Here is a 144,179-nt window from a genome sequence, read left to right as displayed (position 1 = left end):
AGGTGTATAACAGGGATTTCGCTGCAAGGTTGATGGGTAAACTATGTATTTTACCTTTATGTAACGATCTAAATGACACCTAACCCAACTAACTAGGGCCAGCGAACCAACATAAAACCATAACCAAATCTACATAAATAATAGTCTAACAATCATATCATATATAAGAGAGGGATAATAAGTCTATTCCAATGAAGAAATACCAATATAATTCCCCCCGACCTGATAAAACATGTCATTAGCTTTTAAGATAAGACGTACAATTATATCAATACAAAACAAAGTCCGAGAGAAAGAACAAGAACATAAAGTAAGGTGACTCTAATGCGCAGCGAACAAGTCAAGCAGCTCACCACTAGAGTATCCAAGTAGTTCATATGCTCCCTCTTGGACTCCACTAGTACTAGGATCAGATCTGCACAAAAAGTGCAGAAGTATCATCAACTGCCTCCTAAAGTAGTGGCAAGGATTTTATTGAATTAAATACTCACTTTATAAACTCGTGTAATTTATATATAAAAATAATAGAGACAAAATACAAAAACTACATAAATAAATATGCACAATTACAACATATATATCAGTGTACCAAATATACTGTAACATCACTAATGCATGATAAAGACTCTACCTTTACCCTCAACCAACACTATTTGCATCGAACAAACCTGCGCGCATACTGCACGTGGTAATCGGTATACAGTGGCTCATGAGGGGCGAATTCATATTCACATGTAATATCAAACAGCATGGACAATTCACGTGTATGTCATAATGCACGAATAACTCACGTGCCAAAAACACAAATAAGTATGAAATCTTTTATGCAACTTATAACATGTGATCCATAATGTTAAACTAGCATTTTATGTATATGCATATAATATTATACTAGCATGAGAATGCATACATAATCATGGCATAGAGGATAACATGTTAAGCATGTGGATAATATCAATATATACTTATTATATACATATATAACCCTGTCATCCGTATATATATGAGTTGATCATATATATGGTTACCCTAGTATACTTGGCATATCACTAGGGTCTAGTAGTCCAATTTATAATTTGAGAACTTGAGTAGCTTCGTATAATGTATTATGACTTGCAAGTATGGTTAGTTTTGATATCCGAGAGGTTTGGGGGTAGTTTGAAAGAGTAATTCTTATTTTGGAAGCTTTAAGTTCGATGAGTTTACTAAGGTTTGATTTTTGAGTAAACAACCTAGAAATAATTATTTTATAGTTTTAATAGGTTCATATAGGGATTTTGGATTTGAGCATATGTTTGAATTTGAATTTGGAAGTTCCTAGAAGGTTTTGGCTTTATTTGCCGAAAGTTGGTAATTTGAAGAATTGAAGAGTTTGTAGGTTTGATCAATAGTTGAATTTGATGTTATCAGGGATCAAATAATGTTCCGGGACTTAGGATAATTTTGTTTGGTTGAATGGAACTTGTGTGTGAAGTTTGATTGTAATCCGAAATGTCTAAGTGTGATTCTGATGTGTTTGGCGAAGTTGGAGAGCTTGGAAGTTAATAGATAGATTTTGATCTTCGATTCTTGGGTTTGATATTATTTGTGGCGTTTAGGGTCTTTGAATAAGTTTAAATAATGTATTCGAACTAGTTGGTATGATTGGACAGGAGCCCGAGGGGCTCAGGTGTGTGTTGGGCTGGTTTTAGATTACTTTTATTGAATTTGGAACAACTAGTTTGTTGGTGTGCTGCAGTGGTTCGCGATCGCGGAGCATGTCTCTTAATCACGGAGAAGGATTTTGGTTGCTAGAGTTTTGTTCTTCGCATTTACGGACTATGTGTCGCTTCACATAGGGTTGTGGGCCGATACATCATTATTTCTTTTGGTTTGTCATGTTCGTGAAGGTGAGAAGTCAGGCAGAGGTGTGGTCTTCGTGTTCTCATAGGGAAAACCGTGTTCGCGTAGACTTGACATACGCGTGGAAAGCTTCGCGTTCGCAAAGAGGAGCTGGAGCTGGAGGTTGGTTTGGCCTTCACGATCATGAATGGACTATCGTGATCACGAAGAGTAGTGTTGGGCAGACTATTTTAAGTTGGAATATAAGGATTTTAACCCATCTCTTATATTTTAAACCCTAAACTTGGAGCGGGGCAATTTTTCAAGGAGAAATTATACAAGACTATAGGATAAATGATTTCTACTCGTTTTTGATTATATTTCAAGAATCTAAATGAATTTTAAATCCTAAAAGATAGAATTTTGAAGTGAAATTTGAGATTTTGCCTACAACTTAAGAGAGTATATTTTGGAGATTTGAGTATCGATTTAAACTCGAATTTGAAATCTAATCACATATTTAACTCGGTAGGTATTAGACATTAGGATTTGATATTGGTTTTAGATTTCGGACACATGAGTCATAGTTGACTTTTGTTAACCTTTTGGAAACTCTTCAAATATCGAAGCTTTATTGATTGTGATTTCTTGCTATAGTATTGTTTGACTTCCTTGATTGATGTTTGGCTTGATTTGATCCAGTTAGAGGTATTTTAAAAGGAAGAGTGGATTTGGAGCTTTAGACTAGCCGGAATGACGTAAATGTCTTGCCTAGCTTTGGTTGAGGGATTGTTTTAACAAATAATGTTATTTGCTACTTGCGGTGATGATGTATATGCGAGGTGACAAGTGTATAGCCTGTGCCATGGTTATTCATGTTCGGGATAGATTCTAGACTAGTTCGTGCCTTGTTTGATTGTGCGTTCTGCTTGTTTAAGTATTTTACTCAATGGAATAACTACGCGAGTATAATAAAATATTCTAGAAATATAATAATTGTTGTATGAATATTTGAGTTTCCTTATTCATGTTAGAAGTCATTTTTAGCCTTGATGCTTAATTGGATATAATAATTATTTGGTGGATGAATTGCTTGTTAAAGTTGTAGTCATATATTATACACATGCATATATCATGCATAGAGGTCATCCCTTATTTATATGCATATACTTTGGCATATGGTTCTCCGATATAGTATGGGATTATGGCACGATCGATTTCTATCATGCGGATATTGTGATATTGTTAGTGTTATGGCACGAAGGCTTTGTCGTGTAGATATTGCGATATTGTTAGTGTTATGGAATGAGGTTTTTTCCGCGCTGTGCACGAGGCTTCGATCGTACAATGTGTGGACGTGAATTCAACATCCTAGGTTGTCCTCTTTGTCACGACCCAAAATCCACTAGTCGTGATGGCACTTAACCCAACCGGCTAGGTAAGCCAACTAATATTTATTCAGTTTCAATGATATTTAATAGGGCAATTAATCAAAAAAATTATCTAAATCTTATACATTCCCAAGGACTGGTAGTACAAATCATGAGCTTCTAAGAATAGAGTTTACAAAGTTTATATGAAGTAAATACATCATATGTTTGAAAAATACTTAAATAGAGTCTTATAATTTTAAGGCTACCATGAACAAGAGACAACTACAACATGTACGCAAGTACATCTTCTAATTCAGCTCCCCTCGAACACAGCAACATCAACATCTGAAATCTGCACACAATGTGCAGAGAGTATATTATGAGTACAACCGACCCCATGTACTCAATAAGTAACAAACCTAAACTTAGGTTGAAAGCAGTGACGAGCTGAAACATAGGTCGGGTCCAACACCAATATCTAATAGCAGTTCATAACAATGTACAACATATAAATAATGAAGTAATTCAGAGATAAAATACTTGGCTTTTTCATAGTTTTTCCGAAAAATAGTTTCACCTTTCAAGTATATCAGTAAAAACTCAACTCTTTTACCGAAATCGTTGAAAATACGAGTAAGTTTGAAAACTGTGAGTTTTTCCAAAAATCCTTTCAACAGTAAATATGTTGTTTCATTTATTCCAGATAGCATGTGTGAAATACCTCTCTATTCCCACATATCAATGTGTGTAAAAAAGTCATGTATGACATGATATCTTACAACATGAGGAAAAATGCATCTTTATGCCTGTATGTCATGTGCATGTCAAATGCGATGCGACTCAGTACCAACACCATATGCGTACTCCCAGAGTATCAATTCACTCAGTCCTCCCAGTTACTCAGACCTCACAGCCACTCAGTCCTCCCAGTCACTCAGTCCTCACAGCCACTCAATCCTCCCAATTACTCGGCACTCGTACTCAGTAGGTACCTATGCTCACTGGGGGTGTGCGGACTCCGGAGGGGCTCCTTCAGCCCAAGTGCAATAACAAGCCAATCATGGCATAACAATCAGGCCTTCGGTCTCACTCAGACATAAATTAATAAAATATGATGCGGTGTAGATCTCGATCCCATAAATATCCTCACAATCAGGCCCTCAGCCTCACTCTGTCATAAATCAATAAAACATGCTGCAACATGCAGCCCGATCCCATAAATATCCTCACAATCAGGCCCTCGGCCTCACTCAGTCATCAATCTCTCCACTATCTTGGGCCCTCAATGTCATGAAACTAGCCCGACAATAATAATATAATGTATCAATAAATAACAACTGAGACTGAGATATGATATGAATGCATGAATATGACCGAGTACGAAATATCAATGAAATTAGTGAGGTAACAGCAAGAAACAACCACTATGGGTCCTAACAATATCAGCATTATTCCTAAATATGATATCTAGCATGATTGACAACTCAATTAATTAATCACATGATGAAAACATAGATATCAACAAACTAGGGCCACTAAACAGTGTCAGGTAAACAACGGAGTCACAATTCACAGGGTGCACTCCCACACGCCCGTCACCTAGTATGTGCATCACCTCAACACCAATCACATAGCACATAATTTGGGGTTTTATACCCTCAACACTAAGTTTAAAAGAGTTACTTATCTTAAACAAGCTGATTCCATTACCGAGCAAGCCAAGTGATGCTCCAAAAATGCCATCACGCACGTTCCGACCTTCGAACGACTCAAAAATAACCAAAAGACAAATCAAATACATCAAACAATGCTAAAGGAACCAATCTCAATGGTAAAGGTCGAATTATTAATTAGAAGCCCAAATCGACCAAAAGGCCCAACCCGGGCCTGTACCTCGGAACCCAACAAAATTTACAAAATTTGATAACCCATTCAATTACGAGTCCAACCATACTAGTTTCACTCAAATTCGACTCCAAATCGGTGTTCAAAACTCCAAAATTTACTTTATGAAATTTTAGACAAAACCCCCAAATTTCACTTTGAAATCATCAATCAAATGCCAAAAACGAAGATGGATTCATGAAATATAACCAAAATCGAGTATAGAACACTTACCGCAATCCATATGGTAAAAATCAACTCCAAAAAATTGTCCAAATCCGAGCTCCCCAACTCAAAATGACCAAATGAACAAACCTTCCATATTAAGTAATTTTGCCCAGCTATTCTACCTATTTTTGTATGCTAAACGATCCTAAAACTTACTTTTGATACCTCCGATGAATTATTTGTGAAATTTTAGTCAAGATAAGCTTTTGAATCACTCCATTTGACCTTATAATGAAGGAGATATATTGGTTTCAATATCTGAAAATAGTGCATATTTTAAATACGAAGCAGTGACAATTTCGTAATTAATATGAAAAAAAATCTGGCAACCCAATTCTTAGTAAAATAGCCATAAAATCCTCATACGATGTCCAAATTCTATGATTCTTTTTTCTATGCCTCCAAAATTACGATACGAATCTAATGCTTTAATCAAAACAGAAATTGGAGCTCATTTGCTTAATTTGGTACCATTTATGCTTGAAGAAACGAAGTCGAAACATAAGAAAAACGAGCGCAACACAACCCAAACCTATCCGAAACTCACCCAAGCCCTCCAGAACCCCGTACGAACATACCGACAAGTCCCATAATATAATATGGACCTACTCCATGCCTCAAATCATGTATAAAAACATCGAAACGATGAAACACACCTTAAATCAAACTTAATGAACTATCAAACTTTTGACTTCCAAAACTTTGCGCCGAAACATATCAAATCAACTCGGAATGAACTCAAATTTTGCACACAAGTCCTAATACATCATACAAAGCTACTCGTGACCCCAAACTACTGAGCGAAGTGCAAATGTTCAAAATGACGGGTCGGGTCGTTACATTCTCCCCTACTTAAACATACGTTTGTCCTCGAACGTGGCAAGACTTATTCCTAAGCCATCAAACTACCGTGTAACCTTACCATGCACATACCAGGGGTTGATCCCACGTCACCCTATTACATATAAGCCCGACAACACCACATAACTGAAGATCATTAATTCAACCTTAGCCCATAAACCTTGGAATCCAATTTCTTTTCCAACATTCAGAATTTCCTACAAGATCTGAACTTCGTATCTACATATTGTATAAGTCTGAACAAGTTGTATCAAGCCATAACCATAACCCATGATGTAATCACCCGACATACCACACGACTTGCATACTCGTAGCAAAATTTCTGATCACAGTAGCTGCTCAAAATAACCCAATACCGGTAATAAACCTCATTTCAAACAAAACCTCATTCTAAAGCCTTTGTGTACTGCAGATGATGAAAGAAACACGTAGAAACTCATAACCATTCATCAGATCAACATGTATTTCATGGAGATCTCTCTCCCTTGACAAGAACTATCTCCAATCTCTAAGCTAAATTTCGATATTATCCTTCCAAATATACCCCAATAAAATCCGATAGCACCCGCTCTAGGTCCGACGACCTCATCTCATCTAACATAATCCCTCTAGTGACATGCCACATCAACACAATCTAATGCTACAACGCATGCAATCCGTGCACCAGTAAGCAACAATCCAAATGTACTCAAATCGTAGAAAATGACTTAAATGAGAGAACTGTCCCACAAGCTTAACAAGTACTGCCATAATGAAATGCCGAAAATCCATCACACATCGTAGGACAATTATACAAATCTAACACATAGGTTTATATTTCAACATAACTCCGCTACAATGCGTGACCCCATCCAAACACTGGTCCATGGCATACACCTCAAGACAGCTTGCTCAAAATCAATAACCACGCGCGATTCAACGTCAAGTTTCTAAAGTGCATTACCATAACCACGGAGAAGCAAATGACGTAATGCCACACAAGCCCGAAATAACATAACCAATGTGCAATCAATCATGGAACAACCAAATACCCATCTCGCTCAAATTCCGCTGTAAAGCCCACATAGAACCGCACGGTACATGCATATCACCAACGAATCACAACCCCTAGTAGCATAGAAGAGTAACTCACAGATCATTGCAGAACTTGAATAAGCTCAACCACAATCGAATGGCACATCCCTCAACAACAGCAGTACAGAGTCAACCAATCCAACCCGGTGTAGAACACACATACTCATTGGGCCTACCAATGGACCCTAAATCAACTCTGGTCTCCTAAAAATAGATTACACAACACTCCGAAAGTCCATAGTGACTGAACCACAAAGCATACTATCATCTGTCTAGCTCTGGACACATCTTCACAGTCCAAAACCACGAATAATCTGTTTTTGAGAACTCCCAGTTTCCAAATTCATAGAACACACGAATCACCTTATTTGATCCCAATTATACCGCTCAAATGTCTAACACATATCTCATACATGATCATCCCACGAGGAATACTTATATAATTTTTCCATGCCACATAGAAAAATCTGAATATCAGCAATCGATCAACCAAACGAGTACCACAATACTAATGAAGCATCCATAAATCAACACACAGTGCCCCTTCTGAAACTTACACTCTCATCAAGCCATATCTAATAGTAATATCATTTACCTACACATCTGATACCGTCCATGCTTCCTAAGAATTTATGTCCTTCCCTTCAAAACTGAATCGTGACCTTGCACATGGCAATCTCGATCCCACCCAACTGGCATAAACTATGCCATCATATAAAAATATGAGAACTTCATAATCCACTCCGATTCACAAGCAACTACATACTCAATTAGCCAAGAACTTTCTATTTGATTTTATCCAGAGAAAATCACTATACATCACATGCTCCTTACGCCAGTAGGAAATATGCTCCTCGAACTGTAGTAGAAAAAATTAAGAACTCTTCGAAGCCCATTTTCACATAACCAAGCCGACAGAACTGAATCTCTCTAACTCAACCAAGGCACACACGTCGTCAAAACCCAAGAGTATCGCCACAAAACACCTGCAGGAACTCACTACCTCATAAGAATTGAAAGAGCCAATCACATCCGTTACCATACTGATCCAACCCGTTACCACACTTTCTAATTCTCCGAGTTCCTTCTGGATTTCCTTCAAATTGATACTTCTCCTTGCCATAATACCACAATCCGCAATCAAATCTCACAACACGAGACCCTAGCATAAAATTACACCGCCCTAAGGCCCATAAGCCACTGAATACCCTCTTAAGTACTTAAAGCACCACAATCAAGACACCCACTCTGAAGAGACCTTATGTGAACCTAAAACTTTCCCCTTCACCTTCTTGTTACTAAAATATAGAATCCATAACGGTATAGAAATGCCACAATACTCAACACCATCCAACTTAAATCTCATATTCTAGCCATATATAAATCTGCAAAATTCTCAATTTCAACGTTTAAATTTTGAATCCATTGGAACCATTATCGAGTGCCTTCCACTCTGCTCAAATCTCAATCAAAACGACTAAATGAACCGAGCGGGTCATGCCCTATATGCACCCTAACACCCTAAGAACTAATTCACACCTCTAAGCAACCAAGCAAAATTCTACTCCATGAACACTACATCCTTCACCAATAACCACTCAATTATTCCATGATTTCCATATACCCATAGAGTGTAATATAACCCGTATCTTGAAATTCCCTTACCCGAGTCATCCTCGACCTCAACCTCTATAAGCCATAACTGATTCACCAGTGTACCTCAAAATGAACCCAATATAACACATAACTGTGCAATCAACCTGTCGATAATAGACTCCCCCACTTGGCGCAAAGCCAAGGAATAAAGAATCTAATAACTTACAGTACCCTTACTCTGTTGCTGCCAAAATCCCACACTGAAATTCAACTAAATCCTTCATAAGCTTGTGTAACACAAACCATCTAATATCTCAGTTCATCTACAAATTCTCGCATTCACACTTGTAACAGTCAAGCCAATTCTCATAATGATCCAATTTCAAATTGCAACACGTATAATTCACTGGTAAAAGAGAACTTGCTACAAAACAACATAGGGATCGCAGAAACTTAGGACACCCCATAGGAGATAACCCACCTGCTTAGCCTCAAACCGACATCTTTCCATACCCTTCCACAATCACAAATACTATGCAATTACTTAATCTTTTTGATTCTGAACTCATCAATAAGACATGAGAATCTAATTCATTCCACAATTAAACAACATAAAAGATCCTCCAATATGCTCATAACTCGATACTATACATCATCAAGGCAGAAATCAAGCACCCAATTTACACCTCAATCAAACTCTTTTCGTTAAATTCAACCCATATGAACATATCCCGCAGCCACATCATACCCATCACGTAGCCATCCAGCCACAAATCCCACTAATAGGGACATAACCGGACATATAAATGTAACGCACGTGCTCACATAATCAACATCTTTGAGCTCAAGCTATAGTCAAAACCCGACCTCAAGTCCTCCAAACTAGACCATCATCAACACGCAGAAATCACATCTCACACCTCATCCAGGAAATCACAAGCTGTCGATGCGCAACTGATACTGAGCGCTCAAGTGTGCATACAAATGCATGGAAGGAATTCAAAGGATTACACTTCAAGCTGAATCAATGTCGCGTAATAAGGAAAGAAAGATGGGAAGTATATCCTAAATGCCCTGTAGCCTCTCGAAGATATGTATGGACGTCATCATACCGATCCGCAAGACTCTACTAGACACTTGCTCATGACTTGTAGAACCTATGAACCTACAGCTCTGATACCAGTCTGTCACGACCCAAAATATCACTAGTCGTGATGACACCTAACCAAACCTGCTAGGTAAGCCAACTAATATCTATCCAGTTTCAATGACATTTAATAGAACAATTAATCAAAGAAATTATCTAAATCTTATACATTCCCAAGGACTGGTAGTACAAATCACGAGCTTCTAAGAATAGAGTTTACAAAGCTGATATGAAGTAAATACATCATCTGTTTGAAAAATACTTAAATAGAGTTTTATAATTCTAAGGCTACCATGAACAAGAGGCACCTACAACAGGGACGCAAGTACATAATCTAATTCATCTCCCCTCGAACACAGCAACATCAATATCTAGAATCTACACGCAATGTGCAGGAAGTATAGTATGAGTATGACCGACCCCATGTACTCAATAAGTAATAAACCTAAACTTAGGTTGAAAGCAGTGACGAGCTGGAACATAGGTCGGGTCCTACACCAATATTTAATAGTAGTTCATAACAATGTACAACATATAAATAAGGAAGTAATTTAGAGATAAAATGCTTGGCTTTTTCATAGTCTTTATGAAAAATAGTTTCGCCTTTCAAGTATATCCGTGAAAACTCAACTCTTTTACCGAATCATCAATAATACGAGTAAGTTTGAAAACTGTGAGTTTTTCCAAAAATCCTTTCAATAGTAAATATGATGTTTCATTTCTTCCAAATAGCACGTGTGAAATACCTCTCTATGCCCACATATCAATGTGTCTAAAAAAGTCATGAATGTGATACCGTACAACATGAGGAAAAATGCATCTTTATGCTTGTATGTCATGTGCATGTCAAATGCGATGCGACTCAGTAGCAAAACCATATGTGTACTCTCAGAGTATCAATTCATCCAGTCCTTCCAGTCACTTAGACCTCACAACCACTCAGTCCTCCCAGTCCTCCCAGCCACTCAGTCCTCACAATCACTCTGCACTCGACACTCGCACTTAATAGGTACCTGCGCTCACTGGGGGTGTGCGGACTCCGGAGGGGCTCCTTCAGCCTAAATGCTATAACAAACCAATCATGACATAATAATCAGGCCTTCGGCCTCACTCAGGCATAAACCAATAAAACATGTTGCGTCGTACAACCCGATTCCATAAATATCCTTTCAATCAGGCCCTCGGTCTCACTCAGGCATAAATCAATAAAACATGCTGCAGCATGCAACCCGATCCCATAAATATCCTCACAATCAGACCCTCAGCCTCACTCAGTCATCAATCTCTCCACTCTCTCGGGCCCTCAATGTCATGAAACTTGCCCGACAATAGTAATATGGTGTATCAATAAATAACAACTGAGATCGAGATATGATATGAATGCATGAATATGACTGAGTATGAAATATCAATAAAATTAGTGAGGTAACAGCAAGAAACGACCACTATGGGTCCTAACAATATCAGCATAAAGCCTAAATATGATATCTAGCATGATTGATAGCTCAATTAATTAATCACATGGTGAAAACACAGATATCAACAAACTAGGGACACTAAACAGTGCCAGGGAAACAACGGTGTCACAATTCACAGGGTGCACGCCCACACGCACGTCACCTAGCATGTGTATCACCTCAACACCAATCACATAGCACATAATTTAGGGTTTTATACCCTCACCACTAAGTTTTAAAGAGTTACTTATCTTAAACAAGCCGATTCCACTACCGAGCAAGCCAAGCGATGCTCCAAAAATGCCATCACATGCGTTCCGACCTTCGAATGACTCAAAACTAACCAAAATACAAATCAAATACATCAAACAATGCTAAAGAAACCAACCTCAATGGATAAAGGTCGAATTATTAATCAAAAGCCCAAAATCGGCCAAAAAGCCCAAACCGGGCCCGCACATCGGAACCCAATAAAATTTACAAAATTTGACAACTCATTCAATTACGAGTCCAACCATACTAGTTTCACTCAAATTCGACTCTAAATCGAGTATAGAACACTTCGAAATTTTAGACAAACCCCCAAATTTCACTTTGAAATCATCAATCAAATGCCAAAAACGAAAATGGATTCATGAAATAGAACCAAAATTGAGTATAGAACACTTACCCCAATCCATATGGTGAAAATCACCTCAAAAATATTGTCTAAATCTGAGCTCCCCAACTTAAAATGACCAAATGAACAAACCTTCCATATTAAGTAATTTTGCCCAGCTATTCTACCTCTTTTTGCATGCTAAACGATCCTAAAACTTACTTTTGATGCCTCCAATGAATTACTTGTGAAATTTTAGTCAATATAGGCTTTTGAATCACTCCGTTTGACCTTATAATGAAGGAGATATGTTGGTTTCAATATTTGAAAATAGTGCAGATTTTTAAATACGAAGCAGTGGTAATTTTGTAATTAATCTGGAAAAAATCTGACAACCCAATTCTTAGTAAAATGACCATAAAATCCTCATACAATGTCCAAATTCGACGATTCTTTTTGCTATGCCTCCGAAATTACGATACAGATCTAATGCTTCAATCAACACATAAATAAGAGCTCATTTACTTAATTTGGAACCATTTGTGATTGAAGAAACAACGTCGAAACATAAGAAAAATGAGTGCAACACAACCCAAACTTATCCAAAACTCACCCAAGCCCCTCGGAACCCTGTACGAACATACCAACAAGTCCCATAATATAATATGGACCTACTCCAGGCCTCAAATCACGTATAAAACATCGAAACGATGAAACACACCTCAAATCAAACTTAATGAACTTTGAAACTTTCGACTTCCAAAAACTCACGTTGAGATATATCAAATCAACTCGGAATGAACTCGAATTTTGCACACAAGTCCTAATATATCATACAGAGCTACTTGTGCCCCCAAACTACTGAGCGAAGTGCAAATGCTCAAAATAACCGATCGAATCATTACAGTCTCATATTTCTCTCTTCATGGCGTACACACAAATTGTGAAAAACTAACGGATTTCAGCTTGATTGTGATGTGAGATCCAAGAATGTGATGAGTTATTGAGAATAAAGGTGAAATATTTGACCATTCAGGTGAATCCTTTGTACATATTCATACATTTATATGTTTTATTCATGCATATCTTCTATATATGCTAGTAGATACATGTTACATATGCATGAAATTTGTTAGTGAGTTGTTGGACACTTGAAAAGTGTCAGATTTATGTAAAGGGAGATTTATCATCATACATTGACATGTTAGACTCACGTAAAGGTTTGCATAAACATGTCATTTGAAAATTAATATGAAATTGGATCTTTGACTTGTATAGACACTTTACCTTCATATAGAAGTATTTGCGTAAATACTATTGGTGTATGTCTCTTTCGTAAGCGGAGTTGGTGCAAGTTGTATTTGCTTTGACCTATTTAATTGGAAAAACTTGCATTTTACCTCTTCTTTAATTGTGCACCTTTATTTTGATATCCGTTGTTCTATGGCCATTTTCTTGGGTACTTCTCTGTATCATACATGTTATTGAGTTGTACAAGTTATATAAAGTGACAATCTTTTGATTGAAAATATTATCACTACTCCATTGAGGTTGATTCAGATACTTACTGAGTACATGAGGTCGGTTATACTCCTAACTTCTACACCTTGCGTGCAGATTCTGGAGTTGAGCTGCTGTGGAGAAAAAGGCTAGGATTGAAGAGGTATCCGCATTCCAAATGCAAGCTACCTCTTTGTTCATGTTAGTTTAGGATTTATACTTTTGTTTATGTATATTCAAATAGATATTATATTTTCTTCGCACCAGTGTTATAAAATCCAAATCTTAGTGGCTCATGACTTGTACCACCAATCTTTGGAATAGTTATATTGATTTTCGCATTCTTATTTATTATTTAATGATATTTTTTTTCGTTAGAGTTGTATCATATGTTGTTTGACTTATCTAGCAGGTTGGGCTGGATGCCATCACAACATGATGCGATTTTGGGTCGTGACAGCTGGCCCATCGTGCCTTCTGCATCATAGAAGGGGCCGTACCGATCGAAAATCTACTGTTGCGTTGTACCACATTGGTGAGATTTGAGGTCCTTGATATCCTTATATGGTCTTGGGCAATCTTCTCCTCATGATCTAACTTTTACGGTTGAGTTAGGCCCAAGACCCATTTCTTTAATATGGTATCAGAACGGAACCCCATACCCATTCTTGTTTTCCGATGTTGGCCCACCATATTAAATTGTCCACACTCCATATATCCATCACCAAACATAAAGGGAGGTGTGGGGTGGGGGGGGGAGGGGTGTTGGAGAGCCCCATATTGGCTCTATAAAGAATGAGTTGTCTTTTTTATGTCTTGGGCAATTCTCTCTTCTTGAGCTATCTTTTGGGGTTGAGTTAGGCCTAAAGTTATTTAACATGCTATCAAAGCCAGACTTATCTCAATTATTGTTATCAATATTGGTCCCTATTTCTGTTGTTCAAACTCCGGTTTGTAGGCTTAGGCATGAGGAGGGGGTGCTGAGTTGTCCACATCGGTGGGAATATAAGCCTTTGATCTCTTTATATGATTTTGGACAATCCTCACCTCATGAGCTAATTTTTAGGGTTGAGTTAGACCCAAGGTTAATTTCTTTAACATCTACCGACCGACACCCTAGAGTGAGGTCCCCAGTGCTACTTTCAATCTCTGAGTGATGGCCGCATTTGTGGCCGCACTTCTACCTATTTCAGCTGTCAAAATTTCAGCTTTTACCCCATGATGCCGAAACCAACCCGAGCTTCTCCAGGCCCAAACCAAAATCAAACATCCCAACAAGTTCTGAAACATCATATGAATGTATTGAAAGCCTCTAACACATGAAATAAGAGCTACAATTCAAAACAAGAGTTGAATTGTCACATTTGTTGAGTAAGAGAAATCTATGTGCAAATGTATATCATACATCTATTGATATGACATAACAACATGTCCTATAAGTTTTTATTGTTGTGAGCACGTGATTTTTGTTTTACGCGACAATCGCTCCAAAAGAATTAAAAATGTATGTGTCATGCGTAATTTAAACCATGACCCGTTTGTTAGATGGAAAATTACAAAAATACGCATTTTTTCTTTTGTCCTGATTTGTTGCCTTGTTTAATTTTACCTACTTTTAACATTTTTATACGCGTGAAATAAATATGTTAAGTGTTAATTAGTGGTGCTTAGTTTTATTTAATTAGGTTGTGTATTTAGGAAATTAGAAATAAAGAAAAAGAAGACAAAAATTTGTTGTAAAATGAATTTGGGCCGTGCCCATTTCAAAATCTGGAACCCAAGCAAATAGCCCAGTCCACCGGTCCACACAGCCCACTCCCCAGGCATCAAAACGACGTAGTTTAACACCAAAACTACGTCGTTTCAATGCCAATCCATCCCAACCATTCAAACCAAGCTGATCCAACGGTCCAGATATCTCACCCATAACCCCATTTGCCCGACCCGTTACCCGAACCAACTCTGCCCCTAACACTTGAAACGACACCGTTTCCCTCAAGTGGAAGGATCTTGGCCCTTCGTCATGCCTCATCCAACGGCTGAGGTCCATCCACTCACTCCATATATAAGCTGCCCCTCATACCCCACCCCCTGTCCAAATACCCCTGCCCTTCATCATCCTCACAAAGAACCCCGGAACCCTAGAGCCGCCCCCATCTCCCTTCACCAGGAACCCGGCGGCATGAACGCCGGTGACCCTACCCTTAACACCATAGAACCCCCATGCCATCCTGAACCCAAATCTACCAACCACACGCTTCGAATCTTATCCCACCTTCTCGAATCTTCATTTGAAGATTCGAGTCGGAACCTAATCTACACCGATCTGCTTCAAATTCATACCAGACACTCCCCAGACCCCCCTCGTGACCAAACCATACTTGGGTTGGTCCGAATCTGATCAGGGAAGCCTGAATCCCAGATCTAAGTTTTGAAAGTTTTGTGTTCCTCCATCACTGGTTCAACCAAAGAGATTAAGGTCTAATGGACTTTAATCAAAGTGTTTCTCATCTGAGAAACACTTCGTTTAAAGTCCGTTCAGCCTTAAGAAAGGCTTGACCAAGTCCGAGTTAAGGTTTTGATTTTTGCGGTTTAAGGTGAGTTTCTTTCTTTTCTTAGTTGTTTTGATTCGTTTGATTGTTGTAAGGGTCTGTTCGTTTTCTATCCTTGAACTTCTATCAACTGTGCTTCAACCGCTTTGCCTGAACCTCTGTTTGTTTGTATAAAATCCCCCCCTCCTATTCTGATAAGACATATGTATTTGTTGAACAATAATTGAGCTTCAAATGTTGACTGAGCAATTGGTTCCTCGAGTACCACTTTGCTCAGTCAGTATAATTCGAATTATGGGTCGATACTGTTAAATGTCTGATTTTTGGTTACGATTGTGTATGTTAATGCTAATATAGTCGAATCGACATGTGTCGTCAATTAGTTTCAACTGTCCGAACAATAACAAATCGACTTACTTCTGCTAAGCATGTGTTGAGTCAATTAAGAACCAGTTTTTGTTTACTTATAGCCGTTGAATTGATCAGTAATGTAAAAAGGGATGTTTGGTTTAAATTCTGAATTGGAAGGCATGTGCACTCGTGCACAGCATGTGCATTGGTGCACCTCATGTGCTTTGTGCACAGCCTGTGGCCTGCATAAAGGTTTTTGTTAAGTTTTAAACAATTTGACAGCATATGCTGTCAGATACATCCCACTGCCCATACTTTGCTTTAGTTTAAAGAAGTATTAAACCTTTTAAAAGTTAAATCTACCAGGGAATGTTGATGGGGTTATATACTTAAATAACTAATTGGAATCTAAAAATGAAAAAAGGGCACATGGGAGGGGTACTGTGAGATTCTATCAGGCTGTTAAAAGGGGTAATATGAAGGCTTATAAAAGGGAGAATCAGAGGGAAAAGGGAGAGACAGGACTGAGAGAGCTGTAAAAGAAAATACACAGAAGGTGAGGAGTTTTGAAAGAGAGAGTTTGAAATACATACAAGGGAGATATACAGAATTAGGGGGAGAGGAAAAAGATTGGAAAAAAAGGAGGAAAAGATTGGAAAAAAAAAGAGGAGAAAAAAAATATTGGAAAAAGGAGGGAAAGAAAATACAGACACTGTGAGGAATTTTTGAAAGAGAGAGTGGAAATACATACAGATATATACACACAGACAGGAATAGATAGAAGGGGGATAACACAGGAAAAAGGAACTGCATCTTTTCCTCTTTGTCTTGATTCTCATCTGGCCGGATTTCCCTGTTCCATATCATTTCTCCTAAGTTATGTTTGAGGTTTTTAGTTGTGTGTAGCATCAGTGCATCCCCAGATCTGTTTTGCCTAAATTTTGATTCACGTTACTGGGAACTTGCCACACTCTGTCATCTTTCATTGATTCCAACTGCATCTTGCACTGGGATTCTGCTTTCTATCTGGTTACTTGCTGTTGCTGCTGCTATTTGGTTTCCTGCTGGCCGCTGACTTTTCTGCTTCACTTCTTCTTTGCATTTCAGTATTCAGTGTTTTTCCAGGTACACATTTCAAATCCCACTTTGGTGTTAACTGTAACAGTCCAAAAGCATGAAATGAAAGGAGTTCTTGAAGAAGATTCAGATGTCTGTTTTGTACTGCTTGTGATACACTGATCTCTGTTGTATAAATCGATTAGTGTAATTCAGTAGTGAAAGATTAGTTAGACAATACTTAATCAAGTTTAGTTTTTGCATCTTAGTTTCTAGTTGTTTGCTAAGTATAAGATGTAATAGTATAATATTTAGAAGGTGTGGATAATTGGCATAGAACTTTCGACTGGTTTCCCATCAAATAATGACATGTATAAGATAGAATATTTCCACCTACACAATAATGTTCTGTGTTATTTATCCTTTCCTTTTATCAAGACCGTTAAGCAACATATAGGTACATGTTCAAATCCCCATTAGTAACAATGCCTAGCATTCAATTTCCTTAACCTAGCTTAAATAAATCTAGTAAAGCTCGATTCGAGGAAATGTTCGAATTAAGTATTGCATTCCATCCACCTCCATATAGCTTCTTTGTTCAACCAAAATATTTCGTAAGGTATGGCGTCTTTTCATTTTTATAAGTGATTAGAAATTGATAGTAATCCGGTTTTTATATTTCAATTAGCATACATCTTTCCTTCTTCTATTTCTGGAAAACGAAAACAATAAGAAATGTAGTCAGTGTAGGTTTTATTTTTTTTAATGAGACGAGCCTCGCCAAAATAAAAAGAAATGCAAATTGCGGGGCCCTCAATAATTGATCATGATAAATACTTAGAATTTGGGACGGACTGTTTAGTGAATTCCACTGCCCTCCCTAAAGAGAATAACGCGTTAGATTCTTTAGGCGCGACTGTAAGTAAATTATGTTCTTAAAATCGGGTGCACATTGATGTGACCCAAATCCAAGTCTCAACGGAGTCAAAATGTATCAACAACTACGGGTGCATTGATTGTGACGTGGTTCGAGATGCATTTTCACGACGTTGCAATTCTACAAAAATAAATGATAATAATAAAAGCGGTTTAGACTTAATAAAAGCACATAAGTCACAACATGTATTTAAATCAGATATTTAGTCATTATAACAATTTAAGCGACCGTGCTAGAACCACGGGATTCGAGGGTGCCTAACACCTTCCCTCGGGTCAACAGAGTTCCTTACTTAGAATTTCTGGTTCGCAGACTTCATTTGGAAAAGTCTAAAATTTCCTCGATTTGGGATTCAAGATAAACCGGTGACTTGGGACACCAAAAGCCAAACCTTTCCCAAGTGGCGACTCTGAATTAAATAAATAATCCCATTTCGAATATTGTCACTTAAATTGGAAAAACTCCACCCGCGCATTTAACCCTTCGGGGCTGGGCGCGCAAAAAGGAGGTGTGACAGCTCTGGCGACTCTGCTGGGGAATGTATGACCCAGAACCACTGGTTCAGGGTCCAAGAATTCGAGCTTAGAATAATTGTTATATTTGGCTTTATTATCTGATCTTTATTACATGTTTTTGCATAACTTGCTAAATGTTGTCTTTTACTGCTTTGATATTATCTGAACTGTATATAAACTGTGCCGAAACCCTTCTCTTCTTACCTCCGGGGAGAAGCTCGCTGGTCGAGACTCCCTATTCTGTTAGTGTCAATACCTGAGATAAGAAAGAGGTCGGACAAGTTACAAAGCCGGACGATCTCGCGGGTCCCCGGTACATAGCCCCCTCCTCGACTCGAGTTGTCCGCTCGGGTACACAGTCTAGAACAAATACCAAGGTTTAAACCTAGTATAACGAAACTTCATGCCGGATCCCTAGTAGGAACGCTTATTTGCATCATATTGCATTTGACTTAGGGGACTCAACACAGGGGTTGGGTCCGTCTAGGACAGGCAACCTGAAATGGAAAAGACCATCATGCTGCATTCCTATCTGTGTTGCGCATTTATTTGCTTCGGTTCCGCATGTCGACCGGTTCCTAAAAAAAAAGGGGAAAATAGCAGCGTAGGAGAGATAATTACTTATTTTTGGAAAATAAAACCAATGTCCAAGTAGTGTCAAAACCTCGCCGGAATTTTTCTAAAAAAAAAAAATCTGTCTTGTTTATTGAGAGTTATTAAAAAAAAAATATAAAAATTTTCTTTTATCACTTTCAAAATAAAAAAAAAAGAGAAAAGGTATTTATTTTAAAAGTAAAAATAAAATCGAAAATTCATAAAAAAATGTATTGTTTCTTTCGTAGTACCCCTTTTATGAATTCAGACTAATAGTCCAAATTTTTTCTTAAAAAAAATAATATAAAAAATAAATAGTTTCTTTAATCTTTATCTTTTTTCAAAAAAAAAATGTAAAAAATAAAAATGTAAAAAATACGCATTCCTGATTTCTAGGTTTATTCGATTTTTTCCTATTTTACGATAACCCGAACTACGCCGGTTTGATTCTCACCGGATGTGAGATACGTAGGCAACCCTCGTCGGGTTCAACCCCATTTTTCTAAATAGCCAAAAATCAGTCAATAAATAAATAAAAGATGTGTCAAATTTTTAAAAGAGTCGTAAATAAGTCAGGTGACGTTGTTTTATCATAAATAGCCGAATGTTCCCGAAAGGGACGCCGGAAGGCTGACTTTGCATAAACAGCCACCTTTGGGTCTTGTTTAGCGTTTTTATCCAATAGACCCGCACAGCCTTAAAATCTTCGTCTCCGAAGTGTTTAAAGGCCGTGTTCAAAACTTGATCCTCTCTGTAAAAGTATTTTTTGAGTCAGTCAATTTTGTTAAAATCACCTTAATAAATGTGCAGGATGAGCACGATGCAAAATGAACATTTTTCAATAATGACCAAAATCCCTGTCAAGTTACGGCTATGGTGGAATGATCTAGGTGTTGAAGGACAAAATGAGGTTAAGAAATATCTGAAAGGTCTTGTGGGTCTGTTGGAAATCCAGCCTCGGGGAGATATCATAAGAGCTTTGGTTACCTATTGGGACCCGGCGCACAATGTTTTTCATTTCTCTGATTTTGAACTCACCCCGACTTTGGAAGAAGTGGCCGGATACATCGGGAATACTGAGTTTCCCTTGAGGGAAAAATACTTGGTCGCCCCAAGAGTCGTCACGGTACATCGATTCCTAGATTCATTGAAGATACCTAGAACGGTCCACAACCCGGATCTGGCAGCTGGATTTTGTACTCCATGCTTCATATATGATAGATACGGTCACGAGGGGGATTCAATAATCCAATCAACAAACTGTGCAGCAAAGGAGTTCGTCAGAAGTGGGACGAGCACAGACGGGTAGCGTTCATGATAATGTTCCTAGGTCTTCTGGTATTTCCGAGGAAAGATGGAAACATTGATTTGAAGATATCTGGGGTCGTCAGCACTTTACTCACGCAAAGTGACAGTACTCTCGCGCCTATGGTGGTATCCGACATCTTTCGAGCTCTCACAGCTTGTAAAGCTGGGGGAAGTTTCTTCGAAGGTTGTAGTTTGCTCTTACAGATATGGATGACCGAGCACCTCTGCCATCATTCCGAGATTTTGAGCCATGGTTCCCCGGAAAAGACCCGCATAGAAGAATCTTACACGAGAACCAAAGAGATCATTTGGCCCAAAGGAGTTCTGGCATGGACCTCGTTCTTGCAAGCTCTTACTGCCAGCCAAATACAATGAACGTTGGGATGGTTGCCTGTTGATGAGATCTTATATATGTCTGCAGCTAAAACTCATTTCTTACTGATGGGGCTTAAGAGCATTCAACCTTACGCACCCTGTCGAGTTTTAAGACAGTTCGGAAGATGCCAGACAGTACCTCATGAGGAAGATCTAAGCACTCAAGCAGTTGAGATAAGTCCTAACGGACAGTTCCCAGAAGCAAAGATTCGCCAAATCTGGAATGAGGGTCAATATTTGAAATCAGATACTTGCGTGCGGGATCAAGCCAAAGGAGAAACGGCGCCAGGTTACCTTGCATGGTACAGAAGGGAACTCGAGCATGAAAGGCCAGCTAAGAGACCCCACATCCGGGATTTCACCGAGTCATCGCAAAGGCATCGGGATTGGTTAGCAAAGGAAAGAGGCTATTGTGCCGAAATCAGCAGATTAAAGCAACAAGTAGAAGGCATGAAATACGAGCACAACGTGCAAATTGCCACCGATCTGGGAGAGCGGAACAGGTTAATTCAAGAAAATGAAATGCTCAGAGCCCAGATCAAACAAATAAGATTGGATGCAAATAAACAACCAAGGCGTCAATCAGACGAGCGCCTGATAAAAAGGTTAAAAAGCGAGATCAGAGAATGGCAAAATGGTTTGGAGAAGTCTGAAAACGTCATAGCAGAGCTCAAAGCGCAGTGGGATACGAGAGCAGATAAGCATCATCGATATCTGAACCAATTGGAAGGCGACCACGAGAAAACCATTGCTAAGATAAAGAGAGAGATGGCTGCACTTGAGATCAAAGCAGCTAGTCAGGCCAAGGATTTCCAAATTGAGAGCAGATACTGGTATGACTCAATAGCCCAGATGAAGTTGGAAGTACGGCGATTGGAGCATCAGCATATACAGGATATTCAAGTATTCGAGATATGCAGCGATCAGATAAAACGCCTACTCATAAAAAAGAAGCAAACCAGAGATAGGATCAAAGCCATTGCCCATGCCATCACCAGACGATGTCTGCGATGTGAGAACATGTCCAGTGTTACCTTCCCCTCGGCAGTAATGGTTTATGTCAAGCAGACTATGCACGAGCTGGAGCAACTTGAGAGGGATCTCACGCCTAGGACCGCGGCGAGGCCGAACGATGCCCCGCGGAAACCAATTTTTAAAACCATAATGCATTCATAGGTCAAATCTGTATTTTAGCATCTTCTGCCTGTTTTTTCATCAAGGTGATTTTCAGTCTATTTTGAGTCTAGGTTTATTTTCAAAGTTTGCTCTTTCTTTTGCAAAATGTAGCTTGTAATAGAACGTTTCAACAATAAAGAGGTTGTTTCTTTTACGCTCATTTATGTTTTTCGAACTACGTAATGATCTGATTCACGTAGGCATCGTGATACGTAGGCAATCCTCATTGGATCCAGTCGCATTTCTTTTACTACGAAAATAAAAAAAATAAAAAAATAAAAGGAAAACAAAAGAGAAAAAGAAAAGAAAAGAAAAAAAGGGGAAAAACTAATAAGAGGAAAAAATGCCGGAATGACGCATGCTCTCGTAGCAAACATATAGTAATCCACTTAACTGTATAGGTGCATCATGCCCAACGTGAGATTAACTATCTGTTATTTGCTGCAAATTAACCGTGCGTTTGTCATTGAGCATTTTTCCAGGGTTTTTGAAAAGACGGTTGGTTTGGTGAAAGTCTGGCCTCGCACTCATATTTCACGAGGTCAAGGAAAAGTGTTCAACCACCTGTTGTTAGGGCCAGAAGCAGTACTCACACTTACTTCACCAGGTCGAAAGGAAGTGTGGAAATGTCTTCAGAAATTCCATTGCAAACGATCCCTATTTCCGAGGAGAGCTCAATCTCAGCCGCCCTCACACCTGAATCCGCAACTGTGGAGGAAAATAGAATCCTACGGCTCCGCATGTTGGAAATGCTGGATGACTGGAACAATGGGAAAGAGCCACCAAGTGTCGTCCCCGGATTCCCTGAATTATTCTCCAGGTCAAGTGGGACTTCTAATGTCCCCATAAATTACCCTGCTACCCCATTTGGGTACCCAGCCACCTCCGCCTTCTCTGCAGGATCACCTTCTGAGCCTCATCCCCGAATGTCGGCCACTGATGCAAGCATGAACATCTTTACTGCATCGCCTTGCCCAGCTACGGCACAGCCTGCCACATACAAGCCAAGATTTGACTCATCCTCTTTTACATTCCAAGCACCATCGTTCTCAATGGAACCAACTAGGTTCGCTACCAGTACTAATCCTCTACCGCCTCAGTGCGAGCTCGCACCAGGACAGGATCAGGACCCCAGAGTTGTAGAACAAAATGAGATTGCCAAGAGATGAGAAGCCTTGAACAAAGTCTGAAGAATATGCAAGGATTGAGCGGACAAAAGAGCGTCTCTTACGCCGACCTGTGCATGTTCCCTTACGTGCACTTGCCAACGGGTTTCAAGACCCCCAAATTTGAGAAATACGATGGGCACGGTGACCCCATTGCACATCTTAAGAAATACTGCAACCAATTGCGGGGAGCCGGCGGAAAAGAAGAACTGCTAATGGCATATTTTGGGGAAAGCCTAGTAGGGATAGCTTCAGAATGGTATATAGATCAGGAAATGTCCCGATGGCATATATGGGATGATCTCGCCAGAGATTTTGTAAAACAATTCCAGTATAACATCGACATTGCGCCAGACCGAAACTCTCTGTCGAATTTAAAGAAGAAACCTTCGGAAAGCTTCAGAGAATATGCTATCAAGTGGCGTGAACAGGCGTCGAGAGTGAAGCCTCCCATGGATGAAGTGGAAATGGTCACTACTTTTCTCTAGGCTCAAGAGTCTGACTATTTCCAAAATATGATGTCGGCCATGGGTAAGCCATTCGCGGAAGCGATCAAGATTGGAGAGATGGTGGAAAATGGTTTGAAAACGGGTAGGATTCTGAGTCAAGCAGCCATAAGGGCAACCTCTCAGGCCGTCCAAAGCGGGTCTGGAGGAACGACAAGGGGGAAGAAGAAGGAAGAAACGGCTATGGCAGCCTCTGAAGCAAGGGAGTATCGTCATCCCAGGCCCCATTTTCCGGAAAGGGCCCCACAACGCTACTACCCCCACTCAAATGTGGCATATGCTCATCAACCTTATATGGTCATGAATGCCCAACCTTATAACCATCCACCACAACAAGCCAACCGAGGCCCAGCTCCACCTCCCAGAAATCAGCCTCCTTACCGCAACCACTATAACCCACAACCCCCGCAGAATAACTACCGCCCCCAGGAGCCACCTCGACGGCGGACTTTCACGCCCATCGGTGAACAATACTCTACTTTGTTCCCTAAGCTAGTCCAGTTGGGTTTCTTGCAACCAATTCCCCAAACGAGGCAAAACCCAACATCACCTTCTTACAAAGCCGGAGTCGGATGCGCCTATCATTCAGGAGCCGAGGGACATGATACAAACGACTGCTGGTCATTGAAAAGAGTGGTCGAAAATTTGATAGAGCAAGGGAAGATAGTGCTAAGGGACGAGGAGATCCCGAATGCAACTAACAATCCATTGCCTGCTCACAATAATGGGCCGCTGATCGGAATGATTTGCGAAGACAAAGAATTCGACCCTGCTCTGAAAGCCATAATTGCCATTGTCGACACGGGGAAGAGGCCCGAAATGGACCAGAAACCAGAAAAGGGGGAGGAGTCCAAGGTTGCAGAGAGCAAGCCTGAAAAGAAGGTGGAGAAGAAAGTGGTACCAGCAAAGGGTGGAGTTCTTTACATACCGCGAGGTCAAGCCAAGAAGACGCAGAACTTCAGGATCAAAAAGACAAAACCTATGTACGTGCCAAAAGGGGCCTATGTGGTCCGGGGGACGATTCAACCACCTCGGCTGAATGAGCCAGTGGTTATCGGACGCGTGCCACAAAAGCCAATGACCAACCCGTCCACAGTGCCGTGGAATTATCAAAAGACTTTGGTAATGTACAAAGGTAAAAAGGTCATGGGAGAACTTCCAGAAAATACTTTCATTGGAGGATACTCAAATACCCAAGAACTGAACAACGCCACACAAAGGCGCTTCCCTCCAAAGAAGCCCGTGAGTGTTGAAGAAGCGGAAGTGTTCTTCCAACAAATGAAGATGCCGGATTACGAAGTGATAGATCAGCTGCGCAAGAACCCTGAGCAAGTATCCATGCTGTCATTATTAATGAGGTCAACCGAGCATCAAAAGATCCTGCTGAAAACCCTGAATGAAGCATATGTACCGGTAGAAACCTCGGCGGAGCAACTAGAGAGGATGACAGAAAGATTCTTCGCCGTCAACCAAATCTCTTTCAGCAAGAATGATTTACCCCCGGAAGGAGCAGCACACAACAAGGCCTTGCACTTAACAGTTAAATGCGAGGACTACTACGTCAAGCGGGTAATGCTGGATGGGGGATCAGGTGTTGACATTTGCCCACTCTCCACGCTGCAAAGAATGGAAATTGAGACCGAAAGAATCCGACCCAACAACGTCTGCGTAAGAGCTTTCGACGGCATCAAGAGAGATACCATGGGAGAAATAGACCTGCTGCTGGTCATAGGACCAGTCGAATTTCGAGTAACCTTCCAAGTGATCGACATGGACACATCCTACAATTTCCTCCTTGGCAGACCTTGGATCCATGCGGCAGGAGCCGTGCCTTCCACTCTTCACCAGATGGTGAAGTTCGAGTACGAAGACCAAGAGATCGTGGTCCATGGGGAAGACGAACATGCCATTTATCAGGACCCATCCATCCCGTATCTTGAACCAAGAGAAGGGAGCGAACATACGGTCTATCAAGCTTTCGAGGTGGTACTGGCAGAGCAGCACGAAGAGGGAGTACCTTGCCCCCAGCCTTTCTTGTCTAACGCTTCGGTCATGGTGGCCAAAGAGATGATCCGACACAGATTTAGGCCAGGGAAGGGACTTGGACGAACCCTTCAGGGAATAACAGAACCCATTACTTTACCAGTCATCAAGAAACCTTTTGGACTAGGTTTCAAACCTACTCCAGCAGACGAAAAATGGGCAAAGAAAAGGAGAAATGAGGGCTGGAAGTTGCCTCAACCACTGCCAGATTTATATGCGACTTTCGTCAGGCCAAGGTACGCTGAAGAAAAAGATGATGAGGTCTTCACAGCTGAGGAAATCGAGGAAATATGTGGGGCGATGAGAGAAATGCTCTACGAGGTCCACATGGTTCAACTAGGTGAAGGCACAAGCACTGCTGAGATGCTGTACATGGGACCAAACGGCCAACTTCAAAACTAGGAGGCCACGCCATTCCCGACTAGACGGAAGTCCGGGTAGACCTGTCCTGCCACTTTTCCTGTATCACAAGTTATCTCCAGGACATAACTTGAACGTTTTCTTCTTTTCAATTGTTGTTTTGAATTCCTAGTTGTAAACATTGTTGTCTTCCAAATTTCCGAAAAAAATATACAAAAAAAAATCATCATCATTGCTTTCCTATTCTTTCATTTGTTCTGATTTTTATTACTTTTCCTTTTATCTTCCTTTTCAGTCCTAATAATGCGGCTTTAAATATGACATGCTTGCGGACTTCACGCCCAGATCACAATGAGCTATTTAACTGCGAATTAATGAACCCAGAACCAGAATATGATGCGGAAGAGGCTTTTAGGGAGATAAACCGAGAGCTGGAATATTTCGAGAATAAACCTAAGCCAAATCTGAATGACACTGAACCGGTAAACTTAGGAACCCCGGAAGAAGTCCGGGAGACCAAGATAAGCATTCACACGGACGAGAAAACGCGAGAGGCGATAATTCAACTTCTTCTTGAATTCAAAGATGTGTTTGCTTGGTCATATGATGACATGCCGGGACTGGGTGTTGATCTAGTGGTGCACAAATTGCCGATTCATCCTGATTGTTCTCCAGTTCAACAGAATCAACGAAAGTTCAAAACTGAGGTCAGTGACAAGATTAAAGAGGAGATCATCAAACAATTGAAAACGGGAGTGATTCGGGTAGTCCAATATACAACATGGCTGGCGAATGTGGTTCCAGTACCAAAAAAGGACGGGAAAACTTGGGTATGTGTAGATTACCGAGATCTTAACAGAGCAAGTCCTAAAGATAATTTCCCGCTGCCCAACATCCACATCCTCGTTGATAATTGCGCCAAGCACGAGATACAGTCTTTTGTAGATTGCTACGCTGGGTATCATCAGGTACTGATGGATGAAGAGGACGCCGAGAAAACTGCCTTCACCACGCCTTGGGGCACCTACTGTTACCGGGTCATGCCATTTGGTCTGAAGAATGCGGGGGCTACTTACATGAGGGCCATGACTGCCATTTTCCATGACATGATGCATCAGGAAATAGAGGTGTACGTGGACGATGTGATAGTCAAGTCCAAGACGCAGGATAATCACATCCAAGACTTGAGGAAGTTCTTCGAGAGGCTAAGGAAGTATGAATTGAAGCTGAACCCAGCCAAATGTGCTTTCGGAGTTCCGTCGGGCAAACTTTTGGGTTTCATCGTAAGCAGGAGAGGAATCGAGCTAGATCCAACTAAGATAAAATCCATCAGAGATCTGCCTCCCCCAAGAACAAAGAAGGACGTGATGAGTCTTTTGGGCAGGTTGAACTACATCAGTCGGTTTATTGCCTAGCTGACAAGCACGTGTGAGCCCATATTCAAGCTATTAAGGAAAGATGCGGCGATCAAATGGACACCTGAGTGTCAAGAAGCCTTTGATAAAGTCAAAGAGTACCTTTCGAATCCCCCGGTCTTGGTCCCTCCAGAACCGGGAAGGCCACTTTTCTTGTATCTGACAGTCTTAGAGAACTCTTTCGGCTGCGTCCTCGGGCAACATGACGTAACCGGAAAGAAGGAACAAGCAATCTACTACTTGAGCAAGAAATTCACCGGCTACGAGGCCAAATACACTCTGCTGGAAAGGACATGCTGCGCTCTCACATGGGTCGCTCAAAAGCTGAGACATTATCTCCAAGCCCACACTACGTTCCTCATAAGCAGGTTGGATCCTTTGAAGTATATATTTCAGAAAACAATGCCTACTAGTAGACTGGCTAAATGGCAAATCTTGCTTACGGAATTCGACATAGTTTATGTCACTCGCACGGCAATGAAAGCCCAGGCGTTAGCAGATCATTTGGCCGAAAACCCGGTCGATGAGGAATACCAGCCATTGGATACCTACTTTCCAGACGAAGAGGTAAACACCGTAGAAGTGATCTTGGAGGAAGCACATGTTTGGAAGATGTTCTTTGACGGAGCCGTGAATGCCAAGGGCGTAGGGATTGGGGCAATTTTGATCTCGCCTTCCGGTCAGCATTATCCCGCCACAGCTAGACTGCGTTTCTTTTGCACAAAAAATACAGCTGAGTATGAGGCCTGCATTATGGGCATGCATATGGCAATCGATCAGGATGTCGAAGACTTACTTATTATGGGAGACTCTGACCTGATCATCCGGCAGGCTCAAGGCGAGTGGGAAACTCGAGATGTCAAACTTATCCCATACCGACAACATGTGGAGGACCTCAGCAAGCGCTTTACCTCAATAGAGTTCAGGTATATCCCGAGGTGTCACAATGAACTGGCAGATGCACTTGCTACTCTGGCTTCTATGCTACCCTACCCGGGTAACGCCCACATCGATCCTTTGGAAATCCAAATCAAGGAAAGACACGGTTACTGCAGTGTAATCGAGGTGGGATCAAATACGCAGCCTTGGTACCATGACATCAAGAGGTTCCTGAAGATGCAAGAATACCCCGAGCACGCTACTGGAGATCAAAAGAGGACCATTAGGCGACATGCAAATGGTTTCTTTTTGAGCGGTGAATTGTTATATAAGAGGACTCCGGACCTCAATCTCCTAAGATGTGTCGATATCGAGGAATCGAGAAAGATCATGCACGAAGTACACGCAGGTGTGTGCGGACCTCACATGAACGGGTATGTCTTAGCGAAGAAAATCCTCCGAGCAGGTTATTATTGGATGACCATGGAAAAGGATTGCTTTAGCTTTGTCCGGAAGTGTCATCAGTGTCAGGTGCACGGTGATTTGATTCATGCACCTCCCACGGAACTGCATCCCATGTCCGCTCCTTGGCCATTTGTCGCTTGGGGCATGGACGTCATTGGACCGATTGAACCAAAGGCTTCGAATGGACACAGGTTTATATTGGTAGCCATCGATTACTTCACAAAATGAGTAGAAGCTGTCACTCTCAAGTCGGTCACCAAGAAAGCTGTGGTGGATTTTGTACACTCAAATCTTATCTGTCGCTTCGGTATTCCTGCGACTATCATTACAGATAACGCGGCAAACTTGAACAGTCACTTGATGGGAGATGTATGCGAGCAGTTCAAAATAACGCATAGGAATTCTACTCCTTATCGGCCGAAAGCCAATGGTGCTGTGGAAGCTGCAAATAAAAACATCAAGAAGATTTTGAGGAAAACAATACAAAGTTCCCGACAATGGCATGAGCAGTTACCTTTAGCATTGTTGGGGTACCGCACTACAGTACGCACATCGGTGGGAACGACTCCTTATCTTTTGGTTTATGGGACCGAGGCTGTAATACCGGCAGAGGTAGAGATTCCTTCGCTTCGAATCATTGTCAAAGCAGAAATCGAGGACAGCAAGTGGGTTAAGGCTCGACTGGAACAATTGACGTTGATTGATGAAAAGCGAATAGCCGCGGTTTGTCACGGACAGTTATACCAACGAAGAATGGCCCGTGCTTACAACAAGAAAGTCCGACCCCGGAATTTCGAAGTAGGTCAGCTGGTACTGAGGCGTATTCTGCCGCATCATGAAGAAGCGAAAGGAAAGTTTGCCCCAAATTGGAAAGGCCCATACATCGTAAGGAAAATATTGCCAAGAGGAGCGTTGTATTTAGGTGATATCGAAGGAAATGACCCCGACACAGCAGTAAATGCAGATGCAGTCAAGAGGTATTACGTCTAAATCATACTCCAGTGGTCCTGACACGTTGAAAATGGCGAAGGTGTTTATTCCCCACTACTCCCCAAATGGCGAAGGTGTTTAAACCCTAAACTGAGCTTTTCACGCAATCAGCGTTAGAGTTTTAAACCCTAAATTGAATTCTTCCTTTGTTCGGCGTTAAGGTTTTAAACCCTGAACTGAACCTTTCCCGGCTAGTCAGTATTAGGGCTCCAAATGTCTGATTTTTGGTTACGATTGTGTATGTTAATGCTAATACAGTCGAATCGACATGTGTCGTCAATTAGTTTCAACTGTCCGAATAATAACAAATCGACTTACTTCTGCTAAGCATGTGTTGAGTCAATTAAGAACCAGTTTTTGTTTACTTATAGCCGTTGAATTGATCAGTAATGTAAAAAGGGATGTTTGGTTTAAATTCTGAATTGGAAGGCATGTGCACTCGTGCACAGCATGTGCATTGGTGCACCTCATGTGCTTTGTGCACAGCCTGTGGCCTGCATAAAGGTTTTTGTTAAGTTTTAAACAATTTGACAGCATATGCTGTCAGATACATCCCACTGCCCATACTTTGCTTTAGTTTAAAGAAGTATTAAACCTTTTAAAAGTTAAATCTGCCAGGGAATGTTGATGGGGTTATATACTTAAATAACTAATTGGAATCTAAAAATGAAAAAAGGGCACATGGGAGGGGTACTGTGAGATTCTATCTGGCTGTTAAAAGGGGTAATATGAAGGCTTATAAAAGGGAGAATCAGAGGGAAAAGGGAGGGACGGGACTGAGAGAGCTGTAAAAGAAAATACACAGAAGGTGAGGAGTTTTGAAAGAGAGAGTTTGAAATACATACAAGGGAGATATACAGAATTAGGGGGAGAGGAAAAAGATTGGAAAAAAAGGAGGAAAAGATTGGAAAAAAAAGGAAGAGAAAAAAAATATTGGAAAAAGGAGGGAAAGAAAATACAGACACTGTGAGGAATTTTTGAAAGAGAGAGTGGAAATACATACAGATATATACACACAGACAGGAATAGATAGAAGGGGGATAACATAGGAAAAAGGAACTGCATCTTTTCCCTCTTTGTCTTGATTCTCATCTGGCCGGATTTCCCTGTTCCATATCATTTCTCCTAAGTTATGTTTGAGGTTTTTAGTTGTGTGTAGCATCAGTGCATCCCCAGATCTGTTTTGCCTAAATTTTGATTCACGTTACTGGGAACTTGCCACACTCTGTCATCTTTCATTGATTCCAACTGCATCTTGCACTGGGATTCTGCTTTCTATCTGGTTACTTGCTGTTGCTGCTGCTATTTGGTTTCCTGCTGGCCGCTGACTTTTCTGCTTCACTTCTTCTTTGCATTTCAGTATTCAGTGTTTTTCCAGGTACACATTTCAAATCCCACTTTGGTGTTAACTGTAACAGTCCAAAAGCATGAAATGAAAGGAGTTCTTGAAGAAGATTCAGATGTCTGTTTTGTACTGCTTGTGATACACTGATCTCTGTTGTATAAATCGATTAGTGTAATTCAGTAGTGAAAGATTAGTTAGACAATACTTAATCAAGTTTAGTTTTTGCATCTTAGTTTCTAGTTGTTTGCTAAGTATAAGATGTAATAGTATAATATTTAGAAGGTGTGGATAATTGGCATAGAACTTTCGACTGGTTTCCCATTAAATAATGACATGTATAAGATAGAATATTTCCACCTACACAATAATGTTCTGTGTTATTTTTCCTTTCCTTTTATCAAGACCGTTAGGCAACATATAGGTACATGTTGAAATCCCCATTAGTAACAATGCCTAGCATTCAATTTCCTTAACCTAGCTTAAATAAATCTAGTAAAGCTCGATTCGAGGAAATGTTCGAATTAAGTATTGCATTCCATCCACCTCCATATAGCTTCTTTGTTCAACCAAAATATTTCGTAAGGTATGGCGTCTTTTCATTTTTATAAGTGATTAGAAATTGATAGTAATCCGGTTTTTATATTTCAATTAGCATACATCTTTCCTTCTTCTATTTCTGGAAAACGAAAACAATAAGAAATGTAGTCAGTGTAGGTTTTATTTTTTTTAATGAGACGAGCCTCGCCAAAATAAAAAGAAATGCAAATTGCGGGGCCCTCAATAATTGATCATGATAAATACTTAGAATTTGGGACGGACTGTTTAGTGAATTCCACTACCCTCCCTAAAGAGAATAACGTGTTAGATTCTTTAGGCGCGACTGTAAGTAAATTATGTTCTTAAAATCGGGTGCACATTGATGTGACCCAAATCCAAGTCTCAACGGAGTCAAAATGTATCAACAACTACGGGTGCATTGATTGTGACGTGGTTCGAGATGCATTTTCACGACGTTGCAATTCTACAAAAATAAATGATAATAATAAAAGCGGTTTAGACTTAATAAAAGCACATAAGTCACAACATGTATTTAAATCAGATATTTAGTCATTATAACAATTTAAGCGACCGTGCTAGAACCACGGGATTCGAGGGTGCCTAACACCTTCCCTCGGGTCAACAGAGTTCCTTACTTAGAATTTCTGGTTCGCAGACTTCATTTGGAAAAGTCTAAAATTTCCTCGATTTGGGATTCAAGATAAACCGGTGACTTGGGACACTAAAAGCCAAACCTTTCCCAAGTGGCGACTCTGAATTAAATAAATAATCCCATTTCGAATATTGTCACTTAAATTGGAAAAACTCCACCCGCGCATTTAACCCTTCGGGGCTGGGCGCGCAAAAAGGAGGTGTGACAGCTCTGGCGACTCTGCTGGGGAATGTATGACCCAGAACCACTGGTTCAGGGTCCAAGAATTCGAGCTTAGAATAATTGTTATATTTGGCTTTATTATCTGATCTTTATTACATGTTTTTGCATAACGTGCTAAATGTTGTCTTTTACCGCTTTGATATTATCTGAACTGTATATAAACTGTGCCGAAACCCTTCTCTTCTTACCTCCGGGGAGAAGCTCGCTGGTCGAGACTCCCTATTCTGTTAGTGTCAATACCTGAGATAAGAAAGAGGTCGGACAAGTTACAAAGCCGGACGATCTCGCGGGTCCCCGGTACGTAGCCCCCTCCTCGACTCGAGTTGTCCGCTCGGGTACACAGTCTAGAACAAATACCAAGGTTTAAACCTAGTATAACGAAACTTCATGCCGGATCCCTAGTAGGAACGCTTATTTGCATCATATTGCATTTGACTTAGGGGACTCAACACAGGGGTTGGGTCCGTCTAGGACAGGCAACCTGAAATGGAAAAGACCATCATGCTGCATTCCTATCTGTGTTGCGCATTTATTTGCTTCGGTTCCGCATGTCGACCGGTTCCTAAAAAAAAGGGGAAAATAGCAGCGTAGGAGAGATAATTACTTATTTTTGGAAAATAAAACCAATGTCCAAGTAGTGTCAAAACCTCGCCGGAATTTTTCTAAAAAAAAAAAATCTGTCTTGTTTATTGAGAGTTATTAAAAAAAAATATAAAAATTTTCTTTTATCACTTTCAAAATCAAAAAAAAAAAGAGAAAAGGTATTTATTTTAAAAGTAAAAAAAAAAAATCGAAAATTCATAAAAAAATGTGTTGTTTCTTTCGTAGTACCCCTTTTATGAATTCAGACTAATAGTCCAAATTTTTCCTAAAAAAAAAATAATATAAAAAATAAATAGTTTCTTTAATCTTTATCTTTTTTCAAAAAAAAAATGTAAAAAAAAAATGTAAAAAATACGCATTCCTGATTTCTAGGTTTATTTGATTTTTTCCTATTTTACGATAACCCGAACTACGCCGGTTTGATTCTCACCGGATGTGAGATACGTAGGCAACCCTCGTCGGGTTCAACCCCATTTTTCTAAATAGCCAAAAATCAGTCAATAAATAAATAAAAGATGTGTCAAATTTTTAAAAGAGTCGTAAATAAGTCAGGTGACGTTGTTTTATCATAAATAGCCGAATATTCCCGAAAGGGACGCCGGAAGGCTGACTTTGCATAAACAGCCACCTTTGGGTCTTGTTTAGCGTTTTTATCCAATAGACCCGCACAGCCTTAAAATCTTCGTCTCCGAAGTGTTTAAAGGCCGTGTTCAAAACTTGATCCTCTCTGTAAAAATATTTTTTGAGTCAGTCAATTTTGTTAAAATCACCTTAATAAATGTGCAGGATGAGCACGATGCAAAATGAACATTTTTCAATAATGACCAAAATCCCTGTCAAGTTACGGCTATGGTGGAATGATCTAGGTGTTGAAGGACAAAATGAGGTTAAGAAATATCTGAAAGGTCTTGTGGGTCTGTTGGAAATCCAGCCTCGGGGAGATATCATAAGAGCTTTGGTTACCTATTGGGACCCGGCGCACAATGTTTTTCATTTCTCTGATTTTGAACTCACCCCGACTTTGGAAGAAGTGGCCGGATACATCGGGAATACTGAGTTTCCCTTGAGGGAAAAATACTTGGTCGCCCCAAGAGTCGTCACGGTACATCGATTCCTAGATTCATTGAAGATACCTAGAACGGTCCACAACCCGGATCTGGCAGCTGGATTTTGTACTCCATGCTTCATATATGATAGATACGGTCACGAGGGGGATTCAATAATCCAATCAACAAACTGTGCAGCAAAGGAGTTCGTCAGAAGTGGGACGAGCACAGACGGGTAGCGTTCATGATAATGTTCCTGGGTCTTCTGGTATTTCCGAGGAAAGATGGAAACATTGATTTGAAGATATCTGGGGTCGTCAGCACTTTACTCACGCAAAGTGACAGTACTCTCGCGCCTATGGTGGTATCCGACATCTTTCGAGCTCTCACAGCTTGTAAAGCTGGGGGAAGTTTCTTCGAAGGTTGTAGTTTGCTCTTACAGATATGGATGACCGAGCACCTCTGCCATCATTCCGAGATTTTGAGCCATGGTTCCCCGGAAAAGACCCGCATAGAAGAATCTTACACGAGAACCAAAGAGATCATTTGGCCCAAAGGAGTTCTGGCATGGACCTCGTTCTTGCAAGCTCTTACTGCCAGCCAAATACAATGAACGTTGGGATGGTTGCCTGTTGATGAGATCTTATATATGTCTGCAGCTAAAACTCATTTCTTACTGATGGGGCTTAAGAGCATTCAACCTTACGCACCCTGTCGAGTTTTAAGACAGTTCGGAAGATGCCAGACAGTACCTCATGAGGAAGATCTAAGCACTCAAGCAGTTGAGATAAGTCCTAACGGACAGTTCCCAGAAGCAAAGATTCGCCAAATCTGGAATGAGGGTCAATATTTGAAATCAGATACTTGCGTGCGGGATCAAGCCAAAGGAGAAACGGCGCCAGGTTACCTTGCATGGTACAGAAGGGAACTCGAGCATGAAAGGCCAGCTAAGAGACCCCACATCCGGGATTTCACCGAGTCATCGCAAAGGCATCGGGATTGGTTAGCAAAGGAAAGAGGCTATTGTGCCGAAATCAGCAGATTAAAGCAACAAGTAGAAGGCATGAAATACGAGCACAACGTGCAAATTGCCACCGATCTGGGAGAGCGGAACAGGTTAATTCAAGAAAATGAAATGCTCAGAGCCCAGATCAAACAAATAAGATTGGATGCAGATAAACAACCAAGGCGTCAATCAGACGAGCGCCTGATAAAAAGGTTAAAAAGCGAGATCAGAGAATGGCAAAATGGTTTGGAGAAGTCTGAAAACGTCATAGCAGAGCTCAAAGCGCAGTGGGATACGAGAGCAGATAAGCATCGTCGATATCTGAACCAATTGGAAGGCGACCACGAGAAAACCATTGCTAAGATAAAGAGAGAGATGGCTGCACTTGAGATCAAAGCAGCTAGTCAGGCCAAGGATTTCCAAATTGAGAGCAGATACTGGTATGACTCAATAGCCCAGATGAAGTTGGAAGTACGGCGATTGGAGCATCAGCATATACAGGATATTCAAGTATTCGAGATATGCAGCGATCAGATAAAACGCCTACTCATAAAAAGAAGCAAACCAGAGATAGGATCAAAGCCATTGCCCATGCCATCACCAGACGATGTCTGCGATGTGAGAACATGTCCAGTGTTACCTTCCCCTCGGCAGTAATGGTTTATGTCAAGCAGACTATGCACGAGCTGGAGCAACTTGAGAGGGATCTCACGCCTAGGACCGCGGCGAGGCCGAACGATGCCCCGCGGAAACCAATTTTTAAAACCATAATGCATTCATAGGTCAAATCTGTATTTTAGCATCTTCTGCCTGTTTTTTCATCAAGGTGATTTTCAGTCTATTTTGAGTCTAGGTTTATTTTCAAAGTTTGCTCTTTCTTTTGCAAAATGTAGCTTGTAATAGAACGTTTCAACAATAAAGAGGTTGTTTCTTTTACGCTCATTTGTGTTTTTCGAACTACGTAATGATCTGATTCACGTAGGCATCGTGATACGTAGGCAATCCTCATCGGATCCGGTCGCATTTCTTTTACTACGAAAATAAAAAAAATAAAAATAAAAGGAAAACAAAAGAGAAAAAGAAAAGAAAAGAAAAAAGGGGAAAAACTAATAAGAGGAAAAAATGCCGGAATGACGCATGCTCTCGTAGCAAACATATAGTAATCCACTTAACTGTATAGGTGCATCATGCCCAACATGAGATTAACTATCTGTTATTTGCTGCAAATTAACCGTGCGTTTGTCATTGAGCATTTTTCCAGGGTTTTTGAAAAGACGGTTGGTTTGGTGAAAGTCTGGCCTCGCACTCATATTTCACGAGGTCAAGGAAAAGTGTTCAACCACCTGTTGTTAGGGCCAGAAGCAGTACTCACACTTACTTCACCAGGTCGAAAGGAAGTGTGGAAATGTCTTCAGAAATTCCATTGCAAACGATCCCTATTTCCGAGGAGAGCTCAATCTCAGCCGCCCTCACACCTGAATCCGCAACTGTGGAGGAAAATAGAATCCTACGGCTCCGCATGTTGGAAATGCTGGATGACTGGAACAATGGGAAAGAGCCACCAAGTGTCGTCCCCGGATTCCCTGAATTATTCTCCAGGTCAAGTGGGACTTCTAATGTCCCCATAAATTACCCTGCTACCCCATTTGGGTACCCAGCCACCTCCGCCTTCTCTGCAGGATCACCTTCTGAGCCTCATCCCCGAATGTCGGCCACTGATGCAAGCATGAACATCTTTACTGCATCGCCTTGCCCAGCTACGGCACAGCCTGCCACATACAAGCCAAGCTTTGACTCATCCTCTTTTACATTCCAAGCACCATCGTTCTCAATGGAACCAACTAGGTTCGCTACCAGTACTAATCCTCTACCGCCTCAGTGCGAGCTCGCACCAGGACAGGATCAGGACCCCAGAGTTGTAGAACAAAATGAGATTGCCAAGAGAATGAGAAGCCTTGAACAAAGTCTGAAGAATATGCAAGGATTGAGCGGACAAAAGAGCGTCTCTTACGCCGACCTGTGCATGTTCCCTTACGTGCACCTGCCAACGGGTTTCAAGACCCCCAAATTTGAGAAATACGATGGGCACGGTGACCCCATTGCACATCTTAAGAAATACTGCAACCAATTGCGGGGAGCCGTCGGAAAAGAAGAACTGCTAATGGCATATTTTGGGGAAAGCCTAGTAGGGATAGCTTCAGAATGGTATATAGATCAGGAAATGTCCCGATGGCATATATGGGATGATCTCGCCAGAGATTTTGTAAAACAATTCCAGTATAACATCGACATTGCGCCAGACCGAAACTCTCTGTCGAATTTAAAGAAGAAACCTTCGGAAAGCTTCAGAGAATATGCTATCAAGTGGCGTGAACAGGCGTCGAGAGTGAAGCCTCCCATGGATGAAGTGGAAATGGTCACTACTTTTCTCTAGGCTCAAGAGTCTGACTATTTCCAAAATATGATGTCGGCCATGGGTAAGCCATTCGCGGAAGCGATCAAGATTGGAGAGATGGTGGAAAATGGTTTGAAAACGGGTAGGATTCTGAGTCAAGCAGCCATAAGGGCAACCTCTCAGGCCGTCCAAAGCGGGTCTGGAGGAACGACAAGGGGGAAGAAGAAGGAAGAAACGGCTATGGCAGCCTCTGAAGCAAGGGAGTATCGTCATCCCAGGCCCCATTTTCCGGAAAGGGCCCCACAACACTACTACCCCCACTCAAATGTGGCATATGCTCATCAACCTTATATGGTCATGAATGCCCAACCTTATAAACATCCACCACAACAAGCCAACCGAGGCCCAGCTCCACCTCCCAGAAATCAGCCTCCTTACCGCAACCACTATAACCCACAACCCCCGCAGAATAACTACCGCCCCCAGGAGCCACCTCGACGGCGGACTTTCACGCCCATCGGTGAACAATACTCTACTTTGTTCCCTAAGCTAGTCCAGTTGGGTTTCTTGCAACCAATTCCCCAAACGAGGCAAAACCCAACATCACCTTCTTACAAAGCTGGAGTCAGATGCGCCTATCATTCAGGAGCCGAGGGACATGATACAAATGACTGCTGGTCATTGAAAAGAGTGGTCGAGAATTTGATAGAGCAAGGGAAAATAGTGCTAAGGGACGAGGAGATCCCGAATGTAACTAACAATCCATTGCCTGCTCACAATAATGGGCCGCTGATCGGAATGATTTGCGAAGACAAAGAATTCGACCCTGCTCTGAAAGCCATAATTGCCATTGTCGACACGGGGAAGAGGCCCGAAATGGACCAGAAACCAGAAAAGGGGGAGGAGTCCAAGGTTGCAGAGAGCAAGCCTGAAAAGAAGGTGGAGAAGAAAGTGGTACCAGCAAAGGGTGGAGTTCTTTACATACCGCGAGGTCAAGCCAAGAAGACGCAGAACTTCAGGATCAAAAAGACAAAACCTATGTACGTGCCAAAAGGGGCCTATGTGGTCCGGGGGACGATTCAACCACCTCGGCTGAATGAGCCAGTGGTTATCGGACGCGTGCCACAAAAGCCAATGACCAACCCGTCCACAGTGCCGTGGAATTATCAAAAGACTTTGGTAATGTACAAAGGTAAAAAGGTCATGGGAGAACTTCCAGAAAATACTTTCATTGGAGGATACTCAAATACCCAAGAACTGAACAACGCCACACAAAGGCGCTTCCCTCCAAAGAAGCCCGTGAGTGTTGAAGAAGCGGAAGTGTTCTTCCAACAAATGAAGATGCCGGATTACGAAGTGATAGATCAGCTGCGCAAGAACCCTGAGCAAGTATCCATGCTGTCATTATTAATGAGGTCAACCGAGCATCAAAAGATCCTGCTGAAAACCCTGAATGAAGCATATGTACCGGTAGAAACCTCGGCGGAGCAACTAGAGAGGATGACAGAAAGATTCTTCGCCGTCAACCAAATCTCTTTCAGCAAGAATGATTTACCCCCGGAAGGAGCAGCACACAACAAGGCCTTGCACTTAACAGTTAAATGCGAGGACTACTACGTCAAGCGGGTAATGCTGGATGGGGGATCAGGTGTTGACATTTGCCCACTCTCCACGCTGCAAAGAATGGAAATTGAGACCGAAAGAATCCGACCCAACAACGTCTGCGTAAGAGCTTTCGACGGCATCAAGAGAGATACCATGGGAGAAATAGACCTGCTGCTGGTCATAGGACCAGTCGAATTTCGAGTAACCTTCCAAGTGATCGACATGGACACATCCTACAATTTCCTCCTTGGCAGACCTTGGATCCATGCGGCAGGAGCCGTGCCTTCCACTCTTCACCAGATGGTGAAGTTCGAGTACGAAGACCAAGAGATCGTGGTCCATGGGGAAGACGAACATGCCATTTATCAGGACCCATCCATCCCGTATCTTGAACCAAGAGAAGGGAGCGAACATACGGTCTATCAAGCTTTCGAGGTGGTACTGGCAGAGCAGCACGAAGAGGGAGTACCTTGCCCCCAGCCTTTCTTGTCTAACGCTTCGGTCATGGTGGCCAAAGAGATGATCCGGCACGGATTTAGGCCAGGGAAGGGACTTGGACGAGCCCTTTAGGGAATAACAGAACCCATTACTTTACCAGTCATCAAGAAACCTTTTGGACTAGGTTTCAAACCTACTCCAGCAGACGAAAAATGGGCAAAGAAAAGGAGAAATGAGGGCTGGAAGTTGCCTCAACCACTGCCAGATTTATATGCGACTTTCGTCAGGCCAAGGTACGCTGAAGAAAAAGATGATGAGGTCTTCACAGCTGAGGAAATCGAGGAAATATGTGGGGCGATGAGAGAAATGCTCTACGAGGTCCACATGGTTCAACTAGGTGAAGGCACAAGCACTGCTGAGATGCTGTACATGGGACCAAACGGCCAACTTCAAAACTGGGAGGCCACGCCATTCCCGACTAGACGGAAGTCCGGGTAGACCTGTCCTGCCACTTTTCCTGTATCACAAGTTATCTCCGGGACATAACTTGAACGTTTTCTTCTTTTCAATTGTTGTTTTGAATTCCTAGTTGTAAACATTGTTGTCTTCTAACTTTCCGAAAAAAATATACAAAAAAAAAATCATCATCATTGCTTTCCTATTCTTTCTTTTGTTATGATTTTTATTACTTTTCCTTTTATCTTCCTTTTCAGTCCTAATAATGCGGCTTTAAATATGACATGCTTGCGGACTTCACGCCCAGATCACAATGAGCTATTTAACTGCGAATTAATGAACCCAGAACCAGAATATGATGCGGAAGAGGCTTTTAGGGAGATAAACCGAGAGCTGGAATATTTCGAGAATAAACCTAAGCCAAATCTGAATGACACTGAACCGGTAAACTTAGGAACCCTGGAAGAAGTCCGGGAGACCAAGATAAGCATTCACACGGACGAGAAAACGCGAGAGGCGATAATTCAACTTCTTCTTGAATTCAAAGATGTGTTTGCTTGGTCATATGATGACATGCCGGGACTGGGTGTTGATCTAGTGGTGCACAAATTGCCGATTCATCCTGATTGTCCTCCAGTTCAACAGAAGCAACGAAAGTTCAAAACTGAGGTCAGTGACAAGATTAAAGAGGAGATCACTAAACAATTGAAAACGGGAGTGATTCGGGTAGTCCAATATACAACATGTCTGGCGAATGTGGTTCCAGTACCAAAAAAGGACGGGAAAACTCGGGTATGTGTAGATTACCGAGATCTTAACAGAGCAAGTCCTAAAGATAATTTCCCGCTGCCCAACATCCACATCCTCGTTGATAATTGCGCCAAGCACGAGATACAGTCTTTTGTAGATTGCTACGCTGGGTATCATCAGGTACTGATGGATGAAGAGGACGCCGAGAAAACTGCCTTCACCACGCCTTGGGGCACCTACTGTTACCGGGTCATGCCATTTGGTCTGAAGAATGCGGGGGCTACTTACATGAGGGCCATGACTGCCATTTTCCATGACATGATGCATCAGGAAATAGAGGTGTACGTGGACGATGTGATAGTCAAGTCCAAGACGCAGGATAATCACATCCAAGACTTGAGGAAGTTCTTCGAGAGGCTAAGGAAGTATGACTTGAAGCTGAACCCAGCCAAATGTGCTTTCGGAGTTCCGTCGGGCAAACTTTTGGGTTTCATCGTAAGCAGGAGAGGAATCGAGCTAGATCCAACTAAGATAAAATCCATCAGAGATCTGCCTCCCCCAAGAACAAAGAAGGACGTGATGAGTCTTTTGGGCAGGTTGAACTACATCAATCGGTTTATTGCCTAGCTGACAAGCACGTGTGAGCCCATATTCAAGCTATTAAGGAAAGATGCGGCGATCAAATGGACACCTGAGTGTCAAGAAGCCTTTGATAAAGTCAAAGAGTACCTTTCGAATCCCCCGGTCTTGGTCCCTCCAGAACCGGGAAGGCCACTTTTCTTGTATCTGACAGTCTTAGAGAACTCTTTCGGCTGCGTCCTCGGGCAACATGACGTAACCAGAAAGAAGGAACAAGCAATCTACTACTTGAGCAAGAAATTCACCGGCTACGAGGCCAAATACACTCTGCTGGAAAGGACATGCTGCGCTCTCACATGGGTCGCTCAAAAGCTGAGACATTATCTCCAAGCCCACACTACGTTCCTCATAAGCAGGTTGGATCCTTTGAAGTATATATTTCAGAAAACAATGCCTACTAGTAGACTGGCTAAATGGCAAATCTTGCTTACGGAATTCGACATAGTTTATGTCACTCGCACGGCAATGAAAGCCCAGGCGTTAGCAGATCATTTAGCCGAAAACCCGGTCGATGAGGAATACCAGCCATTGGATACCTACTTTCCAGATGAAGAGGTAAACACCGTAGAAGTGATCTCGGAGGAAGCTCATGTTTGGAAGATGTTCTTTGACGGAGCCGTGAACGCCAAGGGTATAGGGATTGGGGCAATTTTGATCTCGCCTTCCGGTCAGCATTATCCCGCCACAGCTAGACTGCATTTCTTTTGCACAAAAAATACAGCTGAGTATGAGGCCTGCATTATGGGCATGCATATGGCAATCGATCAGGATGTCGAAGACTTACTTATTATGGGAGACTCTGACCTGATCATCCGGCAGGCTCAAGGCGAGTGGGAAACTCGAGATGTCAAACTTATCCCATACCGACAACATGTGGAGGACCTCAGCAAGCGCTTTACCTTAATAGAGTTCAGGTATATCCCGAGGTGTCACAATGAACTGGCAGATGCACTTGCTACTCTGGCTTCTATGCTACCCTACCCGGGCAACGCCCACGTCGATCCTTTGGAAATCCAAATCAAGGAAAGACACGGTTACTGCAGTGTAATCGAGGTGGGATCAAATACGCAGCCTTGGTACCATGACATCAAGAGGTTCCTGAAGACGCAAGAATACCCCGAGCATGCTACTGGAGATCAAAAGAGGACCATTAGGCGACATGCAAATGGTTTCTTTTTGAGCGGTGAATTGTTATATAAGAGGACTCCGGACCTCAATCTCCTAAGATGTGTCGATATCGAGGAATCGAGAAAGATCATGCACGAAGTACACGCAGGTGTGTGCGGACCTCACATGAACGGGTATGTCTTAGCGAAGAAAATCCTCCGAGCAGGTTATTATTGGATGACCATGGAAAAGGATTGCTTTAGCTTTGTCCGGAAGTGTCATCAGTGTCAGGTGCACGGTGATTTGATTCATGCACCTCCCACGGAACTGCATCCCATGTCCGCTCCTTGGCCATTCGTCGCTTGGGGTATGGACGTCATTGGACCGATTGAACCAAAGGTTTCGAATGGACACAGGTTTATATTGGTAGCCATCGATTACTTCACAAAATGAGTAGAAGCTGTCACTCTCAAGTCGGTCACCAAGAAAGCTGTGGTGGATTTTGTACACTCAAATCTTATCTGTCGCTTCGGTATTCCTGCGACTATCATTACAGATAACGCGGCAAACTTGAACAGTCACTTGATGGGAGATGTATGCGAGCAGTTCAAGATAACGCATAAGAATTCTACTCCTTATCGGCCGAAAGCCAATGGTGCTGTGGAAGCTGCAAATAAAAACATCAAGAAGATTTTGAGGAAAACAATACAAAGTTCCCGACAGTGGCATGAGCAGTTACCTTTTGCATTGTTGGGGTACCGCACTACAGTACGCACATCGGTGGGAGCGACTCCTTATCTTTTGGTTTATGGGACCGAGGCTGTAATACCGGCAGAGGTAGAGATTCCTTCGCTTCGAATCATTGTCAAAGCAGAAATCGAGGACAGCAAGTGGGTTAAGGCTCGACTGGAACAATTGACGTTGATTGATGAAAAGCGAATAGCCGCGGTTTGTCACGGACAGTTATACCAACGAAGAATGGCCCGTGCTTACAACAAGAAAGTCCGACCCCGGAATTTCGAAGTAGGTCAGCTGGTACTGAGGCGTATTCTGCCGCATCATGAAGAAGCGAAAGGAAAGTTTGCCCCAAATTGGAAAGGCCCATACATCGTAAGGAAAATATTGCCAAGAGGAGCGTTGTATTTAGGTGATATCGAAGGAAATGACCCCGACACAGCAGTAAATGCTGATGCAGTCAAGAGGTATTACGTCTAAATCATACTCCAGTGGTCCTGACACGTTGAAAATGGCGAAGGTGTTTATTCCTCACTACTCCCCAAACATTACCCAATCCTCTCTACAAAAAAAAAAGAAGAAAACAAAACAAAACAAAATTTGATTAAGGCCTGAACTACATTTGACTTGATTCCGAAAGGATACGTAGGCAGCCTCTCCCTGAGGTTCAGTCACACCAACAATAAAATCCCATTCACCCTGAAATTGAAACCGGGGCACGTCGAGCAGTTTAGAAGTTAGTATCATCTACCTCTCTTTACCAAGCACGAGCCTTCAAATCAATTACTGAATATGGTGGGAAACCAATAAGCATCACAAAGGGAGACCAGCAACACTCTAAATTGAGAGAGATAAAATGAGAGAGTCTCGGCGGTGAAAACCTTCGGGCACCACGAGGCGACGGGAGTAGAGAAACCAAAATGAGAGAGCTTGTTTAGTAAAAACTCGCAAAGAGTGCTATCAAGCGATGACAGGAAGAGAAATGAGAGAGGTCAACCAGCGAAAACCCGCAAAAGGGCACTGTTGACCGAAAAGAATGAACCACCCCAAGAAAGTTTCGGCAGAATGCCACCAGTTTGGAATCACAGATCCGTTCTGTTTCAGGAAAACACAAGCTTTAGAAGGTCAGACGTCCAGTCCAAAGAGCATGTCATATCATTTAAAGCCAGCGTTATCTTCCTCAGATAAGTCTTTCTCGTCCCGAAAAGGGTATTCCTTTTCTGATTTGTTTTCCCCTTTCTTTGTTTCTTTTCGAATCCCTTTTGCATTTTAACCCCGAGTTCAGGACACACCGGAAAGGATAGGTGGCATGGTTTGTTTGCACGGAATCCCGTCTCATGAAGGAAAGCGCCTCATCTCGTTGATATGATTGCCCAAGCATGATTGAATCATGACGTTTGATGGTGTTTCAGAGTAAAGAGGAAAGAGAGAAATCTTGAAATCTTCCCCAGCAAGTCCGCCCTCGGACAAATCCCCACAGAGTCTCCCCCTGTACAAATCCCCACAGAGTTTCTCCTTTTGTACAATCTCCCACAAAGTCTCCCCAGTATATATAAAAAAAAAAAATCCCCGTTGGAATTTCATCAGCACATCCCCAGCGAGTCCTTTTGTAAATATTCCCCAACAAGCTTACTCCAACGAACCCTAGAAAGCCCGCTTTGGAACAAATCCCCAACACGTCCCCAGCAAGTCCCTTTAATCTGGAAATACAAGCCTGAACAGCCTAGAAGGGTTTCGCCATTCGAATCAAATCAATGGCGGAACTTCACAACAGAAATGAAGACGCAAGAAAGCAACTGGGAACGATCAAGGTCACCAAACCGACCGTCATTTCCGAACTAACAAGTGATTCTTTGTTTGAAAAGTTGAAACAGGTCTAATCCAAGACAACCGTGCAAGAAGCAGGTGTCGCCCAAAGAAGAAGGTACACGGGTACAAGAAACATTTTGGCAATAAGGAATTCACTCAAAAGGTAAGTTCCCGCAAAACTCCCTTTTATCTTCTATTAAAACAAGAAAACTCAAAAATAGATCGTGTAGTATTCTCGAGCTTTATCCCCAGCCAATCAGCATTAGGGTTTTAAAATCCTAAACTGAATTTTCCTTTCAATCAGCATTAGGGTTTTAAAACCCTAAACTGAATTTTCCTTTTAGTTAGCATTAGGGTTTTAAAACCCTAAACTGAATTTTCCTTTTAGTTAGCATTAGGGTTTTAAACCCTAAACTGAATTTTCCTTTTAGTCAGCATTAGGGTTTTAAACCCTAAATTGAACTTTTCCCTTTCAGCCAGCATTAGAGTTTTAAAACTCTAAACTGAGCTTTTTCCATGCAATCAACATTAGGGTTTTAAACCCTAAACTGAATTTTCCTTTTAGTCAGCATTAGAGTTTTAAACCCTAAACTGAACTTTTCCCTTTCAGCCAGCATTAGAGTTTTAAACTCTAAACTGAGTTTTTTTCATGCAATCAGCATTAGGGTTTTAAACCCTAAACTGAATTTTCCTTTTAGTCAGCATTAGGGTTTTAAACCCTAAACTGAACTTTTCCCTTTCAGCCAGCATTAGAGTTTTAAACTCTAAACTGAGCTTTTTCCATGCAATCAGCATTAGGGTTTTAAACCCTAAACTGAATTTTCCTTTTAGTCAGCATTAGGGTTTTAAACCCTAAACTGAACTTTTCCCTTTCAGCCAGCATTAGAGTTTTAAACTCTAAACTGAGTTTTTTTCATGCAATCAGCATTAGGGTTTTAAACCCTAAACTGAATTTTCCTTTTAGTCAGCATTAGGGTTTTAAACCCTAAACTGAATTTTCCTTCCAGCCAGCATTAGAGTTTTAAACTCTAAACTGAGCTTTTCCATGCAATCAGCATTAGGGTTTTAAACCCTAAACTGAATTTTCCTTCCAGCTAGCATTAGAGTTTTAAACTCTAAACTGAGCTTTTCCATGCAATCAGCATTAGGGTTTAAACTGAATTTTCCTTGCAATCAGCATTAGGGTTTTAAACCCTAAACTGAATTTTCCTTTTTAGTCAGCATTAGGGTTTTAAACCCTAAACTGAATTTCCCTTTCAGCCAGCATTAGAGTTTTAAACTCTAAACTGAGCTTTTTCATGCAATCAGCATTAGGGTTTTAAACCCTAAACTGAATTTTCCTTTTTAGTCAGCATTAGGGTTTTAAACCCTAAACTGAATTTTCCTTTCAGCCAGCATTAGAGTTTTAAACTCTAAACTGAGCTTTTTCATGCAATCAGCATTAGGGTTTTAAACCCTAAACTGAATTTTCCTTTTTAGTCAGCATTAGGGTTTTAAACCCTAAACTGAATTTTACTTTTAGTCAGCATTAGGGTTTTAAACCCTAAATTGAACTTTTCCCTTTCAGCCAACATTAGAGTTTTAAACTCTAAACTGAGCTCTTCCATGCCTTCAGCATTAGGGTTTTAAACCCTAAACTGAATTTTCCTTTCAGCCAGCATTAGAGTTTTAAACTCTAAACTGAGCTTTTCCATGCAATCAGCATTAGGGTTTTAAACCCTAAACTGAATTTTCCTTCCAGCCAGCATTAGAGTTTTAAACTCTAAACTGAGCTTTTCCATGCAATCAGCATTAGGGTTTTAAACCCTAAACTGAATTTTCCTTCCAGCCAGCATTAGAGTTTTAAACTCTAAACTGAGCTTTTCCATGCAATCAGCATTAGGGTTTTAAACCCTAAACTGAATTTTCCTTCCAGCCAGCATTAGAGTTTTAAACTCTAAACTGAGCTTTTCCATGCAATCAGCATTAGGGTTTTAAACCCTAAACTGAATTTTCCTTCCAGCCAGCATTAGAGTTTTAAACTCTAAACTGAGCTTTTCCATGCAATCAGTATTAGGGTTTTAAACCCTAAACTGAATTTTCCTTTTAGTCAGCATTAGGTTTTTAAACCCTAAACTGAACTTTTCCCTTTCAGCCAGCATTAGAGTTTTAAACTCTAAACTGAGCTTTTTCATGCAATCAGCATTAGGGTTTTAAACCCTAAACTGAATTTTCCTTTTAGTCAGCATTAGGGTTTTAAACCCTAAACTGAACTTTTTCCTTTTAGCCAGTATTAGGGTTTTAAACCCTAAACTGAGCTTTTCACGCAATCAGCGTTAGAGTTTTAAACCCTAAACTGAATTCTTCCTTTGTTCGGCGTTAAGGTTTTAAACCCTGAACTGAACCTTTCCCAGCTAGTCGGTATTAGGGCTCCAAATGTCTGATTTTTGGTTACGATTGTGTATGTTAATGCTAATACAGTCGAATCGACATGTGTCGTCAATTAGTTTCAACTGTCCGAATAATAACAAATCGACTTACTTCTGCTAAGCATGTGTTGAGTCAATTAAGAACCAGTTTTTGTTTACTTATAGCCGTTGAATTGATCAGTAATGTAAAAAGGGATGTTTGGTTTAAATTCTGAATTGGAAGGCATGTGCACTCGTGCACAGCATGTGCATTGGTGCACCTCATGTGCTTTGTGCACAGCCTGTGGCCTGCATAAAGGTTTTTGTTAAGTTTTAAACAATTTGACAGCATATGCTGTCAGATACATCCCACTGCCCATACTTTGCTTTAGTTTAAAGAAGTATTAAACCTTTTAAAAGTTAAATCTGCCAGGGAATGTTGATGGGGTTATATACTTAAATAACTAATTGGAATCTAAAAATGAAAAAAGGGCACATGGGAGGGGTACTGTGAGATTCTATCTGGCTGTTAAAAGGGGTAATATGAAGGCTTATAAAAGGGAGAATCAGAGGGAAAAGGGAGGGACGGGACTGAGAGAGCTGTAAAAGAAAATACACAGAAGGTGAGGAGTTTTGAAAGAGAGAGTTTGAAATACATACAAGGGAGATATACAGAATTAGGGGGAGAGGAAAAAGATTGGAAAAAAAGGAGGAAAAGATTGGAAAAAAAAGGAGGAGAAAAAAAATATTGGAAAAGGGAGGGAAAGAAAATACAGACACTGTGAGGAATTTTTGAAAGAGAGAGTGGAAATACATACAGATATATACACACAGACAGGAATAGATAGAAGGGGGATAACACAGGAAAAAGGAACTGCATCTTTTCCTCTTTGTCTTGATTCTCATCTGGCCGGATTTCCCTGTTCCATATCATTTCTCCTAAGTTATGTTTGAGGTTTTTAGTTGTGTGTAGCATCAGTGCATCCCCAGATCTGTTTTGCCTAAATTTTGATTCACGTTACTGGGAACTTGCCACACTCTGTCATCTTTCATTGATTCCAACTGCATCTTGCACTGGGATTCTGCTTTCTATCTGGTTACTTGCTGTTGCTGCTGCTATTTGGTTTCCTGCTGGCCGCTGACTTTTCTGCTTCACTTCTTCTTTGCATTTCAGTATTCAGTGTTTTTCCAGGTACACATTTCAAATCCCACTTTGGTGTTAACTGTAACAGTCCAAAAGCATGAAATGAAAGGAGTTCTTGAAGAAGATTCAGATGTCTGTTTTGTACTGCTTGTGATACACTGATCTCTGTTGTATAAATCGATTAGTGTAATTCAGTAGTGAAAGATTAGTTAGACAATACTTAATCAAGTTTAGTTTTTGCATCTTAGTTTCTAGTTGTTTGCTAAGTATAAGATGTAATAGTATAATATTTAGAAGGTGTGGATAATTGGCATAGAACTTTCGACTGGTTTCCCATCAAATAATGACATGTATAAGATAGAATATTTCCACCTACACAATAATGTTCTGTGTTATTTTTCCTTTCCCTTTATCAAGACCGTTAGGCAACATATAGGTACATGTTCAAATCCCCATTAGTAACAATGCCTAGCATTCAATTTCCTTAACCTAGCTTAAATAAATCTAGTAAAGCTCGATTCGAGGAAATGTTCGAATTAAGTATTGCATTCCATCCACCTCCATATAGCTTCTTTGTTCAACCAAAATATTTCGTAAGGTATGGCGTCTTTTCATTTTTATAAGTGATTAGAAATTGATAGTAATCCGGTTTTTATATTTCAATTAGCATACATCTTTCCTTCTTCTATTTCTGGAAAACGAAAACAATAAGAAATGTAGTCAGTGTAGGTTTTATTTTTTTTAATGAGACGAGCCTCGCCAAAATAAAAAGAAATGCAAATTGCGGGGCCCTCAATAATTGATCATGATAAATACTTAGAATTTGGGACGGACTGTTTAGTGAATTCCACTGCCCTCCCTAAAGAGAATAACGCGTTAGATTCTTTAGGCGCGACTGTAAGTAAATTATGTTCTTAAAATCGGGTGCACATTGATGTGACCCAAATCCAAGTCTCAACGGAGTCAAAATGTATCAACAACTACGGGTGCATTGATTGTGACGTGGTTCGAGATGCATTTTCACGACGTTGCAATTCTACAAAAATAAATGATAATAATAAAAGCGGTTTAGACTTAATAAAAGCACATAAGTCACAACATGTATTTAAATCAGATATTTAGTCATTATAACAATTTAAGCGACCGTGCTAGAACCACGGGATTCGAGGGTGCCTAACACCTTCCCTCGGGTCAACAGAGTTCCTTACTTAGAATTTCTGGTTCGCAGACTTCATTTGGAAAAGTCTAAAATTTCCTCGATTTGGGATTCAAGATAAACCGGTGACTTGGGACACCAAAAGCCAAACCTTTCCCAAGTGGCGACTCTGAATTAAATAAATAATCCCATTTCGAATATTGTCACTTAAATTGGAAAAACTCCACCCGCGCATTTAACCCTTCGGGGCTGGGCGCGCAAAAAGGAGGTGTGACAGCTCTGGCGACTCTGCTGGGGAATGTATGACCCAGAACCACTGGTTCAGGGTCCAAGAATTCGAGCTTAGAATAATTGTTATATTTGGCTTTATTATCTGATCTTTATTACATGTTTTTACATAACGTGCTAAATGTTGTCTTTTACCGCTTTGATATTATCTGAACTGTATATAAACTGTGCCGAAACCCTTCTCTTCTTACCTCCGGGGAGAAGCTCGCTGGTCGAGACTCCCTATTCTATTAGTGTCAATACCTGAAATAAGAAAGAGGTCGGACAAGTTACAAAGCCGGACGATCTCGCGGGTCCCCGGTACGTAGCCCCCTCCTCGACTCGAGTTGTCCGCTCGGGTACACAGTCTAGAACAAATACCAAGGTTTAAACCTAGTATAACGAAACTTCATGCCGGATCCCTAGTAGGAACGCTTATTTGCATCATATTGCATTTGACTTAGGGGACTCAACACAGGGGTTGGGTCCGTCTAGGACAGGCAACCTGAAATGGAAAAGACCATCATGCTGCATTCCTATCTGTGTTGCGCATTTATTTGCTTCGGTTCCGCATGTCGACCGGTTCCTAAAAAAGAAAGGGGAAAATAGCAGCGTAGGAGAGATAATTACTTATTTTTGGAAAATAAAACCAATGTCCAAGTAGTGTCAAAACCTCGCCGGAATTTTTCTAAAAAAAAAAAATCTGTCTTGTTTATTGAGAGTTATTAAAAAAAAAATATAAAAATTTTCTTTTATCACTTTCAAAATCAAAAAAAAAAGAGAAAAGGTATTTATTTTAAAAGTAAAAAAAAAATCGAAAATTCATAAAAAAATGTGTTGTTTCTTTCGTAGTACCCCTTTTATGAATTCAGACTAATAGTCCAAATTTTTCCTAAAAAAAATAATATAAAAAATAAATAGTTTCTTTAATCTTTATCTTTTTTCAAAAAAAAAATGTAAAAAAAAAATGTAAAAAATACGCATTCCTGATTTCTAGGTTTATTTGATTTTTTCCTATTTTACGATAACCCGAACTACGCCGGTTTGATTCTCACCGGATGTGAGATACGTAGGCAACCCTCGTCGGGTTCAACCCCATTTTTCTAAATAGCCAAAAATCAGTCAATAAATAAATAAAAGATGTGTCAAATTTTTAAAAGAGTCGTAAATAAGTCAGGTGACGTTGTTTTATCATAAATAGCCGAATATTCCCGAAAGGGACGCCGGAAGGCTGACTTTGCATAAACAGCCACCTTTGGGTCTTGTTTAGCGTTTTTATTCAATAGACCCGCACAGCCTTAAAATCTTCGTCTCCGAAGTGTTTAAAGGCCGTGTTCAAAACTTGATCTTCTCTGTAAAAATATTTTTTGAGTCAGTCAATTTTGTTAAAATCACCTTAATAAATGTGCAGGATGAGCACGATGCAAAATGAACATTTTTCAATAATGACCAAAATCCCTGTCAAGTTACGGCTATGGTGGAATGATCTAGGTGTTGAAGGACAAAATGAGGTTAAGAAATATCTGAAAGGTCTTGTGGGTCTGTTGGAAATCCAGCCTCGGGGAGATATCATAAGAGCTTTGGTTACCTATTGGGACCCGGCGCACAATGTTTTTCATTTCTCTGATTTTGAACTCACCCCGACTTTGGAAGAAGTGGCCGGATACATCGGGAATACTGAGTTTCCCTTGAGGGAAAAATACTTGGTCGCCCCAAGAGTCGTCACGGTACATCGATTCCTAGATTCATTGAAGATACCTAGAACGGTCCACAACCCGGATCTGGCAGCTGGATTTTGTACTCCATGCTTCATATATGATAGATACGGTCACGAGGGGGGATTCAATAATCCAATCAACAAACTGTGCAGCAAAGGAGTTCGTCAGAAGTGGGACGAGCACAGACGGGTAGCGTTCATGATAATGTTCCTGGGTCTTCTGGTATTTCCGAGGAAAGATGGAAACATTGATTTGAAGATATCTGGGGTCGTCAGCACTTTACTCACGCAAAGTGACAGTACTCTCGCGCCTATGGTGGTATCCGACATCTTTCGAGCTCTCACAGCTTGTAAAGCTGGGGGAAGTTTCTTCGAAGGTTGTAGTTTGCTCTTACAGATATGGATGACCGAGCACCTCTGCCATCATTCCGAGATTTTGAGCCATGGTTCCCCGGAAAAGACCCGCATAGAAGAATCTTACACGAGAACCAAAGAGATCATTTGGCCCAAAGGAGTTCTGGCATGGACCTCGTTCTTGCAAGCTCTTACTGCCAGCCAAATACAATGAACGTTGGGATGGTTGCCTGTCGATGAGATCTTATATATGTCTGCAGCTAAAACTCATTTCTTACTGATGGGGCTTAAGAGCATTCAACCTTACGCACCCTGTCGAGTTTTAAGACAGTTCGGAAGATGCCAGACAGTACCTCATGAGGAAGATCTAAGCACTCAAGCAGTTGAGATAAGTCCTAACGGACAGTTCCCAGAAGCAAAGATTCGCCAAATCTGGAATGAGGGTCAATATTTGAAATCAGATACTTGCGTGCGGGATCAAGCCAAAGGAGAAACGGCGCCAGGTTACCTTGCATGGTACAGAAGGGAACTCGAGCATGAAAGGCCAGCTAAGAGACCCCACATCCGGGATTTCACCGAGTCATCGCAAAGGCATCGGGATTGGTTAGCAAAGGAAAGAGGCTATTGTGCCGAAATCAGCAGATTAAAGCAACAAGTAGAAGGCATGAAATACGAGCACAACGTGCAAATTGCCACCGATCTGGGAGAGCGGAACAGGTTAATTCAAGAAAATGAAATGCTCAGAGCCCAGATCAAACAAATAAGATTGGATGCAGATAAACAACCAAGGCGTCAATCAGACGAGCGCCTGATAAAAAGGTTAAAAGCGAGATCAGAGAATGGCAAAATGGTTTCGAGAAGTCTGAAAACGTCATAGCAGAGCTCAAAGCGCAGTGGGATACGAGAGCAGATAAGCATCGTCGATATCTGAACCAATTGGAAGGCGACCACGAGAAAACCATTGCTAAGATAAAGAGAGAGATGGCTGCACTTGAGATCAAAGCAGCTAGTCAGGCCAAGGATTTCCAAATTGAGAGCAGATACTGGTATGACTCAATAGCCCAGATGAAGTTGGAAGTACGGCGATTGGAGCATCAGCATATACAGGATATTCAAGTATTCGAGATATGCAGCGATCAGATAAAACGCCTACTCATAAAAAAGAAGCAAACCAGAGATAGGATCAAAGCCATTGCCCATGCCATCACCAGACGATGTCTGCGATGTGAGAACATGTCCAGTGTTACCTTCCCCTCGGCAGTAATGGTTTATGTCAAGCAGACTATGCACGAGCTGGAGCAACTTGAGAGGGATCTCACGCCTAGGACCGCGGCGAGGCCGAACGATTCCCCGCGGAAACCAATTTTTAAAACCATAATGCATTCATAGGTCAAATCTGTATTTTAGCATCTTCTGCCTGTTTTTTCACCAAGGTGATTTTCAGTCTATTTTGAGTCTAGGTTTATTTTCAAAGTTTGCTCTTTCTTTTGCAAAATGTAGCTTGTAATAGAACGTTTCAACAATAAAGAGGTTGTTTCTTTTACGCTCATTTGTGTTTTTCGAACTACGTAATGATCTGATTCACGTAGGTATCGTGATACGTAGGCAATCCTCATTGGATCCGGTCGCATTTCTTTTACTACGAAAATAAAAAAATAAAAAAAATAAAAGGAAAACAAAAGAGAAAAAGAAAAGAAAAGAAAAAAGGGGAAAAACTAATAAGAGGAAAAAATGCCGGAATGACGCATGCTCTCGTAGCAAACATATAGTAATCCACTTAACTGTATAGGTGCATCATGCCCAACGTGAGATTAACTATCTGTTATTTCCTGCAAATTAACCGTGCGTTTGTCATTGAGCATTTTTCCAGGGTTTTTGAAAAGACGGTTGGTTTGGTGAAAGTCTGGCCTCGCACTCATATTTCACGAGGTCAAGGAAAAGTGTTCAACCACCTGTTGTTAGGGCCAGAAGCAGTACTCACACTTACTTCACCAGGTCGAAAGGAAGTGTGGAAATGTCTTCAGAAATTCCATTGCAAACGATCCCTATTTCCGAGGAGAGCTCAATCTCAGCCGCCCTCACACCTGAATCCGCAACTGTGGAGGAAAATAGAATCCTACGGCTCCGCATGTTGGAAATGCTGGATGACTGGAACAATGGGAAAGAGCCACCAAGTGTCGTCCCCGGATTCCCTGAATTATTCTCCAGGTCAAGTGGGACTTCTAATGTCCCCATAAATTACCCTGCTACCCCATTTGGGTACCCAGCCACCTCTGCCTTCTCTGCAGGATCACCTTCTGAGCCTCATCCCCGAATGTCGGCCACTGATGCAAGCATGAACATCTTTACTGCATCTCCTTGCCCAGCTACGGCACAGCCTGCCACATACAAGCCAAGCTTTGACTCATCCTCTTTTACATTCCAAGCACCATCGTTCTCAATGGAACCAACTAGGTTCGCTACCAGTACTAATCCTCTACCGCCTCAGTGCGAGCTCGCACCAGGACAGGATCAGGACCCCAGAGTTGTAGAACAAAATGAGATTGCCAAGAGAATGAGAAGCCTTGAACAAAGTCTGAAGAATATGCAAGGATTGAGCGGACAAAAGAGCGTCTCTTACGCCGACCTGTGCATGTTCCCTTACGTGCACCTGCCAACGGGTTTCAAGACCCCCAAATTTGAGAAATACGATGGGCACGGTGACCCCATTGCACATCTTAAGAAATACTGCAACCAATTGCGGGGAGCCGTCGGAAAAGAAGAACTGCTAATGGCATATTTTGGGGAAAGCCTAGTAGGGATAGCTTCAGAATGGTATATAGATCAGGAAATGTCCCGATGGCATATATGGGATGATCTCGCCAGAGATTTTGTAAAACAATTCCAGTATAACATCGACATTGCGCCAGACCGAAACTCTCTGTCGAATTTAAAGAAGAAACCTTCGGAAAGCTTCAGAGAATATGCTATCAAGTGGCGTGAACAGGCGTCGAGAGTGAAGCCTCCCATGGATGAAGTGGAAATGGTCACTACTTTTCTCTAGGCTCAAGAGTCTGACTATTTCCAAAATATGATGTCGGCCATGGGTAAGCCATTCGCGGAAGCGATCAAGATTGGAGAGATGGTGGAAAATGGTTTGAAAACGGGTAGGATTCTGAGTCAAGCAGCCATAAGGGCAACCTCTCAGGCCGTCCAAAGCGGGTCTGGAGGAACGACAAGGGGGAAGAAGAAGGAAGAAACGGCTATGGCAGCCTCTGAAGCAAGGGAGTATCGTCATCCCAAGCCCCATTTTCCGGAAAGGGCCCCACAACACTACTACCCCCACTCAAATGTGGCATATGCTCATCAACCTTATATGGTCATGAATGCCCAACCTTATAACCATCCACCACAACAAGCCAACCGAGGCCCAGCTCCACCTCCCAGAAATCAGCCTCCTTACAGCAACCACTATAACCCACAACCCCCGCAGAATAACTACCGCCCCCAGGAGCCACCTCGACGGCGGACTTTCACGCCCATCGGTGAACAATACTCTACTTTGTTCCCTAAGCTAGTCCAGTTGGGTTTCTTGCAACCAATTCCCCAAACGAGGCAAAACCCAACATCACCTTCTTACAAAGCTGGAGTCAGATGCGCCTATCATTCAGGAGCCGAGGGACATGATACAAACGACTGCTGGTCATTGAAAAGAGTGGTCGAAAATTTGATAGAGCAAGGGAAGATAGTGCTAAGGGACGAGAAGATCCCGAATGTAACTAACAATCCATTGCCTGCTCACAATAATGGGCCGCTGATCGGAATGATTTGCGAAGACAAAGAATTCGACCCTGCTCTGAAAGCCATAATTGCCATTGTCGACACGGGGAAGAGGCCCGAAATGGACCAGAAACCAGAAAAGGGGGAGGAGTCCAAGGTTGCAGAGAGCAAGCCTGAAAAGAAGGTGGAGAAGAAAGTGGTACCAGCAAAGGGTGGAGTTCTTTACATACTGCGAGGTCAAGCCAAGAAGACGCAGAACTTTAGGATCAAAAAGACAAAACCTATGTACGTGCCAAAAGGGTCCTATGTGGTCCGGGGGACGATTCAACCACCTCGGCTGAATGAGCCAGTGGTTATCGGACGCGTGCCACAAAAGCCAATGACCAACCCGTCCACAGTGCCGTGGAATTATCAAAAGACTTTGGTAATGTACAAAGGTAAAAAGGTCATGGGAGAACTTCCAGAAAATACTTTCATTGGAGGATACTCAAATACCCAAGAACTGAACAACGCCACACAAAGGCGCTTCCCTCCAAAGAAGCCCGTGAGTGTTGAAGAAGCGGAAGTGTTCTTCCAACAAATGAAGATGCCGGATTACGAAGTGATAGATCAGCTGCGCAAGCACCCTGAGCAAGTATCCATGCTGTCATTATTAATGAGGTCAACCGAGCATCAAAAGATCCTGCTGAAAACCCTGAATGAAGCATATGTACCGGTAGAAACCTCGGCGGAGCAACTAGAGAGGATGACAGAAAGATTCTTCGCCGTCAACCAAATCTCTTTCAGCAAGAATGATTTACCCCCGGAAGGAGCAGCACACAACAAGGCCTTGCACTTAACAGTTAAATGCGAGGACTACTACGTCAAGCGGGTAATGCTGGATGGGGGATCAGGTGTTGACATTTGCCCACTCTCCATGCTGCAAAGAATAGAAATTGAGACCGGAAGAATCCGACCCAACAACGTCTGCGTAAGAGCTTTCGACGGCATCAAGAGAGATACCATGGGAGAAATAGACCTGCTGCTGGTCATAGGACCAGTCGAATTTCGAGTAACCTTCCAAGTGATCGACATGGACACATCCTACAATTTCCTCCTTGGCAGACCTTGGATCCATGCGGCAGGAGCCGTGCCTTCCACTCTTCACCAGATGGTGAAGTTCGAGTACGAAGACCAAGAGATCGTGGTCCATGGGGAAGACGAACATGCCATTTATCAGGACCCATCCATCCCGTATCTTGAACCAAGAGAAGGGAGCGAACATACGGTCTATCAAGCTTTCGAGGTGGTACTGGCAGAGCAGCACGAAGAGGGAGTACCTTGCCCCCAGCCTTTCTTGTCTAACGCTTCGGTCATGGTGGCCAAAGAGATGATCCGGCACGGATTTAGGCCAGGGAAGGGACTTGGACGAACCCTTCAGGGAATAACAGAACCCATTACTTTACCAGTCATCAAGAAACCTTTTGGACTAGGTTTCAAACCTACTCCAGCAGACGAAAAATGGGCAAAGAAAAGGAGAAATGAGGGCTGGAAGTTGCCTCAACCACTGCCAGATTTATATGCGACTTTCGTCAGGCCAAGGTACGCTGAAGAAGAAGATGATGAGGTCTTCACAGCTGAGGAAATCGAGGAAATATGTGGGGCGATGAGAGAAATGCTCTACGAGGTCCACATGGTTCAACTAGGTGAAGGCACAAGCACTGCTGAGATGCTGTACATGGGACCAAACGGCCAACTTCAAAACTGGGAGGCCACGCCATTCCCGACTAGACGGAAGTCCGGGTAGACCTGTCCTGCCACTTTTCCTGTATCACAAGTTATCTCCGGGACATAACTTGAACGTTTTCTTCTTTTCAATTGTTGTTTTGAATTCCTAGTTGTAAACATTGTTGTCTTCCAACTTTCCGAAAAAAATATACAAAAAAAAAATCATCATCATTGCTTTCCTATTCTTTATTTTGTTCTGATTTTTATTACTTTTCCTTTTATCTTCCTTTTCAGTCCTAATAATGCGGCTTTAAATATGACATGCTTGCGGACTTCACGCCCAGATCACAATGAGCTATTTAACTGCGAATTAATGAACCCAGAACCAGAATATGATGCGGAAGAGGCTTTTAGGGAGATAAACCGAGAGCTGGAATATTTCGAGAATAAACCTAAGCCAAATCTGAATGACACTGAACCGGTAAACTTAGGAACCCTGGAAGAAGTCCGGGAGACCAAGATAAGCATTCACACGGACGAGAAAACGCGAGAGGCGATAATTCAACTTCTTCTTGAATTCAAAGATGTGTTTGCTTGGTCATATGATGACATGCCGGGACTGGGTGTTGATCTAGTGGTGCACAAATTGCCGATTCATCCTGATTGTCCTCCAGTTCAACAGAAGCAACGAAAGTTCAAAACTGAGGTCAGTGACAAGATTAAAGAGGAGATCACCAAACAATTGAAAACGGGAGTGATTCGGGTAGTCCAATATACAACATGGCTGGCGAATGTGGTTCCAGTACCAAAAAAGGACGGGAAAACTCGGGTATGTGTAGATTACCGAGATCTTAACAGAGCAAGTCCTAAAGATAATTTCCCGCTGCCCAACATCCACATCCTCGTTGATAATTGCGCCAAGCACGAGATACAGTCTTTTGTAGATTGCTACGCTGGGTATCATCAGGTACTGATGGATGAAGAGGACGCCGAGAAAACTGCCTTCACCACGCCTTGGGGCACCTACTGTTACCGGGTCATGCCATTTGGTCTGAAGAATGCGGGGGCTACTTACATGAGGGCCATGACTGCCATTTTCCATGACATGATGCATCAGGAAATAGAGGTGTACGTGGACGATGTGATAGTCAAGTCCAAGACGCAGGATAATCACATCCAAGACTTGAGGAAGTTCTTCGAGAGGCTAAGGAAGTATGACTTGAAGCTAAACCCAGCCAAATGTGCTTTCGGAGTTCCGTCGGGCAAACTTTTGGGTTTCATCGTAAGCAGGAGAGGAATCGAGCTAGATCCAACTAAGATAAAATCCATCAGAGATCTGCCTTCCCCAAGAACAAAGAAGGACGTGATGAGTCTTTTGGGCAGGTTGAACTACATCAGTCGGTTTATTGCCTAGCTGACAAGCACGTGTGAGCCCATATTCAAGCTATTAAGGAAAGATGCGGCGATCAAATGGACACCTGAGTGTCAAGAAGCCTTTGATAAAGTCAAAGAGTACCTTTCGAATCCCCCGGTCTTGGTCCCTCCAGAACCGGGAAGGCCACTTTTCTTGTATCTGACAGTCTTAGAGAACTCTTTCGGCTGCGTCCTCGGGCAACATGACGTAACCGGAAAGAAGGAACAAGCAATCTACTACTTGAGCAAGAAATTCACCGGCTACGAGGCCAAATACACTCTGCTGGAAAGGACATGCTGCGCTCTCACATGGGTCGCTCAATCTCCAAGCCCACACTACGTTCCTCATAAGCAGGTTGGATCCTTTGAAGTATATATTTCAGAAAACAATGCCTACTAGTAGACTGGCTAAATGGAAAATCTTGCTTACGGAATTTGACATAGTTTATGTCACTCGCACGACAATGAAAGCCCAGGCGTTAGCAGATCATTTGGCCGAAAACCCGGTCGATGAGGAATACCAGCCATTGGATACCTACTTTCCAGACGAAGAGGTAAACACCGTAGAAGTGATCTCGGAGGAAGCACATGTTTGGAAGATGTTCTTTGACGGAGCCGTGAATGCCAAGGGCGTAGGGATTGGGGCAATTTTGATCTCGCCTTCCGGTCAGCATTATCCCGCCACATCTAGACTGCGTTTCTTTTGCACAAAAAATACAGCTGAGTATGAGGCCTGCATTATGGGCATGCATATGGCAATCGATCAGGATGTCGAAGACTTACTTATTATGGGAGACTCTGACCTGATCATCCGGCAGGCTCAAGGCGAGTGGGAAACTCGAGATGTCAAACTTATCCCATACCGACAACATGTGGAGGACCTCAGCAAGCGCTTTACCTCAATAGAGTTCAGGTATATCCCGAGGTGTCACAATGAACTGGCAGATGCACTTGCTACTCTGGCTTCTATGCTACCCTACCCGGGCAACGCCCACGTCGATCCTTTGGAAATCCAAATCAAGGAAAGACACGGTTACTGCAGTGTAATCGAGGTGGGATCAAATACGCAGCCTTGGTACCATGACATCAAGAGGTTCCTGAAGATGCAAGAATACCCCGAGCACTCTACTGGAGATCAAAAGAGGACCATTAGGCGACATGCAAATGGTTTCTTTTTGAGCGGTGAATTGTTATATAAGAGGACTCCGGACCTCAATCTCCTAAGATGTGTCGATATCGAGGAATCGAGAAAGATCATGCACGAAGTACACGCAGGTGTATGCGGACCTCACATGAACGGGTATGTCTTAGCGAAGAAAATCCTCCGAGCAGGTTATTATTGGATGACCATGGAAAAGGATTGCTTTAGCTTTGTCCGGAAGTGTCATCAGTGTCAGGTGCACGGTGATTTGATTCATGCACCTCCCACGGAACTGCATCCCATGTCCGCTCCTTGGCCATTTGTCGCTTGGGGCATGGACGTCATTGGACCGATTGAACCAAAGGCTTCGAATGGACACAGGTTTATACTGGTAGCCATCGATTACTTCACAAAATGAGTAGAAGCTGTCACTCTCAAGTCGGTCACCAAGAAAGCTGTGGTGGATTTTGTACACTCAAATCTTATCTGTCGCTTCGATATTCCTGCGACTATCATTACAGATAACGCGGCAAACTTGAACAGTCACTTGATGGGAGATGTATGCGAGCAGTTCAAGATAACGCATAGGAATTCTACTCCTTATCGGCCGAAAACCAATGGTGCTGTGGAAGCTGCAAATAAAAACATCAAGAAGATTTTGAGGAAAACAATACAAAGTTCCCGATAGTGGCATGAGCAGTTACCTTTTGCATTGTTGGGGTACCGCACTACAGTACGCACATCGGTGGGAGCGACTCCTTATCTTTTGGTTTATGGGACCGAGGCTGTAATACCGGCAGAGGTAGAGATTCCTTCGCTTCGAATCATTGTCAAAGCAGAAATCGAGGACAGCAAGTGGGTTAAGGCTCGACTGGAACAATTGACGTTGATTGATGAAAAGCGAATAGCCGCGGTTTGTCACGGACAGTTATACCAACGAAGAATGGCCCGTGCTTACAACAAGAAAGTCCGACCCCGGAATTTCGAAGTAGGTCAGCTGGTACTGAGGCGTATTCTGCCGCATCATGAAGAAGCGAAAGGAAAGTTTGCCCCAAATTGGAAAGGCCCATACATCGTAAGGAAAATATTGCCAAGAGGAGCGTTGTATTTAGGTGATATCGAAGGAAATGACCCCGACACAGCAGTAAATGCTGATGCAGTCAAGAGGTATTACGTCTAAATCATACTCCAGTGGTCCTGACACGTTGAAAATGGCGAAGGTGTTTATTCCTCACTACTCCCCAAACATTACCCAATCCTCTCTACAAAAAAAAAAGAAGAAAACAAAACAAAACAAAATTTGATTAAGGCCTGAACTACGTTTGACTTGATTCCGAAAGGATACGTAGGCAGCCTCTCCCTGAGGTTCAGTCACACCAACAATAAAATCCCATTCACCCTGAAATTGAAACCGGGGCACGTCGAGCAGTTTAGAAGTTAGTATCATCTACCTCTCTTTACCAAGCACGAGCCTTCAAATCAATTACTGAATATGGTGGGAAACCAATAAGCATCACAAAGGGAGACCAGCAACACTCTGAATTGAGAGAGATAAAATGAGAAAGTCTCGGCGGTGAAAACCTTCGGGCACCACGAGGCGACGGGAGTAGAGAAACCAAAATGAGAAAGCTTGTTTAGTAAAAACTCGCAAAGAGTGCTATCAAGCGATGACAGGAAGAGAAATGAGAGAGGTCAACCAGCGAAAACCCGCAAAAGGGCACTGTTGGCCGAAAAGAATGAACCACCCCAAGAAAGTTTCGGCAGAATGCCACCAGTTTGGAATCACAGATCCGTTCTGTTTCAGGAAAACACAAGCTTTAGAAGGTCAGACGTCCAGTCCAAAGAGCATGTCATATCATTTAAAGCCAGCGTTATCTTCCTCAGATAAGTCTTTCTCGTCCCGAAAAGGGTATTCCTTTTCTGATTTGTTTTCCCCTTTCTTTGTTTCTTTTCGAATCCCTTTTGCATTTTAACCCCGAGTTCAGGACACACCGGAAAGGATAGGTGGCATGGTGTTTCAGAGTAAAGAGGAAAGAGAGAAATCTTGAAATCTTCCCCAGCAAGTCCGCCCTCGGACAAATCCCCACAGAGTCTCCCCCTGTACAAATCCCCACAGAGTTTCTCCTTTTGTACAATCTCCCACAAAGTCTCCCCAGTATATATAAAAAAAAAAATCCCCGTTGGAATTTCATCAGCACATCCCCAGCGAGTCCTTTTGTAAATATTCCCCAACAAGCTTACTCCAACGAACCCTAGAAAGCCCGCTTTGGAACAAATCCCCAACACGTCCCCAGCAAGTCCCTTTAATCTGGAAATACAAGCCTGAACAGCCTAGAAGGGTTTCGTCATTCGAATCAAATCAATGGCGGAACTTCACAACAGAAATGAAGACGCAAGAAAGCAACTGGGAACGATCAAGGTCACCAAACCGACCGTCATTTCCGAACTAACAAGTGATTCTTTGTTTGAAAAGTTGAAACAGGTCTAATCCAAGACAACCGTGTAAGAAGCAGGTGTCGCCCAAAGAAGAAGGTACACGGGTACAAGAAACATTTTGGCAATAAGAAATTCACTCAAAAGGTAAGTTCCCGCAAAACTCCCTTTTATCTTCTCGAGCTTTATCCCCAGCCAATCAGCATTAGGGTTTTAAAACCCTAAACTGAATTTTCCTTTCAATCAGCATTAGGGTTTTAAAACCCTAAACTGAATTTTCCTTTTAGTTAGAATTAGGGTTTTAAAACCCTAAACTGAATTTTCCTTTTAGTCAGCATTAGGGTTTTAAACCCTAAACTGAATTTTCCTTTTAGTCAGCATTAGGGTTTTAAACCCTAAACTGAACTTTTCCCTTTCAGCCAGCATTAGAGTTTTAAAACTCTAAACTGAGCTTTTTCCATGCAATCAGCATTAGGGTTTTAAACCCTAAACTGAATTTTCCTTTTAGTCAGCATTAGAGTTTTAAACCCTAAACTGAACTTTTCCCTTTCAGCCAGCATTAGAGTTTTAAACTCTAAACTGAGTTTTTTTCATGCAATCAGCATTAGGGTTTTAAACCCTAAACTGAATTTTCCTTTTAGTCAGCATTAGGGTTTTAAACCCTAAACTGAACTTTTCCCTTTCAGCCAGCATTAGAGTTTTAAACTCTAAACTGAGCTTTTTCCATGCAATCAGCATTAGGGTTTTAAACCCTAAACTGAATTTTCCTTTTAGTCAGCATTAGGGTTTTAAACCCTAAACTGAACTTTTCCCTTTCAGCCAGCATTAGAGTTTTAAACTCTAAACTGAGTTTTTTTCATGCAATCAGCATTAGGGTTTTAAACCCTAAACTGAATTTTCCTTTTAGTCAGCATTAGGGTTTTAAACCCTAAACTGAACTTTTCCCTTTTAGCCAGCATTAGAGTTTTAAACTCTAAACTGAGCTTTTTCCATGCAATCAGCATTAGGGTTTTAAACCCTAAACTGAATTTTTCTTTTAGTCAGCATTAGGGTTTTAAACCCTAAACTGAACTTTTCCCTTTCAGCCAGCATTAGGGTTTTAAACTCTAAACTGAGTTTTTTTTCATGCAATCAGCATTAGGGTTTTAAACCCTAAACTGAATTTTCCTTTTAGTCAGCATTAGGGTTTTAAACCCTAAACTGAACTTTTCCCTTTCAGCCAGCATTAGAGTTTTAAACTCTAAACTGAGCTTTTTCCATGCAATCAGCATTAGGGTTTTAAACCCTAAACTGAATTTCCCTTTTAGTCAGCATTAGGGTTTTAAACCCTAAACTGAATTTTCCTTTCAGCCAGCATTAGAGTTTTAAACTCTAAACTGAGCTTTTTCATGCAATCAGCATTAGGGTTTTAAACCCTAAACTGAATTTTCCTTTCAGCCAGCATTAGATTTTTAAACTCTAAACTGAGCTTTTTCATGCAATCAGCATTAGGGTTTTAAACCCTAAACTGAATTTTCTTTTCAGCCAGCATTAGAGTTTTAAACTCTAAACTGAGCTTTTTCATGCAATCAGCATTAGGGTTTTAAACCCTAAACTGAATTTTCCTTTCAGTCGGCATTAGAGTTTTAAACTCTAAACTGAGCTTTTCCATGCCATCAGCATTAGGGTTTTAAACCCTAAACTGAATTTTCCTTTCAGCCAGCATTAGAGTTTTAAACTCTAAACTGAGCTTTTCCATGCAATCAGCATTAGGGTTTTAAACCCTAAACTGAATTTTCCTTCCAGCCAGCATTAGAGTTTTAAACTCTAAACTGAGCTTTTCCATGCAATCAGCATTAGGGTTTTAAACCCTAAACTGAATTTTCCTTCCAGCCAGCATTAGAGTTTTAAACTCTAAACTGAGCTTTTCCATGCAATCAGCATTAGGGTTTTAAACCCTAAACTGAATTTTCCTTCCAGCCAGCATTAGAGTTTTAAACTCTAAACTGAGCTTTTCCATGCAATCAGCATTAGGGTTTAAACTGAATTTTCCTTCCAGCCAGCATTAGAGTTTTAAACTCTAAACTGAGCTTTTCCATGCAATCAGCATTAGGGTTTTAAACCCTAAACTGAATTTCCCTTTTAGTCAGCATTAGGGTTTTAAACCCTAAACTGAATTTTCCTTTCAGCCAGCATTAGAGTTTTAAACTCTAAACTGAGCTTTTTCATGCAATCAGCATTAGGGTTTTAAACCCTAAACTGAATTTTCCTCTCAGCCAGCATTAGAGTTTTAAACTCTAAACTGAGCTTTTTCATGCAATCAGCATTAGGGTTTTAAACCCTAAACTGAATTTTCCTTTCAGCCAGCATTAGAGTTTTAAACTCTAAACTGAGCTTTTCCATGCAATCAGCATTAGAGTTTTAAACCCTAAACTGAATTTTCCTTCCAGCCAGCATTAGAGTTTTAAACTCTAAACTGAGCTTTTCCATGCAATCAGCATTAGGGTTTTAAACCCTAAACTGAATTTTCCTTCCAGCCAGCATTAGAGTTTTAAACTCTAAACTGAGCTTTTCCATGCAATCAGCATTAGGGTTTTAAACCCTAAACTGAATTTTCCTTCCAGCCAGCATTAGAGTTTTAAACTCTAAACTGAGCTTTTCCATGCAATCAGCATTAGGGTTTTAAACCCTAAACTGAATTTTCCTTTTAGTCAGCATTAGGGTTTTAAACCCTAAACTGAACTTTTCCCTTTCAGCCAGCATTAGAGTTTTAAACTCTAAACTGAGCTTTTTCATGCAATCAGCATTAGGGTTTTAAACCCTAAACTGAATTTTCCTTTTAGTCAGCATTAGGGTTTTAAACCCTAAACTGAACTTTTTCCTTTTAGCCAACATTAGGGTTTTAAACCCTAAACTGAGCTTTTCACGCAATCAGCGTTAGAGTTTTAAACCCTAAACTGAATTCTTTCTTTGTTCGGCGTTAAGGTTTTAAACCCTGAACTGAACCTTTCCCAGCTAGTCGGTATTAGGGCTCCAAATGTCTGATTTTTGGTTACGATTGTGTATGTTAATGCTAATACAGTCGAATCGACATGTGTCGTCAATTAGTTTCAACTGTCCGAATAATAACAAATCGATTTACTTTTGCTAAGCATGTGTTGAGTCAATTAAGAACCAGTTTTTGTTTACTTATAGCCGTTGAATTGATCAGTAATGTAAAAAGGGATGTTTGGTTTAAATTCTGAATTGGAAGGCATGTGCACTCGTGCACAGCATGTGCATTGGTGCACCTCATGTGCTTTGTGCACAGCCTGTGGCCTGCATAAAGGTTTTTGTTAAGTTTTAAACAATTTGACAGCATATGCTGTCAGATACATCCCACTGCCCATACTTTGCTTTAGTTTAAAGAAGTATTAAACCTTTTAAAAGTTAAATCTGCCAGGGAATGTTGATGGGGTTATATACTTAAATTACTAATTGGAATCTAAAAATGAAAAAAGGGCACATGGGAGGGGTACTGTGAGATTCTATCTGGCTGTTAAAAGGGGTAATATGAAGGCTTATAAAAGGGAGAATCAGAGGGAAAAGGGAGGGACGGGACTGAGAGAGCTGTAAAAGAAAATACACAGAAGGTGAGGAGTTTTGAAAGAGAGAGTTTGAAATACATACAAGGGAGATATACAGAATTAGGGGGAGAGGAAAAAGATTGGAAAAAAAGGAGGAAAAGATTGGAAAAAAAAGGAAGAGAAAAAAAATATTGGAAAAAGGAGGGAAAGAAAATACAGACACTGTGAGGAATTTTTGAAAGAGAGAGTGGAAATACATACAGATATATACACACAGACAGGAATAGATAGAAGGGGGATAACACAGGAAAAAGGAACTGCATCTTTTCCTCTTTGTCTTGATTCTCATCTGGCCGGATTTCCCTGTTCCATATCATTTCTCCTAAGTTATGTTTGAGGTTTTTAGTTGTGTGTAGCATCAGTGCATCCCCAGATCTGTTTTGCCTAAATTTTGATTCACGTTACTGGGAACTTGCCACACTCTGTCATCTTTCATTGATTCCAACTGCATCTTGCACTGGGATTCTGCTTTCTATCTGGTTACTTGCTGTTGCTGCTGCTATTTGGTTTCCTGCTGGCCGCTGACTTTTCTGCTTCACTTCTTCTTTGCATTTCAGTATTCAGTGTTTTTCCAGGTACACATTTCAAATCCCACTTTGGTGTTAACTGTAACAGTCCAAAAGCATGAAATGAAAGGAGTTCTTGAAGAAGATTCAGATGTCTGTTTTGTACTGCTTGTGATACACTGATCTCTGTTGTATAAATCGATTAGTGTAATTCAGAAGTGAAAGATTAGTTAGACAATACTTAATCAAGTTTAGTTTTTGCATCTTAGTTTCTAGTTGTTTGCTAAGTATAAGATGTAATAGTATAATATTTAGAAGGTGTGGATAATTGGCATAGAACTTTCGACTGGTTTCCCATCAAATAATGACATGTATAAGATAGAATATTTCCACCTACACAATAATGTTCTGTGTTATTTTTCCTTTCCTTTTATCAAGACCGTTAGGCAACATATAGGTACATGTTCAAATCCCCATTAGTAACAATGCCTAGCATTCAATTTCCTTAACCTAGCTTAAATAAATCTAGTAAAGCTCGATTCGAGGAAATGTTCGAATTAAGTATTGCATTCCATCCACCTCCATATAGCTTCTTTGTACAACCAAAATATTTCGTAAGGTATGGCGTCTTTTCATTTTTATAAGTGATTAGAAATTGATAGTAATCCGGTTTTTATATTTCAATTAGCATACATCTTTCCTTCTTCTATTTCTGGAAAACGAAAACAATAAGAAATGTAGTCAGTGTAGGTTTTATTTTTTTTAATGAGACGAGCCTCGCCAAAATAAAAAGAAATGCAAATTGCGGGGCCCTCAATAATTGATCATGATAAATACTTAGAATTTGGGACGGACTGTTTAGTGAATTCCACTGCCCTCCCTAAAGAGAATAACGCGTTAGATTCTTTAGGCGCGACTGTAAGTAAATTATGTTCTTAAAATCGGGTGCACATTGATGTGACCCAAATCCAAGTCTCAACGGAGTCAAAATGTATCAACAATTACGGGTACATTGATTGTGACGTGGTTCGAGATGTATTTTCACGACGTTGCAATTCTACAAAAATAAATGATAATAATAAAAGCGGTTTAGACTTAATAAAAGTACATAAGTCACAACATGTATTTAAATCAGATATTTAGTCATTATAACAATTTAAGCGACCGTGCTAGAACCACGGGATTCGAGGGTGCCTAACACCTTCCCTCGGGTCAACAGAGTTCCTTACTTAGAATTTCTGGTTCGCAGACTTCATTTGGAAAAGTCTAAAATTTTCTCGATTTGGGATTCAAGATAAACCGGTGACTTGGGACACCAAAAGCCAAACCTTTCCCAAGTGGCGACTCTGAATTAAATAAATAATCCCATTTCGAATATTGTCACTTAAATTGGAAAAACTCCACCCGCGCATTTAACCCTTCGGGGCTGGGCGCGCAAAAAGGAGGTGTGACAATTGTACTTGGTCATTAACTAGTTCATTGATTAATGGAAGAATCTTAATTATGTGAGATTTTCTCTTGCTCCCAAGGTTGCAATATGAGTTCGTCAATTCATTTTAAGTCTTTTGATCGATTCCACTCCTGTCCTGGATGTTCTAGTTGAGTTGATTTAATTATGACTTCGGTCAAAATTAAGAGAACCATAATTAACAATGTTATCTAAATTAGGATGCTACACTTAATTAAAGTCTTACCGAATTGTCGCTACCCAAATAATCCCTTCGTAAGATGTCGTGACGGCACCTAGTCTCTATGACCAGGTAAGCCTAACATTTGCGGAATAACAAAAATAAAAGCAAACTTTAACAACTAAGCTGCAACAAATAATTAAATAACTGAATATATATATATATAATGCCGCTCAGCATGTACAATAACCAACCCTCGAGTATGAACAACATTCCCAAAATCCGGTAGTCATAAGTCACAAGTTATATAGAAAAAACTAAGTATCTCTATACACCAGAATCTAAGAACGTATGGAAAGGTAAACAACATAGGAGGGAATAGAGAGGGTCTTTAAGGTCTACATACGCGGGCAGATATATCTTGAAGTCTCCACAATCTCACTGCTTGCTGATATCGAGGCTGATAAGAAGTACCTGGATCTGCACACAAAACATGTGCAGAAGAGTAGCATGAGTATACCATAACGGTACCCAGTAAGTGTCAAGACTAACCTCGGTCGAGTAGTAACGAGTTCAGGTCAGGACCCTACTGGTACATAATAAATAAGGCAGAAGAATATAGCAATGTAATAAGAGACTAGAAAGCTAACAAAAAGGAAACCACAGAAAAACAACAACACATCATATAGAGATAAGCAGCAGGGGATCTCCCGAGATACCGTCTTGTAGTCCCAAAAGTAAATATGCAAGGAGATCTCTCGAGGTACCGCCTCGTAATCTCAAAAGTAAATATGGAGGAGGATCTCCCGAGGTACCGCCTTGTAGTCCCAAAAGTAAATATGGAAGGGAATCTCCCGAGGTACCGCCTCGTAGTCCCAAAAGTAAATACACAACTCGAAACCGATGAATGCAAAAAATAACAACAAGAATTCTACCGTTAAAACTGATACAAATCAAGGAAAAATAGGAAATCAACTAAGCATGCTGCACATATTCCAAATAAGCATTTAAGACACGTAGCCATGCGATATTATGCTAAAACAGGATAATTACACATGCTGGTATAACTCAATTAAGATATAACATGTTACTACTAAGTAAAAAATCGGATTTTACAACAACTAGCCCGTGTACCCACTCGTCACCTCACGTACACGGCGCTAACATATTACAGAAGTATCACAACAATACCAAATCCTAAGGGGATTTCCCCAACACAAGGTTAGGCAAGCTACTTACCTCGAACCAAGCTCAATCAATCAATAAGAATGCCCTTTCCTCGATTTTTCGACTTCGAATGGCCAAAATCTAGACAAAAGCAATTACATACCATAGATATAACTATAAAAAACTAATCTAATTAATGAAATCAAGACTTTAGCAAGAAATTAGAAATTCGCCCCAAAAAGTCGACCCGAGCCCGCGTCTCAAAATCGGGTAAAAATCATGAAATACGAATACCCATTCATCCATGAGTTCACTCGTACCAAAATTACTCAAATCTGATGTCGAAATCTCAATCAAAACCCAAAAATTTAGTTGAAGAACTTTTCCCTTCTTTTTTTTTTTCAAATTTCTCAACTCAAATCCGAAAATAAAGGATGGAATTAACGATATATTAGTGGAATATAACCAAAAACAAGTGAAGAATCATTACCCAATCGATGCCTCTCAAAATCCCTCAAAATTTCATCCAAATCCGAGCTCTCCATCTCAAGTTTTGATAAAAATGGCTAAACCCTCATTTTTGAAATGTTATAGTCTGCCCAGACATTTCTTTCTTCGCGACGCGGCCACACTCTCGCATTCGCGTTGAACAAATAATCACTGACAAAAAATCCCTCATTCGTGAACGCAAGTGACCTCTCACGAATGCGAAACTTCCACTGCCTGCTACTTTGCAAACGCGTTCACCACTACGCGTTCGCATATGCCAAATGCCTGGTGACCCATCTGCCCCTTCATCTACGCGAACGCGAGGGCCCAATCGCAAATGCGAGGGCCCAATCATGAACGCGTAGTCCTAAGACCCCAGTGCCTCGCGAACGCGGAACATCTTTCGCGAACACGAAGGCCAATTTCAATAACACTCAAACTTCCTCTACGCTAACGTGGGAGAACCTTCGCGAATGCGTAGAAGGAAACCAGACACCAGAAATTCTTGGAACTTCAGCTGCAACACTAAGTCCAAATTGAACCGTTAACCATCCAAAACTCACCCGAGGCCCCCGGTACCTCAACCAAACATACCAAAAAGTCCTAAAATATCATATAAACTTAGTCGATCCCTCAAATCACATCAAACAACAACCAAAACACGAATCACACTCCAATACAAACTTAATGAACTTGAAACTTCAAACTTCTACAATCGATGTCAAAACCTATCAAATCACATTTGATTGACCCCAAATATTTCACACAAGTCATATTCGACATTACAGACCTACTCCAACTTTCGAAATCAGAATCTGACCCCGATATCAAAGTCCACTTCTGATCAAACTTCCCAAAAATTCAACTTTTGCCATTTCAAGCCTAATTTAGCTACATACCTCCAAAACACAATCCGGACACGCTCCTATGTCCAAAATCACCCAATGGAGCCAACAGAACCGACAAAACTCTATTCCGGAAGCGTCTTTAGATAGTTTTAACTACGGTCAAAATCTTAGAATTTAAGCTTCCGTTTTAGGGACTAAATATCGCAAATCACTCCGAAACCAAAAACAAAACCTCCTGGCAAGTCACATAAACAGAAAAGGATACGGGGAAAGTAGTAAAGAGGGTATCGAGGCTATTACTCTCAAAATAACCGGTCAGGTCGTTACATCCTCCCCTTCTTAAATCAATCGTTCATCCTCGAATGAGCATAGAGACATACCTGAAGTTGTGAAAAAATGAGGATAACGGCTGCGCATATCGTGATCGGTCTCCCAAGTCGCCTCCTCGACCGACTGACCCCTCCACTGAACCTTACTGAAGCAATGTTCTTTGACCTCAGTTTTCGAACCTGCTTGTCCAAAATAGCCACTGGCTCCTCAACATAAGATTAATCCTTGTCCAACTAGACTGAGCTAAAATCTAACACATGAGACAGATCGCCGTGATACTTTCGGAGCATAAAAATATGGAATACTGGATGAACTCCTGCTAGACTGGGAGGCAAGGCAAGCTCATAAGCAACCTCCCCAACTCGCTGCAACACCTTGAATGGGCCAATAAGTCTTGGGCTCAGCTTGCCCTTCTTTTCGAACCTTATAACACCCTTCATGGGCTAAACCCGGAGCAAGACCCGCTCTCCAATCATGAATTCAACATTGCGAACCTTCCGATCCGCATAACTCTTCTGTCTGGACTTGGGTATGCGAAGTCGATCCTGAATCACCTTTATCTTCTCCAAATCATCTTGAACCAAGTCCGTACCTAATAAACTAGCCTCACCCGGCTCGAACCAACCCACTGGAGACCGACATCGCCTACCATACAGAGCCTCATACGGTGCCATCTGAATGCTTGACTAATAACTATTGTTGTAGGCAAACTCCGCAAGTGGCAAGAACTGATCCCAAGAACCCCCAAACTCCATCACATAAGCATGAAGCATGTTTTCCAGAAATGATGTGCTCAACTCAACCCGAGTACCTAACTCATGTTGTACGGCCCTCCAGATTCGCGATATAAATTGCGTACCCCAGTCAGAGATGATAAATACCAGCACGCCATGAAGTCTGACAATCTCGCGGATATAAACTCAAGCCAGTTGCTCGGAAGAATAAGTAGTCATCACAGGAATGAAATGAGCTGACTTGGTCAGCCTATCCACAATCACCCAAACTATATCAAACTTCCATTGAGTCTGTGGAAGACCAACAACGAAATCCAAGTGATCCGCTCCCATTTCCACTCTGAAATCTCTAACTTTTGAAGCAACTCACTTGGCCGCTGATGCTCATACTTCGCCTATTGGCAATTTAGATACCAAGATACATATTCCACTATGTCCTTATTCATTGTCCTCCATAAATAATGATGCCTCAAGTCCTGATACATCTTCGTGGCACCCAGATGAATGGAGTACCACGAACTGTGAGCCTCCTAGAGAATTAACTCACGCAATCCATCTACATTGGGCACACATGGCCTGCCTTGCATCCCTAATGCACCATCATCTCCAATAGTGACCTCCTTAGCATTAACGTACTGAACTGTGTTCTTAAGGACAAGCAGATAGGGGTCATCATACTGACGCTCCCTGATACGATCATAAAGAGAAGACTGGGAGACCACACAAGCCAAAATTGTACTCGGCTTAAAAATATCTAATCTAACAAACTGGTTGGCCAAGGCCGAAATATCAAATGCCAATGGCCTCTATGTTGTTGGTAGATATGCTAAGCTCCCCAAATTCTCTGCCCGGAGACTCAAGGCATCGGCCACCATATTGGCCTTCTCGGGATGGTATAGAATAGTGGTATCATAATCCTTAAGCAGCTCCAACCACCTATACTGACACAAGTTAAGATCCTTCTCTTTGAATAGATGTTGTAAACTCCGGTGATCAGTGTAGATCTCACAAGGGACACCGTACAAATAGTGCCACCAAATCTTCAAGGCATGAACAATAACTGCTAACTCAAGGTCGTGGACATGATATTTCTTTTCATGCGCCTTCAGCTGTCTAGACGCGTAGGCAATCACCCTACGGTCCTGCATCAACACAGTGTCAAGACCAATACACGACGCTTCACAATATACAATACAAAACCCCGAACTTGTAGGCAATACCAATACTGGGGCCGTAGTCAAATCTATCTTGAGCTTTTGAAAGATCTCCTCACACTCCTCTGTCCACCTGAACGGAGCACCCTTCTGGGTCAGCTTGGTCATAGGTGCTGCAATAGATGAAAAACCCTCTACAAATCGATGGTAATACCCCGCCAAACTAAGAAAACTCCAGATCTCTGTAGATGAGGATGGTCTGGGTCAACTTTGCACTGCTTCAACCTTCTTTGGATCCACCTTGATCCCCTCATTCGACACTACATGACCCTAAAATGTCACTGAATCTAACCAGAACTCACACTTTGAAAATTTTGCATATAACATCTTTTCTCTCAAGATCTGAAGCACAACCCTCAGGTGCTGCTCATAATCCTCCCGACTCTGGGAGCTCACCAGAATATTGTCAATAACCACAATGACGAATGATTTAAGATATGGCCGGAATACATTATGCATCAAATGCATAAATGCTGCCGGGGCGTGGTTAGCCCAAATGACATCACAAGGAACTCGTAGTGTCCATACCGAGTCCTGAAAGTAGTCTTCGGGATATCTGGCTCCCGAATCTTCAACTGATGATAACCTCAATGCAAGTCAATCTTGGAAAATACTCTGGAACCCTGTAACTGATCAAATAGGTCATCAATACGACGTAATGGATACCTGGTCTTCACTGTAACTTTGTTCAATTGGTGATAATCAATGCACATACGCATAGAACTATCCTTCTTCTTCACAAATAAGACTAGGGCACCCCAAGGTGATACACTGGGTCGAATGAAGCCCTTATCAAGTAATTCCTGTAACTGTTCCTTCAACTCAGGAGGAGCCATACGATATGGAGGAATAGAGATAGGCTGAGCGCCCTGCAAATCCTTATTGGGCAGCATGCCTGGAAGATCAGCTGGAAATACATTAGGATAACCCCTCACTACTAGAACTGACTCAACTGTAGGGGTATCAATACTAACATCTGTCACATAAGCTATATACGCGTCACACCCCTTCTCAACCATTCTTTGAGCTTTAAGAAATGAAGTAATCCTGCTGGAAGTATAATCTAAGGTACCTCTCCAGTGTCACGATCTTGATGTGACAATCAAGAATAGCATAATGGGGCGACAACTAGTCCATGCCCAAAATAATATCAAAGTCTACCATACTGAGCAATAATAAATCGGCTCTGGTCTCAAAACTACTAGGAACAACCAAACACGACCGATACACATGATCAAAAACAATAGAATCTTTCACAAGTGTAGATACATAAACAAGAAAACTCAAAGAATCATGAGATATGCCCGAATACGGGGCAAAAATAAGAGGACACATAGAAATAAATAGAGCATGGATCAAATTAAATTGATGCATCTCTATGACAGACCAGAACAATATCTGTAATGACAGAGTTGGATGCAACTGCCTCTTTACGAGCAAGGATTGCATAATATCTGGCCTGACCTCCCCTATAGGGAGACCTCTACCTTTCTGACCTCCACCTCGAGTTGTCTGAGCAGGTGGAGTGGTAGCTGGTGCTGTAATCATAGCCTGAGGACTCGGTGGAGCACGCAGTGCCTGAGAAGTCTGTGGAGGTGCACCTCTCCTAAGTTTGGGGAAATCCCTCACCATATGGTGAGTGTCTCCATACTAAAAACAAGCCCTCGGAGGGCATGACTGATGTAACTAGCTCGGGCCAGGTCGACTAGACTGATCACTGAAAACACCCAGTGCAGCAGGTACACTTGACACTGGCGGTGCATAATAAGGCTCCTGGGGCGTAGGAGTAGCCAAAATACCATTAGCGGCAGGAAGTGCTGACTGAACAGGACGACTGACATAGCTTATACCGTAACGAACTGCAGCTGGGGCACGAGTACCACTATAAGTGCTAGACTCTCGAGACCTATGGCCTCCCTCTCCTCTCTCTCCTGAGAAAGAATACTCTCCACTCTCCTAGCAATACTCACAACCTACTGGTATGAAATATCCACCTCCAATTCCCGGGCCATACTAAGCATGATATTAGGGTGGAGCCCCTCGATAAACCGACAGACCCTCTCTCGAATTGTAGCAACCAAGGCTGGTGCATGTCTGGCCAAATCACTGAAGCAAACCGCATACTCTAACACAGTCATAGCACCCTGACACAACTGCTCAAACTCTGCGTGCCATGTATCTTTGAGACTCTGGGAAACATACTCACTCAAGAACATATCTGAGAACTGAGTCTAAGTAAATAAAGCTTCCTCAGCCGTACTAGCCAACTAATAAGCACACTATCAATGATAGGCTGCTCCTCTAAGCTGGAACACAGTGAAAGAAACCCCACTAAACTCCACTACACCCATAGTATAGCGGATATGGTAGCATTCCTCAAGAAAACCCTGGGCATCCTCTGATGCCAAGCCACTAAAAGTAGGAGGGTGGTACTTCTTGTACCTCTCGAGCCTAAGCTCCTCCTCCTTAGAAGCTGCTGCCCTACCCTCAGACCGAACTGGGGATACTAGTTGTACTGGTATGACCTATGGGACCTAATCGACCTAAACCCGCTGCTCTGGGGTGCGGACGGTGGGAGTCTATGCTCCTCCCCCGACCTGAGATGTGGCAGGAGCAAGTGGAATCAACCCTGCCTAAGCTAGAACACGAATAGTGCTCAGGAACTGTACAAGGGTCTCCTGAAGAGCTGGTGCAGTGACAGGTGTCTCAGGTGCTTGCACTCTAACTGGGGCTACTGGTGGCTCCTCCATAGCAACTTGCGCGAGTGCTCTGGCTGCACCACATGGATGTCCTCGACCTCTACCCCGGCCCCGGCCCTGGCCTCTTGCGGCTCTAGTAGGGGTGCGGGTGCCTGGTCATCTGATCCGGTTGTACGTGTCCTCACCATCTGTGAGAGAATAGAAGACAGATGTTTAGAATTTCGACGTCAACAATTTCGCACAACAAGGAATCAAAAGAAGTGAAATTTTCCTAACAGTTCCATAGCCTTCCGAAGATAAGTATAGACGTCTCCATACGGATCCGCGAGACTCTACTAAACCTGTTTGTGACTCACGACACCTATGAACTTAGAGCTCTGATACCAACTTGTCACGACCCAAATTCTACCTCCATAAGATGTTGTGACGGCACCTAGTCTTTACGACTAGGTAAGCCTAACATTTGTGAAATAATAAAAATGAAAGCGAAATTTAACAACTAAACTGCAACAAATAATTAAATAACTGATAAAAATGTTGCTCGGTATGTACAATAACCAATGCTTGAGTATGAACAACATTCCCAAAATCCGGTAGTCATAAGTCACAAGCTATAGAGGAAAAACTAAGTATTTCTATACACTAGAATTTAAGAACGTACGGAAAGGTAAACAACATAGGAGGGAATAGAGGAGGACTCCGAGGTTTGCGGACACGGGCAGATACACCTTGAAGTCTTCACAATCTCACTGCTCACTAATATCGAGGCTAATAAGAAGTACCTGGATCTGCACACAAAACAAGTGCAGAAGAGTAGCATGAGTACATCACAATAGTACCCAGTAGGTGCCAAGCCTAACCTCGGTCGAGTAGTGACGAGGTCAAGTCAAGGACCTACTGGTATATAATAAATAAGGCAGAAGAATATAGCAATGTAATAAGAGACTGGAAATTTAACAAAGAGAAAACCACAGAAAAATAGCAGCACTGCATATTAAGATAAGCAGCAGGGGATCTCCCGAGATACCATTTCGTAGTCCCAAAAGTAAATATGCAAGGAGATCTCCCGAGGTACCACCTCGTAGTCTTAAAAGTAAATGTGCAGGGGGATCTCCCGAGGTACCACCTCATAGTCCCAAAAGAAAATGTGCAGGGAGATCTCTTGAGGTACCGCCTCATAGTCCCAAAAGTAAATACACAACTCGAAACCGATGAATACAACAAATAACAAGAAGAATTCTACAGTTAAGACTGATGCAGATCAAGGGAAAACAGAAAATCAACTAAGCATGTTTACAGATTCCAAATAAGTATTTAAGACACATAAACATGCGATATTAGGCTAAAACAGGATAACTCCACATGCTGGTATAACTCAATTAAGATGTAACAGGTTACCACTCAGTAAAAAAATAGATTTTACAACAATTAGCCCTTGTACACACTCGTCACCTCGCGTACACACCTTTCACATATCATAGAAGTATATCAACAGTACCAAATTATAAGGGGAGTTTCCCCCCACACAAGGTTAAGCAAGCCACTTACCTCGAACCAAGCTCAATCAATCATAGGAATGCCCTTTCCTCGATTTCTGACTCTGAATGGCCCAAATCTAGCCAAAAAATTACATACCATACATATAACTATAAGAAACTAATCTAATTAATAAAATCAAGACATTAGCAAGAAATTAGAAATTCGTCCGAATAAGTAGACCCGGGCCCACATCTCGGAATCGAGTAAAATTCACAAAATATGAACACCCATTCACCCACGAGTTCACTCGTACCAAAATTACTCAAATCCGATATCGAAATCTCAATCAAAACCCAAAAATTTAATTGAAAAACTTTTCCCATTTTTTTTTTCAAATTTCTGCACTCAAATCCGATATTATAACCCATGTTTTCGTACATGAAAGTACGCCATAATAATATTAATAAAAGCTCAAAAATGAAATATTACATTCTGTATTTTCGTACGTTAAAGTTTCGTCGTAAGTTAATCGACGTGAACTCGGGAATGAGATTGTTTGGAAGTTATAAATATTATGATATTTCAAAACAAGTGATAAGTAAATTCGTGAAGGAAAGAGGGTAAGCAAATCGAAGAAAATGAATTTCGTCGAAGTTAGATATTTTGGGATAAAATATGGCCCGAGCTAAAATACCCGATATTTATGGACTAGTGTCATACAAAGTACTACATGACCATGATAGTAGGGTAAGAAAAGTGTATCAAAAGTGAGTAGTATTTTAAGATAATTCTTAATTATATGGGTAATTGATTAATTATTGAGTACTTAATTAAAGAGTGGGATAAGATTTAACCCCTCTCCCCAATGTGGCAAGCAACCCTTTTCCCTTTAATGACTAAGCACTAAAGGATGCAAGGTGTCATACTTTGAAAGAAATGTGACACCAAGCATTAATTAAAGGGAGCCACCTAAAGCTAAGGATAATTCCCTAACTCAATTCAGTTTCTAATCTCTTAGAAAGATTCTGCCAAGAACGTTACAATACAATCACATTCTAATCCAAGAAGCATAGGAACGTGAATTCATTTTCCAAATAGCAACACTTCATATCAGAACGTTAGCAATTCCAACAAGAATTATTAGAAACTTAGCAACGTAAAATTTTGCGGTTCTAAAGGAGTACGGTGCAACTTTTTTCAAGAATATCATACGGATTTTTCCGAACTCCAGGTATGTTAAGGCTATTCCATCTTTCTTTTTGGCATGATCTACACGACACGAACAAAATAAGCAAATGCATAACTTCTATAAATGACTCTATTCATAGAAATACTAGAGATGCTTATGTTCTTGATTCCCCATGTGTCATATTATTCTATCATATATTCATGGTTCTCAGAAAATACGTAAGTTGATAATGTTTGTTTCATGATATTAATAAGAGGTATAATGGTCTTATGATGTACCGAGAGATTTTATTAACATATTTCATATGCATTTCATGCATTTATACATGCACATAGACCTATGACCAGATGGCGTTATATACGTGTATATATATGTATGTGGGATATGGAAAAGATTATGGCGTTATATACGCACCACCACCTGATCAGCTGGTATACATTGGTGATTTTGCCCACAATGACCAAGATGATATGATAGGATGCCCTCAGAGGCCTGATGATGTTATGTAACATGTACCTATGCACGACATGACATTCATAAGCATATGCATGATACTATAATTATTTCATGAATTACATAGTTATCCAGACTTACAAGTTGAGTCATTTACTCTATATTTCTTCCATGTCTATTATGTACTTATTTATGTGCCTTACATACTCGGTACATTATTCATACTGACGTCCTTTTTCCTGGGGATGCTACGTTTCATGCCCGCAGGTCCCGATAGACAGGTCGAGAACCCTCCAAGTACGCTATCAGCTCAACGGAAGATGTTGGTGCGCTCCATTTGCTTCGGAGTTGATTGTTTGGTTAGTATGATTTAGACGTGTATTGTTTGGTATGGAGGGACTCTGTCCTGACCTTTATAAAAATTATGTATTCTTAGAGGCTTGTAGGCAGATGTCATGTTCATAAAAGATTGTATGGCCTTGTCGGCCTACGTTCAGTATACGAGTGGTTATTTTGGTCTTATAGGCCAGTATGTCTTATGAATAAGTTGGTATCACATGTTGTATTCTACTTATCTCACGGCAGCATTCCAGCTCAGTTATCTATGATAGTATGACATGAAAAGACACGTTATGTTGGTACTCGGTTGAGTAAGGTACCGGGTACCTATCGTGGACCATCGGTTTGGGTCGTGACATCCGAAATTAATGATAAATTAGTGGAATATAACCATAAACAAGTGAAGAATCATTACCCAATCGATGCCTTTGAAAATCCGTCAATATTTCATCTAAATCCGAGCTCTCTATCTCAAGTTTTGATAAAAATGGCTAAACCCTCATTTTTGAAATGTTATAGTCTGCCCAGACATTTCTTTCTTCGCGACGCGGCCACACCTCACATTCGCGTTGAACAAATAATCACTGACAAAAAATCCCTCCTTTGCGGATGCGAGTGACCTATCGCGAACGTGGAGCTTCCACTGCCTGCTACTTCGTGAATGTGTTCACCACTCTGCGTTCGCGTAGGCCAAATGCTTGGTGGACCATCTACCCCTTCATTTACACGAACACGATGGCTTAATCGCGAACGCATAAGCCTAAGAGCACAATGCCTCGCGAATGCAGTACATCCTTCGCGAATGCAAAGGATAATTTTAGTAACACTCAAACTTCCTTTACGTGAATATGGGAGAACCTTCACAAATGCATAGAAGGAAACCAGACACCAGATATTCTTGGAACTTCAGCTACAACACTAAGTCCAAATTGATCTGTTAACCATCTGAAACTCACCCGAGGCCCCAGGTACTCAACCAAATATGCAAACAAGTCTTAAAACATCATATGAACTTAGTCGAGCCCTCAAGTCACATCAAACAATAACCAAAACACGAATCACACTCCAATTCATACTTAGTAAACTTGAAACTTCAAACTTCTACAACCGATGTCGAAACCTATCAAATCACGTCCAATTGATCCCAAATTTTGCACAAAAGTCATATTCAACATTACGGACCTATTCCAACTCCCGGAATAGGAATCCGGCCTCGATATCAAAAAGTCTGCTTTCGGTCAAACTTCGCAAAAATTCAACTTTCGCCATTTCAAGCCTAATTTAGCTACAGACCTCCAAAACACAAGCCAGACACACTCCTACGTTCAAAGTCACCCAACAGAGCCAACAGAATCGACGAAACTCCATTCCAGAGTCGTCTTCACACAGTTCCAACTACGGTCAAAATCCTAAAACTTAAGCTTCCGTTTTAGGGACTAAGTGTTCCAAATCAATCAAAAACTAAAACAAAACCTCCCGGCAAGTTACGTAAGCAGAAACGATACGGGAAATACAGTAAATAGGGGATCGAAGTTATTACTCTCAAAACGACCGGTCAGATCGTTACACATATAAACATGATGTTTTTATTGTTTCCACTGAATCAGATTATATTAGAGTGTCGTCATTCCGAGATCTGATGGCTAATAATGGTGGTGATGACACCACTGTTATAGTCAACAACTCAGATTGGCGATTGAAGGGTAAGGCTACTAAACCTATTTTCTGAGGTCCCAAATATATTATACTTAAAGACCCAAAAATACTACTACTCGGTTATTATATATAATGGAAATTTATGTAATTTTTTTTGAGCAAACAGGAATATTATATATTAATAACTAGTTGTTACGTACATAGCCTTCATAGTTTGTGTCACCAAAGACACTTTTATTTCCTAAGCTTGCTAGGATATTACAAGCATCATAAGTTAAAGTTTTAATACAATCATAGAGTTCCTTTTGGTCACTTTCTACTAGAGAGTTTACATAGCATGGTGGTAATACAAAAACTTGTTTCCCTTTCTGCCTTGCCTTCTTTGCCAAGTGATGTGCTATCCTATTCCCTTGCATGAAGGTGTGTTGGAGGATCACCTTTTGTTGGTGCATGAAGAACCTGCATTTATCAACAATGTTGTTATATAATTTGTTCCCTTGTTGTATTGAATGAATCACCTCCGTGGAGTCCGTCTCTATTTCTAGCGGGAACATTCCCCATTCTTGTGTTTTTTTAGCCCCTCAATGAGTGCCTTCATTTCTTCTTGTAGTGATCCAGTAGCCTGGGTAGATTTAGCAAATCCAACTATCCAATTCCCATAAGTATCTCTGATTACTCCTCCAATGCCAGTTTTTTCGTTGTAATTTTTAAAACTAGCATCGATATTTAGTTTAAACCACCATCTAGGTGGCTTGTTCCATTTAATCTATATGGGGATTTTGGTACGTGTGTTAAGGCATTTTTCAGTGAGAAGCATAAATTCTGTTGCTTTTTGGATGATATGGTTAATATTAATAGGATAGTCTGTGTTGTTTTGATTGTTATTATTTCTATTGAGCCAAGTATGCCAAATGGCAAAAGGGAAGAAGTAACTCCAGTTCAGAAGGTTATTTGCAAGGGGAAATCTAAGCTTTTTACTTGAAGGAGCCAATGCTTATTGATATTGTTATAAGATTTATTCCACCCCAGTTTTCCCCAAAAGGAATTTACCGCTTGACAACGAAGGAAGATGTGAATTATAGTCTCTTCTTCTTGACATTTACAAATAGGGCACAATGGGTCAATATTCATGCCAATTTGTGAGAGATATTTCCGGCATGGTAGTCTATTATGAAGACACTATCACAAGAAAAATTTAATTTTATTAGGGCAATTTAGGTTCCAAACTTAGGAGAAGTCTAGTTGATTGGTTAAAGGTGGTTCTATTAAGGTATAACAAGATTTTGATGTGAAAAAACCTTTTGTATTTAGGGACCATATAAGGATGTCTTTGTTTGGCCCTTTCTTGCGAATTTTAGTTTTAGAGATATTCTCCTTGATATTGTTAGGCAGGTCGAGGCTTAAATTGTCAAAGCACCAAGTTTTTTTTTATCACAAATATCTCTTATTTTTATTGAGAGGTCAGCTGTGGATAGAGGACCCATTACTTCTTTCCTAAGGTTTCCCATATTAGTTATCTAGTTGGTTTCCCATATATTCATATTGGAAAGGTAGTGAGGTGACCAAGTGATACCTTTAGAGCAAATATCCCAACCTCTTTGGCTACTTTTTCAGATGAAGGAGTTTCTATTTTTTCCTTTGTTTGAACTGTAGAAGGTTATGATTAAACGGGCCCAATGGGTTATATTATTTGTTAGAAGTCTCCATGCAAAACTTGCTAATATGCATAAGTTCTTTGAACTAGCACTGTGAATACCTAAGCCTCCATTGTTTTTTGGTTGACATACAGTAGGCCAATTAATAAGGTGTATTTTTCTTTTTTTCAATGGTGCTACCCCATATAAAATCCCTTTGAGTTTTATCAATCTTATTGAGGGTATTTTTAGGAAGTAGAGTGTACTGCATATAGTGATTGAGAATTGAGTTGAGGCACGAGTTAGCTAGGGTAGTTCTGCCTGCTATGTTGATGAATTTTAATTTCCAGGATGCTAGCTTAGATCTTATTTTGTCTACAGTAAATTAAAAGTCTCTAGGTCTTGGACAATTATTCAGTATTGGAAAACCTAGGTAAGTACCAAAGTTATCATATTTCTTTATTCCTAGTTTACTTGAAGTAGAATTAATAAGGGAGGGGGTGTAATTCTTCGAAAAGAGAATTTTCGATTTTGTGCTATTTATACATTGACCAGAAAGATACAAAAAATATCTAGGACATTCTTAATAGCATGACATAACTTATTATTAACCTTTACCATTAGTGTAAGGTCGTCAGCAAAAAAAAAGGTGAGAAAATTTAGGGCAGTTTATTCCTAAGGTTATTGGATCCCAGTTTCTAGTATCAACTTGGAAATTTATATATCTAGTTTACATTTCTAGGCATAGAATGAAGATATAGGGTGTAATGGGATCTCCCTGCCTGATGCCACTACTAGGCTCAAAGAAATTTGTAACAGATCTATTTACTAGAATAGCTATACTACTTGTTGAGATGCAATTTAGTAAAAGCTTACAGAATTTAGGGGGAAAGTTGAAATATTCCAGAGTGTGGTGAACAGATGATCATTCCAAACGGTCAAAAGCTTTTTCTAGGTCAATTTCAGAATCATTTGGCTTTGTTTGCCTTTCATTTTTTGTAATTTGGAAACTATTTCTTGGATGATGATTGCATTATCAGTAGCTCTTCTATTTTTTTTTATAAAACTTGCTTTGTAATGGCTTATTATATTCTCTAGGAATGGTTTTAGCCTATTTGCAAGAATTTTTGTCACAATTTTGTAAACAGTATTACAGAGACCAATTGGTCATAAATTCCTAATGTTATTGGCATTTGGAATTTTTGGTATAAGGCATAGGTAGGTCTTGTTGATCTCTTTAGGGACTACTTGTGTGTTGAATATGTCATGACAAAACTTTGTTACCGACTGCCCTATGATTTTTTTTCCAATATTTCTGGAAAAAGAATGGATGTAGACCTTCAGGTCCTGGGGTCTTAAAAGGTTTGAAAGAGTATATAGCCTTTTTAATTTCAATATCTAGTAGCGGTGTATCTAAGGATTTTAGGTCTAGCTTAGGATATGAAGAAGTACTTCCTAGTGGGGTAGTCCACTTAGTTGAGAAATGAGAGGTTGTAAAGGTATTTATAAAGTAATTAAGGACATGTGACATAACTTGGTGATGTTCATTAATCCAGTTTTCATTATCATCTTTAAAGAAATTAATTTTATTTCTTCTTTTTCTATTCGTAGCAAAGATATGGAAAAATCTAGTGTTTGCTTCCCCTTCATTTAACCAAAGAATCCTATACCTTAACTTTCAATAATCTTTTTCGATTTTTGGGATATCATTATAATCTCTTTTTAAGTCTTGTTCTAATTACTGAAGAAAAATACTGGTAGTGTAACTATTGGAATTTTCAATCCCTTGAAGCCTAGCTAGTAGCTTCCTTTTTTTTCCCATTATGTTTCCAAATGTATTATTCTTCCAAGGCTTAATTTTGTCTATAAAGTTTTGACCGCCTTTCAAGTAGTTATTCTTTAGCCAGTTATTTTTTCGACAATTATTTGAAACTCTGGATGCTTGCACCAGAAGGTTTCTAGTCTAAAGGGGGCATTATGGTGTAACCTATTCTTAGGAATTAATTCACTTAATAAAGGATTATGGTCCGAGTGGGTTTTGGGTAAATGAATTATAGAATTTTTTGGGAACAATTCAATTTATTCTTCATTTCCTAAAATTTTATCTAGACGTTCCATGATAAAACCCTTGTTCCTATGTCTAAGATTGGACCAAGTATACTTACACCCTTTGAACTCTATATCTATTAAGTTACAACTGTTTAGCTTAGACCATATAAAATTAGCTCTACTATCTTTGATAGGTCTTCCCCCAAATTTTTCGTTTGAAGCTAAGACATCATTGAAGTCACCTCCAATTATCCAGGGTCCTTTTTATGTCTTACTAATATTTACTAGGTTATCCCACATTAAGTTTCTGTTATGGATATTAGTACTAGCATAAATTGAAGAAAAAAGCCAGTTTTTACGAATAGGTAATACCTCTATTGTTGCATGTATCTCCTAGTTTCTACGAACTGCATTATGGACACTAACTACTTCATGGTTCCACATCATGACCATACCTCCTGATTGTCCCTCCGCTAGAACTTCTATCAGTTCCGTAAAGCCAAAATCATTAAGCAATTCTGCATGATTCCCTATTCTTGTTTCTAGAAGAGTCACCAAACAAGGTCTATGAGTATCAACCATTTCCCTGAAATTTCTTCTGAAATTGTCATTGTTTCCTCCCCTTATATTCCATATAATAATGTTGGTTGGACGATTCATGGATTGATTAATGGTTGAATTTGCTGGTTCCCCGTTCTCCCTGATCCCTCCTGGAAACACAGGATTCCTTCTCAGGGATGGTACTAGGATCATGGCTCTGTTGCCCATTGTTGGATTCTGAGGTGGTCTAATATCCATCGAGCAATTGAAGAGTGCCAGTGGACAACTGAGCACATGCATCTTCTCTTGCATCTCCCTGAAGAGAAATACCTTTATCCTGTCTAAACTTGAGAACTCTAGGACTCGCTCTAAGCTTAGGTTGATAGGTTCTTCATCCTCCTCCATTGCTGCTTCTACTGGTCCTGGTATTTGGTTTTCTAGATCCCGTGGAGGTGGAGCTTGTTGCTGCATGGGAGGGTGTGGTTGTTCTTGGGGTACTGGGTTGATCTCCCATGGTAGAAATATGGGGTTCAGGTGGGTGTACATTTCTGTTGGAAAGAAGGGCATGTCTAGTGGAGCATTTTGTGGGTGAATTGGGTTGAACTGTGGTGGCATTTTCCATTGATTCATCATTGCATGAACCATTTGAGGGTTTAAGGAAGGCATCAATGGTTGGATAATATTGTTTAACCACATTTGATTTAGATAGTTGTTCATGGCAAGTCTCATTTCCTCTGTTGCTATCTGAGCTAGGTACTGAGTGTTGTGGAGTATCACAATCGCCTCTTACCCATTGATTTGGACATTGAAGGAGATTGCATGGCCTGTTAGACATAGTTCCATCCACAAGGCAGGTTGGTAATCCTATGCCTGTGGAAGTTAAGCATACACAATTTGTGGGTTCTCGAGTGGGGGAAAGAGTGGTAGGTTCTCCATGGTTTGTGTTCTGTGTTGTCGTATGATTTGGATGAGTTTGTTCCTTCTTCTTAGGGTTGAAGGTAGTATTGGAATTTTTAATGGGGGATTGGAAGTTTAAAGATGTGGTAGTAGGCGTGGGATTGTGGCTACTGGCAGAAGGGGATTGATTGGGGGAGGGGCAGGGTAGTGGTAGGTGATGATTGCATGGCCTTTGGTTGCCCAATGCCTTGTCTTATACGAGTATCCTCCATGGATATAGTATCCATTTCTTCCTCAAGGGCGTAGGACATTTGTCCATTTTCATTATTCTGAGTTGCTATTTGGCTTGCATACCCAGGAGTGGGTATGTTTCCATATCTAAAGGAAATATTTTGTTTATTTCCTTTGTCTAAAGAAAGATTATTACCAGATTTTTGGATTAGTTTCTTAATAGGGTTAGTAGGGTTATCATTAGTAGGAGGGTTATTTTCGTCCATTTGGGTATCATTTTGCATGACTTTTTTATCTTTATTTTCGTTAATAATGTTTGTTGCCACGTTATTATCCATCATTGTTAAGTCCTTGTTTTGAGGAGACAAGTGTTCACAAGTACTTGTATTAATATTTTTTAATTTATTGTTAATTAAAAGATCAGCGGTATCTTCTGAAACCATTTGCTCACTTTCCAGGAGGGAAAAGGAGTTTTCCATAGACAAGGTGGTTTGGTCTGTGTTTGTTGTGACCGGGTTCTTACTTTGTTGTTGATAATTAGAGGATTCTTTAGGTTTATATTGTAATAATTGTGTATTTAAGAATTTACTTGTATTAGCATTAAAGAGATTTATAGAGATACCTGGGCCTTTGGGATAGTTGGTTGGATTCGTGAGAATTGAACGAGGATTTCTTGGACCTTGTTTTCTTCCTTTGCTAAATGAGACAATTTTCCATTCTTCCTCTGAGTTTTCTGTTGCTGTGATGACTTGGTCCTTGGATGGATTTGTTTTTTCTAGGGATTTTAGGATATTGCTACAATGTCCCATCGTGTGACCAAATCTTTCACATTTTTTGCATAGAAAGTTTTCTCCCTAGTAGTAAATATATTGTTTATGAAGGCCAATATAGACAAAAGGCTGGACTGGGATTTCTAATGGAATTTCCACACAAATTCTTGCATAACGTCCCCTTAGAGTGGCTGATGTACAAACATCAATTTTTAATAAACGTCCAATTGCATTTCCGATTTTTTCTAGAATTTTTGTATCGTAAAATTCTATTGGTAGATGGGCAGCCTAATTCATATTGCTGAGGTTGTTAGTTTCTCCTTTGTAGCCATAAAATTTGATTTCCATTTTGAAACAGATAGGAAATGACCATTGATGAACCATGGACCTTGATGAATTGCTTTCTCCATATTTTCCCTCTATTTGAATTTGATAATGTAGTAGTCTTCTCCAAGATCTATTAGGGAAAAATCCTCCGTTGGATGCCAAAGTTCCTGAATTTTCTTTTTTAAATATTGGTGTAACATACGTTTTCCTACCAATTTAATGATGATAGAGCATTTCCATGACTCATAAATACGCTGTATGTCTTCTTCAGTTAGAGGAATCTGTTTGATGCTTCGTGCACTAGAGATTGATGAGTGCATGAACGTTTCCCCTTCTGTGGAAATCTTTGTCAGGTCCATATCGGACTGTCCTAGGTTTGGGGCAAAACTCATTGGGTCAGAAGCAATTAACATGTCCTTGAAGGAAGATTTGCTCATTAATTCGTTTGGAATAGTTTTGTCATGCTCAATGTCTGAGGGTTTTGGTGGTATTGAGTATTGGGATTCATAGAGTTGTGGATCCATGGTAGCAAATAGAGAGTGTCTATTAAGGAATCCGCTTAAATTTATGTAATTATTATTAATAAGAGATTCAAAATTTTAACATTTTCTTAATTTGGTTGTACAAATAAGTGAGTAACTAATAGTAATGAGTGAGAAAATCTTAACATTTCCTTAATTTAGTGTAAGTATTTTGTTGCATTATCAGTGTAAGTTAACTTTTTGTAATATATGTAATTACTATTTTATCAAGTTACCAATTAATGTGTATCATAAAATTTTAAGATTTTTTAATTAGTACTATTTACGCAACTTGATTGTGTAAGTCTTTGTACAGAACTTAAATTCAAAATACAAATAGGTGGTATACAAATTTAAGTAGATCAGGACCACACAAAACTAAATTTTATAATAGAGAAAGCCAGCCTAGATGAGTAGTTAACAGACAATTATGTTTAGCCACGTTCTTGCCATAATGTCAATGTAGGTCCATTTTGCGATAATCCAACATATATATCGAAATTTAAAATTAAAGGGTATTAACTATTAAGGCCAACAGAGGAAGAAAAAAAGTGGAAATGATCAAACCTACTTCATTCCACAGAAATATTTCTTCTATCTTGAGTGTTGATGCAATATTATGATACTTAACAACTGAAAGATTTCATGGTTGAAATCAATTGATATGGGATCAAAGGCGGATCCAGGATTTGAACTTTATGGGTTCAAATTCAAAATTCTATCGCGTCGCATCTAATTTACTGGGTTCAAACTCTATTTTTGCACTTCTTCAACTGGATTTTTAACATCGGGGCCTAAGCCGAAGTTACTGAGCTCAGATAAACCCGTAACGTCTTCATTAGCTCCGTCCCTAATGGGGATCAATAAATGTTGTTTTTGTATGATGAATTGGAAGAGCAGCAAAACTAAGCAACAAAGCTATGAGGCAACACCAAAAGGAAGAGCTTCACCATATTCAGCGCCAACTCACAAAAGTAGAGGTAATTTTAACACCATGACTGCTGCTGATCACACTGATCAGATCAGCCATGGTGAAGCTGATAATCATGGTGGAAACGACGCGGGAGCAGCTGCCGCTGCAATCATCGCCATCGGTCATATGCATGGCATGGATGGTGGTGGAGGAGAATAGGAGGTAGAAGCGGTAGCAGTGGCAGATTTAGAATTCAAATGATGTGGGGCGTGAGTCGAGTTCTGAAATATATATATTTAACTCTACTTTTAGTTATTTTCGGGTCATGTATATAAAGTTTGACTCTGAAACGAATCCGTGAACTTATTGTTGGATCCGCCACTTCAAGTGTTGAGGTCAATGGGGGTAACATATGAATCGGTTGTTGTTGTTGTTGTTGTATTTTTTTTTATTTTTTTTTGTTGAGGTTGTGGGGTTCTTTTATTTTCCTTATTTAAGATTATGATCTTTTTACAAATAATTGTGGGGTTTCTCATCTTTGTTTGAGACTGAGCTTTAATTGATGTTTTCTTCAAATAGCAAAAACTTATTTCCATCTTCATTTACTAGTGGAGCGGAAATAGTAGACTTGTAGGACAGAAAAAACACAAAGGCCAGACCATCATTTGGCTCATATATGCATTGCTCTACAATTTGAAAGAGAAAAGATCTAGTCTCCAAATTCTTATTGCATTATAGGAGTCGATTGCTTAAATCGTCATCCAACTAATGAAAATTATAGGGTGAAGCCATTTTCTCCTTTATATTATAACAAAATCACATAATCATGGTAGCAACTAGGGGTGGACGCAGATGGAAGGAAGCGGTATCATCCGACACTGCTTCGCCAGAAAAAAATATAAAATTATTTGTACTAATATTCTGCAAAAATAAAGAAATATATAATAAAGACACTGGTCTATTGCAAAGAGTACTTCTTGGTTCATTGATCAAGCTCATATTTTTGCTTGTAAAGATCATCGGTTCAAGGCTAGACCTGACATTCTATTTATAGACTAGATGAAGCATGCTCGTGCTGAGCACGGACCCAACAAAGTGGTGCTGTGACAACCAATAAAAAAACACAAAAACGTACTGCAGATGTATGTAGTTGTGTACACTACATACGGACAAAATTTCACATCCAAATTGACAGGTATATAGTACATTGCAAGAACTTTGCATTACAAAAAAATGTTTCCTCTGTACTTACCCTCAAGAATCAGAAGAAGATACATCATAAAATAAAAACAAAGGAGAAAGTTTCACTAAACAGAAATGTATAATTATTTTAGTAGACATTTTTTAGTTTCTTTCAAGCGTCGCAATTACCCCGAAAACATTTCCTTGCTTGGAGGCATTTGGAGGCTCACGCAGCACAACCGGGATGCATAGCCAAGCCCAACCATTACAGTCAGGAGGCTTGTGGGTGTGACATCCTAGACATGTAAAGCGTATTGCTTTCGCATATCAATTTCCTTGAAGAATCATATTGGGTTCTCTCCATCTCCAATTCTGCCTTAACAAGAAGAATTAAGTTAGGATTTATCAGGATAGCTAATATAGAAATTATGTAAGTCCGGATTAAGTTTGAGCAATAAATACTACAGATCAGTAAGCTAAAGTTGAAGAGTCAACCATTAATCTTCCTCTAATGCAAAAGAAGTTGCAGATTTTTCTAATATGATGCTCTTTTGCATGTCAAAGTTTGAACTATGAGCTTGCTACTAATTGCTATAGCACCTACTAAATTGAATTTTCATTTCCCTTTATTACAATAATAGTGAGAGAACTACTTCCATTTATTTTCCAAAAAGAAACTAACAGAAATCTCAAGTTTTATACCACAAATTGATACCAAAATTTTCTTAAACATTGAGATGGTACAAGATTGATACAACCAAGGAATCGTATGCAAATCTCTAAGAAACCAATGAAGAGAATGGTTCCGAACAAGTATTTGTAGAAAGTAAATTGAGAGTTCTGAGAATAAAGAGGAAGAAGAGTAATTTCATTCGATAAAATCCCCAATCTACAAAGCCCTCAACTATATATTGTGATTAGGCTATTAACGACTCTCAACAGACTAACCCCTCCCGTAACTGACTAACTAATTTGTTATTAACGCTGCAGTATTTGATAACTATACCCCTTACTTATTACTCAATTGACAAGTATACCACCCAGTACAAGATTGAATATGACCATTTATCTAAATACTGCATTGGTAAAACTTCAACTGCCAACACATAGTTTGCGGGAAGAAGTGTCCAGTCCTTGCAATTATTAAAAACAAATGTAGTGGTCCTATATGTAGCACATAAAAGCAGCAGTCTAGGCAACTAATCATCAAATATGAAAAATGAGAAGCAATTTTGTTTCTTTGCTACATATTGTTGAGGTCTGGTCATTCACACAGGAGCTATTATATTAGCGGAAACCCATGGTGCATCAACTTTGGGCAAGAGAAGCAAGAGTTGACATGTCCATATAAATGACTTTGTGTCAGCTGCATTCTCTGCACAAAGAGTATATCCTGCTTCTTTTTTAAGTGTCCTATGAGAAATCTGATACTGCTTGCAGAACATGATCGGTTAATGCATCTCCAACACTACTGATATCTTAGAAACTGTAAGCAAAACAAAAAATAACCATAATGATGCCTAGATCAAGATGTGTGCATGTAAAATTCCATTCTGCACCAAAAAGATTGTACCATTTTTTCCAATTATGTCCTTCTCAACTAAGGCTAAATCATAATATGAGCCGTTAGAAATATCTAAAAAATTTGGGAGAGAATTGATATCCTTCTAGCAGAATAAGCCATGTCCTCTTCATTTGACACCAAGACAAATTCTAGGCACCTAAATTGGAAAATTAACATTATGAAATTTCATAACTTTAGGAGAAAGAGGCTAGATAACGTTCTTGACATCTAAAGTGAAAGAAAATCTTAAATTAACAGATTGCAGTTCCAAAAATAAGATATGCTTACTTTAGTAGTTTAGAGAGCCTGGTTTCATGTTTCCCATAAATAATACCGAGGAAATATACCATTTTCAATGCTCTAGTATTAAAACTTAGAAATTAAGGTAAATTTTTAGTTTAATCAAGTTAAAGTGCACAGTTGGGAAGACAAAACCATAATTTGCAATTTTATAGTACATGAGAGTTCTTTGAGGGAGTCAACTACTTATCGTAGCTGGAATTATTTCACTTGAATCCTTTTTACTTTTATGAGGCAAACAGAGTAGAACAACATTGAAACATGATTAATAAGAAAGTGCAATACTTGCCTCTCTTTTTTTACTGTTTTGAGGCAAACAAAGTAGAAAAATAAAATGTTTACACTAAGATGCAGCACGGAGTTATCCATACAACGGTCATGAAAATTAAGATAACTGATATAATATGTTAATAATGCATTCTTGCTATTCATAGTGGCAGCCACATAAGCAAGTAGGGTGAAAAAGATAACCAAATGAACAGCTCAGTTCAAGATGCATATCTATATCTTACCTCTAGGTGAGCCTACAATAGTGCTATTATTTCCACTCTAATTAAAAAGGTAAACCATAAAGCAAAAAATAAACAAAAAATACAAATGCAAATATAGAATAACGAAACTATAATAATCAAAGTATGAATTTAAGATAAAGACCATGAAGCTAATAGCTATTTCAGTGCTAGCAACAGTTGTCATAGTCATACATTGGTATATTCCTTGTCCCTTTTGTTTAGCTTCTAACAACATTTATTTTAGTTATATATTTTTTTACAAGTTAGCTTCTACTACTGTTACTCACGGCATATCACCAAAATTCCCAAAAATCTCAAATGTCCAATCTTCAATCACTAAATAAACTATTAAAAATTAAGGTCCCTTTGAATGTACAGATATTAATGAATTACTGATGAATTTTTGTGTGCTTGCACAACTATTTTTCTTTGACCCATATATTCATTCTTTTAGGCTTTTTTTAGAATGAAAGATTCATCTGACATGCAAAATTTATTTAATAAAGAAGATCTTCAATTAGTGAAGATCCACAAAACATAAAACAAACTAAATGGAGCAGTTTTGCATAAAGTTTAAAACAAATCAAGCAAAAATACAAGAGTGGAATTCAACCAAAAAATTAAAACATACACAAAATAATACAACTCCAATGATCGTAAAAGAGATGCAAAGAAAATACAGAAGAGACTAACTACACTAAAAATATTTAACCAAAAAATAGAATTTCAGTCAAAGTTAGAATTTAGAAGAACGCGGGTTATTGATAATCAAAAGAATATGTAGAAGAAAGTAATTTAGAGTAAACAGAGTGTAATCAGGAGAAAAACAAGTGAATCAAAGTATATTCCGATTGTGTCTTGTGTTTACAAGTGACCAGATTCCTCCCTTTTATAGGTATCTTGAGGATATGCCTTTTCTCCAAATCATAACGAGACTATTATGAATAATTAAAGACATTGAATGCTACGTTACACAATCATTGTAATCAATACAAATTCTCTAACGTATCTAGTATTTAATGCCTGCCGAATTCCGTATCTGCGCTCTTTATTATGGTCAGATCCATTCCTTTTGATAAATGATTTAAATAGGTACGGGCGCTGAATCCTTCAAATGTCCTCCCGTGCCTCTTCCTTTGCCTTTGTTCGTTTCTACTGCTGTCCGTGCCTCTTGACTAATTATAATTCTTTGACTATTTGACCAGTCCACGTGTCTCAATATGTCACTTGCATATATAAATGCAGTTTTTCCCAATACAGATAGTCTCCCCATTTTCCATTTATTCATCAATTGAATATTTGAGAAGTGGATTTCATTAAAACGAGAATTTTTGTCACCATTAATGCTATGACAAAATTGACGCTTCAATTGTCACTTCCATTTAATATTTCGTATGCGTATCAATTTTTCATTGGCTCTGCAGTTTTTGTAGTCTTTTTCAAGGTTTTTACGGTTTCACTATTAACGAAGTGCCAGTTATCATAATTATGGTCTTTCCACCTCCGCACTTTTACCTTTGGCGGTTGCTTATCGGTATAAATATAATTTTTTCCCCTTGTCTTTTATCACATAAAGCTTATTGAACACTTATTTCTCCAAATCTCTGTTGACTTCTTCCTTAGATCATTCCTCTTCGATATGTCTTCTCCAAGCCCTAACCCTGAGAGAGTTTTCATTACTGACTCCTTCCCCAATGCCCCTGTTAGGCACAAAAGGGGAGGTAGACTTCGTAGTTTAGGATCTACTCGAGGTGGTTCGTCTATGCCTTCTTCTGATTCTGGTCCTTCCTCTAGAACCAGAGGTTCCCTTTCTCACAAATCTTCTTCTAGAGGTAAAGGTCATTCTGAACCTTTACGCGAACCTTTAGTAGATGAGATAGTCCATTCAGAATTTTCTTCTTACCATGACATGGAATCTCTTAGAAACCAGGTTTCCGCATTAGATCGTGTCGATGCTTATCCTACTCAAATTACAGAGGTTTTGACTCCTGTGGTTCGTAAGGACTGTCATTGGAGTAATGATTTTTTCATTATTATCCCTAATCCGAATCAGAGAATTACTTCCTATTTAACTGGGTTCTCTTTTGTTTACACTTACCCTTTTACTTTAGGGTTTAGACCAGCAATCGATCCAGTCATTCTTGAATTTTGTTGTTTCTTCAATATCTGCTTGGGTCAAATTGGCCCAATCATATGGAGGGTTGTTGCCTGTTTAAGGCATTTAGCCACTAAATCTGAAGCTCCTTTTACTTTCCCTCACTTGATTCATCTTTAGTCACCTAGGCTTTTTCGTAATGGTGTTTTTACACTAGTAGCCAGGAGTAAGAGGGTTTTAGTGAGCCCTGAAGATGACAAGGATCGTGGCTGGTATGCCCGATTTGTTGCTGCCCCCACTGTTAGTTTAGTGGGTGAAGATAATGTTCCCTTCCCTGAGAAGTGAAATTTTGCACGTAGGTCTTTTATCCCTCTCGTACCTTCTTCTTTCAAGTTTAGCAGCTTTTCTAATTTTACCCCCCCCCCCCCTCCTTTTTTTTAGCAACCATGAGAGTTGTGGGGGATGTTACCAATTTCCGTGGTTGGGTAGATAAATTGCTGAAGATCGCGCCAATGGACGGTAGATCTTGGAAAATACTTTCTAACCGCTTTGGTTGGAAGGTAAAGACTCATGGTAAGAGTTCACATTTTGTTCTTTTCGTGCCTATATTCTCCTTTATTGTTTTAACTTTTATCCTTCTTTTTGTCAGTATTTGCTATTCGAGGGGTTATTGCTGAAACAGTTGCAGCCTCTCGTGTCTCTTCAGGGACTCGTACTCCTTCGGGAACCCGTATCTCTTTAGAGAGAGCCCGAGAAATAGTCTTGAGTTCCTCTTCTGCGAAAAGGAAGGCTGCTGAAGAGGAAAATTCTGAAGAAGAGGAAAATGAGAGTTCCTTGGTAACAAGGCCACGAGTTAGGAGACGCATCATTTCCGATGACGAAGCTGAAGTCTCGGTTTCTTTTACCGAACCTGTTGAAACCCCAATAATAATTCCTGATGATGACGTCTCTCCCCACGATACTCGTGAGTCTATCGACCAACTTTTCTTTAGTGGATTTGGTCGTGAAGATGTCGGGCCTGTTTTAGACGAAGTACCTTTATCATCTTTTTCATTACCCATGCCTGCGATTCCTTCTTTACCTGCCCCGGCTATTTATGTTCCTTCTTCTACTGCTCTTACCTCTTCTCCGGCTCCTCCTTTGACTATTCCCCCTCCTATAGTTCATCATACTGAAACAGGCTCTTCAAGTAAAAGTGCTGCTATGAGGCGGGTAACTATTGAAATTCCTGCTGAAAACAGCCTTTTGAGAAAGTCAGATCAGGCGGATGTATGGCTGGAGCCTCTTATTGGCCCAATTGAAAAAGCAAAGCTGGAGAGCCACAGTTCCCTAACTTTAATGAATGATATCGTGCATGCCACTCTGAAGGTATTTTCCTTCACTCCCTTTTTTTACTTTGCAAAATTTGTCATCTTTGGGATTCTTACTTCTTCTCTTTTTTTAGGCCAATCTTATCGGTACAGAATTGATGAAAAGAATTGCTCCTTTTGAGAATATAGCACATGACTCTGAATTGGAAGCAACCAATTGGAAGGGGCAATTTGAGAGTGCTCAGCTTGATATAGAGAGCTTACAAGAGAGCAAGAATACCTTAGAGCAGCGAATACGAGCATTAACTTCAGAATTGGCAGTTACAAAAGCTTCTTCACACCAAGCAGAGAAAGACAAAGAGCGTCTCGAGTCCTCCTTCTCAGAGCAGCTATCTAAAGCTAGTGAAGAGATCAGAGAATTAAAGGCTCTTTTAAATCAAAAGGAAGTTTACGCTGGGGAGCTTGTGCAAAATTTGACTCAAGCACAAGAAGACCTCAGAATATCTGCTGATAAGGTGTGTGCTTTAGAATGCTCCCACGCCTCTCTTAAAGCTTCCCACAGCTCCACCTTGGCTGAAAATAAAGAGCTAAAAAATGAGATCGCTGCTTAGGAAAAGGATTATGAGATCCTTGAAGAAAAATCTGATGTTGAGGCAAGTTGGGATTTTTTGAATTCCCGTCGTGATACCCTACTTGAAGCTGGCCAAGAAAACTTCAACCTGGAGTTGGAGTTAGCTAAAATCAACGAAACCATTGAAAAAGCTCAACAAACTCAGGACTTCCCTTCTCCCGTGGATGAAGTTCCCGTGGCTGAAGCTCTCATGAATGATGAAGTTGATACGAGTATCATGACTATTTCAAACCAGATCGAGCCCATTGCTGCAAGCCAAGTTGAAGCCGCGCCTGCTGGTGCACCTGCCCAAATTGAGCCTGCTGCTATCGACATTCCTGCCTCAATACCACAAACTTCTCAGTGACCAGTTTTAATCATTCAAATGATTTTATTTTTGTTTTGATTTTGGAAGATTGTAATCAAACCCTTAACTTCATTTGAGGGTTGATTTTAGGAACATCAATCCCCAAGTCTTTTAATGGGGTAATCTAAACAATTTCGTAGTTTTATGACTAAGTTCGAACTTAGTCTTAGATTTTTTTTTTTACATATTAAGAAGTTTTTTATCTTAACCTTCTGCTTGCTTTATTCTCGCCTTTATTTTTAAGGACTTACAGAATAATTTGCATTTTTGTTTTCCAAAAAATGCTTCTGTTAACCTCATGATTAATTTAAACATGAGTTTTATAAAAGAGGGCCCTTTTATATTCCAATACTTAATGAAGAAGACGTCTCAACTTCATAATGGTATTATCATACGACAAAAGAAATAGGAATACACATGTTTCTCTGAAATAACTTTGACAAGTTTTTATTTTTGAACCTTGTCTAGTTTCGAATAAAACTTAACATGTATTTGAATTACATCTATAACTTTCTCGTAACTGTTTTTCTTATAACAGATTTAAAAGAAGAATAACAGACACAAGGTTTTTCCTTATAACCCGTTTTAGTACATAGACTTTACCCTAACTATAGTGAGGTTTTTCTTTGGCCTTAGCTCGTGGCTTTATGACTTTTACTCTACACTTGACTCTTTCAGGCTTGATTTTTCCTTAATCTTCTTTGTCTTCTTTATACACATGTCCGTGTATATTATGTAGTCCCCCAAGTGTTTGAGTGTTGAAGTATGAAGCCTCGAGCACTTGATAGTTTCTCTCGTTTGGTCCTTTTCCTGAAAATGAAAAACATATGGGACTCGGAGGGACGATTATAGATGAAGACTGCATAACCCGTTTGCATTTCTATCAGAATAATTGGAACCTTAGGCCAGGAATTTTAGGTTACTCCATGTGCCTTACAGGTCATGACTCATCATTTAGTACGGGTTAGCGTTTTGCCTATCATCTAAAATCGTTAGTAAAATTTTAACAATTCAAAAATAAAATTTAAAATGGTTATACCTGACCGTGGGTTTTCCTTAGAAATAGTATCTCTTTAAATGAACAGCATTCCAATGCGAAGGTAGTATCTTGCCATCCATTGTCTCCAGTTCATATGCTCCTTTTCCTGCAACGTTACGCACTCTGTAGGGTCCTTCTCATGTTGGACTTAATTTCCCTATGTTAGCTACCTTTCTAGACTAAAAAACCTTTTTAAGCACGAAGTCCCCAATTTTGAAGAATCTGAGGCGTGCTTTTCTATTGTAATATTGTTCTATGACTTGCTTTTGTGCTGCCATTCTTATTAAAGCAGCTTCTCTTCGCCCCTCGAGTAAATTTAGGTTGACCCGCATCTCCTCGTCATTAGATTCTTGTGTCGCCTGTGTGAACCATGTACTTAGTTCCCCTATCTTAACTAGAATTAAAGCCTCAGCTCCATAAACCAATGAGAACAGTGTTTCACCTGTACTTGTTTTTTCAGTTGTGCGATATGCCCATAAAACTCCAGGTAACACTTCAGGCTAGTTTCCTTTTGATTCCTCTAGTCGTTTCTTTAAATTGTTGATAATGACTTTGTTCGTTGATTCTGCCTGTTAATTACCCACTGGATGATAGGGTGTTGACGCAATCCTTTTAATTTGCCAGCTTTGAAAAAATTCCGTGATCTAAGCTCTAATAAACTGAGGACCATTATCACATACGATCTCATTTGGTACGCCAAATCGACATATGATATTTAGCCAAATAAAGTCTCTGACTTCCTTTTCTCACACCTGTTTGAATGCACATGCCTCTACCCATTTAGTAAAATAATTAGTGAGAACAAGCAAAAATTTTACCTGTCCTTTTGCTTGCGGTAATGGACCTACGATATCCATTCCCCATTTCATAAATGGCCATGGCACAATGACCGGATGTAATAATTCCGCAGGTCTATGCATATTGTTACCGTACCTCTGGCATTTATCACATTTGGCCACGAAACTTTCTGCCTGCTCTTCCATTTCAGGCCAGTAATAACCTTCCCTAATTAAGGTTCTTACTAGTGATCTTCCACCTGCGTGATTCCCGCAATGACCCTCGTGTATTTCTCTGATTACATACTCTGTTTGCAAAGGTCCAAGGCATCTTGCTAAGGGTCCACTGAACATTTTACGATATAGATTGCCTTGTTTTAAGCAGTACCGAGCGGCCTGCCTTCGAAGCGCATAAGCCTTTTTCTTGTCATTAGGGACGGTTCCACACTGCAAAAAAGCAACAATTTCGTTCCTCCAATCCCAGGTTAAGTTATTAAAATTTACCTCATTCGAATCAGGATCAAGAACTGAATGAAATAAATGAATTACTGAGGCATTTGCATCGTTTCCCATGTCGGCCGCAAATGCGAGATTTGCCAGGGCGTCTGCTTCAAGATTTTCGTCCCTGGGTATTTTTCAAATTTTCCAATCTTGAAACTATTTTATCAATTCCCGTACCTTTTTCAAGTACTGCTGCATCCTTGCTTCCCTGGCTGTATAAGTCCACAACATTTGATTAACTATGAGTTGTGAATCACTCTTGATTATAATCTGATTTATGCCAAGTTCCCGTGCCAGTTCTAAACCTGCAATCATAGCCTCATATTCTACCTCATTGTTAGTTATGAAATGACATTTAATAGCTTGCCGAATGGTTTCACCTGTAGGTGGTACCAATACTATCCCCAAACCTGCTCCTCTCACGTTAGATGAGCTATCAGTGAATAAAGTCCAAGTTCCTAGGTTAGCTCCATTGAATACCTGTAATTCTTTTTCTGCTTCTAACTGTATTCCCTGACTAAAATCAACCACGAAATCAGCTAATACTTATGATTTTATAGCAGTTCTACGTTGGTATGCAATTTCGTATTCACTTAACTCTATTGCCCACTTAGCTAACCTACCTGATAACTCATGCTTATGTAATATGTTACGTAAAGGGTAGATAGTTACCACAACTATAGGATGACACTGAAAGTAAGGTCTTAACTTTCTAGATGCCATGATTAACGCAAGTGCAAGTTTTTCTAACTGAGGATACCTTGTTTCTGCATCTAACAAAGATTTACTTACGTAATAGATAGGTGATTGTTTACCTTGCTCCTCTCGGACCAAAACAGCCTTACCGCCACCTCCAAAACAGTAAGGTAGAGGAGTAGCTTTTCCCCAGCCTTTGGTTTTGCCAATAAAGGTGGATTTGATAAGTACGTTTTCAAATTCCTAAGTGCTTGTTGACATTCCTCATTCCATTCAAAATGATCCTGCTTCTTAAGGGCTGAGAAGAATTTAGAAAATTTCTCTGATGATTTAGAGATGAATCTTCCCAAGGCCACAATTCTCCCTGTTAATCTTTGAACTTCTTTCTTGTTTGAAAGTATGTCAGAGATTTCCTCAATGCTTTAATCTATGCAGGATTTACTTCAATTCCACTGTTAGAAACAAGAAAACCCAAAAACTTGCCTGATGCAACACCAAATGCACATTTTTCGGGATTTAACTTCATATTGAATTTGCGCAAAATTGAAAATGTGTCAGATAAGTGTGATATGTGATTTTTTGAGTACTAATTTTTAACAAGCATATCATCTATATATACCTCCATTGTCTTTCCTAAATGTTCCTGAAACATTTTGGTAACTAACCTCTGATACGTTGCACCTGCATTCTTTAGACCAAAGGGTATTACTTTATAACAATAAGCCCCTTGTCTGTTATGAATGAAGTTTTTTCTTCATCTGCCGGATCCATTTTAATCTGATTATAACCTGAATATGCATCTAAAAAACTTAACAATTCGTGACCTGCAATTGCATCAATCAATTGATCTATGTGTGGTAGTGAAAAAGAATCTTTAGGGCAGGCTTTGTTAAGATTTGTATAAACTACACAAACCCGCCACTTACCATTTATCTTTGGAACCACAATAGTATTGGCTAACCAGTTAGGATATTTCACCTCTCGAATGGAACCAATTTTCAGCAATTTTTGGACTTATTCTTGAATCACCTCATTCTTGAAAATTCCCTGCTTTCTTTTCTTTTGCTTCACAGGAGGATATGACGGATCTTCATTTAGTTTATGAGTCATCACCTCCGGTGGTATTCCTGTCATGTCAGAGTGGGACCAAGCAAAGCAGTCCATGTTAGTTTTCAAAAATTCAATTAACTTACCTTTCATTCCTTGGTCAAGATTAGCTCCGACATAGACTTTTTTTATCAGGCCATTGAGCGAATAACACGACAGGTTCTAATTCCTCTATCGTTGTTTTGATATCTTCATTCTCTTCTGGTTCTTGAATGGTATCAGGCCTTGAGTCTACATCTGTTCGCGCTTGTTCAGTTGAGGTTTGTGTTGTGATGTCCCCAACTGCCTTCTGTGATTGTTGTTTGCCTCCACTTCTCGTGCTTGTATCTGCAACAGAGTTAATAGCCTGGACATATGTTGATCTCCGCGAATTTGACAAATTCCCCATGGCGATGGAAATTTGATAACTTGACGCAAAGTTGAAGGAACAACATCCATTTCATGGATCCATGGTCTCCCCAGAATCATGTTGTAAGCCATCTTCATGTCTACTACCTGGAACTTTGTATCTTTGACGACCCCTTCAACAAAAGTGGTGAGTGTTACCTCTCCTTTTGTGACGACATTGGAATTATCAAATCCAGATAGAGTATGTGCCTTTGGTATTACTCCATCTTCAGCTTGCATCTCACATAGCACTCTTAACAAAATAATGTTCACGGAACTACCTGGATCAATCAAAACTCGTTTCATATTAGTATCATGCACAATTAAAGATATTACCAGTGCATCGTTTTGAGGGATTAATACGCCATATGTATCTGCATCATTGAATGTAATATTGCCTTCTTCTATAACATACCGCACCCGTTTCCCTTGGATAATAGTTACTTTGGAAGTTTTGTTAGCTGCAGTATATGACACACCATTGATGTCTTCACCCCCACTTATAACGTTAACAGTTCTTTTGGGAGAAGGTGGTTTTGGAGGCTCCTACCTGTTCTTCATGTAAGCTTTCTTGCCTTTCTCGCTGAACAACTCAGTAAGATATCCTTGTTTTAATAAATGATCAACTTCACTTTGTAAAAATCTGCAATCTGCTGTTTTATGCTCGTGATCATTATGAAACTCGCACCAATGGTCAGGGTTGCGCCTGTTTGGATTCGATCTCATTTCCTTGGGCCATCAGACCTTATCTCCCATGCTTCTCAAAATAGCTACGAGCTCGGAGGTGCTGACGTTGAACTTGTAACCTCCGAATCTCGCTTTTAAATTTCTATCATCATCCCGTGACTCATAGTTGTTTCGCTCGTTCCTAAATTTTGATGAAGAACCTGATTCTCTGTTTCTTGATCTGTGATCATGCCTTTGATTATCCTGTTTTGACCGCGAGTCTTTCCCCGCAGGTCCCATATAGGGCTCGTACCTATTTTTACCGGATCATTTTTCATTCTCTGCACGTCTTAAACGTATACTTTCCTCTTTTTGAGATCGGGGAATAATATCTTCCTCAATCCTCAACTTCGTGCTATACCTGTTATAAACATCATTCCACATTGTAGTTGGGAATTCTCGAAGGCTTTCCTTGAGTCTCCTCGTAGCTTTCGAGCTTTTTTCATTCAAATTGCTTGTGAAAGCTATAGCTGCCCAGTTATTGGGTACACGCGGCAATGTCATTCTTTTGCATTGAAATCTGTCCACGAATTCTCTAAGCAATTCTGAATCTCTTTGCTTAATTTTGAAAATATCCTCCATTATTTTTTCCACTTTTTGGGCTCCCGAGTGTGCTTTGATGAAAGAATCTGCAAGCTCAGCAAAAGAATTTATAGAATTTTCAGGCAAAAGGGAATACCATGTTAGTGCTCCTTTGGTGAGTGTTTCACCAAATTTCTTGACTAATACCGATTCGATCTCCTGCTTAGTCAAATCATTGCCTTTTATGCCCGTTGTGAATGCAGTCACATGGTCTCATGGGTCTGTTGTTCCATCATATTTTGAAATATCAGGCATTTGAACTTTTTTGGAATTGGAAGTGGGGCAACACTCGGCTTCCAGGGTTGTTGCGAATATCTATCCATGTCTACCCCTTTGATTATGGGCGGCACCCCGGGTATCTGCTCTATGCGTTCACTTTGCTCCTTGAGTTGTTTCTGCAAGGTTAGTATTAAAATTTGTAAATCAGAATTAATTACATTACCTGGTTCTCTCTCCTGCGATTTACTGGGAGTTCCACCGCTGCCTGTGTTAACAAGCCCGGAACGAGGGTTTTCTATAGTGTTATTATTTGGAGAAGGTGTGGGTGTTGCAATAGGTAACTGGTTAACAAGCGCCTCAACAACTTGTTGACCTGAGCAGTAATTAATTTCTGCAAAGCTTCATCAACAGTTTCAGCATTTTCAAATTGAGCATACTCGTTTATTTGAGATCCATCAAGAGTACCCTCAAGAGATTGCCGTGGAGAGTCCTGCGAAGTAGGAACTTGAATGTTAATATTTTGTGGGCCTCCCTGACTTTGTTGGTTCTCTTGGTTTCCTGGGGTGTTGTCATTGTTATTCGACATAATTGATGTAACAAGGAAGATCAAGTGAAAAGAAAATAGATTATCAGATTCCCGGTAACAGAACCAATTTGTTTAACCAAAAAATAGACTTTCAGTCAAAGTTAGAATTTAGAAGAACGCAGGTTACTGATAATCAAAAGAATATGTAGAAGAAAGTAATTTAGAGTAAACAGAGTGTAATCAGGAGAAAAACAAGTGAATCAAAGTATATTCCGATTGTTTCTTGCTTTTACAAGTGACCAGATTCCTCCCTTTTATAGGTATCTTGAAGATATGCCTTTCTTCCAAATCATAACGAGGCTATTATGAATAATTAAAGACATTCAATGCTACGTTACACAATCGTTGTAATCAATACAAATTCTCTAACGTATCCAGTATTTAATGCCTGTCGAATTCCGTATCTGCGCTCTTTATTATGGTCAGATCCATTCCTTTTGATAAATGATTTAAATAGGTACGGGCGCTGAATCCTTCAAATATCCTCCCGTGCCTCTTTATTTGCCTTTGCTCGTTTCTACTGCTACCCGTGCCGCTTGACTAATTATAATTCTTTGACTATTTGATCAGTCCACATGTCTCAATATGTCACTTGCATATATAAATGCAATTTTTCCTAATACAAAAAAGTTAAGAAAAGCGACAATGGAAAGAAAGCAACAACACCAACTAGGTAATGATGAAGGAAAACAAAAGAAGAGAAAACTAAAAGAAATATAAAATACGCATAACAAATAAAGGGGGAAAAAGAAGCAAAACTCCACTGCAACAAGCAACAAGCAACAAAAAATGAAAAACAAATTAAAAAGAGAGTAAATACTAACATGAACATTGTGAGACCCAACAAAGAAGACAACGAAGATGCTAGAGATGGGGAACTGAAGTGAGGGAAAATTCTAGTTCTAGTTCTAGATGAAGAAGAAAAATAAAGAATTTGAGAGTTCGATGAGTGGCCACGTCTATTATAAGCTATGAAAAGTCAAAAATGCCCTCAGATGGTGGACCATCTTCGCTTTTCAATATAATAATAATAATAAATATAAATATAAAATAGAAAACATCTTTGATTGAACATTTTTGCTTAAAAATATTGAGGCTGAGGAGAATTAAACCTACACCTCCCTTAGCAATAATCTTCAACTAAACCATTGCACCAAGGCTCTTCAGCTTGTGGAAAAAATGCTACTCCCTCTGTTTTAATTTATGTGAACCTATTTTTTTTTTGGTCCGTGCCAAAAAATGACCTCTTTCCTTATTTGGAAACAATATACCTTTATACAATGATTTATAGCCACACAAAATTTATATACCTCATTTTACACCACAAGTTCAAAAGTCTTCTATCTTTTCTTAAACTTCGTACCCAGTTAAATGAGTTCACATAAATTGAAACGGAGAGAGTATTAAATAGTACTACTTATATTTTTTTTTTATGTAAATACGATATCACTTACGAAATTTTTTGTATATGCCCCTGGTAGCAATGACACGAGAGTTGGTGCTGCGATCATCGCCACTGCTTATATACATGGCATGGATGGCGGTGGAGGAAAATAGGAGACGTAAGTGGCGGAATTAGAATTTAAATGATGTTAACTGTGATATGAGAGAGTTCGTTCTGAAATATATGTCTGAATCAATTTATATTTGTTTCTTGTTAATATATAGAAAATTCGACTTTGAAGCACTCTATTCCCATATGTACTAACTTTTTAATTGAGTGACATATTTACAACTTTTTCTGTTAAAGATTGTGGGGTTCTTTTCTTGTTTGAGCTTAATTGTGAGATTTTGATGGGATTTTTCTGTGAAATAATTGTGGCGTTATTTTCTTGTTTGAGATTTTGAATTAAATTTGATGTTTTTGAAGAGAAATAGACTGATTGTAGCTTTGCCTATGATATTCAAATAGCAGAAACTTAATTATTTTCTGTATTCATTCACTTGTGGAGAGGAAGGAGTAGACTTGTAGGTCAGGAAAACCACAAAAGCCAGACCATAATTTGGTAATGATATTAATTGAGAGAGTCTTACAATGACATAAATGATTCCACCAACCCATGGAATAATCTATAGACCTAAGTGATGATACCTAACCCAATCCGTTAGGTAAGTCAATTAATAATTATTCATTTCCATTTAACTTAATAATACATTAAACAAAGGAATTATTCAAATCTTATATATTTCCCAAGGACTAATAGTACAAATCATAAGCTTTTAAGAGTAGAGATTTCAAAACTGATAGGAAACAAATACATCTTCTGTTTGAAAAGTATATAAAAAAAGTTATATAATCTAAGGCTACTGTGAATAAGAGACAGCTACATCAGGAACGCATGTACACCTTCAAATCCAGCAACCATCGAACGCATCAACGTCAACATCCGGGATCTGCACGCAATGTGCAGGAAGTGCAGTATGAGTACAACCGACCCCATGTACTCAAAAAGTAACAAACCTAACCTCAGGTTGAAAGCAGTGACGAGCTGGAACATAGGGTCGGGTCCAATAAAAATAACCAACAGCAGTTCATACAACGTAAAGCATATAAATAAGGAAATAATTACAGAGATAAGAAAATGTTCAGCTTTTGCACAATTTTCCAAAAATAATTTTGCTTTTCAAGAATAATAGTGAAAACCCAAATTCTTTATTGAAATCATCGAAATTTTTTGAGATAATTTGAAACCTGTAGTTTTCTTGAAAAATACTTTCCACGGTAAATAAAAAATGTTTCATTTCCTTTCCAAATAACAAGTGTGAAATACCACTCCATGCCCACATATCAATGTGTGTAAAAAGTCACGAATGATGTGATACCGTACAACATAAAGAAAATGTGTCTCTATGCATGTATGCTAATACCATATATCTCATAGATGAATCATGTACTCACACTCTCAGAGTACTCAACCTGACTATATCAAATTTTCAACTCATCATAATCAACAACTCGATGTTGTATATGGCTCATACGGCCCAGGAAAGATCCATCCCGGAATATATAAATCACTGACTATAAGTCATCCAGTACCAAGAAAACTGGCCAATCCAGCCTCATGGAGAAGATCCATCTCTATACCAAGGGAAGATCAATTATTGAATATAATCAATCGCGCTCACTAGGGGGTGTGTAGACTCCGGAGGGACTCCTTCAACCCAAGCGCTATAGCAAGCCAGTTATGGCATAAATCAATCAGGCCCTCGGCCATACTCAATAATCAATAAAACATGCTACGGCGTGCAGCCCGATTCCATAACTGTCACTCATAATCAGACTCTCGGCCTCACTTAGTCATCAATCTCTCCAGTCTCACCCACGGGCTCACAATGTCATAAAAACTGACCCGGAATAATGATATGATGTATCAATAAGTAACAACTGAGACCGAGATATAATATGAATGTATGAATGTGACTGAGTACTAAATATCAATAAATTCAATGAGATGACAGCAAGAAACGACCACTATAGATCCCAACAATATCAGCATAAAGCCTAAACATGATATCTAGCATGATGTACATCACATTTATCTTATCACATGGTGAAAACACATATATCAATAAAATAGGGCCACTATTCAGTGCCCTTGAAACAACAGAGTCACAACTCACAGGGTGCACGCCGACACGCCCATCATCTAACATGTGCATCATCTCAACATCAATCACGTAACATATAATTTAGGGTTTCATACCCTCAACACTAAGTTTAGAAGAGTTACTTATGTTAAACAAGCCAATTCCGACACCGAGCAAGCCAAGCGATGCTCCAAGAATGCCATTACGCGTGTTCCAACTTCCAAACGACTCGAAACTAATTAAAAACAACTTAAATACATCAAACAATGTTAAAGGAACCAATCCCAATCGAAAAAAGTCGAATCTTTAATCAAAAGTCCAACCTGGGACCGCACCTCGGAACCTGACAAAACTCACAAAATCTATCAACTAATTCAATTACAAGTTCAGCCATACTAGTTTCACTCAAATCTGACTCCGAATCAGCGTTCAAAACTCAAAAATTCATATTATGAAACTTTAGGCCAAAACCCCAATTTCTTCTTTAAAATTCATCAACCAAATGCTTAAATTGAAGATAGATTCAGAAAATATAATCAAATCCGAGTAAAGAACACTTACTCCAATACATATGCTGAAAATCGCCTCGAACATTGCCCAATTCCGAGCTCCCCAACTCAAAATATGTTAAATGAACAAAACTCTTGTTTAACACTATTATACCTCGTTTCTTATGCCACAAGATCTCAAAACTTACTTTTGATACCTCCAATGGATTTCTTGTAAAATTCTAGTCAAGTTAGGCTTTTGAATCACTCCATTTGACCTTATATTGAAGAAGATATGTTGGTTTCAATATTTGAAAATAATACAGATTTTTAAATACGCAGCAATAACAATTTCGTAATTAATTTGTAAAAATCTATCAACCCAATACTTAGTAAAATGACCATAAAATCCTCATACGATGTCCAAATTTGATGATTCTTTTTGCTATGGATCCGTAATTACGATACGGATCTAATGCTTCAATCAAAACAGAAACCGGAGCTCATTTGTTAAATGTGATACCATTTATGCTTGAAGAAACGACGTCGGAACATAAGAAAAACAAGCGCAACACAACCCAAACTTATCTGAAACTCACCCGAGCCCCTCGGCACCCCGTACAAACATACCAACAAGTTCCATAATATAATACGGACCTACTCGAGGCCTCAAATCATGTATAACAACATCAAAACAATGAAATACACCTCAAATCAAACTTCATGAACTTTCGACTTCCAAAACTCATGCTGAAACATATCAAATCAACTCGAAATGAACTCAACTTTTGCACACAAGTCCTAATACATCATATAGAGCTACTCGTGCCCCCAAACTATCGAGAAAATTGTAAATTTTCAAAATGACCGGTCGAGACTTTACATTCTCCCCCACTTAAATATACGTTTGTCTTCGAACGTGCCAAAAGTTGTTCCTAAGCCATCAAACCAATGTGTAACCTTACCATGCACATACCCCGGGGTAATCCCATGTCACCCTATACTATATAGGCCTGACAAGATGACATAACTGAATATCATTACTTCAATCTTAGTCCGTAAACCACAAAATCCAATTTTCGTCATCCGAAATTTACTACAAGACCCGAAATTCGCATCTACACACTATATAAGCCTCAAAAAGTTATATCAAACCATAACCACAACCCAAGATGTAATCACCCGATATACCACACGACTCACATACTCGTAGCAAAATTTCTAATCATAGTAGCTGTTCAAAATAACCCAATACCGGTAATAAACCTCATGTCAAACAAAGCCTCGTTCTAACACCTTCATATACTGCCAATGATGAAACACACATAAACTCGTAACCATTCGTTAGACCAACAAGTTGTGGAACTCCCTCTCCTTTGATAGGAACTATAGCAAATTTCTAAGCCGACTTTCGATATCATCCTTCCAACCATGCTGTAATCAAATTCTGATAGTATCCATTCTAGGTCTAATGACCTCATCTCATCCAACACGACCACTTTGGTGACATAACATATCAATACAATCTAAAACCATAACCTGTGCAATCCGTGCACCCAATAGCAACATTCCAAATGTACTAAAACATGAAAAAATGACAACAAACAAGAGAACCATCCCACCAGCTTAACAAGTACCATCACAACACCATGCTAAGAGCCTAGCACACACCGTAGAATCAAAACACACGAATCCAACACAAAGGATCATATCTCAACATAACTTCGCTGCAATGCGCGACCCTATCCAAACGCTGCTCCATATTATATACCTCAAGCCACCTGCTCAAAAATCCATAACCACTCGAAATTCGACATCAAGTACCCAAAGTGCATTACCATAACCACAGAGAGAAAATAACACAATACCACCATCCGCAAAGAACATAGCCAACGCGCAATCAATCATTCAACACCCAAATACCCATCTCGCTAAAATTCCGCTATAAATCCTGAATAAAACTGCACCGTGTGTGTATGTAACCAACGAATCACAATTCCTCGTAGCATAGTAGAGTAACTCACAGATCATTTCAGAACAAAAATAAGCTCAACAACAACCAAATGGCACATCCCTCAGCAACAGCTGTATGGAACCAACCAATCCGACCCGGTGTAAAACACACATCCTCATTGGGCCTACTAGTGGACTTTAAACCAACTCCGATCACCCAAAAATAGATACATAACACTCTGAAAGTCCACAATCACTGAACCATAAAGCGTACTATCATCTATCTAGCTTTGGAAACATCCTCACAATCCACAACCACGAAATAATATGTTTCTAAGAACTCCCGTTCTGCAAATTCATAGAACACACGAATCACCTTATCCGATCCCAACTACACCGCTCGAATGTCTAACACATCTCTCACACGGTCATCCCATGAGGAATACCTATATAATTCCTTCATGCCACATAGAAAAATATGAATATCAGCAATCGATCTACCAAACGAGTGCCACAATACTAATGAAGTATTCATAAATCAAAATAGAGTGCCCCTTCTGAAATTTATACTCTCATCAAGCCATATCTAATAGTAATATCATTTATCTAGTCCTCTGAAACCGTCCATGCTGCTTAAGGTTTCATGACCTTCCCTTTAAAATTGAACCGTGACCTTGCACATGTCAATCTCAATCCCAAACAAAACACTGCACATACCATGCCATTATATGAAAAAAATACGAGAACTTCATAATCCGCTCCGAGTCACAAGCAACTACTCACTCAATCAGCTAAGAGCTTTCCATTTGATTTCATCTAGAGAAAATCACTATACATCACATGCTCCTTACGCCAATAGAAAATACACTCCCCTAACCATGGTAGAAACTATTGAGATCTCTTCGTAAGCCATTTGCACATAATTAAGCCATCAGGAGTGAATCTCTCTAACTCAGCCAATCTATGCAGGCCGTCAAAACTCAAGAGTATCGCCATAAAACACCTGTAGAAACTCACTACATCATAAGAATCAGAAGAGCCAATCACATCCGTTACTATGCTGATCGAACCGGTTACCAAGTTGTCCTAATTCTCCGAGTTCCTTTCGACTTGCCTTCAAATTGATACATTTCCTTGCTAGAACACTACTATCCAAAACTTGCCCCACGAACTCTAGCATAGAATCACACCGCCCTAAGGCTTATAAGCCATTGAATTCCCTATTTAAGTATCCCAAAAGTACACAACCAAAATACTTACTCTGAAGAGACTTCCTCCGAATCTAAAGCCATTACCTTCTCCTTTCCCGACATTGATATGTAGAATCCATAATGATATAGAAATGCCACAAGTCTTGACACCATCCAATGTAAATCTCAGTTTCTAGCCGAATAAACATCCTTAAAATTTCCAGTTGTTCCATATAAATCTTAAATCAATTAGAACCATTCTCGAGAGTCATCCACTATACTCAACTCTCAATAACACCGCCCAAATGGACCGAACGACCTGTGCCCTATTAGCACACCAACCCTCTGAGAAGTAATCCACACCTCTAAGCAACCGAGCAAATTTCTACTCCATGAACACTACATCCTTCATGAATAACCAATCAATCATTCCATGATTTTCATATACCCATAGAGTGTAATACAACCCGTATCTAGAAAGTCCCTTACTCGAGTCATCCTCGACCTCAAACTCTATAAGCCATAGCTAATTTACATGTATACCTCAAAATGAACCCAATACAACACACAACTATGCAATCAACCCATCGATAACAGACTCCCCCACTTGGGGCAAAGGCAAGGAATAAAGCATAGGATAACTTATAGTACCCTTACTCTATTGCTGCCAAAACCCCGCACTGAAATTCAACTAAATCCTTCATAAGCTCATGTAACACAACCCATCTAATATATCAGATCATCTACAAATTCTCGCATTCACCCTTGTAACAGTCAAGCCAACTCTCATAATGATCCAAACTCAAATTGCAACACGTATAACTCACTTGTAAAAGAGAACTCGCTATAGAACAACATAGGTATCACACAACCTTAGGACACCTCGCAGGAGATAACCCACATGCTTAGCCTCAAATCGATATCTTTCCACACCATTCCACAATCACAAATACTATGCAATTACTTAATCTTCCTGATTCTGAACTCATCAACAAGACATGAGAATTTAATTCATTCCATAATTAAACAACATGAAAGATCCTCCAATATGCTCATAACTCGATATTATACATCATATCAAGGCAGAAGTCAAGCACCTAATTCACATCTCAATCGCTCTTTTGGTCCAATTCAAACCATATGAACACCTCGCAGCCACATCATACCCATCACGTAGCCATCTAGCCATAAATCCCACTAATAGGGACACTATCAGACATATAAATCCAAAACACATGCTTACACAATTACCATGTCTGAGCTCAAGCTATAGTCTAAACCCGACCTCAAGTCCTTGAGACTAGCCCATCATCAACACACAGAAATCACATCTCGCACTTCATCCAGGGAATCACAAGCCGTCGTTGCACAGCAGATACCAAGCACTCAAGTGAGCATACTAATGCGTCAAAGGAATTCAAAGTATTACGCTTCAAACTAAATCAATGTCACACGATAAGGAAAGAAAGATGGGAAGTATATCCAAAATTCCCTATAGCCTCTCGAATATAGGTATGGACATCATCATACCGATTCGCGAGACGCTACAAGACACTTGCTCATGACATGTACAATCTATGAACCTATAACTCTGATACCAATCTATCAAAATCCAAATCCATTAGTCGTGATGGAACCTAACCCAACTCGATAGGTAAGCCAATTAACAATTATCCATTTCCATTTAACTTAATAATACATTAAACAAAGGAATTATCTAAATCTTATATATTTTCCAAGGACTGGTAGTACAAATCCTAAGCTTCTAAGAGTAGAGATTTCAAAATTGACAGGCAACAAATACATCTTATGTTTGAAAAGTACATAAACAAGGGTTATATAATCTAAGGCTACAGTGAATAAGAGGCAGCTACAGCAGGAATGCAGGTATGCCGTCAAATCCAGCAACCATCGAATGTAGCAACATCGGCATTTGGGATCTGCACGCAATGTGCAGGAAATGCAGTATGAGTACAACCTACCCCATATACTCAAAAAGTAACAAACCTAATCTTAGGTTGAAAGTAGTGACGAGCTGGAACATAGGTCGGATCCAACACAAATAACCAACAACAGTTCATACAATGTAGAGCATATAAATAAGGAAATAATTTCAGAGATAAAAAAATGTTCAGCTTTTGCACAGTTTTCCAAAAATAGTTTCGTTTTTTAAGAATAACAGTGAAAACCCAAATTCTTTATCGAAATCATCAAAAATATATGAGATAGTTTGAAACCTGTAGTTTTCTTGAAAAATCCTTTCCACAGTAAATAAAAAATGTTTTATTTCCTTTCCAAATAACACGTGTGAAATACCACTCTATGCCCACATATCAATGTGTGTAAAAAGTCACGAGTGATGTGATACCGTGCAACATGAGGAAAATGTGTCTCTATGCATGTATGCCATATATGTATGCCAATTCTATGTATCTCATAGATGAATCATGTACTCACACTCTCAGAGTACTCAACCACACTATATCATACTTTCAACCCATCATAATCAACCACTCGGTACTGTATATGGCCCATGCGGACCAGGAAAGATCCATCCCAGAATATATATAAAAAAACTGACTATAAGTCACCCAATATCGAGGAAATAGGGCAATCCAGCCTCATGGAGAAGATCCATCTCCATACCAAGGGAAGATCCATCCCTGAATATAATCAATCGCGCTCACTAGGGGGTGTGTAGCCTCCGGAGGGGCTCCTTTAGCCCAAGCACTATAGCAAGCCAATCATGGCATAAATCAATCAGGCCCTCGGCCTTACTCAATAATCAATAAAACATGTTGCGGCGTGCAGCCTGATCCCATAACTATCAGTCAAAATAAGTCTCTCGGCCTCACTTAGTCATCAAACTCTCCAATCTCACCCATAGGCTCACAATATCATGAAAATTGACCCGGAACAATGATATGATGTATCAATAAGTAACAACTGAGACTAAAATATTATATGAATGGATGAATGTGACTGAGTATGGAATATCAATAAATTCAATGAGATGACAGCAAGAAACATCCACTATGGGTCCTAATAATATCAGCATAAAGCCTAAACATGATATCTAGCATGATGTACAACTCATTTATCTTATCACATGGTGAAAACACAGATATCAATAAAATAGGGCCGCTAATCAGTGCCCTAAAAACAACAGAGTCACAACTCACAGGGTGCACGCCCACAGGGTGCACGCCCACACACCCGTCACCTAGCATGTGCATCACCTCAACATCAATCACGTAACACATAATGCGGTATTTCATACCCTCAGCACTAAGCTTAGAAAAGTTACTTATCTTAAACAAGCCAATTCCGACACCGAGCAAGCCAAACGATGCTCCAAGAATGCCATCACGTCTGTTCCGACTTCTGAACGGCTCGACACTAATTAGAAACAACTTAAATACTTCAAACAATGCTAAAGGAACCAATCCCAATCAAAAAAGGTCGAATCTTTAATCAAAAGCCACAAATCGGCCGAAAAGCCCAACCCGGGGCCGCACCTCAGAACCCCACAAAACTCAAAATATCATTCAACCCATTCAATTACGAGTTCAACAATACTAGTTTTACTCAAATCCGTCTCCGAATCGGCGTTCAAACCTCAAAAATTCATTTTATGAAACTTTAGGCCAAAACCCCAATTTTTTCTTTAAAATTCATCAACCAAAAGCTTAAATAGAAGATAGATTCAGAAAATATAATAAAAACCGAGTAGAGAACACCTACCCCAATACATATGCTGAAAATTGCCTCGAAAATTTCCCAATTCCGAGCTCCCCAACTCAAAATATGTTAAATGAACAAAACTCTCGTTTTAACAATGTCCTACCTCGTTTCTTGTGCCAAAAGATCTCGAAACTTACTTTTGATGCCTCCAATGGATTCTTTGTAAGATTCTAGTCAAATTAGGCTCTTGAATCACTCCATTTGATCTTATATTGAAGGAGACATGTTGGTTTCAATATTTAAAAATAATGCAAATTTTTAAATACGCAGCAGTGACAATTTCATAATTAATCTAAAAAAAATCTAGCAACCCAATTCTTAGTAAAATGACCATAAAATCCTCATAAAGTGTCCAAATTTGATGATTCTTTTTTGCTATGGCTCGTTAATTACGATACGGATTTAATACTTCAATCAAAACATAAATCGGAGCTCATTTATTCAATGTGGTACCATTTATGCTTGAAGAAACAACGTCGAAACATAAGAAAAACAAGCGCAACACAACCTAAACCTATCCGAAACTCACCCAAGCCCTTCGACACCCTGTACGAACATACCAACAGGTCCATAATGTAATACGGACCTACTCGAGGCCTCAAATCATGAATAACAATATCAAAATGACGCAACTCACCTCAAATCAAACTTCATGAACTTTCGACTTCCAAAACTCGAGTTAAAACATATCAAATCAACTTGAAATGAACTCAAATTTTGCTCACAAGTCCTAGTACATCATACGGAGATACTCGTGCCCCCAAATTATTGAGCGAAGCGTAAATGCTCAAAATGACCGGCCGGGTCTTTACATTCTCCCCCACTTAAACATACGCTCTTCTTCGAACGTGCCAAGAGTTTTTCCTAAGCCGTCAAACCGCTGTGTAACCTTACCATACACATACCCCAGGGTGATCCCACGTCACCCTATACCATATAGGCCTGACAAGACGACATAACTGAATATCATTACTTCAACCTTAGTTCGTAAACCACAAAATCTAATTTCCATCATCTGATATTAACTACAAGAACCGAACTTCGCATCTACACACTATACAAGCCTGAAAAAGTTGTATCAAGCCATAACCACAACCCAAGAATACTTGTAGTGAAATTTCGGATCACAGTAGCTGCTCAAAATAACCCAATACCTATAATAAACCTTATGTCAAATAGAGTCTCGTTCTAACACCTTCATATACTGCTAACGATAAAAGAAACACGCTTAAACTCATAACCATTTGTTATACCAACAAGTTGTGGAACTCCCTCTGCTTTGATAGGAACTATAGCAAATTTCTAAGCCGACTTTCGATATTATCCTTCCAACCATGTTGTAATCAAATTCCGATAGTATCCATTCTAGGTCTAATGACCTCATCTCATCTAACATGACCACTCTGGTGACATGACACATCAATACAATCTAAAGCCATAACCTGTGCAATTTGTGCACCCAATAGCAATATTCCAAATGTACTCAAACATGAAAAAATGACATCAAACAAGAGAACCGTCCCGCCAGCTTAACAAGTACCATCACAACACCATGCTAAGAGCCTAGAACACACCGTAGAACAAAAACACACAAATCCAACACAAAGGATCATATCTCAACATAACTTCACTGCAATGCGTGACCCCATCCAAACACTGGTCCATATTATATACCTCAATCCACCTGCTCAAAAATCTATAACCACTCAAAATTCGACATCAAGTACCCAAAGTGCATTACCATAACCACTGAGAGCAAATAACACAATGCTACTATCCGCAAAGAACATAGCCAACACGCAATCAATCATTCAACACTCAAATACCCATCTCACTCAAATTCCACTATAAAGCCCGAATAAAACCGCACCGTGTTTGTATGTAACCAACGAATCACAACTCCTCGTGGCATAGAAGAGTAACTCACAGATCATTTCAGAACAAAAATAAGCTCAACAACAACTAAATGACATATCCATTAGCAATAGTAGCATGGAGCCAACCAATCCGACCAGGTGTAAAACACACATCCTTATTGGGCCTACCAATGGACCCTAAACCAACTCTGATAGTCCACAATGACTGAATCATAAAGCATGTTATCATATGTCTAGCTTTGGAAAAATCTTCACAGTCCACAACCACGAAACAATCTGTTTCTGAGAACTCATGTTCTCCAAATTTATAGAACACACGAATCACCTTATCTGATCCTAACTACACCGCTCGAATGTCTAACACATCTCTCATACACAGTCATCCCATGAGGAATACTTATATAATTCTTTCATGCCACATAGAAAAATATGAATATTAGCAATCGATCAACCAAGAGAGTGCCACAATACTAATGAAGTATTCATAAATTAAAACACACTGCCTCTTCTGAAATTTACACTTTCATCAAGCCATATCTAATAGTTATATCATTTATCTAGTGCTCTAATACCATCCATGTTGCTTAAGGATTCATGACCTTCCCTTTAAAATTGAATCGTGACCTTGCACATGTCAATCTCAATCTTACTCAACACACTGCACATACAATTCCATTATATGAAAAAATACGAGAACTTTATGATACACTCCGAGTCACAAGCAACTACTCGCTTATTCAGCCAAGAACTTTCCATTTGATTTCATCCGGAGAAAATCACTATACATCACATGCACCTCACGTTAGTAGAAAATATACTCCTTGAACCGTGGTAGAAACTGTTGAGATATCTTCGAAACCCATTTGCACATAATTAAGCCATCATGACTGAAGGCCGTCAAAACCCAAGAGTATCACCACAAAACACCTGTAGAAACTCAATAAATTATAAGAACTAGAGGAGCCAATCACATCTGTTACCATGTTGATCAAACCCGTTACCAAGCTGTCCTAATACTCCGAGTTCCTTTCGAATTGTCTTCAAATTGATACTTTTCCTTGGTAGATCGCTACTATCCAAAACTTGCCCCACAAACTCTAGCATAGAATCACACCGCCCTAAGGCTTATAAGCCGTTGAATTCCCTCTTTAAGTATCCCAAAAGTACCACACCCAAAATACTTACCCTGAAGAGGCTTTATGCGAATCTAAAGCCATTACCTTCGCCTTCCCAATATTGATATGTAGAATTCATACTGATATAGAAATGCCACAAGTCTTGGCACCATCCAATGTAAATCTCAGTTTCTAGCCAAATAAACATCCTGAAAATTCCCAATTATTACATATAAATCTTGAATCCATTAGAACCATTCTCGAGAGTTATCCACTCTACTCAACTCTTAATAGCACCGCCCAAATGGACCGAACGATTTGTGCCCCTTTAGCATACCAACCCTTTGAGAAGTAATCTACACCTCTAAGCAACCGAGCAAATTGCTAATCCATGAACACTACATCCTTCACGAATAACCACTCAATCATCTCATGATTTCTATATACCCATATCTAGAAATTCCCTTACTCGAGTCATCATCGGCTTCAAACTTTATAAGCCATAACTAATTCACTAGTATACCTCAAAATGAACCCAATACAACACACAACTGTGCAACTAACCCGTCGATAATAGACTCCCCCACTTGGGGCAAAGCCAAGGAATAAAACATAGGATAACTTATAGTACCCTTACTCTGTTGCTGCCAAAATCCCGCACTGAAATTCAACTAAATCTTTCATAAGCTCATGTAACACAAATCATCTAATATCTCAGATCATCTACAAATTCTCATATTCACCCTTGTAATAGTCAATCCAACTCTCATAATGAGCCAAACTCAAATTGCAACACATATAATTCAATTGTAAAAGAGAACTCGCTACAAAATAACATAGGGATCACATAACCTCAGGACACCCCACAGGAGATAACCCACATGCTTAGCTTCAAACTGTTATCTTTCCATACCTTTCCACAGTCACAAATACTATCTAATTACTTAATCTTCCTGATTCTGAACTTATCAACAAGACATGAGGATCTAATTCATTCCACAATTAAACAACATGAAAGATCCTCCAATATGCTCATAACTCGATACTATACATCATATCAAGGCAGAAGTCAAGCACCCAATTGACATCTGAATCTCTCTTTTGGTCAAATTCAACCCATATGAAAACACAGAAATCACATCTCGCACTTCATACATGGAATCACAAGCCGTCGATGCACAGTAGATACCAAGCGCTCAAGTGATACGAATGCGTGGAAGGAATTCAAAGGATTATACTTCAAGCTAAATCAATGTCGCACGATAAGGAAAGAAATATGGGAAGTATATCCTAAATGCTCGTAGCCTCTCGAAGATAGGTATGGACATCATCATACTGATTCGCAAGACTCTACTAGACACTTGATCATGACTTGTAGAACCTATGAACCTAGAGATCTTATACCAATCTGTCACGACCCAAATACATTAGTCGTGATGGCACCTAACCTAATCCGCTAGGTAAGACAATTAACAATTATCCATTTCCATTTAACTTAATAACACAATAAACAACAGAATTATCCAAATCTTATATATTTCCCAATGACTGGTAGTACAAATCATGAGCTTTTAAGAGTAGAGATTTCAAAACTAATAGGAAAAAAATACATCCTCTATTTGAAAAGTACATAAATAGGGTTAAATAATCTAATGCTACCGTGAATAAAAGGCAACTACAACAAGAATGCAGGTACGCCTTCAAATCTATCAACCATCGAACGCAACAACATCAACATCTGGGATCTGCACGCAATGTGCAGGAAGTGTAGTATGAGTACAACCGACCCAATGTACTCAAAAAGAAACAAATCTAACCTCAGGTTGAAAGCAGTAACAAGCTGGAACATAGGTCGGGTCCAACACAAATAACCAACAACAGTTCATACAACATAGAGCATATAAATAAGTAAATAATTTAAAAGATAAAAAAAATGTTCAGCTTTCGCACAATTTTCCAAAAATAGTTTTGCTTTTCAAGAATAACAGTGAAAACCCAATTTTTTATCGAAATCATCGAAAATTATTGAGATAGTTTGAAACCTGTAGTTTTCTTGAAAAATCTTTTCCACAGTAAATAAAAAATGTTTCATTTCCTTTCCAAATAACAAGTGTGAAATACCACTCTATGCCCACATATCATTGTGTGTAAAAATTCACGAATGATGTGATACCGTATAGCATGAGGAAAATGCGTTTCTATGCATGTATGCCATATATGTATGACAATGCCATGTATTTCATAGATGAATCATGTACTCACACTCTCAGAGTACACAACCTCACTATATCATACTTTCCACTCATCATAATCAACCACTCGGTACTGTATATGGCCCATGCGACCCATGGATGATCCATCCCGGAAAATATATATACATCATTGAATATAAGTAAACCAGTACCGAGGAAACATGCCAATCCAGCCTCATGGAGAATATCCATCTCCATACCATGGGAAGATCCATCCCTAAATATAATCAACCACACTCACTAGGGGTGTACAGATTCTGGAGGCGCTCCTTCAGTCCAAGTGCCATAACAAGCGAATCATGGCATAAATCAATCAGGCCCTCGACCTTACTCAATAATCAACAAAACATGTTACGACGTGCAGTCTGATCCTATAACTGTCACTCATAATCAGGCTCTCGGCCTCACTTAGTCATCAATCTCTCCAGTCTCACCCACAGGCTCACAATGTCATGAAAACTGACCCGGAACAATGATATGACATATCAATAAGTAACAACTGAGACTGAGATATAATATGAATGCATGAATGAGACTGAGTACGAAATATCAATAAATTCAATGAAATGACAACAAGAAATGACCACTATGGATCCCAACAATATCAGCATAAAGCCTAAACATGATATCTAGCATGATGTACAACTCATTTATCTTATCACATGGTGAAAACATAGATATCAATAAAATAAGGCCACTATTCAGTGCCTTGGAAACAACAGAGTCACAACTCACAGGGTGCACGCCCACACACCTGTCACCTAGCATGTGCGTCACCTCAACATCAATCATGTAACACATAATTCGGGGTTTCATACTCTCAGCACTAAGTTTAGAAGAGTTACTTATCTTAAACAAGCCAATTCCGACACCGAGCAAGCCAAGCGATGCTCCAAGAATGCCATCATGCACATTCCGACCTCCAAATGGCTCTAAACTAATAAAAAACAACTCAAATACATCAAACAATGCTAAAGGAGCCAATCCTAATAAAAAATGTCGAATCTTTAATCAAAAGCCTAAAATCGGCCAAAAGCCCAACCAGGACCGCAACTCGAAACCCGACAAAACTTACAAAATCCATCAACACATTCAATTACGAGTTTAACCATTCTAGTTTTACTTACATCTGACTCCGTATCAGTGTTCAAAACTCAAAAATTCATATTATGAAACTTTAGGCCAAACCTCCAATTTCTTCTTTAAAATTCATCAACTAAAATCTAAAATCGAAGATAGATTCACAAAATATAACCAAAATCGAGTATAGAATCACATCAAAAATTGTCCAATTCCGAGCTCCCAACACAAAATATGTTAAATAAACAAAACCCTTATTTTAACATTGTTCTGCCTCGTTTCTTGTGCCAAAAGATCTCAAAACTCACTTTTGATGCCTTCAAGGGATTCCTTGTGAAATTCTTGTCAAGTTAGGCACTTGAATAACTCCATTTGACCTTATATTGAAGGGGATATGTTGGTTTCAATATTTGAAAATAAAGCAAATTTTTAAATACGCAACAGTGACAATTTCTTAATTAATCTGAAAAATCTGGCAACCCAATTCTTAGTAAAATGACCATAAATCCTCATACGATGTCCAAATTTGACGATTCTTTTCGCTATGAGTCCGTAATTATGATACGGATATAATAATTCAATCAAAATAGAAACAACGGAGCTCATTTGTTCAATGTGGTACCACTTATGCTTGAAGAAACGACGTCGGAACATAAAAAAACGAGAGCAACACTGCCCAACCTATTCAAAACTCACCCAAGCCCCTCGACACCCCGTACGAACATACCAACAAGTCCCATAATATAATACGGACCTACTCGAGGCCTCAAATCATGTATAACAACATCGAAACGATGAAATGCACCTCAAATCAAACTTAATTAATTTTCAAACTTTTGACTTCCAAGACTCGCGTCGAAACATATCAAATCAACTCGAAATGAACTCAAATTTTGCACACAAGTCCTAATACATCATACAGAGCTACTCGTTCCCCCAAACTACCGAGCGAAATGCAAATACTCAAAATGACTGGTTGGGTCGTTACACATTGATTATCAACCTACCTAAGCTAAAATATTATTCAATCCATCCGAATTTATGTGGCGTTGTTCAAATTTTCGATATCAAACGAGTCTTTATTTACCATGATTTTTTCATATGATTTTTATATATTTTAATTGGTCATTACTATGACTTATAGCACTTTTTACATAGTTGTCAAATATATAAATTTTATTTCAAAAAAAAAAATTAAAGATCTTATGTCCAAATTTAAGGTCCAAAATTAAGAAGTTTGATTCTTGAATTCGAATTGTGCCACATAATTGGGACAAAGGGAGTAATCTTGAATCTAACAAGAAGAAATAAATCACCACAAAGGTTAAAGAAAAAATTGATTATTATCTTGCTAAAACCAATGAACTTCTCAAATCTGCGATTGTAATCATAATCTATGTGATTGTAGCTGAACTGCAGTGATGACCTTTAGGTCATCACTTGTTTTAAAAATAAATTATGTGTTCCGAGGCCTTAAAAACCTCTTTTTATTTCTTCTCGATTTGTGTCCGCAGTCTGGACGCATATCTGAAAAGCCATTATGTGAAAATCTATGACAAAATGGAAAATTTTGTTTCTAAAATGAATTTGAGTTGACTTTGGTCAACATTTTGGGTAAATGGACCCGGACCTATGATTCGATGGCCCCGAAGGGTCCGTAGGAAAATATGGAATTTGGGCGTATGCCCGAAATCGAATTTCGAGGTCCCAAGCCTGAGAAATGAATTTTTAAAGAAAATTATTTCCTGGAATATATATATGAGTTTTTGAAAATGAAATATGTTTGGAATTTGATGGTATCGGGCCCGTATTTTGGTTCTGGAGCCCGATACAGGTCTTATATGTGATTTAAGTCGAGCCTGTAAAATTTGGTAAGAAACGGAGGTCATATGACGTGATTCAGAACCTTAGTTGTAAAATTTGAAACTTTGAAAGTTCTTGAGATTTTCTTTGATTTTGAATTGGTGGTGGAAATAAGAGGTAAAACGGTAATTGAGGCTTGAATTGTGTTCATGGCATTGAGTTAAGTGTTTGGTCTAACCTTAGCCTGAGGGATTAAGAGTTGTGTCCTATTTTCTATATGCTAGTTGTTGAGTACGACGTATAGGCATGGTGACGAGTATCTATATGATGGTGTCAAGCATGCCCGTGAGTCTTATATTATGACTAATGTGACTCCATTTGTATTGTTCATGCTTTATGTGATGATTTCTATTGTTGAGCAAGGCTTGTGGAAGTAATATTTGTATTTGAATATTAAAGAGCGTTGCCTCAAGTTGTAAAGTGATTTGTGGAAGTATAATTGGCAATTGAACCTTATAGAGCATTGGCTCAAATTGTGAATTGAGTTGTGACGAAAAGGTGAAAAATAAAAGAGGATTATGATATCGTCTCCCTTGCCAGGATGTTGTTTAATGTGGTCTCCCTTGCCAGGATGTTATTATTGATATTGTTTCCCTTGCCGGTATATGACTGTTGTACTATTGTTCCCTTGTTGGGATTTAATTGTAAATTTGTTGATTTCCTTGCCCTTACTGCTTTGTGATTGTTGTTTGGGTGAGGAAGAGTGTTAAAGCACAAAGGGTGATGTCGTGCATTGTTTTGGTAAGAGAGTGTTAAAGCACGAAGGGTGATGTCGTGCCGCACGATGTACCATTTGGTGCTTTTATATGAGTGATAATACACGAAGGATCATTCCGTGTCATAATTATGTGAGGTAAAAGCATGAAGGGTGATGCCATGCCATTTATATTGATTTTATGGTGAGGACAAGCGTAAAAACACAAAGGGTGATGCCGTGCACTTGTCCTTGATTTTCCTGATTCTTGCTGATAATTGAGTTATGGTGTTCTTTATGTTTATTTACTGATTTTCTTTTGTTACTTGATTTTATTGTGATGTTATTGATTCCCTTGGCCAAATTGCTTTGTGATTGTTGCTTGGGTGAGGAAGAGTTTAAAGCACGAAGGGTGATGACGTACATGATATTTGTGAGAGAGTGTTAAAGCATGAAGGGTGATGTCATGCATGTTATTTGTGAGATATTGTTAAAGCACGAAGGGTGATGCTGTGCACTTGTCTTTGATTTCCTGATTTTTATTGATAACTGAGTTATGTTTTCTCTACATTTAATTGTTGGTTTTTTTGATACTTTGTACCCCGCAACATGTTATTATTCGATGTCCCCGCAACATGTTTCCCCCTCCCATCCTTAACTGTACATTTCTGCTGTTATTTTCCGCTATATATGATTTAATTGCACAAGTTTATTTGGTAGTCGGGTCCTAGCCTCGTCACTACTTTGCCAACGTTAGGCTAGGCACTTACCAGCACATGGGGTCGGTTGTGCTGATACTACACTCTACACTGTGTGTAGATCCCAATGCTGTAGCTGTTGGACCGTAGTGAGATTGCTGCCTTCAGTCCAACAGGCAAACCGAGGTAGTCCTGCAGGCGTCCGCATGCCTTGGTATCTCCTTCCATCCTTTCATTCTATTTTTTTTATGTATTTCAGAGACAGTGTTGTAATAAATTTTTCGGACCTTTATTTGTAGCATTCCTAGACTGTCTGTGAAATTTTGACACCAGTCTTTGGTAGTTTACGTATGGATTGGTATTGGCATCTTTATTAATATAACATTTCAGTCTTCCGCTTTTAATATCTACTGTTTATATAATGTTGGTTCTTAATTGTTAAGGGATTAAAAATGGTAAAAAAGGTAAATAATTCAAATGGTTGGCTTGCCTAGCTTTCACTAGTAGGCGCCATCACGATTCCCGAGGGTGGAAAATCCGGGTCGTGACAAGTTGGTATCAGAGCTTTAGGTAACATAGGTTTCACAATTCACGGGCAAGCTTAGTAGTGTCTGAGGGATCGATATGGAGATGTCTGTATTTATCCCCTAGAGGCTACAGAGTTAGGGAAAAGCTTCACTTCTATTCTTCTCTGTCGTGCGATTTTGTTCTCTCACTGCTAAATTGAAACTTCTACCCTTGTCCTTTCACGAATGGAAAAGTTATGTACCGCTTCTTCAGCTGAGCAGCAGCATAGACCGGTGATAGATCAGCTACATCTTCGGAGGCTTTTCGGAGGTTAGATAGGTTTCACCAAGCTCTTCACTACCACTTATAGCGGTGCATCTTCTGAGGATCCCCAGGATTTTTAAGACGGCTGTCATGAGGTTCTCAAGAACATGGGGATAGTGGAGACCAATGGGGTCGACTTTGCTGCTTTTCGTTTGTCTGGATCCACCAAGACTTGGTGGCGAGATTGTTGTTTGGCTAGAATAGTTGGGTTACCAGCTTTGACTTGGGATCAGTTTTCTCAGCTATTTCTAGAGAGGTTTCTTCCTATCACTCAGAGGGAGATCCATCAGTGGCAGTTTGATCGTCTCTAGTAGGGTTCCATGACTGTTACTCAGTACGAAACTGGGTTTATTGATTTGACTAGTCATGCTCTTCTTATATTTCCCACTGAGAGAGAGAGAGAGTGAGGATGTTCATTGAGGGACTAGTTCAGCTCGCTCAGCCAACTAGAAGTGGAGGTAGAGGTATTAGAGGTAGAGGTCAGACTGCTAGAGGTGGAGGTAGAGGTATTAGAGGTGGAGGTCAGGCTGCTAAAGGTGGAGGCAAGCTAGAAGCAGGCCGTCTCAGAGTGGTGGGGCCCAGCTCCAATGTTATGGTTTTCCAGCTAGGCTTGAGGCTGAGGCTTCCGATGCAGTAATCACAGCTACTGTTTTGGTTTGTAGTAGAGATGCTTCAGTTCTATTTGATCCAGGATCCTTACTCCTATGTGTCATCTTATTTTGCATCGTATCTGGTCATGCCTAGTGATTCCTTAAGTGCTCCTGTATATGTGTCTAAACCGGTGGGTGATTCTATTGTGGTAGATCGTGTCCATCGTTCATGTATAGTTGTGATTGGGGGTCTTGCGACTCGTGTAGATTTGTTACTTTTGGACATGGTTGATTTCGATGTCATATTGGGGATGGACTAGTTATCACCTTACCACGCAATCTTAGATTGTCATGCCAAGACCTTGAACTTAGCCTTGCCGGGGTTGCCTCATTTAGAGTGGAGAGGGACTCCTGGTCATTCTACTCAAAGTGTTATCTCATATATGAAGGTTTGGCGTATGGTCGAGAATGGGTGTTTGGCCTATTTGGCATATGTTCATGATTCTAGTGCTGGGGTTCCTTCTATAGATTTTGTGCCTGTTGTTCGTGAGTTTCCTGAGGTATTTCCATTAGACCTGCTTGGTATGCCACCCGATAGAGATATTGACTTCTACATTTACTTGGCCCGGGGCACTCATCCTATTTCTATTCCGCCATATCATATGGCCCCACCAGAGTTAGAAGAATTGAAGGAGTAGCTTCAAGACTTGCTAGATAAGGGCTTTCTTAGACCTAGTGTCTCACCTTAGGGTGCGCCAGTGTTGTTTGTTAAGAAGAAGGACAAATCGATGAGGATGTGTATAGATTACCGGCAGTTGAACAAGGTTACGATCAAGAACATGTATCCATTGCCGAGGATTGATGATTTGTTTGATCAGCTTCAGGGTGCCAAGGTATTTTTGAAGATTGACTTGAGATCTGGCTACCATCAATTGAGGATTAGGGCATCTGATGTCCCTAAGACAGCTTTCCGCACTTGGTACGAGCATTATGAGTTCTTGGTAATGTCATTTGGGTTGACAAATGCCCCTACAGCTTTTATGGATTTGATGAACTGAGTGTTCAGGCCTTACTTAGATTCGTTCGTGATAGTCTTCATTGATGATATTTTGATCTATTCCCGCAGCCGGGAGGAGCATGAGCAACATCTAGGAGTGGTTCTTTAGACTTTGAGGGATAGTAGTTGTATGCAAAGTTTTCGAAGTGTGAATTCTGGTTGAGTTCAGTTGCATTTTTGGGTCATGTTGTATCAGTAGAGGGTATTCAGGCAGATCCGAAGAAGATAGAGGCAGTCAAGAACTGGCCTAGACCCGCATCAGCTACAAAGATCCGAAGTTTTTTGGGTTTGGTAGGCTATTATCATCGGTTTTTGGAGGGGTTTTCATCTATTGCAGCCCCGATGAACAGGTTGACCCAACAGGGTGCCCAATTCAGGTGGTCGGACGAGTGTGTGGCGAGCTTTCTGAAGCTCAAGACAGCTTTGACTACGGCACCGATGTTGGTTTTTCCCACATGTTCAGGGCCATATATAGTTTATTATGATGCATCTCGTGTTAGACATGGTGCGGCGTTGATGCAGGATGACAAGGTCATTGTTTATGCTTCGCGGCTATGACGACCCGGTTGGTTGTCTTAAGAATTAATGCCCCGATCCCCTATTAACTACTTTCCCCATATTTATTTCTACTATTTTGAATTGCCGAGATATTTGGTTTCGAGTTTCAGAGAGTGTTGGGACACTTAGTCCTTAAATGAGAGTTTAAGTTCTACAAATTATACTGTAGTCGGAGCAGTGTGAAGACAGCCTCAGAATGGAATTTTGTCCATTCCGTTAGCTCCGTTGAGTGATTTTGGGCTTAGGGGCGTGATCAGATTGTGTTTTGGAGGTCCGTAGCTAATTTAGGCTTAAAATGCCGAAAGTCAAATTTTTAAAGTTTTCGGTTCGACGGTGAGATTTTGATCCAAGGGTCAGAATGGAATTTTGAAAGTTGGAGTATCTCCGTAGGGTTGAATGACGTATGTGTAAAAGTTCAGGTCATTCGGACGAGGTTTGATAGACTTTCTGATTTAAAGAGTAATCTGCACATTTTGAAAATCCTTAGGCTTGGATTGAAGAGTGATTTGTGGTTTTAGCATTGTTTGATGTGATTCGAGGGTAGGAATAAGTTCATTTGATGTTTTAAGACTGGTTGGTATAGTTGGTTGAGGATCCGGGGGCCTCAGGATGGTTTCGGAAGGTTGTCGGAAGAATTTGGGATTTGTTTGAGCAGCTTCAGCTGCTAGTTTCCTGTCATAATCGCACCTGCGAGTGTGGGACTGTAGGTGTGGCGCCACAGGTGCGAGATTTGGCCCAAGCTCCAGGATTCGCAGGTGCGACTGGGTTTTCGCAGATGCAGTGCTGCAGATATGGCTATCGACCGCAGATGCGGACCCAGCCCGTTAAGTGACTTTTCGTACCTGCAATGATTCTTTTGCAGGTGTGCTCCCTTGACCGCAGATGTGGTAATCGCTGGGCAGAAATATGAAATTTTGAGGGTTTGGTTCAAAACTTGGAAAAATCAAATTAGAGCTCGGTAGAGGGCAATTTTCGGAGGAAATTGAAGAGGAAATCATTGCATAACTATTCTTTAACCCTTTCTAGTTATATTCCATCAATCTATACTTAGCTTCATCTTTTAATTTCGGATTTGAGATGAAAATTGGGGAAAAGTTGGAAGAAAGTTCTTAGACCTAGAATTCGAATTTTGATTGGAAATTTTACCTAAGATTTGGATAATTTTTGTATTCATAAACTCGTGAGAGTATGAGGATTCTGAAAATATAAATGTTACTCGATTCCGAGACGTGGTCCTGAGGGGCGTTTTGGTTATTTTACCTAATTTTGCGTATTAGCTTAGAATTTAATTGTAGAATCAGTTACTTGAAGTGTTATTTACATTATGCAATTGAATTGAATAGATTTGGGCCATTTGGAGTCGAGTACTCATGGCAAGAATGTGGTTTTGAGTTGATTTTGAGCCAATTCGAGGTAAGTGGCTTGCCTAACCTTGTGTAGGGGACCTTCCCCTTAGGAGTTGGTATTACTGCTAATTGAAATGCCTTATACGCGAGGTGACGAGTGCATACTTGTGCTAATTGTTGAAAATCCGATTTTCATTAAGTAACTACTAGTATGTTTCTTTTCCTATTTATATTACATGCACTTAAAGCCTGTTGTTAGCTTAGGAAAGCATGTCTAAGTGTTCTAATTGCCTTATTTGTTCAAACTGCTTTACTTGAATTCTGTGTAGCATGCTAGGCTAGAATTACTTGCCTGCCTTAATATGAAATTGACATTTTCTGAATATTTTCCTGATGCTACTGTGTAATTACATTTTGGAATATGGATGTTGGATTCCGGTAGCTCCTCCTTGTCTGTTTATTTGGGACTACGGATGTGGTATTCCGGTAGATCCCCCATGCATAGTTATATGGAACTACGGGACTATACCTGGTAGATTCCCCCAATACTGGGTATTTACATTTGGGACTACAGAACAGAATTTCGGTAGATCCCCGCGCACTATGAGTTGGACTACGGGACGATATCCTGGGAGATCCATCGGATATGTATATTTGGGATTACAGGACGGTATCCTAGGAGATCCTCGATTGTTATTTTGGTGTTGAGCCGTATTTCTTTCTGTGTTTACCTTGCCTCTGTAATATTTGTTGTTGCTTTTATTATATCTTGTGTTACTTTCACAGCTGTACTTATTTATACTATTCTACACTGTCGAGCTTTATATTTTATTTAATCTCAGTAGGTCCCTGACCTTTCTCGTCACTACCCAACCGATGTTAGGCTTGACACTTACAGAGTACCGCTGTGGTGTACTCATGCCCTTTCTATGCATGTTTTTCATGTGCAGATCTATGTACTTTGACTCAGTCCTATCACCCTTGAGGTGAGGAGACTGTTCCAGAGACTTCGAGGTATATCTGCCGTGTCCGCAAACCAAGGAGTCCCTTTCTACTCTCCCTATTGTATTAGCCCTTTCTTTATTTTCTTTTCCTTGTTAGATATTTTGGAGTTAGATATTGGTAGACATTCCAAGGCTTGTATTTTTATGAGATTCCGGGTTTTGGGAAATGTTATTAGTTTCGAGAAATTGTATTGTATATGTTGAGCGGCATTTTAAATACTGTTTCATTTGGTTATCTTGGATTTTAATTATTTCTTCTGCAAGTTTTGTTTAGTTTCCCCATTTGTTAGGCTTACCTAGTCGTAGAGATTAGGTGCCGTCATGGCAGTTCACAGAGGGTGAACTGGGGCCATGACAAGGCAGTTGAAGATCTATAAAAAGAATTATCCTATTCATGATTTGGAGTTAGCAACCATTGTTCACGCGATAAAGATTTGGAGGCATTATCTATATGGGGTGTCATGTAAGGTGTTCACGGATCTCAAGAGTTTGCAGTATTTGTTCAAGCAGAAGAAGCTAAATTTGAGGCAGAGAAGGTGGTTGGAGCTATTGAAGGACTATGATATCACCATTTTATATCATCCGGGAAAGGCCAATGTGGTGGCCGATGCTTTGAGTAGGAAGTTAGTCAGTATAGGCAGTCTTGGTTATATTTTGGTCGGAGAGAAACCGCTTGCTTTGGATGTTCAGGCTTTGGCAAATCAGTTCGTGAGGTTGGATGTTTCTAAGCCTAGCCGTATGTTAGCTTGCACAACCGCTCATTCTTCTTTATTGGAGAGTATCGGAGATTGGTAGTATGATGATCCTCATTTGTGTGTCCTTAGGGACACGGCGCTTCACGGTAGTGCCAAGCAGGTTACATTAGGTGATGATGGAGTTTTGAGGCTACAGGATTGAGTTTTTGTGCCTAATGTGGATGGACTTTGAGAGTTGATTTTAGAGGAGACCCATAGTTCCCAATACTCTATTCATCCGAGCGCCGCTAAGATGTATTATTGGTGGAGGAGGATGAAGAAGGATATTGTTGCATATGTGGCTCGGTGTTTGGATTGTCAGCAGGTTAAGTACGAGCAATAGAGGTCTGGTGGTTTGTTCCAGAAGATTGAGATTCCTGAGTGGAAGTGAGAGTGTATCACTATGGACTTCGTTGTTGGACTCCCACAGACTCAGAGGAAGTTCGATGCAGTATGGGTTATTATTGATAGGCTGACCAAGGAAGCACATTACATTCCTGTGGCAGTCTCCTATTCTTCTGAGAGGTTAGATGAGATCTATATCCGGGAGATTGTTTGTCTTCATGGTGTGCCCGTATCTATCATTTCAGACCGAGGTACGCAGTTTACCTCACATTTCTGGAGAGCAGTCCAGTGTGAGTTGGGGTTGAGTTAAGCATAACGTTTCATCCTCAGATGGACGGGCAGTCCCAACGTACTATTCAGATTCTAAAGGATATGCTCCGAGCTTGTGTTATTAACTTTGGAGGCTTGTGGGATCAGTTTTTGCCTTTAGCAGAGTTTGCCTACAACAACAGTTACCAGTCGAGCTTCTAAATGGCTCCTTGTGAGGCTTTATATGGTAGGTGGTATCGATCGCCGATTAGATGGTTTGAGCCAGGAGAGGCTCGATTGTTGGGTACGGATCTAGTACAGGATGCCTTGGACAATATTACGATCATTCAGGATAGGCTTTGTATAGCCCAGTCCAGGCAAAAGAGTTATGCCGACCGTAAGGTTCGAGATGTGGCATTCATGGTAGGCGAGCGGGTGTTGCTTCGAGTGTCGCCTGTGAAGGGCATGATGAGATTTGGAAAGAAAGGCAAGCTTAGCCCTAGGTTCATTGGCCCATTTGAGATTCTTGATCGAGTAGGAGAGGTGGCTTACAGACTTGCGTTGCCACCGAGCTTATCAGCCGTGCATCTAGTGTTTCATATGTCCATGCTTTGGAAGTATCACAACGATCTATCCCACGTGTTAGACTTAAGAACTATCCAGTTGGACAAGGACTTGTCCTATGAGAAGGAGCCGATAGCTATTCTAGATCGGCAGGTTCGTTAGTTGAGATCGAAGAGTTGCCCTTATGTTCGTGTTCAGTGGAGAGATCAGCCGGTTGAGGCATCAACCTGAGAGTCAGAGTCCGATATGCGAAGCAGTTATACCCCTCTTTTCTCCGACACAGGTACTTCCTTCTTATGTCCGTTCGAGGATGAATGATTGTTTTAGAGGTGGATAATGTGATGATCCAAATGGTCATCACTTGTTTTAGAAATAAATTCTATGTTCCGAGGCCTTAAAAATCTCTTTTTGTCTCACCTCGATTTGCATGTGCAGTCCTGACACGTATCCGGAAAGCCATTATGTGAAAATCTAAAAAAAATGGTAAATTTGTTTCTAAAATGAATTTGAGTTTACTTCGGTCAACACTTTGGGTAAACGGACCCAGACCCATGATTTGACAATCCCGGAGGGTCTGTAGGAAAATATGGGACTTGGGTGTATGCGCAGAATCGAATTCCGAAGTCTCAAGCCCGAGAAATATATTTTTAAAGAAAATTGTTCTCTGTAATATATATGAGTTTTTGAAAATGAAATATGTTTGGAATTTGATGGTATCGGGCCCGTATTTTAGTTCCGGAGCACGGTACAGGTCTTATATGTCATTTAAGTCGAGCCTGTAAAATTTGGTAAGAAAGGGAGGTCATATGACATGATTCGGAACCTTAGTTGTAAAATTTGAAACTTTGAAAGTTCTTGAGATTTTCTTTGATTTTGATGCTAAATTCAAAGTTGTTGATGTTATTTTGGTGATTTGATTGCATGAGCAAGTCCGTATGATATTTTGGGTTAGTGTGCTTGTTTGGTTTGGAGCCCCGAGGGCTCGAGTGAGTTTTGGATAGGCCACGAAGTGAAATTTGGACTAAGGAATTTCTGGTATGTTGCAGGTCTGCAGGCTTCGCAAATGCAAATAAAGCATCGCAAATGCGAAAGAAGTCCTGGGCAGGGCTGATTGCAAATGCGATCATTTGGTCACAAATGTAGAAGACCCAAGTCACAAATGCGACGTCTGCCTCGCAAATGCAAACCCCTCAGAGATATGGGGTGGTCGCAAATATGAAGAGGACAGTCTTCTAAAGGGTTCGCAATTGCGAACCCTGGTCGTAATTGCGACATCTGCGACCTGCAAATTCATAACTTAGCCGAAAATCTTTCATTTTTCAAATTCTTCCAAAATATAAACTCTCTTGGGCGATTTTCCAAAGAAAATTTCTTCTCCAAATCGATTGTAAGTCATTTCTAACTCGTTTTCTTCAATCTTTAACGTCTTTTCACATGATTTCAACTCAAAATCAAGGATTTTCATGGGAAAATTGGGTGTTTTGGGTAGAACCTAGTTTTTTTAAAATTTTGGGGATTTGAACCTCGATTTGAGGTCTGATTTCAAAACAAATTATTTATTTGGGTTCTTGGGGGAATAGGTAATCGGGTTTTGGTTCGAACCTCGGGTTTTGACCATGTGGGCCAGGGGCAATTTTTGACTTTTTGGGAAAAACTTTAGAAAACCTATCTTCATGCATTAGAATTTATTCATTTAGCATTTATTGATATAGTTAAGTAAATTGTGGCTAGATACAAGTATAGCGGTGGTGGAAACAAGAGGTAAGCGGTAGTTAAGGCTTAAATTGTGTTCGTGGCATCGAGGTAAGTGTTTGGTCTAACCTTAGCTTGAGGGATTAGGAGTTGTGTCCTATTTGCTATGTGCTAGTTGTTGAGTACGATGTATAGGCATGGTGACGAGTATCTATATGTTGGTGTCAAGGATGCCCGTGAGTCTTATATTATGCCTATTTTGACTCCGTTTGTATTGTTCATGCTTTATATGACGATTTCTATTGTTGAGAAAGGCTTGTGGAAGTAATATTTTTGTTTGAACATTAAAGAGAGTTGGCTCAAGTTGTAAAGTGATTTGTGGAAGTATAATTGACAATTGAACCTTATAGAGCATTGGCTCAAATTATGAATTGAGTTGTGAAGAAAAAGTGAAAAAAAGAGGATTATGATAGTCTCCCTTGTCGGGATGTTGTTTAATGTGGTCTCCCTTGCCAGGATGGTATTATTGATATTGTTTCCCTTACCGGGATATGACTGTTGTAATATTGTTCCCTTGCCGAAATTTAATTGTAAATTTGTTGATTTCCTTGCCCTTACTGCTTTGTGATTGTTGTTTGGGTGAGGAAGAGTATTAAAGCACAAAGGGTGATGCCGTGCATTGTTTTGGTGAGAGAGTGTTAAAGCACGAAGGATGATGTCGTGCCGCACGATGTACCATTTGGTGCCTTTATATGAGTGATAATGCACGAAGGATCATTCCGTGTCATAATTATGTGAGGTAAAAAACGAAGGGTGATGCCATGCCATTTATATTGATTTTATGGTGAGGAGGAGAATAAAAACATGAAGGGTGATGTCGTGCACTTGTCCTTGATTTTCCTGATTCTTGCTGATAATTGAGTTATGGTGTTCTTTACGTTTATTTTCTGATTTTCTTTTGTTACTTGATTTTATCGTGATGTTATTGATTCCCTTTGCCAAATTGCTTTGTGATTGTTGCTTGTGTGAGTAAAGGTGTAAAGCACGAAGGGTGATGTCGTGCATGTTATTTGTGAGATAGTGTTAAAACACGAAGGGTGATGTCGTGCACTTGTCTTTGATTTCCTGATTTTTATTGATAACTGAGTTATGGTTTCTCTACATTTTATTGTTGGTTTTCTGTTGATACTTTTTGTATCCCACAACATGACTCCCCTTTCTTATCTTCAATTGAACTGTGGGGATCCTTATATTTATTTGTTGTTCTTCTGTTATTATTCGATGTCCCCGCAACATGTTCCCCCTCCCATCCTTAACTGTATATTTCTGCTTTTATTTTCCGATGTATATGATTTAACTGCACAGGTTTATTTGGTAGTCTAGTCTTAGCCTCGTCACTACTTCACTGAGGTTAGGCTAGGCACTTACCAACACATGGGTCTGTTGCGCTGATACTACACTCTGCACTGTGTGCAGATCCCAGTGCTGTAGCTTTTGGACCGCAGTGAGATTGCTGCCTTCAGTCCAACAGGCTACCCGAGGTAGTCTTGCATGCATCCACAGGCCTTGGAATTTCCTTCCATCCTTTCGTTCTGTTTCTTTTATGTATTTCAGAGACAGTGTTGTAATAAATCTTTCGGACCTTTATTTGTAGCATTCCTAGACAGTGTATGAAATTTTGACACCAGTCTTGGGTAGTTTATGTATGGATTGGTATTGGCAACTTTATTAATATATTACATTTTAGTCTTCCGCTTTTAATTTCCACTGTTTATATAATGTTGGCTCTTAATTATTAAGGGATTAAAAATGGGAAAAAGTTAAATAAGTCAAATGGTTGGCTTGCCAAGCTTTCCCTAGTAGGCGCCATCACGACTCTCGAGGATGGATAATTCGGGTCATAACAAGTTGGTATCATAGCTCTAGGTAACATAGGTCCCACAATTCACGGACAAGCTTAGTAGAGTCTGAGGGATCAGTACGGAGACATCTGTATTTATCCCCTAGAGGCTACAGAGTTAGGAAAAAGCTTCACTTTTATTCTTCTCTGTCGTGCGATTTTGTTCTCTCACTGCTAAATTGAAACCTCAACTCTTGTTCTTTCACGAATGGTGAAGTTACGTTCCGCTTCTTCAGCCGAGCAACAGCACAGACCGGTTATAGATCAGCTACGTCTTCAGAGGCTTTGTGGAGGTTAGATAGGTTTCACCAAGCTCTTCACTACCACTTATAGCGGTGCATCTTCTGAGGATCCCCAGGATTTTTAAGACGGCTGTCATGAGGTTCTCAAGAACATGGGGATAGTGGAGACCAATGGGGTCGACTTTGCTGCTATTCATTTGTCTGGATCTACCAAGACTTGGTGGAGAGATTATTGTTTGGCTAGACCAGTTGGGTCACCAGCTTTGACTTGGGATCAGTTTTCCCAGCTATTTCTGGAGAGGTTTCTTCCTATCACTTAGAGGGAGATCCATCGGAGGCAGTTTGAGCGTCTCCGGCAGGGTTCCATGACTGTTACTCAGTACGAGACCAGGTTTATTGATTTGACCCGTCATGCACTTCTTATACTTTCTACTGAGAGAGAGAGAGAGAGTGAGGATGTTCATTGAGGGACTCGTTCAGCCCGCTCAACTAGCTAGAGGTAGAGGTAAAGGTATTAGAGGTGGAGGTCAGGTGCTAGAGGTGGAGGCCAGCCAGCAGCAGGCTGTCTCAGAGATGTAGTTCAGAATGGTGGGGCCCACCCCCGATGTTATGCTTTTCCAGCAAGGCCTGAGGCTGAGGCTTCCGATGTAGTTATCACAGGTACTGTTCTGGTTTGTAGTAGAGATGCTTCAGTTCTATTTGATCCAAGATCTACATACTCCTATGTGTCATCTTATTTTGCACGGTATTTGGTCATGCCTAGTGATTCTTTGAGTGCTCATGTTTATATGTCTACACTAATGAGTATATTTATTATGGTAGATCGTGTCCATCGTTCATGTATAGTTGTGAATGGGGGTCTTGCGATTCATATAGATTTGTTACTTTTGGGCATGGTTGGTTTCGATGTCATATTGGGGATGGACTGGTTATCACCTTACCACGCTATCTTGGACTGTCATGCCAATATTGTGACCTTAGCCTTGCCGGGGTTACCTCGTTTGAAGTAGAGAGAAACTCATGGTCATTCTACCCGTAGTGTTATCTCATATATGAAGGCTCGGCGTATGGTTGAGAAGGGGTGTTTGGCCTATTTGGCATATGTTCGTGATTCTAGTGCTGAGGTTCTTTCTATGGATTCTGCGCCTGTTGTTCATAAAATCCTGAGATATTTCCTTCAGACCTGCTGGGTATGCCACCCGACAGAGATATTAACTTCTGCATTTACTTGGCCCCCAACACTCAGCCCATTTGTATTACGCCATATCATATGGCCCCGCTAGATTTAAAAGAATAGAACTAGCAGCTGCAAGACTTGCTTGATAAACGCTTTATTAGACCTAGTGTCTCTCCTTGGGGTGCACCGATGTTGTTTGTTAGGAAGAAGGACGGATCGATGAGGATGTGTATAGATTACCGGCAGTTGAACTAGGTTACGATCAAGAACAAGTATCCATTGCCGAGGATTGATGATTTGCTAGATCAACTTCTGGGTGCCAAGGTATTTTTGAAGATTGACTTGAGATCTGGCTACCATCAATTGAGGATTAGGGTATCTGATATCCTTAAGATAGCTTTTCGCACTCGGTACTGGCATTATGAGTTCTTGGTGATGTCATTTGGGTTGACAAATGGCCCAACAACTTTTATGGATTTGATGAACCGAGTGTTCAGGCCTTACTTGGATTCGTTCGTGATAATCTTCATTGATGATATTTTAATCTTTTCTCGTAGCCGGGAGGAGCATGAGCAACATCTAAGAGTGGTCCTCCAGACTTTTGAGAGATAGTAGTTGTATGCTAAGTTTTCGAAGTGTGAGTTCTGGTTGAGTTCAGTTGCATTCTTGGGTCATGTTGTATCAGTAGAGGGTATTCAGGTAGATTTGAAGAAGATAGAGGCAGTCAAGAACTGGCCTAGACCCGCATCAGCTACAGAGATCTGGAGTTTCTTGGGTTTGGCAAGCTATTATCGTCGGTTTGTGGAGGGGTTTTCATCTATTACAACCCCAATGAACAGGTGACCCAGAAGGGTGCCCAGTTCAGGTGGTCAGACGAGTGTGAGACGAGCTTTCTAAAGCTCAAGACAGATTTGACTATAGCACTAGTGTTGGTTTTGCCCATATGTTCAGGGCCATATGCAGTTAATTGTGATGCATCTCGTATTAGACATGGTGCGGTGTTGATGCAGGATGGCAAGGTCATTGCTTATGCTTCACGGCTATGACAATCCGGCCGGTTGTCTTAAGAATTAACGCCCCGATCCCCTATTAACTACTTTCCCCGTATTTATTTCTGCTATTTTGAATTGCCGAGATGTTCGGTTTCGAGTTTCGGAGAGTGTTAGGACACTTAGTCCCTAAATTAGAGTTTAATTTCTACAATTGGACTGTAGTCCCTAAAGAGTGATTTGTGGTTTTAGCATTGTTTGATGCGATTCGAGGGTTGGAATAAGTTTGTTTGATGTTTTATGACTGGTTGGTATATTTAGTTGAGGTCCCGGGGGCCTCGGGATGGTTTCGGAAGGATGTTGGAAGAATTAAGGATTTGTTTGAGCAGCTTCAGCTGCTGGTTTCCTGTCAAAACCGCACCTGCGAGTGTGGGACCGCAGGTGCGGCGCCGTAGGAGCGAGATTTGGCCCAAACTTTAGGATCCGCAGATGCGACTGGGTTTTCGCAGATGCGGCCATCGACCACATATGCGGACCGAGCCCATTAAGTGACTTTTTGCACCTACGATACATTCTTTCGCATGGGCGCTCCTTGACCGCAAATGCGGTAATCGCTGGGTGGAAATATGAAATTTCGAGGGTTTGGTTCAAAACTTGGAAAAATCAAATTGGAGATCGAGAGAGGGCAATTTTGGGAGGAAATTGAAGAGGAAATCATTGTGTAACAATTCTTTAACCCTTTCAAATTATATTCCATCAATCTATACCTGGCTTCATCATTTAATTTCGGATTTGAGATGAAAATTGGGGATAAGTTGGAAGAACGTTCTTAGACCTAGAATTCGAATTTTGATTGGGAATTTGACCTTAGATTTGGATAATTTTTGTATGCAGGAACTCGTGAGAGTATAAGGATTCAATATAAATGTTACCCGATTCCGAAACGTGGGCCTGAGGGGCGTTTTGGTTATTTTACCTAATTTCGCGTATTAGCTTAGAATGTATTTGTAGAATCAGTTACATGATGTGTTATTTACATTATGCAACTGAATTGAATAGATTTGGGACATTTGGAGTTGAGTACTCGTGGCAAGAACGTGGTTTCGAGTTGATTTTGAGTCGGTTCGAGGTAAGTGGCTTGCCTACCCTTGTGTGGGGGACCTTCCCCTTAGGATTTGGTATTACTGTTAATTGAAATGCCTTATATGCGAGGTGACGAGTGTGTACTTGTGCTTATTGTTAAAAATCCGATTTTCATTAAGTAACTACTAGTATGTTTCCTTTCATGTCTATATTACCTGCATTTAAAGCCTGTTGTTAGCTTAGGAAAGCATGTCTAAGTGTTTTAATTGCCTTATTTGCTCAAACTGCTTTACTTAAATTCTGTGTAGCATGTTAGGCTAGAATTACTTGTTTGCCTTAATATGAAATTGACATTTTCTGAATATTTTCTTGATGCTGCTGTGTAATTACATTTGGGACTACGGATGTGGGATTCCGGTAGCTTCCCCTTGTCTGTTTATTTGGGACTATGGATGTGGGATTCTGGTAGATCCCCCTGCACAGTTATATGGAACTACGGGACTATACCCGGTAGATTCCCCCAGTAATGGGTATTTACATTTGGGACTATGGAACGGGATTCCGGTAGATCCCCGTGCACTATGAGTTGGACTACGGGATGGGATCTCGGAAGATCCATTGGATATGTATATTTGGGAATACATGACGGTATCCTGGGAGATCCCTGATTGTTATTTTGGTGCTAAGACATATTTCTTTCTGTGTTTATCTTGCCTCTGTAATAGTTGTTGTTGCCCTTATTATATCTTGTGTTACTTTTACTGTTATACTTATTTATACTGTTCTGTTCTACACTGTCGAACTTTATATTTTATTTAACCTTAGTAGGGCCCTGACCTTCCTCGTCACTACCCGACCGAGATTAGGCTTGGCACTTACTGAGTACCGTTGTGGTGTACTCATGCCCTTTCTGTGCATGTTTTTCATGTGCAGATCCAGGTACTTTGACTCAGTCCTATCACCTCTAAGGTGAGGCGACTGTTCTAGAGACTTTGAGATATATCTGCCACGTCCGCAGACCGAGGAGTCCATTTCTACTCTCCCTATTGTATTAGCCCTTATGTATTTTCTTGTCCTTGTTAGATATTTTGGAGTTAGACACTGGTAGACATTCCAAGGCTTGTGGTTTTATGACATTTCGGGTTTTGGGAAATGTTGTTAGTTTCGAAAAATTGTATTGTATATGCCGAGCGACATTTTAAATACTGTTTCATTTGGTTATCTTGGCTTTTAATTATTTCTTCCACAAGTTCTTTTTAATTTTCACATTTTTAGGCTTACCTAGTCATAGAGACTAGGTGTCGTCACGACAGTTCATAGAGGGCAAACTGGGGTCGTGACTACGGCAGTTGAAGATTCATAAAAAGAATTATCATGTTCATGAATTGGAGTTAGCAGCCATTGTTCACGCGTTGAAGATTTGGAGGCATTATCTATATGGCATGTCATGTAAGGTGTTCACAGATCACAAGAGTTTGTAGTACTTGTTCAAGTAGAAGGAGAAAAATTTCAGGCAGAGAAGGTGGTTGGAGCTATTGAAGGACTATGATATCACCATTTTATATCATCCGAAAAAGGCCAATGTGGTGGTCGATGCTTTGAGTAGGAAGTCAGCCAGTATAGGCAGTCTTGCTTATATTTCGGTCGGTGAGAAACCGCTTGCTTTGGATGTTCAGGCTTTGGCTAATCAGTTCGTGAGGTTGGATGTTTCTGAGCCCAGCAGTGTGTTAGCTCGCACAACCGCTTGTTGTTCTTTATTGGAGAGTATCCGAGATCGACAGTATGATGATCCTCATTTGTGTGTCCTTAGGGACACGGTGCTGCACAGTGGTGCCAATCAGGTTACATTAGGTGATGATAAAGTTTTGATGATGCAGGGTCGACTTTTTTGTGCCTAATGTGGATGGACTTCGAGAGTTGATTTTAGAGGAGGCCCATTGTTCCCAGTACTCCATTCATCCGGGCGCCGCTAAGATATATCAGGACTTGCGACAACATTATTGGTGGATGAGGATGAAGAAGGATATTGTTGCGTATGTGGCTCGGTGTTTGGATTGTCATCAGGTTAAGTACGAGCATCAGAGGCCTGGTGGTTTGTTCCAGACGATTGAGATTCCTGAGTGGAAGTGGGAGCGTATCACTATGGACTTCGTTGTTAGACTCCCATAGACTCAGAGGAAGTTCGATGCAGTGTGGGTTATTGTTGATAGGCTGACCAAGTAAGCACATTTCATTCCTGTGGCAGTCTCCTATTTTTCTGAGAGGTTAGCTGAGATCTATATCCGGGAGATTGTTCGTCTTCATGGTGTGCCCGCATCTATCATTTCGGACTGAGGTACACAGTTTACCTCACATTTTTGGAGAGCCGTTCAGTGTAATTTGGGCACAGGGGTTGAGTTGAGCACAGCGTTTCATTCTCAGACGGACAGGCAGACCAACGTACTATTCAGATTCTGGAGGATATGCTCCGAGCTTGTGTCATTGACTTGGAGGCTCGTGGGATCAGTTTTTGCCTTTAGCAGAGTTTGCCTACAAAAATAGTTACCAATCGAGCATCCAGATGGCTCCTTATGAGGCTTTATATGGTAGGCTATATCGGTCGCCGATTAGATAGTTTGAGCTGGGAGAGGCTCGGTTGTTGGGTACGGATCTAGTACAGGATGCCTTGGACAAGGTCAGGATCATTCAGGATAGGCTTCGTACAGCCCAGTTCAGGAAAAAGATTTATGCCGACCGTAAGGTTTGAGATGTGGCATTCATAGTTAGCGAGCAGGTGTTGCTTCGAGTGTCGCCTATGAAGGGTGTGATGAGATTTGGAAAGAAGGGCAAACATAGCCCTAGGTTCATTGGCCCGTTTGAGATTCTTGATCGAGTGGGAGAGGTGGCTTACTGACTTACGTTGCTGCCGAGCTTATCAGCCATGCATCTAGTGTTTCATATGTCCATGCTTCAGAAGTATTATGGCAATCCATCCCACGTGTTAGACTTTAGAACTGTCTAGTTGGACAAGGACTTGTCCTATGAGGAGGAGCCGATAACTATTCTAGACTGACAAGTTCGTCAGCTGAGATCGAAGAGTTTCCCTTCTGTTCGTGTTCAGTGGAGAGGTCAACCGGTTGAGGCATCAACCTGGGAGTCCGAGTCCGATATGCGGAGCCATTATCCCCATCTTTCCTCCGACTCAGGTACTTCCTTCTTATGTCTGTTCGAGGACGAGGTTTTAAAGGTGGAGAATTCATCTCTTGTTTTAAAAATAAATTCTATGTTCCGAGGCCTTAAAACCTCTTTTTGACTCACCTCGATTTGCGTGTGCAGTCCGGGCGCATATCTTGAAAGCCATTATATGAAAATCTGTGAAAATGGTAAATTTTGTTTCTAAAATGAATTTGAGTTTACTTCGGTCAACATTTTGGGTAAACAGATCTAGACCCGTGATTTGACGGTCCCAGAGGGTCCATAGGAAAATATGGGACTTAGGCGTATGCTCGGAATCGAATTCCGAGGTGCCAAGCCCGAGAAATAAATTTTTAAAGAAAATTGTTCTCTGGAATATATATGAGTTTTTGAAAATGAAATATGTTTGGAATTTGAAGGTATGAGGCCCGTATTTTGGTTCTGGAGCCCGGTACAGATGTTATATGTCAGTTAAGTCGAGCCTGTAAAATTTGGTAAGAAACGGGGGTCATATGACGTGATTCGGAACCTTAGTTGTAAAATTTGAAAATTTGAAAGTTCTTGAGATTTTCTTTGATTTTGATGCTAAATTTATAGTTGTTGATGTTATTTTGGTGCTTTGATTGCATGATCAAGTCCGTATGATGTTTTTGGGTTAGTGTGCTTGTTTGGTTTCGAGCTCCGAGGGCTCGGGTGAGTTTTGGATAGGCCACGAAGTGAAATTTGGACTAAGGAATTTCTGGTATGTTGCAGGTCTGCAGGCTTTGCAAATGCGAATCTTATCTCGCAAATGCTAATAAAACATCGCAAATACGAAAGAATTCCTGGGCATGCCTGATTGCAAATGCGATCATTTGGTCGCAAATGCAGAAGACCCAAGTCACAAATGCGACGTCTGCCTCGCAAATGCGAACCCCTCAGAAATATGGGGTGGTCGCAAATGCGAAGAGGGCAGTCTTCTGAAGGGTCGCAATTGCGAACCTTGGTCACAATTGTGACATCTGCGACCTGCAAATTCATAGCTTAGCCGAAAATCTTTCATTTGTTCAAATTTTTTCAAAACATAAACTCTCTTGGGCGATTTTCCAAAGAAACGTTCTTCTACAAATCGATTGTAAGTCATTTCTAACTCGTTTTCTTCAATCTTTAACATCTTTTCACACGATTTCAACTCAAAATCAAGGATTTTCATGGGGGAAATTGGGTGTTTTGGGTAGAACCTAGTTTTTTAAAATTTTGGGGATTTGGACCTGGATTTGAGATCCGATTTCAAAACAAATTATATATTTGTGTTCGTGGGGGAATGGGCAATCGGATATTGGTTCGAACCTCGAATTTTGACCATGTGGGCCCAGGGGCAATTTTTGACTTATTGGAAAAAACTTTAGAAAACCTATTTTCATGCATTATAATTTATTCATTTAGCATTTGTTGATATATTTAAGTAAATTGTGGCTAGATAAAAGCGAATTAGTGGTGGAAACAAGAGGTAAAGCGGTAGTTGAGGCTTGAATTATGTTCGTGGTATCGAGGTAAGTGTTTGGTCTATCCTTAGCTTGAGAGATTAGGAGTTGTGTCCTATTTGCTATGTGCTAGTTGTTGAGTATGACGTATAGTCATGGTGATGAGTATCTATACGTTGGTGTCAAGAATGTCCGTGAGTCTTATATTATGACTAGTGTGACTCTGTTTGTGTTTTTCATGCTTTATGTGATGATTTCTATTGTTGAGCAAGGCTTGTGGAAGTAATATATATATTTGAACATTGAAAAGTGTTGGCTCAAGATGCAAAGTGATTTGTGGAAGTATAATTGGCAATTGAAACTTATAGATCATTGGCTCAAATTGTGAATTGAGTTGTGAAGTAAAGGTGAAAAAGAAAAGAGGATTATGATATTTGTCGGGATGTTGTTGTTTAATGTGGTCTCCCTTGCCGGGATGTTATTGTTGATATTGTTTCCTTTGACGGGATATGACTATTGTACTATTGTTCCCTTCCGAGATTTAATTGTAAATTTGTTGATTTCCTTGCCCTTACTGCTTTGTGATTGTTGTTTGGGTGAGGAAGAGTGTTAAAGCACGAAGGGTGATGTCGTGCAATGTTTTGGTGAGAGAGTGTTAAAGCACGAAGGGTGATGTCGTGCCGCACGATGTACCATTCCGTGCCTTTATATGAGTGATAATGCACGAAGTATCATTTCGGCATAATTATGTGAGATAAAAGCATGAAGGGTGATGCTGTGCTCTTGTTCTT

This window comes from Nicotiana tabacum, chromosome 3 (genome assembly GCF_000715075.1).
Source record: "Nicotiana tabacum cultivar K326 chromosome 3, ASM71507v2, whole genome shotgun sequence".
Lineage (NCBI taxonomy): Eukaryota > Viridiplantae > Streptophyta > Magnoliopsida > Solanales > Solanaceae > Nicotiana > Nicotiana tabacum.
The sequence above is the reverse complement of the archived record's forward strand: the minus strand, read 5'-3'. Positions refer to the sequence as shown.